The 144179-nt window shown below is 40.2% G+C and overlaps 1 protein-coding gene, 1 non-coding gene and 1 pseudogene across 2 annotated transcripts; 1 reads left to right on the top strand and 2 right to left on the bottom strand.

The window, feature by feature from the left end:
• The first annotated feature begins 30846 nt into the window (after positions 1 to 30846).
• On the top strand, positions 30847 to 124492 carry PASD1 (PAS domain containing repressor 1). Its single transcript, XM_045068079.1, has 18 exons — positions 30847 to 31078; positions 66372 to 66427; positions 67679 to 67830; positions 72037 to 72122; positions 74215 to 74304; positions 83136 to 83235; positions 83667 to 83780; positions 86161 to 86291; positions 88669 to 88752; positions 91085 to 91146; positions 108675 to 108753; positions 113668 to 113794; positions 116324 to 116586; positions 119356 to 119538; positions 119882 to 120079; positions 120429 to 120724; positions 121940 to 122201; positions 123834 to 124492. The coding sequence occupies exons 2-18, from the start codon at positions 66396 to 66398 to the stop codon at positions 123972 to 123974; spliced, it is 2400 nt and encodes a 799-aa protein (XP_044924014.1). The 5' UTR covers positions 30847 to 31078; positions 66372 to 66395; the 3' UTR covers positions 123975 to 124492.
• On the bottom strand, positions 45095 to 45195 carry LOC123388509 (annotated as a pseudogene).
• On the bottom strand, positions 46463 to 46569 carry LOC123388508. The gene has a single exon (XR_006603004.1). It is a non-coding gene; the product is annotated as a U6 spliceosomal RNA (small nuclear RNA).
• Positions 124493 to 144179: the final 19687 nt, after the last annotated feature.

The following is a 144179-nucleotide window of genomic DNA, read 5'->3' as shown; positions in this document are numbered from 1 at the left end:
CTGCTGAGGGGAGAGCCCAACGCAGGGCTCTATCCCAGAACCCCGAGATCATGACCTGAGCCAAAGGCAGAGGCTTAACCCACTGAGCCCCCCAGGTGCCCCTAAAGCTTCATCAACTTTATAAGCCACTATCATCTCCTGCTTGATCCACTACAGTAGCTTTCAGCTTGCTCTTGCTTCTACTCTTGCCCCATTCTCCCGCCCCACTCCAGTTTATTGTTCAAACAGTGATCATGGATCTTAGAACATAAATTAATTATATGCAACTCTCCTGCTCTCATCTGTCCAGAGGGGTTTCTCATCTCACATGGTTGGTAATCTAAAGTCCTTAGCAGCCCTGCAATGCCCCCACATGATCTGGCCCCCTCCTGCCTCCCCATTCAAATGTCCCACCATCTCTACTCTCCAACCATGTGGGCCTCCTTGCTCCCACCTCACAGTTATTTCATTTGACTTTTCTTCTGCCAGGACACCCTTCCCTCAAGTATTTGTCTCCTTATGAAGATATACCAGATCACTCTGTCAAAAAGAACACTCTCTATCCTGTTCCTTTTATTTAAATTACTTGTCTTATTGACTATACAATATGTGTCTATTTGTTTACACTTTTTGCATTTTTAAAAATGTTTATTAACATATAATGTATTATTAGCCCCAGGGGTACAGGTCTGTGAATCGCCAGGTTTACACACTTCGCAGCACTCAGCATAGCACATACCTTCCCTAATGTCCATCTGCTTCAGATTCTTTCTCCCTCTCCCCACTCTGGCCCTCCCCACTTGTGCTTGCTCTCTCACTCTCTCTAAAATGAATAAATAAATTGGGTACAATTTTCCCAATTTCCCACAATGGTAACATCTACCTTTTAAAGCTATAATACAATACCACAACCAGGATATTGACATTGGGACAGTCAAGATGCACAACAATTCCATAACCAATTGAACCTCATTTCACCCTTTTATAACCATATCCACTTCTTTCTTGTTATAGACTAAATGTATCCCCTTAAAATTCATATATTGAGGCCTTAATCCCCAGTGTGACAGTATTTGGAGTTTGGAGGCTTTGGCAGGTGATTAGGTTTGGATGAGATCATGAGGTGGAGCCCCCATGATGGGACTGGTTCCTTTATAAGGGGGTGAAGGAACCTGAGCTTGCTTTCTCTGCTATCTAAGAATATAGCAAGAAGGCATCTGTCTATAAACCAGAAGAGGGCCCTCACTATGAACCAAGACTGGTACCTTAATCTTGTGCTTCCTAGCCTCCAGAACTATGAGAAAAAAATTTCTGTTAAGTCATCCAGTCTATAGTACTCTGTTATATATAACACATTGAGCTGATTAACACATCTCCCATACCCACATCCTTCCCTGGCAACTACTAATCTGTTCCCATTTTTATAATTTAATCTTTCCAAGAATGTTATATAAACTGAATAACAAATTACATAAGATTTGGGGACTTTTTTCACTTAGCGTAATTATCTGAACATTCATTCAGTTTGTTGTATGTATCAACAGTTCATTTTTTTAATCATTGAGTAGTGTTCCATGGTATGATGGCCAGTGCCAGGATAAGAAAACCTGGACTGTAATTCATGAATTGCTGAAAGTTTGGTGTGGACAACCCTGAATTAAAAACTCCAGAGAGAGTGGGGTGTCTGGGTAGCTCAGTCACTTAAGCATCTGACTTTGGTTCAGGTCATGATCTCAGGGTCCTGGGATGAAGCCCCACGTCAGGCTCCCTGCTCAGAGAGGATGTGGAGAAAGGGGAACCCTCCTACACTGTTGGGAATGCAAGTTGATGCAGCCACTTTGGAGAACAGTGTGGAGATTCCTCAAGAAGTTAAAAATAGAGCTTCCCTATGACCCTGCCATTGCACTACTGGGTATTGACCCCAAAGATACAGATGTAGTGAAAAGAAGGGCCATATGTACCCCAATGTTTATAGCATCAACGGCCACAGTCGCCAAACCGTGGAAAGAACCAAGATGTCCTTCAATGGACTAATGGATAAGGAAGATGTGGTCCATATACACTATGGAGTATTATGCCTCCATCAGAAAGGACGAATACCCAACTTTTGTAGCAACATGGACAGGACTGGAAGAGATTATGCTGAGTGAAATAAGTCAAGCAGAGAGAGTCCATTATCATATTGTTTCACTTATTTGTGGAGCATAAGGAATAACACAGAGGACATGGGGAGATGGAGAGAAGAAGGGAGTTGGGGGAAATTAGAAGGGGAGGTGAACCATGAGAGACTATGGACTCTGAAAAACAATCTGAGGGTTTTGAAGGGGAGGGGGGTGGGAGATTGGGGGAACCAGGTGGTGGGTATTAGAGAGGGCATGGATTGCATGGAGCACTGGGTGTGGTGCAAAAACAATGAATACTGTTAAACTGAAAAGAAATTAAAAAATAAAAAATTATATTAAAAAAAAGAAATTAAAAAAATAAAAACAAGTAGAATGTAAAATAAACAAACAAAACAACAACAACAACAAAAAACACCCATTGGAAAGGAAGAAATAGAACTATTTCTATTAGCAGACAGCACCACAGTCTAAGTAGAAAAATCTAATGAAATCTCAAATAGTTCCTAAAACTAGTGAGTTTAGCAAAGTCACACTGTAGAAGTCAATATGCAAAAATTAATTGTATTTCTATATACTAGGAATGAATATTTGGAAATTGAAATTTTTAACAGCTTTCTTGAGGTATAATGGATGTACAAAAATCCTGCACACGTTTAATGCATACAATTAATTTAATAATTATTGTATATAATTATAATTATATAATTATATAATATTATATAAATTATATATTATAATTAAATTATATAATCATATAACATATAATTATATATAATTAATAATATAATGCATGGGGAATGTGCATTCACTCATGATACCATCGCTACTATCAAAGTAATAGATATTTCTAACACCTCCCAAAGTTTCCTTGTGTTCCTTTGCTTTGGTTTCTGTTTTGTTTTAATTTGTGACAGGAGCATTTAACATGGCATCTACCCTCTTAACAAATTTTTAAGTGTCCAATATTGTTAACTATAGGCATTATATTGAACAAGAAATCTCTGGAACTTATTCATCTTACATAATTGAAACTTTGTACCCATTAAACAATTTCCAGGTTCCCCTTTTCCCAGCTCCTGGCAACCACCATTCTACTCTTTGCTTCTGTGAATTTGACTATTTTAGACACTTCATAGAGTGAAACATGCAGTATTTGTCTTGCTACGAGTGTCTTATTCTACCTAGCATAATATAGAAAAGAAGTATTTACAGTAGTCCCCCAAAGGAAATATTTATATGTAAATCTAACAAATTGTGTGCAGGATCTGTATACTGAAAACTACAAAATACGGGTGAAAAAATTAAATAAGATCTAAATAAATGGAAAGATATACTGTATTCATGAATTAGAAGTCCCAGCATCATTAAGATGTCAACTTCTTTCAAAATAAGTCTCCAAAGGCAAAGGAAACAAAAGCAAAAATAAACTTTTGGGACTTCATCAAAATCAAAAGGTACTGCACAGCAAAGGAAACAGTCAACAAAACAAAGAGACAACCCACGGAATGGGAGAAGATATTTGCAAATGACAGTACAGACAAAAGGTTGATATCCAGGATCTATAAAGAACTCTTCAAACTCAACACACACAGAACAATCATATCAAAAAATGGGCAGAAGATATGAACAGACACTTCTCCAATGAAGACATACAAATGGCTATCAGACACATGAAAAAATGTTCATCATCACTAGCCATCAGGGAGATTCAAATTAAAACTACCTTGAGATATCACCTTACACCAGTTAGAATGGCCAAAATTAACAAGACAGGAAACAACATGTGTTGGAGGGGATGTGGAGAAAGGGGAACCCTCTTACTATGTTGGTGGGAATGCAAGTTGGTGCAACCTCTTTGGAGAACAGTGTGGAGATTCCTCAAGAAATTAAAAATAGAGCTTCCCTATGACCCTGCCATTGCACTACTGGGTACTGAACCCAAATATACAGATGTCGTGAAAAGAAGGGCCATCTGTACCCCAATGGTGATAACAGCAATGGCCACGGTCGCCAAACTGTGGAAAGAATCAAGATGCCCTTCAATGGACGAATGGATAAGGAAGATGTGGTCCATATACACTATGGAGTATGATGCCTCCATCAGAAAGGATGAATACCCAACTTTTGTAACAACATGGATGGGACTGGAAGAGATTATGCTGAGTGAAATAAGTCAAGCAGAGAGAGTCAATTATCATATGGTTTCACTTATTTGTGGAGCATAACAAATAGCATGGAGGACATGGGGAGTTAGAGAGGAGAAGGGAGTTGGGGGAAATTGGAAGGGGAGGTGAACCATGAGAGACTATGGACTCTGAAAAACAATCTGAGGGTTTTGAAGGGGTGGGGGGTGGGAGGTTGGGGTACCAGGTGGTGGGTATTATAGAGGGCACGGATTTCATAGAGCACTGAGTGTGGCGCAAAAATAATGAATACTCTTATGCTGAAAATAAATAAATAAATAAATAAATAAATAGATGTCAATTTTTTACTAATAGTTTCATGGACATAGCCCCCACCAAAATCACAACAGGTTTTTTGTAGATATCAGTAAACTTATTCTAAAATTTATTTGGCACGGATTGCATGGAGCACTGAGTGTGGTGCATAAACAACGCATCTTGGAACATTGAAAAAATAAATTAAAAAATAAAATTTATATGGAAAACTATATTAAATAGAATAGGAAAAATTTGGAATTTCTTGGAAAAACGTTGGAAGACTCACTCTACCTGATTTTAAGACTTAAAGCTAAGGTAAACAAATCAGTGTGATATTGATGGAGGGGTAGACACATGGATCAATGGGAAAGAAGTGAGAACCTAGAAATACACCCACACAAATATAGCCAGTTGAATTTTGACAAAATTGCAATGACAATTCAATGAAGAAAGAAGAGCCCTTTGAACTAATGCTGCATGAACAATTTCACATCCATATGCAAAGAAAAATTGAACCTTGACTTTACGTATACCTCAAATCTTATACATTAATTAGCTCAGAATGGATTATAGACACTAATTATAGATACTAAATGAAAATTTTTAAAATATAAAACTTTTAGATGAAAACAGGAAAAATCTGTGTGACCTTAGAGAAGTAGGTTTTAGATACAATACCAAAAACATGATCTATAAAAAGAAAAAATAATAAATAGAGCTTCATATAAATTAAAAACGTTTCCTCTGTAAAAGACATAATTAAAAGAATAAAAAGACAAGCCATAGACTGGGAGAAAATATTTGCTAATCACATGTCTGACAAAAGAACTTGTGTTTAGAATATACCAAGAAATCTCAAAACCCAAAAATGAGATCAAACAATCCAATTAGAAGAAATCAGAGAGGGAGATAAACCATGAAAGAATCTTGACTCCAGAAAACAAATGGAGGGTTCTGAAAGGGAGGGGTGTGGGGGATGGAGTAACTGGGTGATGGGTATTAAGGAGTACACATGATCTAATGAGCACTGGGTGTCATACACAATTAATGAATCATTGAACACTACATCAAAAGCTAATGATGTACTATATGTTGGATAATTGAATTTAAATTAAAAAAAAAGAAAAATGGGAAGAATATTTGAACAGATAATTCACCAAAGAAGATGAGAGTGTATCAAAGAAGATACACTGAAGCTAAATATGTATGTGAAAATATGCCCAGCCTCATTAGGTGGTTTGGAAATGCAATTTAAAACCACAGTGAGAACCACTACATGTCTATTAGAATGACTAATATTCAAGATTACATAAAAAAGAGAAAACTGACAAACCATGTGCTGGTGAGATTGTAAAGCTTCTAGAAGCCTCATACAATGCTGGTGGGATTGCAAAATGGTACTGTTACTTTGGAAGCAAGTTTAGAAGTGGTTTTTTTTTTTTAAGTTAACCATATACTTCTCATATGGCCTCGCAATATTTTTTTTTTAAGATTTTATTTATTTATTTGACAGAGAGAGATCACAAGTAGGCAGAGAGGCAGGCAGAGAGAGAAGGAAGCAGGCTCCCCGCTGAGCAGAGAGCCCAATTCGGGACTTGATCCCAGGACCCTGAGATCATGACCTGAGCCAAAGGCAGTGGCTTAACCCACTGAGCCACCCAGGTGCCCTGACCTCGCAATCTTACTCCTAGGTATTTACCCAAGTGAAATGAAAGCCCATGTTCACACAAAAACTTGTATGTGTATGTTTATGACAGCTTTATTCATAATTCCAAACAAAAAGTGGAAACAACCCAAACATCCCTCAATTAGGGAATAGATAAATAAAGTGTGACACATCCATCCAATGGAATACTACTCAGTAATAAAAAGAACAAACGACACACACACAGGATGGATGAACCTCAAATGCATTATGCTAAGTGAAAGAAGCCTATCTGAAAAGGTTACATACTGTATGATTTCATCCCTATGATATCCTGGAAATGATTTATGTGTGGGGCAGATGTTTAACTATAAAGGAGTAGCATGTGAGCACTTTAGGGAGGTTAATTATGGAATTGTTCTGTGTCTTGATTATGGTAGTGTTTGTATAATTCAGTGGTAGTCATCAAAATTCATCAAACTGTATACCAAACGTGATTTTTTTCTGAATATGAATAAAAATAAACTTATATTTTAAAAAACTATATACATTGTGTGTGTGGGGGGGCCCTCTGGCTGGCTTCTGAATGAAAGTTTGTGAGAGAGCAAGAGCAGATGTGAATAGACCAGTTAAGTGTTTACCTCAGTTTTGCACATTAGAAACAATGGTGGACTGGGCTAGGGCAGGAAGATGATTTGGATCAGAGTGAACAGATGTGAGAATTATGAGGGGATAGACTGAACAGTGAATGATGTGGGAGAGGGAGTGGGATGAGTCTAGAATTACTCCTAGGTTTCTGGTTTGTTCATGAGATTCAGTAATGCCATTTATAAAATAAAGAATAGAAGAAGAGGGCCAAGAGTTGGAAGAAAGATAGTATGTTTATTTGGAGACACGGGACATTGTGGAACAAGCTCTGCCTGTGTATGGGATGTCAACATAGAAATGGTCATCAATGACTTGAATATTCAGGTCTGGAGCTCAGAGGGAAATTTCTGGGCTAGAGATCAAGATTGCAAACACATGAACTTGGAATTGTTTCTTCAACATATGAAACATGTTCCTGATCTTATTTGGCCCCTCTGTTGCATTCAGCAGTTGTCCTCTCCCTCCTTTTAAAGCTCTTTGGTGCCTTACCTTCCATGACAATGCACCATCATGATTCTCCTTGCATTTCTGTCTTTTTTTTTTTTTTTTCAGTCTTCTTTGTGGACTCCTCTTCTTCCATCTGATGAATATTTTTTGAAAACCCTACTATGTGCAGGTTGTCATACCAGGTGTTGATCTCTCTGCCCTGAAGGGGTGTATAGTCTACTAAACTATTCATTGGCCTGCCCTTTAAATAATAGCATCTCCAGGCTTCTACCTACTGCTCTTCCTGGGCCCTGTATTTTGGCCTCTAGGTGGCCCCAGAGCATCTAAGATGAACAGGAAGGGGTCTGAATAATGAATCTAGAAGCATTCACAGGGTCTTCAGTAGTCTAGGCCTTAGTCAAGTACATCCAAAGCAGGCTCAAAAGGAAGTTGTTATTGGACTTTATGATCTGGTCTGTGTTCACTCTGCAGGCTCATCTTTCTCTTATTTCCCCCTTCATTCATTGCCTTCTGGCCACACGAATCTTTTCTCTCTTCCTGTAATGCACCAATCTCAGTCCTGTCTCAGAGCCTTCACTCTTGCTGTTTAATTTGTTTATTACCCCCTTGCTTGTGCTACCCAACCATCCTCAGCCAACTCTTTGGGTGACTCCTATTCCATCCTTTAGGTTTCAGTTTTCTAAATATACTTTCATCAGAGAGAGAGATGCTCTTTCATCATCTGACCTTCCCAAACTGAATGAGGTCCCCTTTTTATTTTGTTTCATAGAATCCTATATTCTTCTTTCCTAGCACCTTATATGATCTGTAATTTTCCTTTCAATAGATCTCTGCTCCACTAGACTGTAAACCCTAAAAAGTCAGCAACTATATTTATTCTCTGCTGTAGTCCCTGTACCTGGAACACAGTAGAGGCTCATTATGTGTTTATTAAATGAATGAATAAGTAAATGGCTACCTGGAAGTTCAGGAGAAAAATGTCATTCCTGGAGGTAGACAAGCCAAGGGCAACCATTTGGATTTACTCCAACATTACTCATACACCATAGGTACTCAGGGCTCTTGCAGTTCCATTTCATCCAAAAGACAGATCATGGAGGTCAGAAATCCTAGATTCTTCTTGCAGCTTTTCTACTTACTAGTTTTGTCATCCTAAACCAGCTTTTTGCCCACTGCCCCCCCTGCATACTTCAGTTTCCTCATCTGATAAATGGGAGTAGTAATTCTTATCCTGCCTACCTCACAGTACTCATGGTGATAATCAAGTGAGATAAGATATCCTATGGCACTTTATAAGCAATGATGCACTATGCATACATAAAGGATGGCTGTCACAATGCCCCATCTCAATTGGACTGTTATTGCCACCAAAGATTTCCTCAGGACTCCCCAACATCAATTCTCTGGGACTCTGGAGTAAATTGGTTACTTCCCACACAGCTAAAGGAGGTGCTCATTAGAGAAAACACATGATCCAGCCCAACCAGGTTTTCTGGAGTACATTACACTGTTTTCCTTTCCTAAAAAGGTAGATCATAGCATTTTGACAGAGGATGGGACAACAAGAAGCCATGGCTCATTCTTTCAATAGCAGTAGGTTTAGGATGGACCCAGGGATGGCTAAGATGGACTAACAGCTCACGCTTGCAGAAAGTTTGCAATAGTCAAATTCCAAGGATGGGTCATGTCACAAGGAGAGCAGAAATTCATTTGTTACACAGAACACAGACTCCAGGGACCATCTGCTCCAGGAAGGGATACATTCAACCATACCACACAGGAAAGACAGATTGGCAACTCATGTTTAAGGAGACAAAGGTAAGAGAACAGCTGGCACTTTTAAAGGAAATTAAAGCTACCTCACACAGACACAGTCAGTCCCCTGGGCCTGAGGAATTTTTAGATGGAATAACAAGCACACTATTTGTAAAGCAGCACCTGTTTGGCTTGTGGTGGTCATTTAAATATTTGTTGAACAAGAAACAAATTTATTTGCAGAATTATGAAGAATGAGACTTGAAAGAGGCAAAAGTTACTCTGATTTTTCCATAAACAGAAAGAGGCAATTCCAGAAAGTAAAGACCAGGTGATTTTAAAGGCTGGTTGGGTATCTGTTCCCAAAGTGAACTGATTTAAAAAATTTCTGTCAGACTAGAGAAACGTTTTTAATGATATGTGCCATAGGAATATATCTGACATTGTTCTAGTCACTGTTTCTATCAATACCATAGGGTATTGAAATACAGACATTTGAGCCAGTTAGTCACATGTGAAGGTTTTCTCCTTGCCCTGGTCTGCTCCGAGGACATGTCTACTTCGACAATAGGATCTGGGTAGTCTGAAGTGTTGCCTTAAATAAGGGAGAAGGAGCATTCAAATAAGAATAAATGTGGGCAAGAGCACTTGCCACTGTGAGCAGGTGAGGTAATGCAGGACACTTAAGGATAAGAAAGCAGACCAGCTGGGATGGAATGGAGAATCCATGTTGGGAAGAATAATTGAAGGTGATAAGATTGGTAGTACAGTGTTGCAGGGACCAGATCAGGAAATCCCTGAAAACCTGACTAAGAAGTTTGAATTTTATAATTTCTGCCAATGTCCAACAATTCATTCACTTATTCATTCACTCATTCAGCATATATTTATAGTCTACTTTCTGCTCGAACCTGTACTTACTTCTCACTAGGCATACAGAGATGAGGAAGACAGGATCCTGCTTTCAAGACACTCACTGTCTTACAAGGCAGTCTGACTCATCAATAAACATTCTATTACAAGAAAGCACCAGAGAGCAGGGAGGAGGGGATAAGAGAGTCACGGTGCAGTCGCTGGGATAGAGGTAAGAGTGGTGTTGAGAGTGCAGTCGAGGTCTTCCTTAGGTTCCAAATTGCCCTCCCATGGACCAGTACTTGCTGTGTGAATGTGTATCACTGGACAATGCGAAGAGTTTTTCATAAGTAAAATGTATCGAAAATGTTTTACTGTAAGATCTTAATCTTTCCTATTTTCTTGATAAGAAATATCCATCATTCTTGATGAAGTCCCAAAAGTTCATTTTCGCTTTTGTTTCCTTTGCCTTTGGAGATATATCTTGAAAGAAGATGCTGTGGCTGATATTGAAGAGGTTACTGCCTATGTTCTCCTCTAGGATTCTGATGGATTCCTGTCTCATGTTGAGGTCTTTTATCCATTTTGAGTTTATCTTTGTGTATGGTGTAAGAGAATGGTCGAGTTTCATTCTTCTACATATAGCTGTCCAGTTTTCCCAGCACCATTTATTGAAGAGACTGTCTTTTTTCCACTGTATATTTTTTCCTGTTTTGTTGAAGATTATTTGACCATAGAGTTGAGGGTCCATATCTGGGCTCTCTACTCTGCTCCACTGGTCTATGTGTCTGTTTTTATGCCAGTACCATTCTGTCTTGGTGATCACAGCTTTGTAGTAAAGCTTGAAATCAGATAACATGATGCTGCCAGTTTTGTTTTTCTTTTTCAACATTTCCTTAGGGATTTGGGGTCTCTTCTGATTCCATACAAATTTTAGGATTATTTGCTCCAGCTCTTTGAAAAATACCGGTGGAATTTTGATTGGAATGGCATTAAAAGTATAGATTGCTCTAGGCAGTATAGACGTTTTAACAATGTTTATTCTTCTGATCCAAGAGCATGGAATGGTCTTCCATCTTTTTGTGTCTTCTTCAGTTTCTTTCATGAGTGTTCTGTAGTTCCTCAAATAGAGATCCTTTACCTCTTTGGTTAGGTTTATTCTGAGGTATCTTATGGTTCTTGGTGCTATAGTAAATGGAATCGATTCTCTTATTTCCCTTTCTGTATTTTCATTGTTAGTGTATAAGAAAGCCACTGATTTCTGCACATTGACTTTGTATCCTGCCACGTTACTGAATTGCTGTATGAATTCTAATAGTTTGGGGGTGGAGTCTTTTGGGTTTTCCATATAAAGAATCATGTCATCTGCAAAGAGAGAGAGTTTGACTTCTTCCTTGACAATTTGGATACCTTTTATTTCTCTTTGTTGTCTGATTGCTGTTGCTAGGACTTCTAATACTATGTTGAACAAGAGTGGTGAGAGTGGGCATCCTTGTCGTGTTCCTGATCTCAAAGGGAAGGCTGCAAGCTTCATCAAGATCAAAAGCTTCTGCACAGCAAAGGAAACAGTCAACAAAACAAAGAGGCAACCCACGGAATGGGAGAAGATATTTGCAAATGACAGTATAGACAAAAGGCTGATATCCAGGATCTATGAAGAACTCCTCAAACTCAACACACACAAAACAGACAATCATATCAAAAAATGGGCAGAAGATGTGAACAGACACTTCTCCAATGAAGACACATAAATGGCTATCAGACACATGAAAAAATGTTCATCATCACTAGCCATCAGGGAGATTCAAATTAAAACCACATTGAGATACCACCTTACACCAGTTAGAATGGCCAAAATTAGCAAGACAGGAAACAACATGTGTTGGAGAGGATGTGGAGAAAGGGGAACCCTCTTCCACTGTTGGTGGGAATGCAAGTTGGTGCAATCTCTTTGGAGAACAGCGTGGAGATTCCTCAAGAAATTAAAAATAGAGCTACTCTATGACCCAGCAATTGCACTACTGGGTATTGACTCCAAAGATACAGATGTCGTGAAAAGAAGGACCATCTGTACCCCAGTGTTTATAGCAGCAATGGCCACGGTCGCCAAACTGTGGAAAGAGCCAAGATGCCCTTCAATGGACGAATGGATAGGGAAGATGTGGTCCATATACACTATGGAATATTATGCCTCCATCAGAAAGGATGAATACCCAACTTTTGTAGCAACATGGACGGGACTGGAAGAGATTATGCTGAGTGAAATAAGTCAAGCAGAGAAAGTCAATTATCATATGGTTTCACTTATTTGTGGAGCATAACATATAATGTGGAGGACAAGGGGAGATGGAGAGAAGAAGGGAGTTGAGGGAAATTGGAAGGGGAGGTGAACCATGAGATACTATGGAATCTGAAAAACAACCTAAGGGTTTTGAAGGGGCGGTGCATGGGGGAGGTTGGGGGAACCAGGTGGTGGGTATTAGAGAGGGCATGGATTGCATGGAGCACTGGGCGTGGTGCAAAAACAATGAATACTGTTATGCTGAAAAGAAATAGAAAATTTTAAAAAAGAAATATCCATCATTTTGTGAATGTGTGGTGATTAAGTAGATGATAACTGGACTTCCTTATTTGGTATAAAGTTGCACTCACATCACTTCCTTCCCTGCTGGCTTATTATGGTCAGTTGGCACCTTTGGAGTATAGCAGATGCCCCTTAGAAAGTACATTGGCAACAGCAGCAAGAAGAATGGAAGAGAAGAGCGGACAGTTTAGATAAAGATGGAAGGTAGAGAAACCAAATTAGAACAACAATCGGGTTGACAGGAAAAAGCTTGGTGTTTTCCTGGCACTTGCCTCCATAATGCATACAGATAAAGAGGGTACACAGAGCTAGAAAAGCCAGAGATGACCCAGCACAATAAAGGGGCTCATTTAAAATGGAAGGAATTCATTTGGGTATCAAAATGAATGTCAGGCTGGAGAAGCAATTTGCAGAATGGTGACATGAATACCTCTGTGTTCCCACTTCCCAATGAAACACCCATAGTGGTGAATGTTACTGAAGAACACAACTATTTAAAGTCTCTAGAAATTCAGAAAGTATTCAGCAAATGGGGAAACATTTATTTTAAAAAATCTACTATGGGGCACCTGGGTGGCTCAGTGGGTTAAGCCTTCAGCTCAGGTCATGATCTCTGGGTCTTGGGATCGAGCCCCGCATCAGGTCTCTGCTTAGTGGGGATCCTGCTTACCCCTCTCTCTCTGTCAGCCTCTCGCCTACTTGTGATCTCTCTTTCTGTCAAATAAATAAATAAAATCTTTTTTTTTAAAAAGGAAGTTTTTTTAAAAATCTACTAAATTGCAGTAGGAACAATGACTCACTCCCTTACCCACCCCTAAGCTCAGTATGTTGGAAGTTCAACTCCATCCAGCAGCAGCTCAGGATCACGTAGGACTAAGGGATCCCTATAATCCCAGATACAGGCTAGGGTTGATTTCTCCCCAGCAGAAACAAGTTGCCAGTATTACAGCTCCATGTTGCAGAGATTTGGAGCTCAGAGAAGAGAGGGGAGGGGAGGAGAAAACTGTTCAAACAAGCTGGCTTTTTAAAAAGATCAATGAAATTCACAAATTTTTGGATAGGTAGACCAAGAAAAATGTGAGGAGACTCAAATTACTAAAATCAGGAATGAAAGATGGAACATCACTACTGCTCTGACAGTAATGTAAAGGATTATAAAGGAATAGTATGAACAACAGTATACCAACAAATTAGATAACCAAGAAGAAATGGAACAATTTCTGCAAGGACACGAAATTCTGACACTGATTTAAGAAGAAATCTAAAGAGACCTTTAAAAAGTTCAAATAACCTGCCAATGAATAAACCAGACCCACATGGCTTCATGGCTGAATTCTACAAAATAGTTAAAGAATTAACACCAATCTTTCTCAAACTTTCAAAAATAAAAGAGGAAGGAACATTTCCCAATGCATTCTATGAAGCCAGTGTTATATCAAAACTAGACAAATACCTTATAAGAAAACTACAGACCAATATTCTTTATGAATATTGATGCATAAAACCTCAACAAAATGATTACAAAATGAATCCAACAATATATAAAAAAGATTATGTACCATAGCCAAATGGGATTTCACCCAGGAATGCAATGTTGATGTATGTATGTGAGTGTGTGTGTGGGGGGGTATTTTCTATATTATCCTAATTTTCTCTGTAGAGTACTTCCCCTCCTATTATATTTAATTAAATATCATGAAACATTGTGATTAAAAGCACAGCAAAATCACAACACACATGAGACCAAATTCTGCCTCTAGTTGCCTATTTTTATAAATAAAGTTTTAGAGACAAATGGAACATAATGTAGGGGAGGAAACCTTTCCCCATCTTCCTTTCCAGGTTCTTTGGATGATCTAATAATTAAATTGACATAAGAAAGATTAACAGGAGAAAAACAGATTTATTTTTCCATACAGGATCTCATAAAAATATGGGATTCAAAGAAGTGACCAAAGCAGGCAGCTTTTATACCTTTTACACAGAGAAACAATGCATTTGCGATGCATTGACTAGACAAAGAAATTTGTTCATATAGGTTTCTCAGCCTTAAATTCCCTATCTCTGATGATAAGGATGCCTCTCTTCCTCCTGGTACAGGGAGTATACCTCTCACATGGGAGATTTATTTCCTGTTTTCAGGGAGACAAAGGAGGATCAGAGTGTCCTATTTGTACTCGCTGTTTCTTAAGTAACCTTAATTCAAAAGAATTAATATGCTGAAGTCGTGTATTTTGAAGTAGCATATTCTGCCCCCACCCAGCGGGGGCTACACTCATTATTTACATGTGGTTGAGAGAGAGAGACTATTAGTGGCCCACAAAAGCCTGAAATATTTACTGTCTGGCCCTCTACAAAGAGTATTATCTGGATATGTTCTAGATCTGAAAATTAAATTTCTGAGTTTAATAACCTGCCCAACATCATACCACTATGAATGTGATAGAGTTGAAATTTGGGTGCAAGTCACCATGGGCCCCAGAATCTTACTTTTTCAATTTTCAGGTAGATGCAATTATTTTTTAATTAAAATGTAAAACATGTCATATTTTATTTTTCAGTGAGTATATACACAGTTTTCCATGTATACAGAGGAGAGAATACTTTTTGTACCATACCTGATTTGTTGAGTTAAAGATTTCTTGCTTCTATATAATGTATGATTTTTTAAAACTTTTTAATAGTTCTTAAAATTTGAGTATAGTTGACACAGAATGTGATACTAGTTTCAGGTGTAAAGCATAGTGACTCAACTTCTATATACAATATAATACACAGTTTTTAAATGTGCTCAAGTAAAACATGCTCAGAGAAAAGTGCACAAACTATAAGGTACACCTCAAAAAGGATCAGAAAGTAAACAATCATGTATATCCATTCCAGATAACTTGCTATATGAAATCTCTGGCTAATAGTAATAAAATCACTTGAATTTCTATATTAAAACACAGTGGCACTAAAGGGCCAAATTTGTAAAGATTTTTTTAAAATGTGGGGATTTTTAATATTTGAAAAAAGAACCTGCAATGAGAAGAATGCTAGGCTGTGACTTGGGAGACTTAAAGCTTAGTCTCAGCTGTGCTGGTTCCCTGTTCCCTGTCTCTTTGCTCCTGAAGTCCCCTGCTATACAAGGAATTAAAACAAGATGCTCACCAAGACACCTCCAAACTCTGACTGTTTGGAATTCTAGAAGTACGTTCATATATATTGAGTTAACTGATATCAGAAAGTCCAGAACTAACAAATTAAAAAAAAAAAAAAAAAAACCAAAAACCTCAATTGTAAGTCAAATGGCACCTTTCAAAGTTATTAAAATTCTATTCAAATGAACTGGCCAGAGAAAAATTTAACTGGACAATGTAGTCATTTTGAAAAACAAGTTTTTGGCCATCTTTAGTTAAACAATTTGGCAATGTGTATCAAGGACCATAAGACTTTTCTTGATCTTAAGAATTAATCCAATTTCTTTGACTGTACTCTAAGGAAATATCTTTATGCACCCCATTTCTTTGACATTATTCTAAAGTGATCATCTTATGCACAAAGACAATTATCACATGTAATAGGGAAAAGTAGAGATGACCTAAATGTCCAACGGTATCTAAAACAATAAGGTTATTTTCTTACTGAAATATAGTTGACACAGTGTTACATTAGTCTCAGGTGCACAACATATGATTGCAGAAGTCTGTACAATATGAGGGGTATGTTTAAATAAATTATGATATCTCTATAGACTATGTTATCATGCAGAAATTAAAATCAGGTTGTATAATTTTATTTCATAACATGAAAAAACCTATTATAATGTTAATTTCTAAAACTAGAGTGTAAAATTAAGTACACAATATGGTCTCAATTATGTAAAAGAAAATATAAATGAAAGGAAGTGTACAGAGTCAGTATCATGATTGCTTCTGCTTGATGAGATTATGTGTTTTTAAGCTTGTTCTTCAAGCTTTTTATTTTTTTACAAAGACTCACATTGCTTTTATAATCATAAAAGGAGACAAAGATGATGTATGTTCAATTGTTCCAAAATGATTAAAGTAAAGTACTTGACAAATAATGAAAAGGGCTATTTTTTCTTCCTGATGCATTATTTATAGGGAAAACAATTCCTATTAGTCCCTGTTTTCAAAAAGCACAATGTATACTCTTCACAGTTGCCAATACAATGCCAGGGTAATGTTGGTAAAAAGCACAGATGATAACCCCAGAGATCTGTCTGTTGATTAAGCGACCCTTCGAAATTAGTACACGAAAAGGTCACTTACTCTCCAACAAAAATAACGTTTTTGTCCATGTCCTCTAATTTCACACAATGAGGGTGTAATTTAAATATATATATATTTGAAGTTTCAATTTAGTTTGAAGAGGTATTATGTAAATATTTTGAATATTCAATTTAAAGTTCAACATAATAGACTGGCACCTATTGAACAACCATGCTGTTCCACAAGGGGACAAAGGCAACTTTCACAAGTTTTAATTGGCAGGGACCTTTTTGCACAGAAAGGTTAGCCTCATTTGAATACTGTTTGTATTTATGTGGTCCTAGCTGCCTTAATAACTCACGAATCAGCTGATGGATCATCTGTCCCTATTTGATAGATACATCTCTCAGATGCAGATCAATCTATTTTGAAATGAACAAAGGGGCAAAGGTCTTTTTGGAGATGTTCCACAGGAGATGAGCATGGAAATGAATGCTCAGAGGGTCTTTCACACACCAAGGCGCTGCTGACTCATTGAGCTGCGTGGATGGATGGGGATACATTCAGCCTTGCCTGTTCTCCTCTCAACTTGTTTTTGTGATCAAGGAGATACACTTCCAAAATGGTAAGTCGACAGTGTCTGGATAGGAATAATTAGCAGGGAAATAGTACACACATTCTCTATCCTGTACCTCATTCTTTGAAGGTATCAACTAAGCATCAAATTTGATCTGGCCCTGTTCTCAGCCCATCCATACACTTAGATGTTGTTTTAGTATCTCTCTGCTCTTAACTCCCTGCATCATCACCTCCCTCTGTGTTCTATTTCAAACTTATCACCCACTGTGTGCCATCTTTCTTTCTTGATTCCCAGAACTGGACAGACCCTGGCCTGTCTCTGGTTTGATTCTGCTTTCACTCTTTGGAAGCCGATGCTGATTTACCTATGACCCTGACCACCACGCCCTTCCCCCTCATCCTACACAGGGGTCCTATGTAGGTGCTCCCTGCAGAGCTGGCTTCAAACATCTGCTGAAATTAGCCTTTCACATTTCACCACTGACCATAGCTAAGACTAGTTCAAATAAACAAATAATTAGAGTTGAAAAGAGATATGTGATGTCCAACAACAAACCAACATGCAACATTATCCAGAAGGGCCATCTAAATTGGAGCTTATTTGATCACATCAGTAAGGAAGTACAATCTGAAAACATTCAAAGGGAATCATTTTCCACTCTTTGGCCTGACACCAAACACTATCCAGTCCCCCAGTCCAACGTTGCACATTAGCCCATTTTCAAGCATTAGGTGTGAGTAAGTAGTGAATTCATGTAGGAGCAAGCAAAACTCAGGGTTCTATAAGGTGGAGCTGATTGCACTCTGTGGAATGTAAAGCCATGAGGTTTTAGGAAATCAGCCCCAAAAGAAGACCTGAACACTTTCGTTAAAGCACTGTTTTTAAGGGTCCTGTTGTTTGTGTGCACTGGACAGCTTACGGGTTTTGAGAGGCTTGTTAATACTGAATGTTCTCTTCCTGTTTCTCTCTCTCTCTCTCTCTCTCTCTCATAGACTATTAGTGATTTTTTTAGCGGTGGGATCCCGAAGTGCTGAAACAACCTACCCAAGAGCTTCCAGCCTTCATCAGGTAACTGTGGGGCTGGGGAATCAGCTTTAGCAAGTTCATTAACTATTTTCAACTAGCCGCACAAATCCTAGAAGCTAATTGCTCATTTGCCAAGCAGGGTGGGCCTTGTTCTCCAATTCTTGGTGTCAAGAAAACTGAAACTTGTTTGCATTTTCCAGCCAGAAGCGATTTCACTTAATGCTTTCAATATGGAAGCACTCTGGTTAAAGGCACTGAGCAGAATTTAAAGGAATTGTTGCATCTTCAGAATTAAACTATAAACAGAGGGCAATTTTAAGAATTTGTAAATCCTTCTTCCTGATCCTGAAGTCTTTCCCTGGGGCTGATGTTAGGCAGGGCTTGGTCATTTTCCTTCAAGGGAGGGAGAAATACTAAATTAAGTGCCCCAGGAGATTTCTTTGCCGTGATCAGCCAAGAGTTTTCCCCATAGTCAAACATTACAAGTTACAAAATTACATTACAAAATTTTAATTCACCATAAATCAAAACAAGAAAAACTGAAATTTCATAATTGGTAGATTTCAAGATGATGCTTACTAAATGTGGGCGTGCATGCGTTTGAGGGGGTGAGTAGGAAAGAGACAACTACGGAGGGCTCAGTCTTAAAAGTAAATTTGAAACCATTCATTTCCAAGTGAGTGGCATCCTTGTTTGTACGTCACCCCTATCTCTATCTTGGTACAGGGTCCTGGTAACTGTTTTTGCACCTTCATGTGTGTTGCTGGTGAATGTAGAAATAAGGAAAGTGATTGTATTCTAAAATATTCCTTAGGCTCAACTTTTAAATGTTTCAGGGCAACTTTCCCAGTATCTGCTAGGATTTTTGAGACTTGAAGGCGTTTTTAAATGACTGATGACAGCTTTTCCAAAATTTTAAGGGGTTAATATGTGCATGAGTTTATCTGCAGATTATACTGCAGGGTTATCAAGCAATCAATCCACATTTAGTTTCTGTGTTTTTACAGCATGTGGTGTTCTCAACAGTAAAAAAGCATTGAAAGTATAGGCCTGGTCCTCATTTCTTGCAAAATTACCCTCTGGCTAGAGAAGTAAGTCTTAGAGAATGTTTATAATCATAAACAGAAAATCCAACACAAAAACATATATATGACAGAAGAAGATTGATATTAAAAGTAGTTAGAGAAGAGCAAAAATCAATGCCAAACAAAATGGATGGGATTGGTTAATTAAGGAGGCAAAACAATTTAAGAATACAAAAAGAACATAGTTATATTAAGCATCTGGAAAAATGATGCTCCCTTCAATTTCAAAATAGTTTCTTTTGACTAGAAGCTGGAAAACAAGAGGAGGCAGTTGTGGTGAAGACTGATGGATTTCATTTGATTAAAATGTAAATACCAACATCTCCAATCTAAATGCCATTGTATCTAAAGTAGCAATTCTAATGTTAACAAGCTATGTATTTCTCTGAGGAAATAGCTCTGAAATGTTCTTGCTAAAATATTTCTGATGAAATGTTCCTGAAAAAAATAATGTTGGTTTGTATATAGTAGTCAATATGTTCTTACAGAATCAAACTGAGTTGAGAATTAAAGCTAGTAGCTGAATTTGTATGATTACGAATAAAGCAGTGGAGAAGAAAGGGACTCAGCTTCATAAATACTCAGTAAATAATATGAGTGTGAATTCATGAAAAGGGTATAGTTTTTCTTTTGAGTTGATAATAGATACAGATAATGTATACGTATATATTGTCTTTAAATTTGGACTCTTACCTGGCAGGTAAACTGTGCCCCGAATATATGGTTTGTCTAAAACAGCAGGATTTAAAAGAATCATCTGTATGCTAGTCTTTTTTTTTTTAGATTTTTATTTATTTATTTGACAGACAGATCACAAGTAGGCAGAGAGGAAGGCAGAAAGAGAGAGGATTGGAAGCAGGCTCCCCACTAAGCAGAGAGCCCGATGCAGGGCTCCATCCCAGGACCCTGAGACAATGACAGGCGCCGAAGGCAGAAACTTTAACCCACTGAGCCACCCAGGTGCTAGTCTTAAAAGTCAAACATTGACAGATATATTTGGTTCAGTTTCTTTTTTTTTAAACTTTATTTTTCTTTTTTAAAAAGATTTTATTTATTTATTTGACAGAGAGAGATCACAATTAGGCAGAGGCAGTCAGGGGGAGAAGGGGAAACAGGCTTCCCGCTGAGCGGGGAGCCTGCCTTGGGGCTCGATCCCAGGACCCTGAGATCATGACCCGGGCCAAACGCAGACACTTAACCATCTGAGCCGCCCAGGAGCCGCTTGGTTCAGTTTCTTTCAAAATATTTGAAACTGCATAGTTGAATTAATGCTGATTACAGAGTTTATTGACCAGAAACAGTAGTCACCGTAACAAATAAAATTGCCAAATATATGTCTTGCCTCAAACCAAGATTTTAACTCTTGTTCCTCTTATGTCAAAGTAGAAAATCCATTATGAGAAATGAAACAAACTTTTAAATCAGTTTTACAGGCTTTCTGAAAACACCCTGAGCATAATATTGAATGAGGCAGTCTTTTTACTTTGCCTATTTATTAAAATCTTTTAACTTTACTTATTTATTTTGCAATATTCACTTTACTGTGCTTCATTCATTCCTGGAATCTTTCATCTAGTGTGTAAACTTATAATGAGTAGCTTTATGCCTAGATTTGTTTTCCTTTTGGGGATTATAATTAGGATGGAGTTGACTGTATCTAAGTCTGTGCTCGCACATGCCACCATTTTGTTGTCCAAGGATTCCGTGCCTTGCTAGCAGAATGAGTCATCTGGTGGTTAGCTACAACACACAGAAATGAGATATCTCATTTCCCCCAACACTTCTTACTTGGGGCTTCAAAATCCTTACTGGAGTTATAGGGGTTTTTTTTGTTTTTGCTTTTGTTTTTGTTTTTCTAACTCTGTTTCCTAACTTAATTTTTGTTTTGATCTCTTCATTTGTGCCCTCAAGATATATAGAACCATTGGGTATGCATTCATTGACTTCACAGTGGGTTTTTTTTTTTCTGTTTTTAACTTTTTGTGAATGTTTTCACATCTTCTCCCATTGGATTTTGTCAATCTTACAAAATCTGTTAACTGTGTCAATAAACACAGTCCTAAACTCCATCTCATCTACTCTCGATGGAACATTAATTTGTGTTCTAATTAGATTTTATTCCACATAGTATTCTTCTGCATGTTTTACGAAATCACATTATAACCTTTCACTTAGATGTACTCTTCTTTTAAATTTAGAAAATTTTTTTAAATTAATGAAGATGGAAACTATTTTGAATATAAAACAAGTCCAAAAGTTGCTAAACCTACAATTAGGTAATTGTGAGGACAATTAGCTACCAGCTGTTCGTTCTAAAGTAGCAAGAGTTTGCCTGTGTCACTAATTATTTATACATAAAATTTTGCACTTTTGCATTTTGGCCATTAATTAAATCATGAAGTTAAATTATGCATGATAATTGGGCATGAAAGAACAAAATGCAAATTGAGAAAACTTAGTAAAAGTAGACCCCATGATGAATATATTTTCTAGCCACATAGGAAAATGAATTTATGAGTAGTCATCTGAAGGGCCTTCTAATGGAACTAACTTTGCAGTTTAGATGAGAGATTTGCTGAGAACTCTTTCACCCTACAGTATATACCCTGGCTTCCCCAGGAATTTCTGGAGGTCCCAGGACAGATTTGGGGTTCTCTGGATACTCATCTGTTTCTTTCTGGCTGCTGAAAACTCTCCCTTTATGCTTTGAATTAGAGCCATCTCTGGGAAATGACCTGTCACCCTCTTTCCTGATCTAGTTATAGGTGCCAAGCACTGTTCCAGGCACTAGAGCTACAGCAGTGCACAAAACAATGTCCCTGTCTTCATGGAACTGACCTTCTAGAGGGAGGAGGCAGAAAAAGTACATGAATAAATGCATGCGGTTTTAGATGATGATTGAGTACAGAGAATGGAATAGACTGAGAAATGAGGCCTACTTTAGTGTTTGTTGGGAAAGACCTCTTTGAGGAAGTGATATTTGATCAGAGAACCAAAGGAAGGGAGGTAGTGGGTCTTACAGATTTGAGGGAGGAGTTTTCTAAATGTAAAAAGCAAAGGGTAAAGCTCTCAGAATGAAAACACATTTGATTCAGTGACCAACAAGGATATCTTGTGGTCAGAGCAGAGAGGGTAGAGGGGAGTGGGATGAGTCCAGAGGGCAGTATGGAGCAGATCATGAAGGGTCTTGTAGGTTACAATAGGAACTTACTTCGGATTTTACTTTGAAATTACTGGAAGGTCAAGGGAGAGTTTTGAACTAAACAAGCGAATCACCAAATTGAGAAGTTTTTATGGGACCAGACACTTGACGCCACCTAGCTACAAGGGAGGTTTGGTTCCAAAGTTCTGGTGACAGGGAAGGAACATGTTTAACATGTCTTATCCTCTGGATTAGTTATCAATTGCTTACTGTGACATTACAAATTACTCTAAAACTTAATGGCTTAACACATATTTATTACCTCATAATTTCCATGGATCAGGTGTTTAGGCATGGCTTAAATGCATTCTCTTCTATAGACTCCCTAACAAGGCTATTTCAGTCAAGGTATTGGCTGGGGCTATAGTCTCATTGGAAGGCTCAGCTGAGGAAGGATACTCTGTCAAGATCACTCACATGGTAGGTAGCAAAATTCCATGCCTTGCAGAATGTTGGAGTGAAGCCCGAGTTCTGAATGACCTATTGACTGGAGGCATCTCTTGGTTCCTTGTCCTGTGTACTCTCCATAGGGCATATCACAACATGGCAGCAAATGAGAGGCAAGAATTCGTATCTAATGAGAAAGAAAAAAATAAAGACAGAAAATAGAGAGACAAAGAGAGAGAGAGAGATTGAGAGAAATAGTTAGCAAGATGAAATTCACAAGTCAGTCTTCTCCAGTATAATCATGGAACTGTCATTCCTACAACTTTTGCCATATTTTGTTGGATAGAAGGAAGTTTCTAGGCCCAGCCTGTGCTCAAAAGGGAGAAGATTACACAAAATCATGAATACCAGGAGACGGGGATCACTGAAATTCTTGTCAGAAGTTGTCTACCATTTCTTCTATCTGCAGAAGGCTCTGACTTGTCTATAGCATCTGCAGTTGTGGTTCAGACCAAGGGCAAACCCAGGCCCAGCTTGTGCTTGGGAGCTAAGGACCCGAGATAAGCATGGTCTGGAGCAAGTCAAAGGAGAAGATAATGTGTTCAAAAGATCTACAATGTCCAGGAAGTTAGTAGTCAGAGAAAAGGAGGCATATACCACTGGAGCAAATGACTGAATTAATTACTTTCTTCTCCGCACATTCTCATCATAAGTCCATGCAAAGCCCTGCTTACATTTTAATTTATCTATTTCATGTATTCATGCATCCATTCATTCTTTCCTTTATAAATAACAGATTTATCATAATATTTGCCCACCCATTTAAAGCACATAATTCAATGGTTTTAATATATCCACAGAGGTGCTTAACAGTCACTAAAATCTAAGTTTAGAACATTTTCATTACCCAAAAAAGAAATCCCTGACCTATTATCAGTCAAGTATTTTCTCCCCCTACCCCTAGTACCTATCAGTCATTAATTTACTTTCTCTGTGGCTTGTCTATTCTAGATATTCATATAAATGAAATCATACAATATTTGTCCTTTTGTGTCTGGCTTATTTCACTTAGCATAATGCTTTCAAAATTCATATAGATATACCATATTTTATTTATCTATTCATGAGTTGATGGGCATTTAGATTGTTTCCACCTTTATATCATGAAATTCTAGAACCTAGGTGAGGTTTGGTGGGCTGAGGTCCCGAGCCGATGACCAAGAAAGAATTCTTGAGACATCTTTGGTGCAAAATGGTGGTTTATTAAAGCACAGGGACAGGGCCGATGGGCAGGAAGAGCTGCTGCCTCGGGTTGTGAGGGATGGCAGGTTATGTACCCTGGGGCTGGAGGAAGATGAGGGGAAGGGAGGTTTCAGTGGAGTTTTCATATGCTAAAGAGGGCCTACAAGGTGCCAGGATGTCCCAGGCCTACCTGAGGCCTTGCCCTTACAGCGGGATCAATGTTGTCTTTAGACCAGCCATTAACATTAAGATAGTTGGGAGACTTTTTGGTGGGTTGTCACAATCCTGCTATCAATCGTCTTTGTTAGTGAGATTTAGGACATTTGTAAGCCAAGGAAGACTCCTGTCTAGCAGGATTGTGAGCTCTGCAAGTTAACTATTTGCTTATTGTTCATGGCAGTCAGGGCTGCTACACATAGGACTGAGGGGGAGCGGATTGCGGGGGGGGGGGGGGGGGGGCGTATAAGGCGCCAGCTTTTGCTTTGTCTTCAGCCAGCCTCGTGCTCCCTCGTCATATCTATTATGAATAATGGTGATATGAACATGTGTACAAGTTAAAAGTTCACATATTTATTTACATACATAGATATATACATACAAACATATATATACAAAACCAAAATTGCTGGGCCATTGTGCATACTTTATTTAACTGAGTATTGCTGGACTGTTCTCCAAATGGCTGTCCTTTACTATGTTCCCAAAGCAAGGCATGAAGATTCTTATAATACCTCAGTTCTGTCAACTCTTAGTAATCTATAGCTTTCCAATATTTTCCAGGCCAACAGATGTAGGGTGATATCACATAGATGTTTTAATTTGCATTAATTAATGAGCTGGAACATTTTATGCACTTGTTTTTTGGGTTTCCTCTTTTATAAATATTTTGTTCCTTTAACCTTTTCCCATTTTCTATTAAGCTTCCTATCTTTTTGGTGATGCATTTAAAACATTAGTTTTTGTTGGCATTAGATATTACAATTTTTTTCTCCCCTCCTACCATCTGTCTTTAATTTTATCCATGGTGTCCTTCATTAAACAGAAATCTTTAATTGGAATTTAATCAAATTTATTAATTTTCACCTCACATCTTTGGGTTCAGAAAAAAAACAAAAATTTTCTTATTTAAGGAATTTTTCCCTACTCCAATATGAAAAAATAGTTTTGCAATTTCCTTTACAATGTTATTTTCTTCCTTTCATAATTATTCTTGAAATCATTGGGAGTATACCTTCATACAGGTTTTTAGATGGGAAACTAGTTTGATTTTTTTCTCCCATAATGAAACCATTCTCCCAGCACTATCCACCAAATAACCTATCCTTTCCTGTAATCTGTGGCACCACTTTTATCATAGCTTATGATCTCATATATACCTGGGTCTCCTTCTGAACTCTCATTCAATATGTATACATATTTTGCTCAATATTTTGTTCCATAGTCTGCTTAAATTTAATAGTATTTCTAACATGACTTGAGCTTGGCTGTGTGCATTCACCTTGGTCATTTTCCTCAGTGCTAGGAAAGTAGTAACCCTCCTTAAAACCAAACCAAACTAAACCAGATCAAAACAAAACAAAACAAAACCAAGCTTGAAAAACAAATCTGAGCAGGGGCTCACCTACTGGATTTTGTACAGGGAGCACTTTTGTTGATAATTAGCTACGTTGTGAAGGACATTGACTTCAGTGTTACCTAAGTGCCAAGGGCTACTTCCAAGTTGAAGGCTCAGTTCAGTTTCCAACAGCCTTCTCACTTTTCTTCATTCTAGAGGGTTTGTGGCAATTCCTTGCCCCATGGGACAAGAAACTTGTGCCATAAACTGTTATAAATCAAGAGCTTTGATGCACTTGTAACAAATCCAGTAGGAAACAGATTTTCTCAGATAGCTTAATTAAATGATGCTTCTTGTTAATTTACCCTAGTATACTGTTAGCTGTCCACGGAGATTTCTATTATCCACCATCAGTAGTGAGAATAAGATAGGACTTACTCAAAAGACATGTGATGGGAATATATAATTACCTTCAGGTTGTATGCAAATACAGTATCAGCATTTTTTCATATTATAATTATTTCTTTGTATCCTTTAGTTAGCTTCTGACTAGTTAGTTAGTTATTATGACTAGTTATCCATTGACTTTTACAATAATTTCATGTCACATTTAAAATAATCATAAAGCTATAAACATATTTTGCTCAAATATTTGATTTCCAGCCATGAAGCCCACACTTGCTTTGAGCTAACTGTGGCACATGACTGTCTGCAACCACGGTACAACAAGCTGTTTGGGGCCAAGCAGGTCAGTTCATTACCTTTGCATGGTTTCTCATAATTATCAGTTTCCTCTCCTTTCTTTCCTTCCTCTCACTTTTATTTCTGCCATACATACCAGTTCTCACTCCTAGACTCTCATTTTCTCACTTCTGATTTTTTAAAAAGATTTATTTATTTGACAGACGGAGATCACAAGTAGGCAGAGAGGCAGGCAGAGAGAGAGAGGGAAGCAGGCTCCCTGCTGAGCAGAGAGCCCGATGTGGGGCTCAATCCCGGGAACCTGAGATCATGACCTGAGCTGAAGGCTTAACCCACTGAGCCACCCAGGTGCCCCTCTCACTTCTGATTTTTAATTGATATATGTTATGGTCTAAAATTTACTCTTTAAGTAGAATACAATTCAGTGGTTTTTCAGTGTATTCACAAGATTGTGTGAACATCACCTTTATGTAATTCCAGAACATTTCATCACCCCCGAAAAGAAACTCTGTCCCCATTGGTAGGCACTGCCCCCATTCTCCCTCCCCTCAGTTCCTGGAACCACTAATCTGCTTTCTGTCTTTATGGATTTGCTTATTCTGGACATTTCACTATAAATGGAATCTTTTTTATTATGATTAAACACATGTAACATATAACTTTATATCTTAAGCATTTTTTTTTATTTTTTTAAGATTTTATTTATTTATTTGAGCGAGAACATGCACACATTCACCCGCTTGGGGTAGGGAAAGAGAGAAAAGGAGCAGGGGGAAGGGCAGGAGCAGACTCCCTGTTGAGCAGGGAGACTGTAATGGGACTCAATCCTAGGACTCCAGGATCATGATCTGAGCTGAAGGCAGACCCTTAAATGACTAAGCCACCCAGGTGCCCTATCTTAACCATTTTAAAGTATACAGTTGAATAGTATTAAGTATATTCACACTGTTGTGTAACCAATCTCTAGAACTCTTTTCATCTTGCAAAACTGAAACTCTGTCGCCATAAATGACAACTTTCCATTTCCTCAGTCTTAGAACTCCTTGGCAACAGGTCCACTATTCTAGTCTACATTTTGTCTCTGTGAATCTGACAACTCTAGGTATTCATTTAGGTGAAATCTTGTGACCAGCTTATTTCTCTTAGAATAATGTTTACAAGCTTCACCCATGCTGTATCATCAGTCTGTATACCACTCTTTTTTATTCTTTTGAGATACTATTTTTATTTTATTTTACTTTATTTTATTTTTATTGTATTGTGTTAGTCGCCATACAGTACATCGTTAGTCTTTGATGTAGTGTTCCAGGATACATTGTTTGCATATAACACCCAGTGCTCCATGCAGCACATGCCCTTCTTAGTACCCACCACCAGGCTCAGCCATCCCTCTACCCTCCTCCCATCTGAAACCCTCAGTTTGTTTTCTGGAGTCCACAGTCTCTCATGGTTTGTCTCCCTCTCTGACTTCACTCCCTTCACTTTACCTTTCCTTCTCCTAATGTCCTCCATGCTATTCCTTAAGTTCCACGTATGAGTGAAACCATATGATGATTGACTCCCTCTTCTTGACTTAGTTCACTCAGCATCATCTCCTCCAGTCCCATCCATGTTGATGCAAAAGTTGGGTATGCATCCTTTCTGATGGCGGAGTAGTATCCCATTGTGTATATGGACCACATCTTATTTATCCATTTGTCTGTTGAAGAACATCTTGGCTCCTTCCACATTTTGGCAATTGATTCCACTCATTTTTACAGCTGAATAACACTCCACTGTACGGATAGACCCTATTTTGTTTATCTATTAATCAGCTGCTTGATATTTGGGGTATTCCACTTTTTGGCTATTATGAATAATATTGTATGAGCATGCCTGTACAAATTTTGGTGTGAACATATATTTTCAATTTTTCTGTCATGCACCTAGTAGTGAAATTCCTGGGTCCTATGGTAACTCTATGTTTACCCTTTGATGAGATGCCAGACTGGTTTCTAATGTACTACTTTGCATTCTCACCAGCAGTATATGAGGGTTCCAATTTCTTCACACCCTCAACACTCCTTCTCATTATCTGTCATTCTGATAGCCATCCTAGTGGGTTATAGCAAGAATTCCCAATCCACTGCCCACCATTATGTCTGATCTGAGCCAGGGTAGCAGGAGAAGTCCAGTGATTGGTTGAGTGGATTGATCATTTTTTTAAACAAGAACTATTCATTTTCCATTTTTTTAACAAAAATTCATTCTGAACCCTTGCTTTTGAACTGATTAAAAAAATAGATGACTAGACTGTTTGAATAAACAATGTATGGTGGGATAGGCAGAGCCAGCCCACTCTGAGTTTGAATCCCAGTTCTGTCTCCCTGGACAAGTTATTTCATTTTCCTGGGTCTGTTTCTCTCTTCTGTAAAATGAGGTACAATAACAAATGGATGAAGTGTATGTAAGAGAATCTACATACTTCCAGTACAGAAGAGGTATACAGTAAATCTTCCGTTTATTTGTTCTTTGATTCTTACCAACCTTTTTATTAAAATCAATTTTTACTAAAATTTCCTTTGATCTCAGCCCTCAGGTATTCCTTGAGGTATGCTGGTTTTTCAAGACATATAACACAGAGGAAGTGGAAAATACTCGGGTGGCTTTTCTGGGGAGAAGAGCATTTGGTTGTTTTTTTTAAAAGGAGGGATATTAAAGCCCTACACACTTCAGTATGTTTGAAGCTTCAGTCTGAATCAAGCTGTGTGTACCTTAAGCTGTTATGGTTGTCATGGTAAGTGGTGTTTGCTTTCCATAGCAACTGAAGCTACAAATAATTATACAAATGCTGAAAAGAATGGCCAGAAAACAACAAAAAAAATGTCTTGATCACAGTCTTTAGGTGAAGATGTTTTCTCCTATAAAAGGATTTTAAGGTTCTGTGCAGTGGGGGCCAAGGGTGGGCGGCCCAAAATGTACCATAGTGGTGTATTGATTATTTTGAATTGAAGCTACTTGGGAAGCAACCAGTGCACAGACACTCAAGACCTCCTCTGTCCTCCTGAAGGCAGGAAACAAATCTCCTATATGAAAAATACCCTCCCTATACTAAGAAGTAAAAAGACATCCTTCTGTCTAGACATAGGGACTTTTTGTGGAGGCAAAATACATGAGGGCATGATATAATGGGAGTAGCCATGCCTTCTCATCTGGGCACGACTGATCTCTAGCTCTGAATCTGAACCTGAACTCTGGACAATCCTTCCCAAAGGATTCAGTAGGCTTCAGTGCCCTCAATTAGAAAATGATGGCTTTGGGCCAAATCATCAATAAGAACCCACTTGACTATGGCAGCATCACTAAGGCAGAGCCCCTAGGAAGTTCTATACTTCCACCCCACTCCCATCCTTGTAAGATACACTCAGGGATTCACTCACAGTCTGTAGGTTGGAAGGCATATGTAATTTAAATGTTCCAAACTTACTCTTGTTAAGAGTACAGGAAGAATCCATGGGCATTTAGGTCCCCTGGGAACATATGTTAACCATTTGTCTTTCTTTTTAGTTAGTGATCTCCCAGAAAAAAAAAATTATTTTTTTTTCTGGGTTTCAATGCCAGAACATGTCTCTTCCATAGTTTGTCACAGAAAAAAAAATATATATATTTTTTTCTGGGTTTTAATTCCAGAACATGTCTCTTCCATAGTTTGTCACATTAAAATATTTACTAAAAGCTATAGCAAAGTTCTAACTGTTGTGTGGCAAGAAGAGACAAGCAGCTATTATGATTGAGAGGCTGTTAGAGGCGATGAGAATGGGACAGGGTTTTCCTCAACAGCTGGAAGTGCTTGTGGCACAAAGCAGATAGTACTCCCACCAGGGGAATGATGTGACATGAACTTTTTCAAACGCCATGCTGGCTGCTGGGTAGAGACCAATTTGGAGGGGACAGAGTGATAGTAGGAAGGACTCCAGTCAAGGGTGCAAGCCAGAGCTGATGGGTATATGGACTAAAAGTGTGGAACCTTGCAGAATCCACTGATTGCTTTTTTAAAAAATTCAAGATGGAATGAAATAGCACTCCTTAAATTCCTTTCATGTATTTATCATTGGATTTTCCTATAAGTAAAACAAATCATACTTCACTGTATTAGTATTAGAGCAGGAAAAATGAGGGACTTTTAATGGAAACTCAACTCACACACTGATCCCTGTATTCCAGATGTACTAGAAATACTACCACATTCTAACAAAATGGCATCTCAATGACCTGGAGATGAACAAGGGTTTGAGTGCTCTGCTCTTATAAGCCAGGAGTGAAGCAAACAACTGGCAGTTTGTTACAGCACTTGTTTTTTTGTTTGTTTGTTTTATTTTGTTTTTGTCTTCCAGGGAATTCTTTTGGAGATTTCCACGGAATTTGGGGGCTTGCCGTGGAGGTTCCTCATGGCTGGCTTTTCTTTGCAGAGGAATGCCTAGTCTTTGATGTTGGCATGTCCCTTGTGAGAAAGACCAGAGGTAAAGTGGTACATCCAAGCAAGACCAGAAGAATGTCAGGTGGAAGTCCCCCAAATCTTGAATGTTGTGTTCAGAGGAGATGGACATCTGGAAACCTTGCCTGCCTTTAGTGAGTATTTTATTGTGCTTTCTGATCGTAATTACAGCTCCAGTGACCAGGGCCTTGTTCTTGCTGGGCTCTATCCCAGGCACTTTGCATGCATCATCCCATCGAATCCTCCCTACCTTACTATTTATTATTGGGTCCATTGGTGAGAGGACACTGTGGCTTCAGAGAAGTTAATGACATTCTCTAAGACTGACCAGGATGTATACTTAAGCCCAAACTCTTCCGGTTATTCTGCTGCTGCTAATATCTCTGCTTCTGGGGGCGGGTCATGGTTTGTTTCTGAGGAAGCTTGGTTGGTCATTACCAGGATTAACGCTTCTAATAATCCCTCTCTTTTGAATATTGTCTTTGACAACTCAGGAGTAATTGTATAATTAAAGTTAATTAATGCAGATGATATGCTCTACAAATGACAAACATTACATACCTACATGCTATCCATCCCTCTTTGCATGTCAACTGGCACTAAAAAAATTGATTTGTTTTAGGATAAGAAGAACATGAGCGTTGTGGATAATGGCACCTGGCTTTCCTCCCCTCACGCAACACTGTGCTTCAGGATTTAGGGAAGGGTTATGTAAATGCGTGCCTCACTAAAGAACTTTTTGCTCTATCATTTCCTGGTTATTTCGGATGTCATGCCATGCTAAAGCTTTTAAACTTATTAATTAGAGTTTGTGGTGCCTGAAGACTGTGCCACAGCTACAAATCTGAATGGTCTATTTAAAATGCACTTGGGGGGCGCCTGGGTGGCTCAGTGGATTAAGCCGCTGCCTTCGGCTCAGGTCATGATCTCAGGGTCCTGGGATCGAGCCCCGCATCAGGCTCTCTGCTTGGCGAGGAGCCTGCTTCCCTTCCTCTCTCTCTTTGCCTGCCTCTGTGCCTCCTTGTGATCTCTCTCTGTCAAATAAATAAATAAAAATCTTTAAAAAAATTAAAAAAAATAAAATAAAATAAAATGCACTTTGGGAAGAGTCATGCTGTTTTAAAATGAGTCCTTCCTGAAACTGAGTTTAGGAGCTTCTTTCTAAACGCCGTAAGAGTTTAGGATTTCAACTTGTTTTTAATGGAAGCATAGTTGACATGCAATGTGATATTAGTTTTGGGAGGACTAGAATTTTAAGTTTAATTTTAGAATGAGGAAAAGAATATATCCACAGACATTCCTTCCTTGCCTCATGGTGATGCACACCCGAGCTTTATTGTGATATGATTGACAAATTTAAAAAAATACATATTTGAGGAATACAACATGCTGTTTTGATGTATTTTTACATCATAAGTATGTATATATATATATATATATATATATATATATATTGTGCAATGATTGAGTGATCCAGTTTTGATACCAGAAAGACTGTGCTGTAGATAGAAAGTTCTGGAGCCTTTTCTGTGGCACATGTGTGTTTGAGGGACAAGGGTTGTCACTATTATGAATAAAGTTTAATATCAATGATGTTGTTAAATTAATATTTACTTTGTTCACCCCGTACTGTATGCTGGGTGAGAATTAAAGGTGTTTTTCCATCTTTCAACTCATTGGAGGTCTTTTCAACTTGTCTTTTTAACAAAACTGGCCAGCTTGAGAAAATAACATGTTTTGTTAAATCTAGACCTCAGTGAGGATTACTCAAGTCTGGAGTGAGAGGCTGAGCGAAGTGGTGGAATTGTCTTGTCTCAGTCTTTAGAAACAGCCCTGAGAAGTCCAATCATGTAGTGCGGGGCAACCCCACAACGCTCTAGTGGATGTCTCCGCAGGAAAGGGTTGGCAAGAAGGGCAGATTGGGAAGGGGAAAGAAAGCTGTTTTGAGTTTGGGATTATCATGCTTAATAAGATGACAAGTCAAGGGGAACAGCTACAGTTGTCCTCCCCGACTTTGTCCTCTGGGGCTCCAGCACCACTGAGGCTGCCGTCCAAGAGCAGCACTGGCCTGGCAGGACTCGATCCTCAACTTGCTGCTCAACCGCGGATAAATTTTGGTTGCCCTCAGGCTGCAAGGACACTTTTAATTAGGAGGAGATCTGAGCCTCTTTAGCTCCACTGTGGAGCCCCACTTGGACCCAAAAGACCCCCCATTTCTCTGCTCCACCGCCCTCAGCAGGTGTAGCTCCGCAGTGCGGTGTGCCGGAGCGGAACTTGGGGCTCGGAAGCCAGGAGCTCACCGGAAGGGGCGTCCCGCACCCTAGTTCCGGAGGCGGTCTCTGTGACCCCAAATAGCTTGGGTGAAGGCGGAAATGGCCCTTGCCTCATGTTCTGTACTGTGGGAGCGCCGCTGGTTTGGGGGTTCCATTGTCTGAGGAATCGGAGACAGCGCTCCATTGGCCAAACAGGAGCTTCCAAGCCCTCAGACTGCCCCGATTTGCCCCTCCGCTCCCCAGGACCCGGGGCACCCGGCTCGCAGAGGAAACCTCCTAGAGGCCATCCAACCAGCGCAGGCAGGTGAGAACTCCTGGGAAGTGACAAGTCTTGGTGGGCACGCTGCCTTTTGTCATGGCCAGGGGCTCAGAGACACGTCTTCTGGAGCACCCCAGCAGGGGTGGCTTGGTTGGGAGGACTGTGGGGGTGTGCCTGTGGAAGACTAGCATTTTGAGGCCTCCATAGGGATGGCATCGTAGGTCATACTGCAGGAAGAACCCTTTCCCTCTTCTTTGGAAATTTCTAGAAAGTTCCCAGAGAAAACAGTTTTGCGAGGAAACTGAGCGAGTAGCAAAGCCAGAGGCTCTCCCAGGCACATTAGCACGGTTGAGGCAGGATGGAAAGCAGGAGATTTACCTGTTGTTTACTAGGTTCAACAGCTGGTGCACTGTGAAACCGCAGACTTTCTAAGTTTGAAGGCCATGTTGCAAGCCTAAATTTTCAAAGGATCCACTTGAGGTTTCGTTTGGTTGTTTTTAAAAGATAAGGCATTTGCGTTAGAACCGGTATCTAAACCTCATCCAGACTTAGAGCAGAGAACTTTCCGCTATTCCAGAAAATCCTTTGCTAATATAAAAGGTGAAGCCCATGCATAAATCTGTAAACCTGTGGTATACATAAGTACAGCCTAGATAAATATAAACAGATGCTCCTGCAGCATGAAGTAAATAGGAACCCCCCAAAGTAAACGAAGTAAACAAAAACAAATTAAGTGAACAACTCAGTTTGTGGACAAGTTTTTATGGTTAATAGGACGACTTATGTTAAAATAGTCTAATTGTGTTTAAATTGATTTTCTGAAACTGTTCATTCTTTGAAAAATACAACCAAATTGAGCGTGAGAGAAAAGGAACTCTGGCAATTTAAAATAATTTTTCTATCAATAAAAGAAAGAATAGCATGTTCTGCACAGGATTGGGCGTGAGGGCAGCTGCAGTTTTTAACTCTCTCATGAGTTCAAGAAATAGAGGTTTTATTTAATAATCAACCAGATGAACTTGATAGAGAAATTAAATGAATTATTTTAGCAGGGGTCCCGAATTTTACTTTCTTACTGACAAGCACATACTACTTTCATTTTATAAAGTGAAACTTCACATGTCGGTACTGGCATAGTTTATGCCTCTGAAACTAGCAGCAAGATCAATGCCTCGCAAACTAGGGAAGTGCAGTTAAAGTGCACCAAACGACTCGGAGATTCTGAGCAAAGCAGGAACTAGTATTTCTAAGATGTCAAGGAATTTTGCTCTTTCCCAGATGGAAGCAAAACCTGAAAGATGAGAGAATAGATAGCAGTAAATCTGGCCAGGCCAGGAGAAAAAAAAGAAATGAAAAGGACAGCACAAGGTCTGTATAGTTTCCCTGCTGCTCTTCTGGGGTGTGTTCATCAGCAGGTTACTAGTTTCTTTGACCTCACCTATGAAGAAGAAATTTGAAAGCAAGTGTCATTTTCGTTATACTGATTAAAGGAATTTTGCATTATTTTTTTTAGCCTATTCCTTAAAAAAAAAAAAAAAAGAGGATCAACTGTTCTATAGTGACTAGCCCCTCAAAGAAGTGTGTTTTTTACTTTTCTAATTTAAAATGGCAGATGAGGAGCCCCAAAGTTTAATTGCTTGATACTGGGTAAACAGAGTGAGCGAACGGACCAGTGAATCATCCAGAAGCTCGGGCTTGGTCAGCTGAGCTTATTACATATGTAACTGGATTAAAATGAAGATAGCCCTTTATCTATGGAGCTCAGCAGCCAGAGGTGTGCTCCCCTATGACAGGGGACCTTGGATGGTGGGTGAGGCCACTGGGGGTCATTGTATGATGACCCAGGGAAGAAAACTCGAATTTTCTCATGTTGAAGGGTTATTTCACTACAGAATGATTCTTTTTTCAGTCCTTGCCTTGTAAATGTAGTTATTTGTCTCAAGAAAATACATTTTAAACAATTCTGAGAAAGGTTTTCATGTATGGTATATTCCCATAGATAAATAAAGTAGTACGGTATTAAATTTCTTCTTGTTCTTCTTAATGAAATGAACTCCCACTTGAATCATTACAATTTGAGATTAGTGTTTGAGATTATTTTATTATTTTTTTGAGATTAGTCACTTGACTGAATATTAGGGCAGGAGACTCTCAGGCTGAAATTCCATCCCAGGCAATGACAAGACCTCTTAGCATGGTCCTTATCTTACCCAAAGCTGCAGCTGTACAAGGGAGAAAATGTCGCTTCTGGAGGAATCATAAATTCCTCTTGTTTTATAAAATCAAGCAATTCTTCAGTCAAATAAATAGCCAGTTTAGTTTAATCACTCCTGGAGACATTCGCCGTGATGACATTCAGAAACAAATATGGCCAGCTGAAGTGCTTGCTCTAAGAAATAGTACAGTCCAGTTGTGTTGGAAGTACATAGCATTGTTCTGTTTATTTCTCTGTGTGTTCTAAGAAAAGGGAGCATACAGGTGTGACTACACCAAGGCATTGAAAGAGGATTTTTTCCATTAAACTCTGCGGAATCGCTGGAAAGCATTAACTTATGATTTTGAATCTTTATTTATTATTATTATTTTTTTTAAAAGATTTTATTTATTATTTGACCGGCAGAGATCACAAGTAGGCAGAGAGAGAGAGAGAAAGAGGTGGAAGCAGACTCCCTGCTAGACAGACAGCCCGGTGCGGGGCTGGATCCTAGGACCCTGGGATCATGACCTGAGCCAAAGGCAGAGGCTTTAACCCATTGAGCCACCCAGGTGCCCCAACTTATGATTTTGAATGTACATGGACCAAAATGGCCAGGTTGGAAAGATGTTTAGGCTTAGTGATGAGAAGGCCTGGGTACCTCCCTCCCCCCAAATCAGTAAGTCACTGCACAAAGAATCTCTGCCTCTGAACATGTCTGAGCATGGCATGGCATTTGTAGGGAGAGGAGGGGGCACAAGGGGCAGGTGTAGGGTCTGTGTCCACCTCCCCTCCTATCCAGGACCATTGTGTGCAATTTTGTTTGCAGATCAATTCACAGGTACCCAGATTCTTTAGTGATTAGAACGAATTGAAAAAAATAAATCCTCCTACTCCTCTTAAATTAACGGAAATCTGTTTAGGTTAATGTAGTAATTACGGTTGTTGGGAAAGCAGTTGGTTTGTGGTGGTAAAACAAAAAATTGTAATGAAAGTAGAGTGTAATTCTTCTTGTTTTAGCCCCAATTCAAAAGTCATTCAACACATTTACATTATGACAGGCATCCTTGGAGCTGGAGATGGGTGGAAGGCCAGTGGAGTAAGACACAGGTACTGCTTTCAGCAAGCCCCACAGGCTAGGGGGTAATTTTGTCACTAAGTGCTTGCACTAAGCTTGAATATGTGACAGCATCATTGGGATAGCAGAGAAAGGAGTGACTGACTTCCTCTGAGGAGGTAGACATTTGGGTCTTGGCACATCTCCCTCAAAGAGGAAGATTTAGATTGGGCTTTGAAGGATGAGATCCAGATTCTTAGAAGGAGAAGCAGAGGGAAGGGCATAGATGAACAAAACGAAAGAGGATGGAAGAAGCATGGTATTTTCCAAAGCGAGAGGTGACCAAGTGAGGGTACCTAGTCCTGAGGCCATCAGAGGAGGGTTGGGGAGCCACAGTCAGGTGGGTGGGTTGGTTGGTTTGAGGAATTGTCTTTCATTTCTTGGACAATAGGGAGCCATGGCAGGGTTTTAACAAAGAGCATGATTCCAGATACTGTGGGGATGACCTGATTGGGCGGAGGACAGAGGCATGGACAGTAAAATAATTTAAATGAAGCAGAACAAAAGAGATAGAATTTTATTGAGTATATTGCAAGGGAGCAGTGGACAGGATAGCAAAGGAGAGACTCTTTGCCGGGAAGCAGTGGTGGGAGCTGTAGTAAACAGGGAAAGTGAGGAGGTAAGAGAATGTATGGTATTTTCCTTTTTTGGTACCTGTGCTCAGTGATTGATAACTCACTGGTCATCTAGGGCCTATGGCTGTTTTGAGGTGGTCACCAAGTGGGCCGATTGGCATTTAGCATGGTGCTCACTGTGGGCCTTTCGATCTTACTCACGTTTTCATTGCTTAAGCCTGCTGCCTAAAAGTGGCCTTTACAGGTATCACATCTGATTCAGACATAAACCACTGGGACTTGCTATGATGTGTTGGATTTGGGTGACAGGTTAGGCAGAGGGAGCTGCTAAGAATGGCTCTACAGTTTCCTGCCCTTTTTTAAAAAAGATTTTATTTATTCTTAATCTCACAAAACAAACTGAGGGTGGCTGGGGGGAGGGGGTTTGAGAGAAGGGGGTGGGATTATGGACATTGGGGAGGGTATGTGCTTCGGTGAGTGCTGTGAAGTGTGTAAGCCTGGTGATTCACAGACCTGTACCCCTGGGGATAAAAATATATGTTTATAAAAAATAAAAAATTAAAAAAATATATTTTATTTATTTATTTGAGAAAGAGAGAGAGGGAGAGGAGGGAGAAAGAGAGAGATAGAGAGAGCACACAAGCAGGTGGAAGGGGAGAGGGAGAAGCAGGTTCCCCACTGAGCAGGAAATCCAATGTGGGACTCAATCCCAGGACCCCAGGATCATTACTGAGCCAAAGGCAGATGTTTACAGACTGATCTACACAGGTACCCATACAGTTTTCTGTCTTATCTAACTAGTTCCATTTGCTGAGGTGGGGAGCACCGAAGCATGAAGAGTTTGGGCAAGTTTAGAACCTGAGTGTGAAGTACTGGTGGGACATCTAGGAAGTATCCAGAGCCAGAGCTCAATGGAACAGTCTGGGCTGGAAATAGAGACCTAGAGTCATGGAGGTCTCCCTTCGGCAGAGGCTTCTATAGACTATTGGTACCTCTTTATGGCTCTGGCATAGGGAAACTGAGTCATGGCTACCCACCCCGGCCATAAAAATCTGTTCTGTTCCCTGTCACACCCATGTAACTCATGTTGCATCTGAATACTGATAGCTGAACTCAAGCTCTGAACTCAAGAGAGCTGAGCAGACAGCCCAATGAAGGGCTCAATCTCAGGACCCTGGAACCATGACCTGAGCCAAAGGCAGAGGCCCAACCCACTGAGCCACCCAGGCGCTCTCTCAGGTTTCTTAATAGAGCACATAAACTGCCTTTGAGGTAGGCCTCCCAATTCATAGTCTGCAAAGAAATTTTACCTTTTCCCTTTGTCCTTTATCAAGAGTGTAAGACCTCTGTAAGGCTTTTCCCAAACACTACATAAACATTCAATGGACTTACAAATGGTGTTGATGAGAAATAGAATATTGTTCTTGTTATTTGATATGTATTTATGGAGTATGTGTCCTGACTTGAGTTTAGCTAATGGCCCACTAGGGAAGGGTGCTTTGGAGGTTGATGAGTTTTTCTTCTGATTCTGTTTCTAACAATTAAGCACACTGTTTAAGTAACAGGTTGTTCTTTGATTATAGAGTGTTCATGACCACTAATAAATGTACCCCATATTTAAATATACAAGTTGCACCTCTGGGAGGGCAGGGAGCTAAGGGCAGTCAGCCTTTCATATGCTAATACCTGAGATCAAGACACACTAAATATTATTCAATCAAGCTAATATTTAGCTTTGGAAATTAAGGCATAAATTCATGAATTTGATTAGTGTTCTTCTCTCTGCATTGATAGTTAACCGTAATATATGTATGCACACAATGTTCCAAGATTTTTCCTTTTATTTTTTGACGATGTATGTTGTACTTGTTGCAGTATTTGTTGAATTCATTAAAGCTGTTGTTTTTCAGACTAAAGCCATCCTAGAGTTGTACTCCCAGTGTGTCTTCATGCTGTTTGCCTCCTTGTTTAAGTGAACTTTGACATTCAAGGTTAAAGTGAACTTTTATCATTTGGGGCACCCACCAAATACATGGGTGTGCAGTGCATCTTAGACTTTTCATGGAACTTGCCCTCCTTTATGGTATCTGATTTTCCTGAGAGGACCTTATGGAGTGGCGAGGTCCAGGCTTAGCACCATTTTACAGATGCTCAGAGAGGCCAGATGACCTGCCTAAGGTCACCTGGCAAGTGCAGAACTGGGACTAGGTCCCAAGCATTCTGGCTTCAAGGATATTGTTGATTTCCACTAGTTTCGCAACTTCCCTAGTTAAGGCATTGGATTAATAATTTCTGAAGTGTAAACGTGTAAGTCAGCTCTTTCCTCATAGGAAGCAGTAAGTATCTCCCTTAGCATAGGTGAAGAGTTTTGGAAGCTTCACTCCTCGGGGTTTATCAGACCCATTTGAAACATTCATGAGTGCTCTGCAAATGTACTTCAGCATTAGCTCCATTTGCTGATCTTCTTAAGAAACCTAGGTGTGAGATGTGCTTTATGGTGTGGACCACATGGTGCTTGCAGACGAAAAAGCTTTAAAGTAACAGGCAGGACTTTGGGCAATTGAAAGGTCTGCACTAACGGATTGTACTTGGAGGTGAAGTTCACAAAGTAAATCAACATGAAAAGTCTGGAAGCTCTCAGTGAAAACTGTTTCATCTTTCTTCACATTCCACGAGAAACAAGTTAGAACCTTTGGTGTGACATTCCAACTTCTGTAATCACAGAAAGCATTTGAATGTCTTGAGCAGAGATGCCGTCGTGGCTGGCAGGGAGGGCATTTGCAGAGCCTCACTTTAATGTGGTTGTGTCAACCACCAGCATTAAGAAAAGGAATTGGGGGACGCCTGGGTGGCTCAGTTGGTTAAGCGGCTGGGCTGCCTTCGGCTCAGGTCATGATCCCAGCATCCTGGGATCGAGTCCCACATTGGGCTCCTTGCTTGGCGGGGACCCTGCTTCTCCCTCTGCCTCTGCCTGCCACTCTGTCTGCCTGTGCTTGCTCTCGCTTCTCTCTCTATGACAAATAAATAAATAAAATCTTTAAAAAAAAAAAAAAAGAAAAGAAAAAGAATTGGGTGGGAATGGGAGCTGGGAGTGGAGTGGGCAGGAGGGCATGTGGCTTGGGCAAAGCCAGGAGTCAGCAACAATTAGAGTGGTCTTTTAAGTGAGGAGGTCCACAGTCTTTCAATCAGGAAATGGAAGGTTTCTTTGGCCCCTCTTCTAAATGAGGACTGTGTGGCTAATAAATTCAGTCACTTTTTTTTTTTAACCAAGGTGGTAGATATATTTTTGATCATTCATGTGATATTGACACAGAATTCATATATTGATCTTAAGTTATTTTTTAAAAAAATTTTCAGCAGATTCAGGGAGACAGCTTCCTTGGTTTTTTGGATAAAGCAGCCTAGGATGTATGGGAGGGTAGAATAAGTTGAGGAGAATTGGAGATTGGGGTGGGAAATTATCCTAAATTCAGGAGGTTAAAATAAATGAGGAGAAGCCACCTAACTTCTGAATGGCTTGTTCCTTACTTGATAAATAGGGATCAGTTGACTTGCCTTGGGAACAAACTGTATTCACAGAGTTCTCACAGCTACATAAAAAAAGATTGGAAAGAAATCATCTGAAATGGCAATATTTGCCCCTGGGTGGTAGAATTGTTTGCACTGTTTCTCTGATCTATTTTGTAAATTTAACGTTCTTAAAAATAAGAAAACTAAAATAAATTTCTTTTTAAAACGAAAATGTCAAAAGAAACAAGGCTGGCTCTTTCTCAGCATTCTAGTGGGAAATGATTATAGTGCTCTACAAAGCTATTGAAGGGGCTACATAGTGATGGAAGGTTTTTGTATTTCTTTTGGAAGGATCTTAAGGGAAGGGCTTTGCTGATGCTTCCAGATTCCAATGCTCCTTTCTGATGTGAAGGTGGCCCCGGGACCTTTGTCTTGAGTGGTGAACACCCAGCATGCAGCCAGGAGCACTAGCAGTGGGTGCTCCCTTACAGAGCACCTTTTGGGTCTGGGGCTAACAATTGTCCTGCTTCTTATTCGGTAAACTGTCAGGCTTGTGGGCTGCCAGCTGCCTTAGCTTTACCAAAAGGAGGCGGTTCTCGTTCATTCTTTTACTGTGTATTGTCAGCTGAATAAATCAGCCTACCACAGGCTTTTGGACAAAAGCTCTCCATGAGGATTACACTGCCAGGTTGGAGAAAGGCCCTTTCAATGCTATACAGCCTCACGTAGGGGCTGTGTTCAGCTGACCACCTTTATGCAAATCCCTTTTCTTTGTTGAAAGGCTCCCCCTGAGACAGAGGCCAGTTAAGCCTTTCTGGGCAGATAGGCTTTGTGCAGGGCTGGGGGAGAGATCGCCCAGGTTAGGTGCTCCTGGGAAGAAAAGCTGATTGAAATGTTTTTGTAAATGCCATTGCTAAAAAATTGAACGCTGGCAAAAACTTCTTACAATTAAGAGATTATCAACAAAGAACTAATCATTCCTCAAATGGAACAGATTAAAATGGCATAGAGTTTGGGAGTGCTGTCATTATCGATCTTTGACATAATGCAAAATATATTACATCTGTATCTCTTGTTTCCAGTTCTCTTCATATCCTTCCTGATCCTGGCCTTCCTTGCTTTTGTCTGGAGTAGAGAAGCGCTGCTTACTCCCTCCATCCTAATTGAATATTTTCAAGGTTTTATCTTCTCTTTAAATAACTCCCTAGGGCACTCCGACGATTACATTTCAAATATTCTCTGTGTACGTGTCTTGTAGAATTGTGGACTCTCCCAAGATGGAGGAGATCTACAAGTCACCCGTCCAAATATCTCTTACGTCTGTGTGGACAAAGTGATCATTCATGTCAAGTAAAGATGGGTTTTCTGGCATTTTCTTTGACGTCTAAGCAAGCAAGAGAACATAAAATGGGTGAATTGTCTCTCCAAACTCTTCCATAATCCAGTTCCTTTAGTAAAAAACATCTCTGGCCTTATGACTTTCAACCACTCCAGCGCACATTGCCCACAGGCCCATTATGATTAATACTACCACATCTGCCTCTTACCTTACCCTTTATCCTTTCTTCTATCAGTCTGCCTCCTTTAGAGCATGTCTGAAATCCACCCTCTCTTGCAACTTTCCTCTCTTCTTTTTGTAACAACTACCTTCTAAACTCAAGCCTTTCCTCAGCCCATCTGCTTGAGTTCCCTGCATCATCTCTCTTAGAGCTGGTTTGATCTTAGTAGTCACTTTCTCAGAAATTTGTAGTAGTGTCCAGCTATCTTACAAATCAAATAAAAATGTTAATGTCTTCAGGTAGAAAACCCAGCCTGTCTGACCATGTTGATTTTCCTGTTTGATACTTGGGTTCTTCAACATTCTCACTACTTAATTTCTAGAGAATTCCTTTGACAATTATGTAGCTCTTCTTTGAAATAATAATTATTTCTTTGTAGTTCTTTTAGTTTTAATGGCTGATGGGAACAATAGCAGCAGAAGCAGTAAAACTAGCTGGCATAGTGCCTTCCCCATAGTAGATAACTATCTGGGACCCGAACAACTGAGCAAATAAATGGAAGCACTGGAAATCACTGTAGACACCCTGATCTGCCCAGAAACCAGAAATGTAGGACTCAGATTCCTGAAAACAGAATCCTTGCTTCCTTGGTAGCTTCCTATAGCAGTCAAGAAGTATGAGCCTTACTAAATATGGACGAGAGTGGCCTAAAATATTCCAATATAATCTTTAATACTTTCAGGTTCTTGACTCATCTTCAGTATTTCTGTGACTTTATGTATGTTAATCTTCCTGTTTACGAAGTTCTGCTATGAACAGTTACAGTATCATTTTCTTTGGTTTGTTTCACCAATTGGCTTCTTAAAATTTAAACTGAACTGAAGAGTGAGAAACCGTACCCATCAGATTCTTAATTAAATGATTCACTAAGACGTCATTCAATGGTTCCCTTAAAATATACCTTTTTGTAAGGAAAGGGTTCCACATATGAAGTCATCTTCCCTACATATTTTTCTATATATCCTCAGTCATTCTTTCCTGAACTAGTGTCTCTGGTGAGAAGAGCAAGCCCTTGTCACAGTCCTCACCCAACTAAATATTTTTTATTCCTCACAGTTTTATGGGTTAGGTTCAGACAATCATGAGTTGTTGAGAGAAACTAACACTGTTTCCCCACAGAGGGGAGAGACTGGCCACACATGACTTTGATACAGTACTAACAAGGGCAAGTGCCATCAGAGAGAGGATCAGAAAAGCACTTCTGGAGAAAGGGCTCTGGGGAATGTGTCTTCGAAGGATAGATGTGTTTTCAATCAGTGAAGACATGGGAAGGGCATTCCAGGCCAGGAGACTGTCATTGAGTAAAGGGCAATGGGAGGTAATGAAGAGTGTATGTTTGGGTAATGGCAAGTACTTCCTGGCATTCAGAAGATGTGAGCAGTGGTGTGGCTTATGATCCATTCAGTGCATGCTTCTTGTGCTTCCATTCTTTGCCAGGTGCTACAGACAGGGAGGAATGAGATCGGATTCTGGCCTTATGCTCATAGTCCAGTGGACACAGGGGACCAGCAAGGGCTGGAATAGTGATCAGGCACTCTAGAAAGTGGCAAGTGCCCTGAGACAGTGGTAGATAGACAGTGAACTCCTTGGAACTCATGGAGGAAGAATATGAGGAGAGCATTCTATACAATTCTGAAAAAAACTTGAGAGAAATGATATCTTTTTGGATCCAAACTCATATATCCAATTTCTTCAAGCCTCATAAAAGCTGTAGGGGTATGTTTGCCAAACATCGGAAACAGATTTCTATTTTGGGACCATGCTCTTTGGTTGTGCAGAATTGGTACTACTCAGATGGTATAAGGATCATGTGTCCCTTAGAGAAGGAGGGCATACTCCCTGTCTAACATGAAGCAAGCCCATAGCACCTGTTAGGAGAAATTCATGGACATCAGCACTTCTCTATCTAGGATTACACATAAACATTTTTCTTAATTGTACATAAAGGAGAGTTTGTATAGAGGCATATATTAATGTCATTTTTAGGGGTCGTATCACAGTTACTGGATAAGAGAGCATCAGAAAGCTCAGTCCCTTTGGTGAAACAGGATTGAAGGGGGCTGGAGTTAGGAGGAGACTAAGGAAATTTGTCTTCATGAAGAAGTTAAAAGGAGTTTAAGAACCTTCTTGAGTGAGGGGCAATCCTACTTTCTTCACCCCAAAGCATTACTGTGAGAATCACAGCACTGTATGGAAAAGTCCGTTTTAACCGAAAGTCTTGGTAGTTGAAAAGGATTCTCATCTTTATTTTAAGTGTGCATTTACATGATGATCGACTTCCTTTGTGTTGCTAGAGGGCTATTTTTTATCTAGAAACATTTCTTTCTTTGAAGGTCATCTGGATAGACTATGTACTGCCCAGAGACAACATTCATTAATTTCTTCATCTCTTATTCTTGGGTAACAAGACAGTTTTTATCTTTTAGACTTTTCTTTTATATTTTCCTAAACACGTATAATCTGATGCAAGTGAGAGTCTTATGTGCTTCGAAACTGATCAGCGAGTCATAAGTGTGGGGAAAAATCTAAGTAATGGGTTGCATTTTAAATAATAGTAAACACCAGAATTAATCAAAAATTAATACAATCAAGGCATACTCAGTCAGGCTTGAAGCACAGGTCAAGATGCAGCATCAAGTAATCACAGTCAGTTCTTTTTTTGTTTTTGTATGGAACACTTCACAGATCTGCATGTCATCCTTGTGCAGAGGCCATGCTAATCTCTGTAATTGTTCAAGGTTTAGCATATGTGGTGTGGAAGCAAGCCCTATAATCAATTCTTAACACCAGTGAATTGAATGCATGTGAAATTGTATAGCACAAATAAAAATATCTGTTTATAGATGTTCTTGATTTTCACCAGCTACAGATTTGAATTCAAATATTTTATTTTAAGAGATTATGGGGGGGGCACCTGGGTGGCTCAGTGGGTTAAGCCTCTGTCTTCGGCTCAGGCTGTGATCTCAGCGTCCTGGGATCAAGCCCCACATTGGTCTCCTTGCTCAATAGGGAGCCTGCATGTCCCTCTCCCACTCCCCCTGCTTCTGCTCTCTCAAGCTCTCTTCGTGTCAAACATGAAGTTAGATCTTTAAAAAAAAGAAAAATATATATATTCTACTTGGTCATTCTAAATGTAGCATTCTACCCATATCCTGAGAGAATTGTAAAGTGAATTGAAGAAAAGAAAAGATGTTTTTGTTTTAATAAATTGTGGATTTTGGATTGAGGGGTATGTGTGTGTATGTGTGCCTGCATGCAAGGATGCTTATACACATGCACACAGGCCAACTCGGAGAATAAATGCAAACAGAACTGAACTTGAATGTTGATTATTTGCATTTAATTTTATATTTATATAGGTGTGTATATAATCATATTCTCTTATGAATGAAAACTCAACCTACATATTTCCCTTGAACTGTAATGTATAAAATAGAATGTAACATACATTTATTGCAATAAATGTTATTTGGTATTTAAGTTCTCTGGGAACTTTGATACTTCTGTACTAAAAAAGTGAACAGATATAAAAAATCTGTTTATAAATCTTAAGATGGAACCCTCATATTCATTCTCAACCATTACTTTCAGAAGGGACATTTTCCTAGGAATGCAGCTGGTCAGCTCCACAAATATATTTTCAAAGATTGCATGGAACTTATATGTCTCTCAGGCTAAATTGTTCATTTTCTAAAAATATCTCAATAGAAACACAAATTTGTCCCTGTGTAACCTTGACATTCCATACCAGGAGTATTTCTTTAATGTAGAAATTCCACTGTGATGGTTATACCTGGTGAATGGATTTTACCACGTTTCTGGCTTCAGAGTTATTTAGATGTTAAGTGTTAAGGGTATATTAATTTGGCTCATACTATGCAGGAAGGAGAACATTTTCTTACATAGATAATTCTGAGTGAGACATATTTGTGTCTCATGTGATCATTGTAATTGTTTTTCATTTAGAAGAAAGTCTTTTCTGTTTTCCTTTTTTAAAAATTCCAAGTTTATTGAAATATATTTAACGTATAAAAATTATGAAATGCTTCATGAAGTTGGTTGTCACCCATGCACAGGGATCATGCCAGTCCTTACTGTATCTTTCCAAGTTTACTGTATGTGCTACCCAAGCGAGCACTGCTTTCAGTTATTCTTTAAAAGAAAGGTTAGGTGTGAGCCCTTTATCCCTAGAGTTGTGTCCCATGTATCTGGGCAGGCTTTGTTGGGGACTTTTTGTGGAGCATCCTGGACTGAAACTAATGAACCAGTTAAAAATGACCTCTGTACTTACCACATTCGTTTTCCCTTGGACCCTTCCTAATCTTTCAGGGAATCCTAGACTGGGGTTTGCATCCCAAAGTTCATGAAATATTTATTGTTAGGTTTACAAAGCTTCCTTTCTGTCATTCATAAGCTAAAATACTTCTTGTCATTGAATGTGCCTGTGGATGGAAGGTAAAACAAACCAAGGACTCAGTGAAGTCATCTTGAAGAGTCCCAGTGCTCCTAAACTTGTGAAAAGCCCTGAGATGTCTGTCCTGTAGTAAAAAAAAAATCTACTTCACTATATTTAACTGAGCATTTTCCAAGTGTACCCAACCAAGGAACACTTCATTTTAATATTTGCTTCACATCTACTAATATCCCTTGGTGTTGTATTCTGTGGAAGCAATAACATTTGGGAAGGTCTGGGTTACTTGTATGAGGCCATTTTATGCATGTAAGCAATGACATATGAGCCTGGCATTCTCAGACTCCCCAGGAATAAGATTTACCAGCCATCTCTGAGCAAGAAGATTAGCAGTGGTTAATCACAACTTCAAACTTCCTAGGATAACTGGCCATGAATGTTTGCATTGATTTAGGTTCCAGCAGGTTTGAAGGTAGCAAAAACTCCTGTGGTATCTCCAGTAGGTTCAGAAACTGGCTTTCTAGGCTTAGCACTTTCTCTGCTGCAGAGACGATGGAAAACAATGGTCAGCCCCCAAAATGAAGAATGAGACTCATTGGCATAGTCCCCTCTGCTCTTAGATGCTATTGTACTGGGATGACATTCCACAGAGATCTCTCCTCCTCTCCTTATGTATTGAGTGGCTTTGAGAGGATGGACCTTGGTGACCATGTCCATGTCCTTGAAGGGGAAGTGTGGGGACCAGCATCACACCTGTGATGACAAAGGGTCTCTTCCCCTTGAAAGAAAGCTCAGAGAATGAGTTGCTTCAGAGACAAGTTAAATAAAAGAGCTTCAGAATACATTATTCGATTTTTTTTTTCTTTCTGAAAAATCATCTGTTGAGCCATTAAGGTCACAGACCAAATTCAATTCCATGTTTCTGAGAACCCATCTTTTCCACTGTAGAAAACTGAGTTTGCATTTGGTTTAACAAATTAACTTCTCTTTAAAGAAAGAGTAAAAAGTAATCTACCCATTCTGCAAAAAAAAAAAAAAAAAAAATTGAAATCCTTGGTATCAAGTTTCAGTGGGTTTTCTTTTCAATGAATATGATTGGAATTCTATTTAATATGTGACTTTAGAAAGTCAGTTTATATAGCATATAAGGTAGAATCTAATGTGGAAAGATTAATAGCAAGTGTTTATTTTATGAGCCAGTAAAGACTCAATTAAAAATCTTGAAAGTTCAACATAAGTCTCTTACTTAGGTGTGGTGTATTTTGTCATTTTTATAAAATTTTTGAATTACTGGAGTAACTAGAGTAATTTTTAGTTTCTCTAAATTCCAATATAATGTGCAATGAAGGTTTTCCTCTGCATAAGTAACTCGAAGAGGTTATGCTGAGTGAAATAAGTCAAGTAGAGAGAGTCAATTATCATATGGTTTCACTTATTTGTGGAGCATAACAAATAGCATGCAGGACATGGGGAGTTAGATAGGAGAAGAAAAGTAGAAGAGTAAAGTGTTTCACAGATCTATAGAACCCAAGTCAAAGGTTGAGTTATTACTCAACTTTTGTGAGGAGCAAAGGAGTAACTCTGTAGGAAGCCTACAAACCTTAGATATTTTAGTGAAGGAGTTGTAGTGAAATAATTGAGAGGGACATGGGGATAATCTTGATTCAACTCTAATTTTTACATAATAATTTGTGAGTTCCAGTGTTTTAACCAATACCAAAGCATGGTTACTTCATTTACTAATTTATTTACTCATTCAGTAACAATTTTGGGGCAAAATGAGGATTGAAGTTCCAGGGGAGATGTTCAGGCAAGGAAGAACTTCTCAGCAGCTCAGTCTAAGAGCAAGAATGACTCTGGCAGTCTGACATGTCCACCCAGAAGTGCCTGCTTGTAGCCTTGCCTGACTATATACTCCCGGGACCCAGAGACAGGCCCAGGGAGCCTGGGTACCGAGTCTTGCAGCAAACACTGTCTCTTCCCATGTATCAGATTTCAGGCATCCAGGACCTCTAGACATGTGTGGCCATTTTCCTGGGGTCAGTGATTTCGTGCACAGGAAAAGAAGGAAAGGAAGGAAGGAAAGGAAGAGAAAGAGGAGCGAGCCTATCTTTTAGAATCTTGGAGGCTATACTTTGGTGCTTTGCATGATTTTTATTATTAGACAAAGTTAAACACATTGATTTCCCAGAATGGGTTGAAATTGAAGTTCTCTTGGAATATAATGGATCAAAATAATTTTTCATTGATAATGGTTTGTTCTTTCCTTCATAGCAATTTCAGGTTTACTTTCTCTGTACCTCTAAGGATGACAGCCCAAGATTTCTACTAGCTAGGGAGCTCTGGGCTTCACTGTGGCAGAGTTTAGAGAGTTACATTTAAGAAAAAGTATGATTATTTTAACCCAGAAGCTCCCCTGCAACCTTAACATCAGGTCCCAGCTTCTATAGCTCTGTTTCTATGTTCCCTCCATGCCTGCCATCTTGGTTCCTTCTTCTCAGCTTCCAAACACTTTATGTGAATTTAAATTTTGCCAGTTTCAACCTTATATTCTAGTTAGTTATCTGTTTGCAAGTCTGATCTCCCAAAGGGTAATCCATGTCAACTTTTGTCTCTTTATCCCCCCGGAGTCTGCCAGAGAGTCATAACTCAGAAAATGTCTAATAAATAAATGGGATTTAAATCACATATAACCCTTCAGGAAAGGTGTATTGTCTGATGAAGGGAAGAATTTCTTTACTTCAACAGTGGAATGTCTACTTTTCACTTAGAGCTATCTGGGAAAAAGAACCAGAGTATTGGGATATAGGAGCTTCTCCTTATTGCTCTTTCCCTTTCGCATCTTCTCTGTACTCTTCCCTTAGAGATGAACTATCAGCTACACCTTTTGAGTTTCTCATTCTTCACATTTGGTAAATTCTTGAGTTGGTTCTTTTACAGATTAGACAGTATTAGAATATGGGGACTAACTGATGAAAAAGAGGAGAAGAGAAGAGTAGGATATGGGAAGAACGTGTCCTTTGACTAAACCTGGAAAGAGAGGCATTGCATAGCCAGCCCTACCCACTCAGTTTTGCGCAGTATCAGTGAGTAGCTGAAATAGGTAGGTCAGAGTTATGATGTGTGAAGGATAGAAGAGGAAAATTTTCTGTGTAAATAGCTGAGTAAGAAACTCCAGGGACAATAATCTTGACAACACATTCTTGGGTCTTGAGTGAGTCTAAGAGTGTTAGCCTTGGTTTGATTCCTCTATCTTCTTAAATAATCATAGCAGCAAACACACAAGGGGGCTTTGGTAAAGCTCTTAGGTGGGAGAGAGGTGTGACTGGGTTTTGGAACTCATAATCTCCAACCACTGGAGGGAGCCAAGGTGGGAAGGAGTAGATGGAATGCAGTTCAAGAATCTTACCCTTTACAAAGCCCAAGTGTTCTGGCACTTCAGCCTTCATTCTGTCTAGAGTCTTGAAGCACACCAGACTGTCACTCTTTGCTATAGACCAGAGATCTCAAATACTCAAATCTTGTGTCTCACAAATCACTGTCAAGGGACTGGGCTCTTACCAGGATAGAAACCAAACTTGCCTATGTTTTTTAGCAAAGGACATTGATGTGTTTAGACAGCTTATCAGCATATTTATGATTTTTGGTGAGTTTCAAGGACATGATCAATTGCAGAAAGGTTATTGGACATAAGTGTGATTGCTACAGAACTTCAAAGTAATTGTCCATAGGCTGGGGAAACAAAATTGAGAGAAACATGAGAGGTTTGTGCTTACTTCTAGTCTGCTGGAAGGTCATGGGTGGAGAATGGAGGCGGGGGAGGGTGGGAGGAGGGTAGGTGGGAGATGACACGTGGCGTTTGCAGATGGGCAAGGTCTTGAAAGAGGGCCAATGTCAAGTCATGGAGAAGTGGTACACTAGGGAGTGAATGCATTGCCACTGACTCTGAAGGCAGCCTTGGGAAAGTTAGCTAACCTCCCCGGACTCCATTTTCCTCATCTGTACAATGGGGATGGTAATAATAGAACCTTGGATTTAGTAAGTGTTTAATAAAGGTCTCTTAATGTTATTACTTTGTTAAACTTTTTTTTTTAGACTTTATTTATTTATTTGATAGAGATCACAAGTAGGCAGAGAGGCAGGCAGAGAGAGAAGCAGGCTCTCACTGAGCAGAAAGCCAGACATGGGGGTCAATCCCAGGACCCTGAGATCATGACCTGAGCTGAAGGCAGAGACTAAACCCACTGAGCCACCTAGGCGGCCCTACTGTGCCAAACTTTTTTGAAAAATCTTCTATCTTCCTACTGCTATAAAGCTTAACCTGGTAAATGTGGTTGAATCTGGGCCTTGTCCCAAGGAAGTTTTATGGCTTAAATGTAAAAATAACATTATAATGAGGTTGTTCTCATATTCACAGAACTCTTAGAGCAAGGGGCCTTAACACAGATTCTGAGCAAACTGCACCCCAGTTTCCTTGAATTTTAAAGAAGAGATAGAAACATAGCCTTGGTGATTAAATTGAAAAGTTTGCAATATTTTCCAGTTCTGCGTGGGTTTTTCTGGAATTCGCAGACTGTTTTAACTTAGTGAAATCATATTTATTTATTTATTTATAATATTTTATTCATTTATGAGAGAGAGAGAACATGTGTGCCCTAGCATGGGGAGGGGCAGAGGGAGAAGGAGAAGCAGGCTCCCTGCTGAGCAAGGACACTGATGCTGGGCTCAATCCCAGGACCCTGGAATCATGATCTGAACCAAAGGTACACACTTAACCAACTGAGCCACCCAGGCACCCCAACGAAATCCTTTTTAATTGAGGGATTGTAACTATCGGTTTAAATGTCTCTTCCTGTATGGACTGGCATCTTCATGAGGGCACAGACTATGTGCTTTCATCTGTCCTAGTTCTAAAAGAATTCAGAGTAAGTCCAGGGAAAATCAAAAGAAGATCTAAAAAAGGTATGATAAAAACCTACTGGTGCTTCCCTATTAGTTCTCACTAGATTTTCTTAAATGTCAGTTAGGAGAATATTATACATTTCATAGATTAATAGAAAATCGAGGTTGTTTTAGAGTGACTTAGCAAGAAATATAGGGATTTTGAGCAATAGTTTTAAAACTTTCAGTTATAAGATGACTAAGTTTGGAGAGCTAACATGCAGTAATGTGACTGAAGTTAAGGATACTGCACTTTCTACTTGAAATTTGTTGAGAGTAGATGTTAAGTGTTCTCACCACAAAAAAAGATAATTATGTGAGGTGACGGGTGTGTTAATTATCTTGATCATGGTAATCATTTCACAGTGTAGATGTACATAAAATCATCACATTGTACACTTTAAATATATACAGTGTTATGTGTCAATTATACCTCAATAAAGTCAGAAAAAATAGAATTGCCCTGCAAACCCCACAGTCACTGTCTTTGCTAAGGAAAGACTAGCCCTCAAAATAGAGATTGAAGGAATCATTCAGGGAAAAATAGCACCAGACAGGACATCCTTAAGAAAACTGGTTTTGCTCTCATGAATCTTGCATCATTAAAGCTCCTTTTCTGCATCTCAGGGGTGGAGGCTTCTATAGGGATTGATTTCTGTGTTTAGTACTAGGACATGCTTTGGGATTAAGTGAAACCATGAAGTTCTACAGTTCTGACTGAAATCCTACAAATCTTTTCACCTGGATATTTATAGGGTTCATTTGTGAGATTTTATAGTCTAGCTGCCATGATTAGCAGACTTTGGATCAATTCTGCTTTTTTAGGATGTGAAGTTCTGCAGAGGGAACTTGTTCTTTCAGGGAAAATCAAACTAATGTTGAACTTCCCTTTGCCTGTTGTGAGTGGAGATAGCCCTGGACAGTTCAAGAGAGTACAAAACAGTACTTTAGCCATTAGGTATGAGAAACTTGGAAACCATTTATCTTGCTAAATGCTTCCATAGGCCATTACCATCCTCCAACTCTGAAATAGCTTAAGCCATGATAAGGTTGGTGAACAAAATTCACTTTGGACATTGAATAGGCTGGATTTCTCTGGAAGCATTTCTTCTCTAAAACCCCAAGACTCTTAAGGCCCACATCCCTTTGATCCTTGGTATTCTGAGTTCCCATTTCCTTTCTTCTATCATCTGGGTGTATAGGACTATATTCTGTCACTGTGAACTTGGCAAAGAGAAAGGAGAACTATGAAGGTGAAGTAGATGGCACCAGCTCTCTCACTAGAGGTAGCATGAATTCTCTATATCCTCTTTCATGCTTATGCACATTTTTGGATTAAACAGATACCAAGTAATTTGTACATAGGGAGAACAGTTTTAAATATGTTAGGGTATAGAAAGCAGAGTAAGACTCCTCTGCCGTGAGGATACTTACACTCTAATGTACACAGAGCACAGTTTATATAGGGGTCCTCAAAGAGAAGACTTGGGGGGAAATCTGGGAAGAATTCCTGGAAACAGTGATGGAAGACAGTGTAGTATAGTTTTTAACTCCCAATACCAGACTCCTAGGATTCAAATATCAGATGGAAAATGTACAAGCTGGGTGATCTTGGGCCATCCTTCTGTGCTCCAGTTTCCTGAGAAACTGAGATGAAAACATCAGAGCCTACCTCACACAGGTGATGTGAGAATTGAGTAAGTTACTTGTTGGAGAGATCAGGGCCTCTTTGTAAGTCTGGGATAGTGGGAGACCCAGGGGAAGACTTTGGGAGAAGATACAATATTAGGTTAGTGTACTGAATATATGAGGATAGACTGAAGTAGGGTAAGAGTGGAGATCAATGAGGACAGGATGGTTCTAGGAATTGAGGTGAAGGGCCTGAGCCTGAGTTCTGGCATGGAGGACAGAGAGAGAAGCAGGCAAGCAAGAGCCACAGTGTAGAGGTGGGCTCCATGGATGCTGATCAGATGGGCTCAAACAAGGAGAGAGAAGGAAGAGAAGTATGGAAGGTAATTTTGCAACTTTGATTTGTAGGGATAGAGATTTGATGCTCACACTTGAGGAGTTTTGACATATAATTGGGTAAAGATGAAGAATTTGGACTTTCTAGTCCTTTTAGAGGATTGTTATACAATAAGGGGAAAATTTAATTCTGGAGAACTTTCTGTTGTTGCTGCCAAGGGAAGTAAATGTTGAGTTCTCTTGATAAATAAGGAAGGGAAAGGAACAAACATTAAATGCCACCCTGTCACTGATCAGCTGAATTCCTGCATAGCCTTGGGATTCTGGATGGGACAGGCTTGTGGAGGGGACACTCAGTTTGACCACAGATGAGGAAGCACATTACTCAGGGACTTCACGTACAACCCAGGCAAAGGTGGGAGAAAGGATGTAGGAGATTGCATCCAAGTGGGTAGTTAGAAAGCTCAAAAGTTATCCATTTATTCATATGCCATCATCCATATCAGGTGAGCTTCCAAAATGTCAGAGTAATAATCTCACTGTTTAATAACAGAGATAGTGGGTAGTGGAGCAAGACAGGGCAAGCTTATTTCCCCTGAGGTTTGAAAAGCAGCACAGAAGAGGTGATAAAGCCAATGTCTACAGACTGATTGGAATCCCAGTTCTGTCAGGTACTATCTATGAAAGCTCAGAAAATTACTTCAACTCTAACTGAAATTTTTTTTTTCCAGTTTTGTTGGCTCATGTGGAATTTAAGAAACAAAACAAAGAAAAATAACAAAAGCCAAACTCTTAAATACAGAGAACAAACTCGTGATTGCCAGAAGGGATTGGGGGATGGGTGAAATAGATAAAGGGAATCAAGAGCACAGTTGTCTTGATGAGCACTGAGATATGTATAAATTTGTTGAATCTTTATCTTGAACACCTGATGCTAATATAATACCGTATATTAATCACACCTCAATAAAAAATGATGGAGAGAAGTTGGTCATTAGTTAAAATAAGTTTTATTGAGATGTAATTGACACATAACATTGTATAAGTTTAAGGTGTACAGCATCTTGATTTATGTATATATTGCAAAGTGATTATCACAATAAGTTAACATCCATCACATTACATGGTCACAAATCTTTTTCTTTGTAATGACAACTTTTAATATCTACTGTCATGGCAAGTTTTAAATATAAGGTACATTATTGTTAACTATAATCACCACACTGTACATTATACCTCCAGAACTTATTTATTTTGTAACTGGAAGTTTGCAACTTTTGATCACCTTCACCCATATCCTTCACCCCCATCCCCCACCCAGAGCAACCATCAACCTGCTGTTTCAATGAAATTTTTTTTAACATTTACATATAAGTGAGATTATACAGTGTTTGTCTTTCACTTCTTATTATTTCTTTTAGCATAATGCCCTCAAGTTCCATCTATATTGTTACAAATGGCAGGATTTCCCTCCTTTTTATGACTGGGTAATAGTATTCCATGTGAGAAGTGGGAGTAATAGCACCTGCCACACAGTTGAGAGGTTAAAATGGTGGGTTTTGAAATACACAGAACCTAGCATGTATGTAGTAAGTTCCATAATTGTTAGTGATGATGGCCCTGTCTGTGCTGCCACTGTCCCATTGTAAGCCTTTCTGGGCTGAATTCCTTGGGTGTTCTAACCCTGTGCTTCCCAAAGCTTCAGGTAAGACCAACTCTGCTGAGAGGGGGGCCACACTAAATTTTTTTAATATATATTTTTAAAGATTTTATTCACTTATTTGACTCAGAGACAGAGAGAAGGAGGAAAGGAGAGAGTATAAGCAGGGGGAGTAGCAGAGGGGGCAAGGAGAAGCAGACTCCCCACTGAGCGGGGAGCCCTATGAGATGTGGGGGCCAATCCCAGGATCCTGGGTTCATGATCTGAGCAGAAGGCAGACACGCTTCACTGACTGAGTCCCCCAGGGAGCCCTGGGGGACTCATTTTAAATAGTAGCCTTCTTTCAGCCTCAACTTCCTTGTAATCATCTAACCCACCCCCAGGGTGATCTTGATTAAATACCAATATCCATTTTATCCTTACAGAATATCACTTCGAGTCATAGCACCTCCACCGTGTTCTCATGTGACACTAGGGGGGGGGGGTAGATCAAATTTGATCTAACCCTCCTCCACCTGATATTCTTGATTTCAACCACATTGTGTTGCATGCAGAGCAGGCCTGGACCTTTATTTTTGGTTTTCTTTGGTTTCTTTTGGTTTCTTTTGTTTTGCCTTTTTATTGTGGTAGTAAAATACACATAACATAAAATTTACCAATTTAACCATGCTTTAAGCATATGACTGAGGGGCACTAAGTGCATTCACACTGCTGTGCGGCCATTGCCGCTCTCTGTCTCCACAACTTGTTCATCATCCTAAACTGAAACTCTGTACATGTAAACAGTATTTCTCTATTTTTCCTTTCCCCAGCCCCTGGGAATCACCGTCTTACTTTGTTTCTTCATACAGTTTGCTATCCGTCATTTCAGTGAATCTTCACAACATCCAATGAAGTGGTGCTATTATCATTCCCGTTTTTTAGGTGAGGAAACTAGGGCCCAGAAAGGTCACGTGACTTGCCCAGGTTCACATGCTAGGCAGTAGTAAAGACAATCTGATGTCGCCATACCATGCTGTTCCACGACAGTGCCTCTACTCAGGCTTTGTTTTCTGCCTGTGGTGTCCTCTCCTCCTCCATCTACTGGCTGAGGTCTTTTGGATCCATTGCATAATTACCTCAGACACCTTCTGTGAAGTTTCTAGTCCAGCAGTGATAATTCCGTTGACTTGAATCAGTGGACTTATGTAGATGTCAGTCTTTCCCATAAGCCTGTGTGCTGCCAGGGTGTAGTGGGCACAGGGATCAAATGAATGGCTGAAATTTCAGAATTGGCAGGACCATACAAAGGGTTTATAGATGATCCAGATTTTTAATTGGACTATGACTAAGATTAGGAATTTAAAGAATTGCTGCTTTCTTTCAGGGGCATGTTCAGTTTTTACTGCATCATATAGAAACTGGAAATGTCCTACCAGAATATTGAAGGATGTAAGAAACATTTTGCTTCTTAGTATATTGCCTCAGACTAAGAGAACATACCATACAGAAGTCCCAAAACTGCAAAACCAGTAAGAGATGTATGTGTAGATGCGACTTTGTTTCTCTATCCTCTGGGTTTGCCTGCCTGTCTTCTTCCTGCCTTCTTTCCTTTTTTCCTTTCTTCCTTTTTCTTTCTCTCTCCCCTTTCCTTTCCTTTCCTTTCCTTTCCTTTCCTTTCCTTTCTTTTCACCTGTTTTTCTTTTAGGAACAGAACATAATTAGTAGGATAAGAGATGTTCAGCAACCTTTGGCTATTCATCAGCATTTTGCCAGGTAGGACACAGTGTTTTTTCTTTGACAGGTTCATCCACCAAACATTTATTCAGCATAGGTTTTCTACCAAGAACAATTTGGGATGCTGGGAATATAGCAGTGGACACAAATCACCTGACCCTGTCCTTAGAAGGAACTGTAGAAGGTGCAAAAAATGAACATCAGCATTGGTCTAGGAAAGAGTGGATATTTTACTTGTGGAGGTGTGTGTGCTCTTACATAGATAGGTTCATTTTCTTCAGTGCCTGGCTTCCCTATCACCTCACCTAGACCAAGGCCCATACCTGTGCAGTGAGAGCTAGCTACAAAAATCTCAGGTTCAAGAAAAGAAAAGCCATCCTTGGGATGCCTCGGTGGCTCAATTGATTGAGCAGCTGCCTTCGGCTCAGGTCATGATCCCAGCGTCCTGGGATCGAGTCCCACATCGGGCTCCTTGCTCAGCAAGGAAGCCTGCTTCTCGCTTTGCCTCTGCCTGCCATTCTGTCTGCCTGTGCTCGCTCTCTCCCCCCCTCTCTCTCTGATAAATAAACAAAACCTTAAAAAAAAAAAGCCATCCTTTGGGGATAATGTAAAGGTATCAGAAAGTCTGATCCTGTTTCTGGATCTCTTTTGGGTTATGACTTTGCCACTTGCCCTTTCCTGGTTTATGCTTCATGGTACTTGGCACACATGTTACCTAATTCAGTCTAGGTTAATTTTCATTCTTAATTTTAACCATTAGAAAAAGATGTTCCCTTAAGATGGGTGAGTAAATAGAGTCTTACGAGGTACAATTTTTGAAGAAAATTTTGATTGAAAATAAATTGGAAAATTCCCTGACTTGGTTGATATATTTATGCCATAAACATTTAACATCATTACTGTCTACATGAGAATTGTTAATATTTCATTTTCACTGTTTGAATATCTTTAATAAACCTTACAAGAGTAAGAGATGTTGATTTCATTCAAATTGATGAAGCATGCCATCATGCATTTCCCCTTATAAGCTTAAAAAAATCCCCAGAGTCATATTGAGATTGAAAGACCACTTTCCTTTATGTGAGCAATTGTTTATTTAAAAAAAAGTGTGTGCATGTACGTCTCTCTCTCCCTTTTTCTCTCTCTCTCTGTATAAAGGAAGACTTGGTCCTTGATAATGCACAGCCAATTTTCTAACTACTAATGTATGGTATGATTATCTTCCACAATGGCATTTTAAATACTTTGAGGTTTTTATTTTAAAATAAACAAATATTGTAACCAGAGTAATAGCCAAAGATGGATTCACTGTTACATTCTGCTTTTCTTCAGATCCTATCTGGTTTTCTTTAGAATTCCATATAAACATTTTAAATGATGTTTATATGAGCCAAACACTTTCTGGCCATTATTGGTCTGTGAAGGCTGCAAGGGTTTCCTTCTCTCTGTCAGTTGGGCCAGGCTGACTGACAGATTGGTTGGGGGTGGGGCAGTGGGAAAACTGATCTGGAGGAGCCCAGTAAGGGCTGCTGCTGAGCAAGGATTAAATCTGCTGACCAGCTCCTTGGGCCCCCCAGTCACTGTCTGGGATTAGGCAGCTCTACAGAGAGGGCAGTTGTTCCTTGGTTACTGAGCACTAACTAGTTAACTTTAGCCTCTTCGGATGTGGCAGGGTGAAATGTGCTATCTTTCTTGCTGTATTTTTCTTTTTATGAAACAGATATTTTTTATGATTGCATTTGGTTATCGCCAGAAACTACTGGTGATATTTTCAACTGAATCCTCCCCAGTTATGCTATAACCTCTGATTCATTTATTGCTCTATCCATGTCATTTTTAGCAGCCCTGTTCTTTGCTCTCTTCAGATTGACTTCACCCCCCTGACTGCTGTAATTTTTCTTGGTGAACCTCCCCGTCCTTGTTTCCAACTTCTTAGTCAATCTTTACATTAAGGTCCAACTTTCAAGTACTTTTTCTGGCCAATATCCTTGGTGGCCTCTTGTCTTCCTCGATGCTCAGGAAAACACCAAGCAAAGATCAATCTGAATATCTCCCTCATCCATTCCTACATGCGGGCTGTTTGTTGCTCTGGAGAAGATCTTGCTTCTGTGCTGCTGAGGACCACTCCAGAGTTACAATCTTCCACCACATGTTCATGATGAAGACATACATTAGGTGGCATAATAGCCCCACTCTGTCTTTTGCCATGTTAGATTGATCCAGCTGGTCCACTTCATGGTGATGGATCTCAGGGTTCTCTCATTCTTGTCACAAGTGGCATTAAAGGACCTCTTTATTGCCAGTTGTTTGTCCTCGATTCCTTTCCTGAGGAGTGCATTTTATGGTCCTTTAGACTGTATACTACTGCTAATGTGACTATCTCTAATTAAAGCTATAATGTATTGGGTGGCTACTATGTGCTAGACACAATGCTAACCACTTTTTATGTCCTTTAGCTTAATTCTCACAGAAACTTTGCATGTAGGTGTTATATAACTCAGACTTTACAGTTCAGATAATCAGGACTCAAAGACTAAGGAACTCACAAAGACTACACAACTCTGAAGGGATACAGTTGGGACTTGAATCCAGGTCCAATTGATTTGAAGCCCGACCTCTTCACTGTTCAGCACTGGCTTCTGTGTTTGAGAGGTGTTTCTTAATTTTGAATGTTACACATATAACGAACTTAAGAAATGCAAAAAAAAACACTCCTAGAAAACAATAAAATAAAATAACATATAAAAATAAAAATATGTTTAATCACATATTAAACATAATCACATATTAAACACATGCTTAATCACATATTAAATACATAGCCAGAGACACCTCTGGATGTTTTCTTTCCCTAGTCCTGTTTTCTACACAGGATTTTATTTGTTTGTGTATCATGTTGAACATGATTGGACTAATATAACATACACAATTTATGACCTTCTTTTTCACCTATATTATAGCAAGTATTTTCTTTCCTAATGTAGATTCTTCACAAACATGCTTTTCAGTGGCCTCCACACTGATTTAAAAACATATGAAAAATCCACTGGGTAATGTCGCAAATGCAGAGACTTTCCATGAAATAAGAAATGTAATTTCGGGAGGAAGGATAAAGGGAGTTCGATTCCTAGTGGCGGGACAGTAATACTTTAGTTCAAATTGAAGAATGCAACAAGTGTAGACATTTCACATGGAGCTTCATTAAAATTCAACTTTAAAAATCCTCAAACAGAATAAGCAAAGGTAGATGAGTCTGAAATTGTGGAGAATTTGTTGGAAAGGTCATCATCAGCCCTGAGTCATGTAAGTAAATTCCTTGAATTGCAATGCTGTATGTCGTCTTTATCCTGACATTTCTATTCCTCTAGGTTTGCATCCAAAGAAAGTCATGGTCTTGCTATTCTTTTGCCCCTCAGCCTTAATTCTCTCTATGGCTGCAGGGTGCATGATGTGTTCACTTTGATTCTAATTCAGGATTAAGCCTTTAGTGTCATTTAATCCTCATCCATTTCTACTGGGAGATGATGGCACATGTTTTCTGTGTGTCACACAGGCCCCAGATGTGGCCCCTGAAAATGTTTCAGGATTAAGAATTTAATGAATTGGGGCGCCTGGGTGGCTCAGTGGGTTAAAGCCTCTGCCTTCAGCTCAGGTCATGATCCCAGTGTCCTGGGATCGAGCCCCACATCGGGCTCTCTGCTCAGCGGGGAGCCTGCTTCCTCCTCTCTCTCTGCTTACTTGTAATCTCTGTCTGTCAAATAAATAAATAAAATCTTTAAAAAAAAAGAATTTAATGAATTGACATGACTACAGCTTTATAATAAGCTTCAGTGACTAGTAGGACACATCCTTTTACACTGTTGTTGTTCTTCAAGATTATCCTGGATATTTCTGATTCTTTGTTCTCCATAGGAATTGTGTAATTAACTTCTGAAGTCATATAGAAAAGTAAATCGCATAGAAAAGTAAGTCTTAAGTCATATAGAAAAGTAAATTTCTGGGTTTTGACCAGAATTAAGTTAATTACTAGATTAATTGGGGAGATCTGATAGATTTATGATATATGGGGACTTTCTGTCCAGGGAAATGGCATATCTTTCCATTAATTTAGATCTTCTTTTGTCTGATTTAATAAAGACATTATTTTCTGTGTAAATAGCACATTTTTGTTGGATTAACTACTGATCACTGTAGTTTCTTTTTTCTTTTTCTTTCTTTTTTTTTGGCAGCAAAGCAAAGTTTATTAAATGATGAAGTGCAAAGCTTCTGAACAGGGAAGCAACCCAGAAGAGTTGCCACTTAGTTTTTTTTTGTTTGTTTGTTTGTTTTAAGTAGGCTAGTAGTTTTAAAAAATATTTTCATTATTGAAATAGAGTTGATATACAATGTTATATTCATTTCAAGTGTACAACATAGTGATTTGACATTTATGTACATTATGAGCTGTTCACCACAATAAGTGTGGTTCGCATCTGTCACCAGACAAGGCTATTATAGTATTGTTGACTACATTCTTTATGCTGTACTTTTCTTCTTTGTGACTTCTTCATTTTGTAGCTGGAAGTTTGTACCTCTTCATCATCTTCATCTACTTTACCCATCCCCCCACTATCTCCCCTCTGGCTACCATTAGTTTCTTTTCTATATAAAGAAACCTATAAATTTATTTAAAAACATGAAAAAGTGATTTGTGTAATTATAGATATATAACTTTTTTGGAAATACATGAGACCAAAAGTATGTATAGTGTAGTTCTAATAAATTATAATCTGATAATTGAAGTTTGTAAAATTAAAACATAATTTTCATAATCATTCAGCTATAGTTGTCTAATTTCCCTTGTTTAAACCTTTTTCAAAGGTTTCTTCTTTGATTCACAAATTATTTAGAAGTATTTTTTAAAATTTAATTTCTAAGTATTCAGGGGTTTTCCAGATATTTGGTTATTTATTTATTATTGATTTCTAATTTAATTCTCTTTGAGAAGAGAACATAATCTATATGATTTTAATGCTTTAAATTTACTGAAACTGGTTTTATTGTCCAGCATATTTGGAATCTTTATAACAGTTACACATAGAATGGAAAATATCTGTTCTATAGTTGTTAAGCATCATGTTCTGTAAACACATGGGGCTAAGTTTGTTGGCAGTGTAAGTCTTCAATACCCTTACTTATTTTCTATTTACTTACACTATTGATTACTGGTAGAAATGTGTTGAACTCACCAGGTGAAATTATGGGTTTCTTTCTTTCAGTTCTTACTCATTTTGAAGTTTTGTAATTAGGAGCATATCTATTTAGGATTGTTATGTTTTCTTGATTGACTTATCATTGTGAAACATCCCTCTTTTTCCTTAGTACTATACTATGCCTTACCTGAAGTATTCTTTGTCTGATATTAATTAGCCATTCAAGCTTTTTGTCATTAGGATATTATATATATATATGCTTCTATTCTTTTACTTGTAACCTAGCTGTGTCTTTATAATTGAGGTATTTTGTAGACACTTGAATAGTTGACCCTTGAATGACACAGGTTTGAACTGCAAAGGTCCACTTATATGTAGATTATTTTTTATGTAAATACCGGACAGTACTGTAAATGAGTGTTCTCTTCCTTATGATTTTCTTAGTAACATTTTCTTTTATCTAACTTACTTTATTGTGAGAATGCCGTAGATAATATACATAAAATCCAAAATCTGTGTTTATTGACTGTTTCCAGTAAGGCTTCCTCTCAAAGGTAGGTTATTAGTAGTTAAGTTTTAGGGAAGTCAAAAGTTAAATGTGCATTTTCAACTATGTGGGGAAGGTTCACTGCCCTAACCCCTCATATCATTCAAGGGTAGTTTGGTCTTACTTTTCTTTTCCTTTTTAAAAGATTTTACTTATTTATTTGAGAGAGAGAGAACGATAGAGAGCATGAACAAGGAGGAGAAGGAGAAGCAGACTTCTCGTGAACAGGGATCCCAAGGTGGGCCTTGATCCTAGAATCCTGGAATCACGACCTGAGCTGAAAGCAGATGCTTAACCTACTGAGCCACCCAGGCATCCCTATTTCTTTTTAAAGATTTTATTTATTTGTTTGAGAGAGAGAGCATGAGCCCAGGAGATATGGGGCAGAGGGAGACGGAGAAGCAGGCTTCCTGCTGAGCAGGGATCCCGACTTGGCGCTCTATTCCAGAACCCTGGGATCATAACCTGAGCCCAAGGCAGACCTTAACCAACTGAGCCACCCAGGCACCCCTTGGCCTTACTTTTCTATCCAGTTTTAGCAGTTCCAGACGGAACGTTTGTGTCCATTGACAGTTAATATAATTATCAGTATGCTTAAACTTAAGTCTACCATCTTGCTACATGTTTTCTGTTTGTCCCATTTGATCTTTGTTTGTCTTTTTCTTCATTTGGATTAAATGAGTAATTAGTATGCCATTTTATCTTTTTTTTATTTATAGTTCATATCACATGTGTGTTTTATTTGTTGCTCTAGAAAGTTTATAGTACACATCTTTAACTTATTACTGTGTGCTGTGAACTCCTATTGTCCCACTTTATGTATAATGTAAGAACCTGACAACAGTACATTGTTTTCTCCACCCTTCCCTCATTTGCATGGTTATTGTCATAGGTTTGACTTCCACACATATTACAAGCCCTACAGTCCTTTGTTTTTATTTCAATTCTCTTGGGCATAAAGATAAAAATAATTATATTTATCTACATATTTATTATTGCCAGTGCTTTTCATGACTTTATGTAAATCTGAGTTTCCATCTGGTATTCTTTTCCTTTTACCTGAAATAGTTCCTTTAACATTTCTGGTAGTGCTAGGTACTGGCCTTACCTTCTTTCAGATTTTGTTCACCTGAAGGTGTCTTTACTCTCAACTTCTTTGAAGGGTATATTTTAGTTGGATATAGAATTCTAGTTTGATTCTAACCACTCCCATCCAACACTTTAAAGATGTTTCATTTTCTTTTGGCTTGTGTTGTTTGATAAGAAGTCAGACAGAGGTCATTCTTTTTTCTCTTGTATTAAAAGTGTTTTTTATTTCTATTTGCTTTTAAGATTTTCTTTTTATAATTGGTTTTCAGCAGTATGTTTATTATATGCCTTAGTGAGTTTATTTTCTTGGATTCATTGAGCTGCTTGAATATATGAGTTTATATTTTTCATTCAGTATAGAAAATTTGACCAGTTTTCAAGTTATTTTGCCTCCTCTTTCTGAGAATCCAGTTACATATATTTTAATATAATTTTTTATTTTTTATAAACATATATTTTTATCCCCAGGGGTACAGGTCTGTGAATCACCAGGTTTACATATATTTAAGATTGCCTGATTTTATCCCACGGGCTCTGTGCATTTTCTCAGTCTTTTTTCCTCACTTAGCTGGATGAAGCTCAGATCTCTCATCCAACCACACATAAGTTGTGATCGTTTAGTTTTGAATTTACTGGATTTGTTCTTTCCCTGATAGGTGTTCCTTGCTTGGTTTTGTAGATTGTCATCGTGCATAGGCACAGGTTAAGTATTCACCCAAAAGTTCGAGGGACTCTATTCAGATTTCTGGGATTTGTTTGTTTTGCCATAGCTTTTTTCTTTCTGGTATTCTGCTCCACAAGTTCCAGCCACTTTGGCTTTCTTGAATTCTTATTTCTGTCTCCTAATCTCAGTGAGATCCCTGTGCTCTTCTTGGGAGTCTGCTTCTTGAACCATGGTTTGAAAGTACCTTTAGGTAGAAAGTGGGATTATTCTAAGGTTCGTCTCATTTTTGCTCTTATCTCAGGGATCACAGGCATGTGCTGCCTGCTGTCCAATGCTTCCAAATAGGTATTTCCTCTGATTTGTTTAGTCTCATAGTTGTTCATAGCAAGAGGGCTATTCCATGGCCATAAACAGTAGTCCCTATAAATTTCTCTTTCCATTGTATCTTCAAAAAAAATATTTTCTAATTTCTGGTATAAAGGTACAAGATTAACTTTTATATAGTAATCTGGTATATAGCCATCTTGCTGAAGTATTTTATTATTTTAGGAAATTGAAGATCTCTTGGATTTTCTGTGTAGATAATCATAGTGTTCATGAATGAGGATTTTTACTTTTCCTTTCCAAGAGTTATTGATTTTATTTCTTTTTCTTATCTAAATGTATTGGTTAGTACCTTTAGCACTATATATTAAATGTCTAAGTATGATCTTTGTATGCTTTTGGTTGTTTTCCTCTATCAGGTTAAGGAAGCTGCTTTATCTACCTAGTCTGTTAAAGTATTTTTTTAAAAAATTATACATGCGTTTTGAATGATATCAAATGCATTTTCAGCATTTACTGAGATGATCACATTCTTTTTTCTTTTTGTCTGATATATTGAATTATATTTTTCTAATGTGAAATTATCTTAGTAGTTATAGAATTAGCCCCATTTTAAAAATAATGTCTTGTTTTGGGTTTGATAATTTTACTTTGGATTTTGCATCTGGATCATAAGCAAAATTGGCTTATAAAATTTTCCCTTTTGATGCTTCCTTTATCTGGTTTGGTATAAAGAATATACTAGGATTATAAAATGAGTTGGGTGAATGACCTCTATGTTTTCTGGAATAATTTGCATGAAATATCATATACATATTATTTAAACATTTAAAAGTGTCAGTCTATGAATGCCTTAGGACTCTTTTATTTAGATTAGGTTAGGCTTTGACCCTGAGGTGATGTGTGAGTTTCATTATACAATTCAAAACAGAGGACTTTGGTGATTTTAGGGCCATTTTTTATATGCCCAGGATTTCTGTGATAGCAGCAATAAATGCATATTTTTTTCTATTGTGGTGTGGTATTGTGTATAGATATGAAGCTTTTAACCCATGTCTGTCTTTGTTTCATTAAGTGTTCTTCAAGTTAGTGGAAGTTAAAGGAATTTTAAGGGCATGGAGTTAAACCTACAGATACTTTGGAATTAAGTTGTGTAACTTCATAGTGTTTTTGTAACTTTTTAAAATGTATTCATTTGTAATGCTACTGTGACTAACATTCATTGGGGATCAGACAACAAAACAAGTCTTCAACATCTACATAACTTATGAGAGGGTTATTGGTACTTAATGAAATTCTATCTTTAAAAGAAGTAGGCATTCCTTAAGGGAAAGGTGCTATGCAATTGAGAATTTTGATTAGTTTTATTGCTTTATTGTGATTCATCATAGACTGATTTCTTTGTAAAATATTGTTCTACTTTGATTTCAGAATTCTTTGTTACATCACTGAATAATGGATGAAGCTGAGAGAGAAAAAGAGAAGAGGTATGAATTCATAACCGACTGATATTTCTGTCAAAGCCCTCTCCCCTGTCTTTTGTTTCTGTTTCACATCTTGTAAAATCCTGCTTCCTTTGGGAAGCCTGACTCAGGGAAATTTGGTCTCTCCAGTGGGTTTTCGATAACTCCTAGTTCCAACTCAGTTATAAAACTTAGTGTGTTGACTATGTACATGACAGCCTCCCTCATCAAACTGTGTCTTCCATGACTTACACAGTGGCTGCTCGGAGCTGACACTAAATAAGTGCTTTACAGTCCCTGATAGGGTTAGAAGTCTGTTTTGGGGCCGTGGTTTGCCTAGAGCTTAAATTCATGTATGTTTGAAAAGATAAATAACCTTATTTTTCCAGTTCTAGCATCTAAAGTAAATTCCTGAATGGGAAGCAATCAGAGAGGGAGAGAAACTATGAGAAGCCCTTAACTCTGGGAAATAAACTGAGGGTTGTTGAAGGGGAGGTGGGTGGGGGGGACGGGGTAACTGGCTGATGGGCCTTAAGGAGCACGTATGATATGATATGCACCAGGTGTTATACGCAACTGATGGATTATTGAACTCTACATCTGAAACTAGTGATGTACTATATGTTGCTTATTAAATCTAAATTTTAGAAAGATGTTAGTTATAAAAATAAATTCTAGTGCACTGATGGAAAAGTTTTTGTCCAGATTTTTTAGTATGATCTGTTTTTCAAAGGTAAAAAAAGCAAAAAGCTCTCAATTAGCATTTTATTCCCCAGCCTTCTCTTTCAGATGAAGCAATGGCTTTGCAAGAGCCTCTTGAGTAATTATATATAATTTAGAAAGAATTTTCTTTAATCAGAAGTACTCTTGTAAAAGCAGGTAAGAATATATGGTGGAACAAATATCCACCATTTAATTCAAATTCTTCTGGATTTAATTTATTTTATATAATTCTTAGGTTACTGTGCTAGACACTGTGCTGGGTTTTGCTATGGAAGACACTGAAACAGATGTGGTCCCTACCCTCGAGGACCTCACAGTCTAAGGGAGATGAGATTGGCTTTCATTTCCTCATTCTTTTTTCATTGCCTCATTTTAATATTGACAGCTATTTCTGTCCTGTGATAGATCAAGGATCTGGGGGTTTTTTTGCTCAAAGTTTGACATTACCAACTCCCTTTCTCTGTTCTTATTTCTTCTCCATGCATTGTTTCATCATCTGAATCCATCACCTACCCTGACTGTTAACAACGCTGATTGTTTTTTGTCACTTAGGGATGTACCTGATATAACTGAAAATAAGAAGGACCGGTTCCATGCCTTCTTCACGGAACTACGCGCCATGATTCAAGCTCATGGTTACCCTGTAAAAGGAGACAGATCTAAAACATCACAGAGGACGACTGCTGCTTCACAGGAGAAGGAAGGTTTGATCTGGGCACCCCAACCCATCCTTTCAGGTTTTTGATTAGCCATATGGAAAATTGGTTGTGGGTGAGAATCACTTAGTTTCTCTCTCTCCAAAGTTTGTTTATAGTCCATGTTGAAAATATTGTTAAGGTTCATGCAAAAGTGGAACAAGGAAATGAGAATTAATAGAAGAATACTGGTTAGGGAGCCTGGGTGGCTCAGTTGGTTAAGCAACGGCCTTTGACTCAGGTCCTGATCCTGGAATCCTGGGATCAAGTCCCGTACTGGGCTCCCTGCTCAGCAGGAAGTCTGCTTCTCCTTCTGACCCTCCCCGCTCTCTGGCTCTCTCTCTCTCTCATTCTCTTTCAAATAAATAAATAAAATCTTTAAAAAAGAAGAATACTAGGCAATAATAATGCAGATTTCTTTATCCTAGGCGCTTGAGGCATGTGGTAAATGTTGCAAAGAGAAACATGGCCCTGAGGGTGTAAAATAGTACCTATAATACTTAAGTAGGCTTAATTCAAAACATCTGAACAGGTTATACCCATTTGCATGTAATCATGCTGTAAAAATCTGTTCCTTAAAAAAATATTTTCTTGACCCCATGATACTTCTATTACTCTGTTTCTGTGGCCTCTTCACAGCACAATTTCTTGAAAGGCCTGTAAAGGCTCTGTCCCCACATCCTCATCCCTCATTCTTTCCTCATTCCACTTCACTGAGGTCACACTGCTTGTTGCTCCAGTATGTCAAGAAGTCGGCACTTTTCTAAGGGGAACATGAGAAAGTTTAAAGCAGGAGAGGGTATGTGTTCTGTAAAGAATACCAGTGACCTTCACATCCCTGAATTATTTGGTCCTTAACTCTCCACATCTTTCTTGGCCTTTTAAAAACATCAGACGGGTGACCACTCCTTTCTTCTTGAAGTATTTTTCTCTTGGATTCCAGAATAACACACTCACCTGGTTTCTCTCTTAGCTCATTGGCTGTTCCTTTGCTTTTTCCCCTTAATTTCTACCTTTCCACTTTCCCTTTCAACCTCTGGACACTGGTGTGCCCCAGAGCTCAGTTGTTGGACCTTTTTTCTCCTCTAGATACACTCATTTCCTGGGTGATCTCATCCAGTCACTTAACTTGATGTGCTACCTGGATGTCAGTGACCCCTGCTTATTAAGTCCATCTTTACCCCTGACCTACATGAGCTGCATACTTGAGAACTGTACTCATTATTAAATCAGCAAGAGTTTCCTATGTGACTTCTTCTCTTGGATATCTAATAGAAAAATTAACATGGCAATAAAGGAACTCTTGGTCCCTCTCCACTCCATTGCCTGTCACCTCCACCCCCCACCTAGTTTTCCTTATTCCAGTAACTGATACCACCAGTCATTCTTCCAGCTTCCCAGGCTAAAAATATATAAATTATCCTTGTGTTCTCCATTTCTTTCACCTCCTCATCCAGTTCATGGCAAGCCCTTTTGGTTTTGCCTCTAAAATAGATCTCAAATCCATTCACTTCTCCCCATTTCTATAACTTTGGTATACCAACTGAAACCAGGCCACCAGCATCTGTTACTTTTGTAGACGCCTCCTAGGTATATTCTGCTTTCATTCTTTCTCCCCAATTTGATCTATTTTGCATAAGCAGCCATAGTGGTCTTTTATTTTTTATTTTATTCTTTCTTTATTTTTTAAAAGATTTTGTTTATTTATTTGAGAGAGAGAGAAAAAGAGAATGAGAGAGAGAGTATGAGAGAGGGTAGGGTCAAAGGGAGAAGCAGACTCCCTGCTGAGCAGGGAGTCCAGTATGGGACCTAAGTTAGGATCATGACCTAAGTTGAAGGCAGTTGCTTAACCAACTGAGCCACCCAGGTGCCCCTATTTAATTTTTTAAAAAGATTTTATTTATTTATTTGACAGAGTAAGAGGGAGGGGTAGCACAAGCAGGGGGAGTGGCAGGCAGAGGTAGAGGGAGAAACAGGCTCTCTGCTAAGTGGGGAGCCTGATGAGGGACTGGATCCCAGGACCCTGGGATCATGATCTGAGCCCAAGGCAGATGCTTAACTGACGGAACCACCCATAGTGTGCCCCCATAGTGATCTTTTAAAAAAACATGTCATTCTAAAGGCACCTGGGTGGCTCAGTTGGTTAAGTGTCTGACTCTTGATTTTGGCTCAGATCATGATCTCAGGGTTGTGAGATCCAGCTCTGCACTGGGTATGGAGTCTGCTTAATGTTCTCTCTCTCTCTCTCTCTTTCCCTATGCACCTCCCCCCAAAACACATATCACTCTTCTGCTTAAAAGTATCTCATATTCCACTTAGAATAATGCTAACTCATTAACATATAACCTACATGATCTGGCCCTGCCTGTCTTTCAGATTTCATTTCCTACTACTCTATCCCTTGTTCACCCTATTGTAGCCACTCTGGCCTCTTGTTTGTAGTTTAAGCAGGCCAAATTATTTTCTGCTGTGCTTGACACTTACTGCTTTCTCTGCTCAAGATGCTTTGCTACCAGGTTTTCCTGTGACTGTCTTCCTGTCATTCTTGTCCATGTGTTCATTACCTACCTACGTCCTCCATTCTGTAAGATACAAAAGGATAGTCACGTTTCTTGTCTGGTTCATACTATAAACTGAGTCTCTAGAACAGAATAGCATATACGTAGTTGGAGCTCAGTAAATATTAGTTAAATAATGGGGCACCTGTGTTGTGCAGCTGGTTAAGGATCCATCTTTTGGTTTTGGCTTAGATTGTAGATCTCAGGGTCATGAGATCAAGCCCTGTTTCAGGCTCTGTGCTCTGTGCAGTGTTTGCTCCTCCATTTGTGTTCTCTCTCTCTCTCTCTCTCTGTGTGTCAAATAAATCTTTGAAAAAATTAGTTACATAAATGAATGAATGAGATTTAGTTTAATAAGAATTACCAAGTCCCTATTATGAGTTAAGTATTATGCTAGATACTGGGGTTTTCATGAAGAATTGGATATGGTCCCTATCCTATAAGCCAAACAAGAATAAATTTGTGAATAATAGTAATATAAAAAACTCTTTATGGTTGATTGATAAAATACATTGGTCTTATTTTCTTGGAAATATGTAGACTCTCTTTAGTCTTATCTATTTCTTTGGAGGGAGTGTAAGGGATGAAAATCACTAGGTAAAGTTGAAAGTCAGTGGGGAAATGACTTCAGCAGTCAGGTGGGGGGGGGGGCATGTCATGGATTGTTTCCTGAACTTGAGTAGCTGTACCAGAATTGAGTTTCCAGGCTGGAACAGTGGTCAGAAACACTGGCCTTGAAGCATTTGTGCAGTTGGTGTGGTTTATTTTTGTATTCTGTCATTTCCCAGGCAGTTACACACCTGCTTTTCATTCCCTCTTTAGTGAGGGTTCTGAAACTTTTCTGCTCATGCTTGGTCTCCTTCTTATCCAAATCTACTGATAGGAAAGGATCTGAGATTTATACCCACTGAAAAAACAAGCTCTGCTCTAGGAATTATCCTTGTCAGGGGACAGAACATTTTTTAAAGGGATCAAAGTTGTATGCCATGGGTCTCTGTTTTGTGAGGAGCAGAAACTAAGTTATTGACATGTATTAAAATAACTGGAGGTCTGTGTCAGGAAAATCCCTGTGTTAGTGCAGTTAGTGGAGTGGGTGGGATTAGAGAAGGTAATGTGGGGAGATGTTGATAGCAAAGGTTCTGAGTGAGCACAGTAGCAGAAACTGTTCATTGGGAAAACCAGAGGAACTTGAAGAATGAAGAAAGATGGACGAGAGATAGAACTTTGTTAACAGCTTTGAAGAGATATGAGATAGGGCTTAAAGATATTCTAGTTAGGTATCTTGAGCTGCTTAGAGCCCTTGACACAGTGTGTACTTTCTCTGACATATTATGATTACTAGCTTTGGTTGAATGCGGAAGACGTAAAGAAGTCGAGAAAAGAAAAGAACTACAGGTTGAAAATCAGTTTTTGGAGAGGTGTGTACAGTGGAAATTGAGTTGGATGATCTTCAAGGTCTTTTTCAATTTGGAACACTTCTCTGTTTATGATCATTTATAAGCAATTAGTTAGTCCACATCAGCTCCTTCATTAGCAGTCAGCATTTTCTCATGAGAGTCTTTTCTATAAAATTAATTAGAACTTTGAAAAATCTAATACCCATAGCTAATCATTTTAATGTGACAGTTTTCTATCTTTTCTTTGTTTTTCTAAAAAGGCAAAGTCAATCCAGAAACCTCCAGAGAGCAATCCAATTGGATTCCATTTCATAGCTATGAAGACTTCAAGTGTAAGACACTACAAGTAAGAGGGGATTTGTTCTTGGATTACCTCATATGCTAGAATATGTTCAATAGAAGATAAAGAACAGTGTTTTTCACAGTGTGGCTAAGAGACCATGCATATCAGGATTACCCAGAGAGCTTGGTAAAATTCCAGATTCCTGGGACCCACCTTAAATTGTCTGAGTCAGAATCTCAATTCTGGTAGGGCTAGGAGCCTGCATTTCTAGCAGGCTCTCCAGATGCTGCATATGCCAACTGATTTTTGAAAAACTCATCTTGAGTGACAACAAATACGAATAAGTCTTTGTTAGGGGCAAATTAAGTAATATCTAGTAGGTCCCTCAACGTAGATTGTTAGCCTCTAAAAAACACCTTCAAGTCTTACCTTTTCCCCTCCAGGACCTGATGTGTTTATGGTTTCTATCTCCAAGGAAACTGGTTAGCTTCACTGAGTTCAAAACCCACAAACTAAAGCCTGAATGACCATGGTCTTTTGAGACAGACAGATACAGTTATGAATCATGTCTTTGTCATTTACTTGCTCTGTATCCTTGAGAGAGTTACTGCCTCGGAGCCTTGATCTTTTTCTCTGTAAAATGGGTAATAAAAATTTTCTTTCTCTGGGTTGTGAGAATAAAGTGGATAGGTGTAAAATGTCTAGGGTCTTCCTCACTCCCTTCTCCATGTCGTTCAGTTTCCTGTGTTTTCCATCCCTGTTTCTCTCTCTATTGTGGTCTGAGTCATTTCTTCAGCTGTTTTCTCTCCAGCTATGTTCTAGCATAGTGAATTTTTATTTTTGATGATAATATTGTTTCTAGACATTTTATTTATTTTTCACATCTGCCTGGTCAGTTTTGAGTCTTTTGTTCCTTCATCATATTTTCAAATTTGTTATTTATTTAAGCCATTTAAGCAAATTTATTTTATATTCTATCTTCAATAATTCCATTATCTACTGTTCCTGAATCTGATTCTGCATTTTATTATTTGTACTGCCCCTTGTTTGTGATGTTTCATTTCTTCCTCTGTTTGTTATTGATATCTTATTATAAACTCATGATATTTGGAACTTTATCCACAAGAATTATTTGAGCCCTGGTTTTAGGATGATTCTCTAGAGATTTTTTCAGTTTCTTTTTACTAGATGTCTGGGGTCAGGAACACCTTAAACTGAATAATGGGCTTGGGCTGTGCAAGTCTACATAGGCAGTTCATGAATTCCAGCTCCAAATCTCTGTGAGTGTGGGTTTCTGTTTAACAATTCTCAGAAGAGACTAGTTTTAGTTTTCCCTCTCTAACCAGAGCCGAAACTGAGGCATACATGTGCATTCACAGTCTTTCTTGGATGGATAAGGTCTCAGCCTGCTGAGAGTGTTACCCTTTAGGAAGCCAGGTTTTATGCAGAAGTCTCTGATTTCACTTCCCACCTTGTGTAGCCTGGGTTTGCTTTCTCTCCCCCAAACTCTATGCCATCAGTGTTGTGCAGATATTTCCAAGGCAAATACAGGCTCTAGTATCCCCCTGCCTTTTAAATCCCATGTTGTAGTCATTTCTGATACCAGATTGTTTGTTTTACTTTACAATAAGCTTGGTCTCTTTTTGAAATATAACTTTTTATATACTTTATTCATCATTTATGTGTTCTCTACCAGGAGGCATTTGTTTGGATATCAAATCCATTATATAGCAGGAAAATAATGGCAACATCCATATTTATAAGTAGATGACTAAACTATTCACAAATAAAAATGCCCTGCAAAATATTCTTAGCATTTTTGAAATTAATTTTGAATTAAATGTGAAACAACCTACATACGGAAATGAGTCTTCATAGCTTGTGTTGGAGAGTTTTCTGTTAATTGGGTATACATTAAAATTTGTTTGTCTAAGTGACACATCATTTGATAAACATATCATGCTTAAGGTTAAGTAGATTCTGTGTAGGAGGCAGAATAATGGAATTTTAATTAAGTCTGTGCCTGCTTTATTGATATTTAAGGACCACAATACATTTTCAGTGTGCTATTGTAATTATTTATGCATTTTGAAATAAAACTATCATTTTATTATTGTTCCACTATTTAATTACATTATTATTCTCTCTTCATTAGTCATTAGATGGCTTTATGATAATACTGAGCACAGATGGAGTGATAATTTTTGTCGCTGAAAACATCACTTGTCTCCTTGGCCATTTACCAGTAAGTTTTTCCAGTTTGGGGGAAAGGATCATTCTGGTTTATTATTTAGAGGTTCATCATTTGTTTTCAGGAGCATACAAGTCATCAGAGATGTTATCTCAATGTTGTCAAAACATGCACTTCTTTTATTGTCATCTTCATTGGTTTCAGTTTTAAATCCATAATAAAAAATTCTAATATGTGGTAATTCAATACTCTGTGTGTGTGTGTGTGTGTGTGTGGTTTCTAAAGATTTTATTTATTTATTTGAGAGAGAGACAGTGAGAGAGAGCATGAGTGAAGAGAAGGTCAGACGGAGAAGCAGACTCCCTGTGGAGCTGGGAGCCCTATGTAGGACTTGATCCCGGAACTCCAGGATCATGACCTGAGCCCAAGGCAGTCGTCCAACCAACTGAGCCACCCAGGCGTCCCTGTGTGTGGTTTCTAAACTGCCCTGAAGGTAATCTCCAAAGAATGATGTGCTTTTTGAAATGGCAGTCTCCTCAGAATCAGTGGATAGCTGCCAAGGTGACTGATTTGCAAGGCAGCCCTCACTGTGATGGATGTGTTTGATTCTGTACATTTCTTTAAAGTCCACTATATACAGATTAAACAATGAATGTCATGATTTGTTCATGCTGGCTCATGGCATCTATTCCCAGATATGATTTGCTTTTTTTCTTTATATTGGAGAACAAATTACAATCTCATTTAAAAAATATAGAAGTGATGACATAGTTTAGCTGGAGACATCTACCTATGAGTTGTAGTTATGGTCTATGGTGTCCAAAAAGGTCACTCGGTCATTATACCCCTCTTCAGGAAAGCTTTCTCTCTCTTCATAGGACTGTTGACTTAGAATATGTGATTTCCAAAAAATTTTCTGGACCTTCAGGTTGCACATCTAACAAATATGCCACTTAAATATGAAACTACTACATTCCTTCTCATTCCATTAATGTATATGTGTGAAGGGAGGATATCTAGAATTCATCCTCCTCCACTCCTGAAATCTCTGTCATCTGGCTAGTTCTGTCAGTCATATTTGGATTGTTGCTTTCATTGTATATTTCTCATTCCACAGAGTTGTCTAAAGAACTTGACAAACCTTGACCCAGAGATCTATATAGTACTTGAGTTTGAAACATGTAAATTAATAGTTTTGTTACATTATTCTTTAGTTAAGTTAGAAGTGGAAGATGAGAAGTTTATTCAACCAGTTATGCTATTCCAGCCAGCATGTTCCATGACGTGGCTAGAATCATAGACGTTTGTTTTGTTTCTACTCTTTTCTCTTTATTTACAGATAGTATGATACATAACTTTAGTTCTCATTCTTTTTCCTTTTTTTAGAAAACATTTTACATGTTCAAATTCAGCTTCTATTTGTAGGATGCCAAAAGAGCTGAATAAAATGCTAGAGATTGTGGACTTGTTGATTTTAGCCATTCTGACTGGTGTGAGGTGATATCTCATTGTGGTTTTGATTTGTATTTCCCTGATGCCGAGTGATATGGAGCACTTTTTCATGTGTCTGTTCGCCATCTGGATGTCTTCTTTGCAGAAATGTCTGTTCATGTCTTCTGCCCATTTCTTGATTGGATTATTTGTTCTTTGGGTGTTGAGTTTGCTAAGTTCTTTATAGATTCTGGACACTAGTCCTTTATCTGATATGTCGTTTGCAAATATCTTCTCCCATTCTGTCAGTTGTCTTTTGACTTTGTTAACTGTTTCCTTTGCTGTGCAAAAGCTTTTGATCTTGATGAAATCCCAGTAGTTCATTTTTTCCCTTGCTTCCCTTGCCTTTTGCGTTGTTCCTAGGAAGATGTTGCTGCGGCAGAGGTCGAAGAGGTTGCTTCCCGTGTTCTCCTCAAGGATTTTGATGGATTCCTTTTGTACATTGAGGTCCTTCATCCATTTTGAGTCTATTTTTGTGTGTGGTGTAAGGAAATGGTCCAATTTCATTATTCTGCATGTGGCTGTCCAATTTTCCCAGCACCATTTATTGAAAAGGCTGTCTTTTTTCCATTGGACATTCTTTCCTGCTTTGTCGAAGATTAGTTGACCATAGATTTGAGGGTCTATTTCTGGGCTCTCTATTCTGTTCCATTGATCTATGTGTCTGTTTTTGTGCCAGTACCATGCTGTCTTGATGATGACAGCTTTGTAATAGAGCTTGAAGTCCGGAATTGTGATGCCACCAACGTTGGCTTTCTTTTTCAATATCCCTTTGGCTATTCGAGGTCTTTTCTGGTTCCATATAAATTTTAGAATTATTTGTTCCATTTCTTTGAAAAAGATGGATGGTACTTTGATAGGAATTGCATTAAATGTGTAGATTGCTTTAGGTAGCATAGAAGATGTGGTATATATACACAATGGAATACTATGCAGCCATCAAAAGAAATGAAATCTTGCCATTTGCAACAACATGGATGGAACTAGAGCGTATCATGCTTAGCGAAATAAGTCAAGCAGAGAAAGACAACTATCATATGATCTCCCTGATATGAGGAAGTGGTGATGCAACATGGGGCTTAAGTGGGTACGAGAAGAATTAATGAAAGAAAATGGGATTGGGAGGGAGACAAACCATAAGTGACTCTTAATCTCACAAAACAAACTGAGGGTTGCTGGGGGGAGGGGGTTTGGGAGAAGGGGGTGGGATTATGGACATTGGGGAGGGTATGTGCTTGGGTGAGTGCTGTGAAGTGTGTAAACCTGGTGATTCACAGACCTGTACCCCTGGGGATAAAAATATATGTTTATAAAAAATAAAAAATTAAAAAAAAAATGCTAGAGATTTTCATTGAATTGGACTTATAGAAGAAGAATGGTCTTATTAAATCTATATTAAAAGAAAGAATGTATGAGTATGATATATGACAGGTTAAGTTTTGTTATAGTGAAGACCAGAAAGCTTCCCAAATTCTCGTATTAGATATTACTTAAACCAACTTGGTCATTGAGTGAGACTGGTAAATTTTTCCTATTAAATGAGGGTTTTGCACAGTGATGGTCTTAGTTGTATTATCCTTGTTTCTTCATGTAATTTGGCTCAGAGTTTCCATGCAAGGGAATCTTTTACCTTTCAGCATTTTAGGTAATACACACACAGGGCCTCACCCTAAGGTAGAGGGGTCTGGGATATGGGGTGGAATGACTAATCTTAAACCATGGAGTTGATTACCTGAAATGGGTATACTTAACAATAAAGCTATGGCTACTAGGTCTGTACATAAACATTAAATGAGAATGAAGTTATATAGCCTTGCTGAAAAAGACTAGCTGAGGCATAATTTCACACCTTCCCTCATTAAATCCTAAATCTTCTTAATTTGTAACAATACACAATCTTTTTCCAGGCTTTGATTAAAAATTTCATTTTTTATGTCACTTATCTTATATTAATATAGAGACAAAACAATTTCTAGAGTATTTTCCTGGCCCTGGGAATCTACAGTTTCATTAAATATCAAGATACCTCTGTCTCTTGAGCAACTCTAAACTGATAGCATGGTGGATGGAAAGAACTTTGTCTTTGAAGTCAGATAATCTGGAGATTAAAATTTGGCTCAGTCACTCACTAGCTACATGGATTTTAGTTTCTCATCTGTAAATGTGGAAAGAAATACTACCTAGAGAGTGACTGGAGGTGGGCTATTACAAATGTGGGGTTAGTAAAGACCTGCCTTATCAGGTGATGTTTCAACAGAAGCCTGAATGCAGTATGTGAGTCATGCAGATAACCAGAGCAAGTGTGTTCCAGGCAGAAGCAAAAGCAAGTCAGGAAGCACTAAAGCACAAATGTGCTTGATGTGGAAAAGTACAGTAGAGGAGCCACTGTGACTGGAGCACCGTGAGCAAAAGGAAAAATACTAGGAGGTGATGAGAACAGAGCAGCAACAAAGGTCCCTTGTTTAGGGTTATTGTAATGACTGTGAGTTTTCCTCTGAGATGGGAGAAAGCCATTGTGGGGATTGGAGCAGATGAGGGAAATTATCCGAAATTTTTGGGGCATCACTCTGGCTCTTATGTTAAGAATAGGTAATGGGTTGTTTGTATTGTTTCTTAAATCCCACATATGAGCAAAGGAAAAAAAAAAGAGAGAGAGAGACAAAGCAAGAAACAGACACTTAACTAAAGAGAACAAACTGATGGTAACCAGAGGGGGGGGTGGGGGGGTGAAATGGGTGATGGGAATTAAAGAGTTCTCTTGTTGTGAGGAGCACAGGTGTTGTATGGAAGTGGTGAATCACTATATCGTACACCTGAAACTAGTATGGCCCTGTATGTTAACTTTACTGGAACTAAAAAAAAAAAAAAAAAAAAAGAGTAGGCTATGGGAGCAGGCATGAAAGGTAGAGAGTCCATTTGGAAAGCTATCACAACAGTCCAGGCAATTAGATGGTTGGATGTTGAAGTCATCAGTGTTTTGTAGGTAAAATAAGTTTTGCTGATGGATTAGATGGGGGTGCGACAAAAAGATGTGAGGAGTCCAAGGTATGGTGTTGTAACACACACAATTATGACCAAAATGATGGCTTATTATCATCATCATGGTATTAAATTTATATCTTAAATATGCCATCATATTTTTCCAATCATTAATTTTCCTTGACAGTGTTTTCCTTTGGAAAGACTTGCAGTCACTTATAGTACTAGTACTTCCAAGCAGCCTGCCCTTCTACTCACCTTACTTCATCACTCCCCCGCCAAGAAAAAATTAAAACTGGGAATTTACATGTAGTTGTTCTTTTACAATTTTTAAACAAATGAAACTTTTCAACACACATTTCCTCATGGAAAGAGTTTCTCAGCATTGAGTTTTTAAGAAACTTTATCAGGTTTTGAATATAGGTATATGGTTAGTTCATGATAATTTTGATGAGTTTTGCTCTGTTCTCCCGGCAGAGCTTATAGTATAGTAGAGAATTATCAGTGATGAGTCTTGTTTGATTCAAAATGCAATCTGAATTTCATGCAGAGGCTCTTCTCCTTCCCTGTGCCCTATACAGTTGAACAGTTTTCTAATGCTTGTTTAATGTGAATGTCTGTGCCAACAAAAAGATATTTCTTGCCTGGATTTTCAGTAAATGTCATGAAGCGGAGTAAATTCTTTTACTTTTTTTTGACATGATTGAGGCCCACCATACTAATATTCATGGGACAACTAATGGGTATTTGCACACTTGACTTTTGAGAAACCTCCTTAACTTTTCACGGGTATTTATCCTTGCTTCATTAAGCTTTGAGTGCCTTGATCTTTCTACCTTGTGTAGTAAGAAGAGCAAATCCCAAAGATTTACAAAAATAACATGGTGTTGATAATGTTTTCAGATTTCTGCCCTTTAACTATGGAGCAGGACCACTGGAATGATTGTTACATTCACTTTTTTAGTTGGTGGTCAGTTATAAGGCATTAATTGTCACTATCACGTTCCTCAAAGAATGTGGTTAATTAATAAGAAACTAATTGCCAGTATTTCCATCCAAGGGAATGTACACTATCACAAGACTGCTCACTTTGAATTCTTTTATTCAGTGCTGTCCTTTATTCTACTAATGAAAGAACTGGTGAGCCATGGCACTTTGTACCTCTTGTTATAGTTTTGTTGTATAGTTAGCATCATCGTTTTGTGTCTGTCTCATCTGCCTTACTGAACTGTGTATTCATTAAAATTAGAATTCATGTCAGGATCATCCATTTTAACCCATGTAAGTACTCAGTAAAAAAAAAGAAATTGATAAATTACTTCCTGGAGAATGTTCACAGGGTAGAAACTGGCCCAGTAGCAAGTCAGCTACTCCTGATATCAATTGGACTTGAGGAAGCTATGGTGTAGTGGAGGAACAATGGATATAGAATTAGCTGGGTGGACTTGGGTATGAATATTATCTCTGAACTTCTGATGTCTCATTAATTGGACAAGCCTTAGTTTCCTCTTAAACAAAATAGGGGACAATTCTTCCTCTCACAGGGCATTATGTGAGCTAGTTTGTGTGAATATACCTAGCACAGTGTCAGGCATAGAGCTGTTGTTAATTATGTGTTAGACAAACGAATGAATGAGTGGTCTCCACTGACCAGAGGTAACTTGATTTGGTTCCTGAAGTTTATTTTATAACTAAACCAATGAAGGAATTTTTACTGAAAAAGTTAGGTTTAATGAAAAATATCTCTATTCTGGGAAGTAAATTTCTTATTGGGTGACTTCCATTGTCAAAATTTATTGCCTGCTAATTCATAATGTTTTGTTTGCTAAATTAAGGTAATATTTCTGTCCTGAATTGAGCCATGCTTTTTCTTGATTGAGATAGGATCCATCTGCTAATTTGAGCATTGGTTAACTCATAGGCTGGCTTCTACAAATGGGCCATAAAAACATATTTCTGAATTTTGACTGTATATTATTAATATTAATCAGTTCAAAATTACTTGAATTTGTGGTTCATCACCCAAAATCATTATTCAGCTACAAAGAATACTTTGTTTTTTATTTTGTTCCTATCACATTAAAAACTCATTACTTAACTTAATGCCTAATATTCAATTTATCCATGTGTCACCATGTTTCAGCTACATGGTACAGCATTATTCATTCATTTAACCAACATTTATTGAGTGCTCATGTGTGTCAAGCTGTGCTCTAGGTGTTGAGGATGTAACAGTGAGTAAGATAGCCAAGGTCTCTGTTCTAATGCAATTTACATTTTACTGAGGGAGGCATAATAAACACAAAAACATACACTATAATGTCAGGTAGTGATGATTATGCTATGAAAAAAAAAAACAGGAAGAAAATATCAGGAAATTGGTGCCATTTAAAATAATTTTGAGTAGAGAGTTGAAGTAAGGGAAAGCATCATTATAAATATTTGGGAAAAAATGTTTCACATTGACCTAAGAGCAAGTTTAAGGGCTCCTATTTGGAGTATTTCGAAAAGAACAAGTACTTTGGCTTTTACTTTGAATAACTTGGGTAGCTGGGGAAAATGTTAAGTAGAAGAATAACTTGACCTGACTTATGTTTTAAATGAAACACTGTAGCTGCTCTGTGAAGAACAGAGTGGGAGCTGAGGTGTGGCAAAAATAGATGTAGGGAGACCAGTTAAGTCTGTTTGTGGTAATCCAATCTAGAGATAATGGCTTAGCTCATGTGATGAAAAGTGGACGGATTCTGCCTGTATTTTGCCTGTGTTACCAACAGAGTTTGCTGATAGACTGGGTTTGGGGTTTAAGAGGAAATAGGCAAGTCAAAGACAAACATGTGGGTAAATGGTGGTGCCTTTTACTGAAATGCAGATGAATGAGGGAGGATCATGTTTTGTGAGGGAAAAGATCCAGATATGGTGTTTTGGATATCTTAAAATTGAAATCCTATTAGACATCTAAGATATCTAGAAGAGTTTAGAGAGAAGTCTGGGCCAGAGGTGGGAAGATAGGTGGTATTTAATGAGCTAGAACTGGAAGAGCCCACCCAGGGAGGCAGTACAATGAAAGAGGTCCAGTGACATGGCTCTAGGCACTCTGATGCCAAGTAGTCAGAGAAATCTCCAGCAAAGAAAACTGTGAAGGTGTAACCTTTGAAGCAGAAGGATATCCATATTTATATGGCATCCTGGAAACCAAGTAAATGAAGACTTTCCAGAAGAAGAAGGGATTTGTTGAATCAGATGCTGCGATGTCAGGCAAGATGAGAGTTGAGAATTGATCATTGGATTCGGCAGTGTGGAGCTCACTGGTGACCTTGACAAAGTTAAAGTGGTTAGGTAAAAATAGTGATTAATATGGTTTCAAGGGAGAGTGAGAGCTGAAGAAATGAGAGGCAGCAAGTATAGTTTTTTTTCAAAGATTTTTTTTTTCTAAAGTAGACCAGAGAAGTGCTGGGGGAGAGAGTGTAAGGCCAAAGAAGGTTTTGGATTTTAGAAATTTTGTGTTGTTTTTGTTTTTAAGATGACTGATATTATAACATCTCTGATAAAGCATTTGCATGCTATGGGAAAGTCCTGGTAGAGAGGGAAAGCTTGACATTGTGGGGAACAAGGGGAAATTTCTGGAATGATGTCCTTGACTAGTTGAGAAAGGATGAGGGGCAGTGCACTAGTCTTCATTGGATGCTTAGTCATTGGAATAGGAGAAAAAGTAGGTTTCTAGCCACAGGAACAGAAAGGTTGGTAAATCTGATAGCAGGAAGATACTGATGTTTATTTTACCCTTTGCTTTTAATTACAATAAGAAATGAGATCCCCAGCTGAATATGAGGAAGATGGGGGAGGGTTGGAGGTTTGAAGAAGGAGGAAAAGGCAAGTCATGGTCACAATGAATAGTAGACAATTTCCAGGCAGATCTGAGTGACCATTTAAAATAACATACAATATGGTTATGGACTTTTCTCCATAGATAATGCAGTTGCTTGGGTGAAGTTATAAGGTAGATGAAAAGTTGAAATGAACTAGAGTTGGGGTTTTCCCAGGCAGATATATCAGAAAGAGAGAGAACATGGAAGTCATTATAGTGATCCACCAAGGAATCTGAGCTGGGTAAGGAGGGATGTGACAATTTGCAAGAGATAATGTCCAATGAAAATGTGATGGGAATTGCCTGGACTGGAGGTCTCAGTGTGTGGAATACTTGTTGAAGTTGTGGGGTATTTACATGAGTACACTGGAAAGGTAGGGGGTAATGGTCATGGAATGGGATAATGTGAACTGAGACAAGTATAAGTATAATAGGTACGACCACAAGATGGCTGAGAGGGAGCAGATGATAAGCTTACTGGAGGTAAGGAGGTAGAGGAAGTGACCAGTAGTAGCACATATAACAAAATGTATTTTCTTTCTTTCTCAAGAATGAGATTATAGGTAAAAAGTTATTAAGTCTCCTGCCTGATCATGAGAAAAATGAAGTCTACCGAAAGATTGCTCTCAAACTTCCTTTGTCAAACTCAGGTACAGATTGTTATTTCTCAGTTGTAAGTTCTTAGATTTTAAGAGACCAGTAACAGTCACTCAGAGGAGTAATAAAAATGAAAACATTAGGGCCAATATAGTTGCTGATTATATATTAACTTAATATGATTTCACAAATTATATTTTCAGTATTAAAAAATTTCTCCTCCATTAAATCTTGCTCTTTATCATGAACCCTGATTATTTCAGCTTTTGTATAAGTGCATTAGTGTTATATAAATAATGTTCTAGCTGGTATTCCACTCTACGGATACAGCGTAGACAGTTATGCAAATGCTACTGCTCCTAGAAAGAAATTAATATTTTTGTAAAATCTGTTCTACGTAAGACAATAGTCCTATGAAATAATCCTGCCAAATATGGTAATGTACAATTGTAAACTTGTTTTATATTTGTTTTTTTTTCCTTAGTGGGAAAACATATTGATTTTTGCTGTCATTTAAAGAGAGGAAATGTTGAACATGATAGTGCACCTACTTATGAATATGTGAAACTCATCCTAACTGTACAAGATATTTTAAATGGTAAGCAGTTAAGTTTTTATCTGATCTAAATGAAATTAATGGGTTACCTAGCCCATCATTGCTAACATAAACACACTTCTACTGTTGATTCTTTCACATTCTCTGATATTCCTATGAGCACAGGTTTTAGTTATAGACAATCAGATTTTTAAAAAAAGAAGCCCATGATTAAAAAAAAAAAAAGGCAGAGTAGACAATAACGGTGCAGACATTAATAGATTACTAAGAAAAGGACCAAAGGAAAGCTCTGATTAAAAAGAAAGAGTAAGGTGATTATTCCAAAGGATCTCATTGTTTTAAAAATGGACCTGATAATATGAGCACCTTGCTTTTAACTGTCTCTGATCTTTATCTCTGAGACCAGAATTTGGGATAGATAGCTTAGATACTTACCTGACACTAATCAGAAAATACACGATATTATATTTAAAATATGTTTAGTTATATTTAATGATTTCCTTAGTTCCTTGTTCATTAAAATAACTTTCATTTTTGCTATTGCAGTTATGAATAGATAGAAAATTTGTGCCAGAAGACACTGCTACTAAATCAGTACCCCAAAATCCTTGGGCTTTTAGTGTTAATTGTTCAGGCTCTTTGAATCTGAGCAGAGTGCAGTGTTACTGTGAAACAGTGCAGTGAACTGTGCAGTGAAAGGAAAGGGGGTTTTAGGAGATGATGAGGACTTGAAACAGAAATATATAATACTGTCCAGTACAATGGAGCAGCTTACTTATGAGAGTTGTAATTACTGTTTTATTTCTCTGAGGAAAGTAGAAAAGAGAGGGAAATAGGGGAAATTCTTGAAAATGGAAAACTTTTTTAACAGAAATATCTAATGTATATTATAAAATTCTAATCCTTGTTGAATTCCTTATATTCTTAAAAAGTATATTACGTATTCAATTAAAAAGTATATTACTTTTTTTTAATGTTTTAATTAATTTTTTATCTTTTGTAAACATATATTTTTATCCCCAGGGGTACAGGTCTGTGAATCACCAGGTTTACATATTCAATTCAATTAATAGTGAAATTTACAAGGTAGGACCACATGGTAACATTGTGGACTGAGCTAACAAGAATGACTCTTTCCTTCTATAAAAACAAGGAAACCGTTTTTAAAACATAACCAAAGAAGTTTGATGCATAGCTAAGCTTAAAGAAAGGGAGGTTCATGGGTGCTAGAAATTATAGGATAAAGTACAAGACTCTCATGGTAACAGGAGGCCTAGGTGATGGCCTAGGTGGGCTGTAAATCATATGTGGGCTCCATTGGCTGGGGTCTACAGTTCTAATAGTCATTCAAGGACCAACACATAAAACCTCGAGACTTTGAATGGTCAGAAAATTGTGTCCACTGGTCAAAAGGAAGAAAATGTTTGCCATCTCCCTCAGAATTTGAATGAAAAAAAATGTGTCATTTATAAGAAATCAAAACCCAAATCTGTGTTGCATGGATATGGGATGTAAATTTACAAATTTTAAGGTTTTGGGAACTGTAGGTGAAGAAATGAATATAAATACTGATTTTGGGCCACTAAAAACATCTAGGTCTTGAACCAGAGGTAAATGGCCCAACAAATATGTAAAAAGGTGCTTAAATTCATTAGTAAGTAAAGAATGAAAAATTTAAAAACCAGTGAGATAGCACTGTACACCCATCAGAATGACCACAATCAGGAAGTGTGAATAATAAGCAAATATTGCTGAGGAGGTAAGAATTAAAACACTAATACAGCATTGAGAAAAATGTAAACTCATGGTACATTCCTGAAACACAGGGTGAACTTAAATTGTTAATTATCCAATGACTCGGCAATCCCCATCACTGGACGGAAATATACCAGAGGCGAACTTGCAGAGATCTGTGTCGAAGGGGACATATACAATGAATGTCATATAGTTGTTTGTGGTAAGGAGGGAGTTGGAGATAGCATAATTAGGGAAATAGACAAGTAAAATATGGGAGATATAAAATATGGAAAATTTTGAAAGCAATGACCTGTAGATATACATACTACAACATGGTTGAATCTTAAAACCATATTTTTTTGAAACCATATTGAAAAATGTAAGAAACTGAATGAGCTAAATTTCTTTTGGAGACTACAACATCCAACCACAGAATAAGAACACAAGGCTGAATATCACCCTGAAGTCAACAGCAGTCATTTCTCAGTAGTGACTTCATGTTTTGGTGGAGACCTGGGTGAGGAGGGTAGCTGGTACAGAAGGACGGTGGGAAAAATCTGAGACTCAGAATTCTTAAAATTGTCAATGGGCTGGCACATAGCCCACTGATGTGGCAGTTGTTCATCTTGTGTAGCCAGTCGGCCTTTCCATTTGATTGTCACATGTGTGTCTCTGTCTCCCTTAGAACCTTTGATGCTCTTCAGCAGCTTCTTCCCCAGCCATGCCTATGCTGAGTCATCTCCTACATATCTTCCTCTGGAGGATCGGTTTTATCTGGTGGGGTCTATCTTTCTCTTCAGGGCTCAGACCCTACGGGTGAGTATGTTATGTGTGTGCCTTCCCTACTGTGGCCTTGTGAGCTTCTTTTGAAAGGCCATATCCCCTTTGGTCCCTCAGCTACTGGACTGTGTTGCTGAGGAAACCCATGTGTGCAGGGGGTTGTGCTAAGTAAGATATGTGATTGAGGAAATATCAGCTTCAGAGTTTCAGAAGGTGAATGTGTCAGTGGAGATCTCAACACACCCAAAAGAGATGCATATTCAGTCATTTACAAGTGGTTTTGCTGTGATATGAAAGCGTTATATGGGGACTGAGGGTGGGTCATATGAAAAGAAACTATTTTAGGAGGTGGACAAAGGAAGTTTTCTGTCACAAAGTGAATTTTGAGGCAGCTGTCCCCACTGCTGACCGCCATTACTCACTTAGTGTTGTGCTAATATAGCACTCCCAGATTCTGTCTCTAAAAACAAAAATCAGTATTTGGAATTCATTGGATAGATTGAAGTTCATTGAACTTATTCACTAAGTAACATATTAAGTAAGAACCTATGATGTGTCATTTGCTATGCTAGGTCGGGGAGTAATATTAGGGGAAATAGACAATAGGCAAGTAATATTGAAAAGTCCCACAGGGATGATAAAACAGTCATATGCTAAGGACTGGGAATAGGGAGTTTGGACACAGTGGACATTCAAGGTCTTTGTCTGACGACCTGTCTTTTGAACTGAGACCCACAATGATGATGTTGACCCAGCAAAGAAAGGAAGGCAATCGAAGTATAGGGTTCAGCAGTTGTAAAAGTACTGAGGTAGTAACTAGCTTGGAGGGTTCCAAGGAAAAAATACCATTATGTGACTAGAAGCAGGTGAAAGTGGGAAGGAGTAGTAGAAGTAGTAGGAGGTAGACAGAGGCCAGGTTATGGAGAACTTTGAGAACCATGATCATGAGTTTAAGTTTTACTCAAGTGCAGTGGAAAGCAGGATGACATGATCTGATTTCATTGTTTTTGTTTTTAAAAGATTAGGCTGGCTGCTGGGTGGGAAATGGAATCTGGGGGAACAAGAGCTTAGGCAAGAGGGGTGCGATAAGGGGAGATGGGGCTTGGGCTAGGATTGGAGTGATGAGGGTTAGGGTTAGAAGTTATACAGATTAGAAGTAGACAGATTTGGGTCATCACTGGCAGACAGGGCATGAAGTCCTTGCTGATGTGATGAAAGTGGGTGGGAGAAGAGAGAAAAATGACTCCTAGCTTTATTGTCTGAGCAGCTCAGTGAATGGAAGTGCCATTAACTGACTTGAGCAATTCGGGGACACTATGAATTGGATAGGGCGATATGGGAGTGGAGGGTGCAAATCAAGAGCCACGTGAACTGTGACGTACAGCACATCCAACTGCCTTGCGAGGGAGGCCTCTGGATCCAGGCCAGCTTCAGAACCTCATCCAAGCCACTTACGTCTTGCAGCTTCAGTTTCTTTTTCTATAAATGGTGAGACTAGAACCTTCATTGAGGATTGTCTTGAAGAGTGAATAAGATGGCACCTTATGCATGGTAAGCACTTGGGAAAGAGGTTGCAGAGAGGAAAAGTAAATAATCATCTGTATCATTATTATTGTGATCATCAGTATTGAGAGAGGGCAAAAGACCTGCTTTACTTTTCCTCTCTAGTTTAGAATGCCAACTTTAGCTGACCACATTTCGGAAACCCGTTAAGGACCCCTTTACATTCAGTTGTATAGCAGTGATGTGTATCATCATTTTTCCAGATTTAAGACCATGAGAAAAGTGGCAGAGAGAAAAAGCAATTGAAGGAAATTGCTTGGTCTGATTGCCCCAGTCATTATGTATCTCTGGCAGCTTTCTGGGATTTTAGTTCTCATATCTGCCACAGAGAAGCAGGCATCCCATTTCGGGGGTCATCTCCAAATCTACTTCCTCCTCTGAGAAAAAAATCTCATTTGGCACACTTCCCTCACCCTCATCCCCCCCCATGAAACAAGGATCCCTATTTGGGATCTATTATATTTTCCTCTGGGTTTCTAGGATATTTGTTCCATATTGGTGGTCACTTTGGAGAACAAATCTTGTGAGAACAGAGGACTTTTTGAAGGAAGACTTTTCACAGTGTGATTTTGCAGTGCAGTGGGTAGAGCAGTGAACTGAGGACAAGTGTGAGATGGATCTACTTTGATCTTGAATCTACTAGCTGTGCATTTCAGGCTAGATCATTACATCTCTATAATCCTCAGTGTTCACATCTGTAAAATCAAGTGACTTTTTCACATTGCTATGCAGATTAGCTGTGATACTGGTTATGAGATTGCTTTCAAATTTACTACATGCTATATAAACGTGTTGGTATTTTTACTATATAAGTACATTTTAAGTATCTAAAATGCTAGTTTTTCTGCAGGAACTTTTCACTGTAAAGAAAGCTGAGGAAGAGGTTCTGCTGATACAAGACTCCGATGAGGAAGCTGTATCTCCAGAGCACAGGTGAGAGGCTAATGTTAAAGTAAGTGAGGGAGACCTCGGGTACACTTTCATTAAACAAAACTGAAATGAGAGAAATAGTATCTACAAATATTTTTCCCATTAAAATGAAAAAAACAAGCAATTGAATCCAGAAGAGCTATCTACTAGGCTGAATTCCTTTGTGCAGCTAATATAAATATTACTTCTCCAGGAGAAACTACATTTAAAATGTAAACTACATTTAAAAGTAGTACTTGATTACTTCTTTTCCTTGAAATACTTTTAAATGGTGGAACAGCAGGTTCACATTGTGGCAACTGCTATTAGGTGTCCCTTTTTTGGTGAATATAATGTTTCTTTTTTTTTTAAGATTTTATTTATTTGTTTGACAAAGATCACAAGTAGGCAAAGAGGCAGGTAGATAGACAGGAGGGGGAAGCAAGCTCCCCGCCAAACAGAGAGCCCGATGCGGGACTCCATCCCAGGACCCTGTGACCATGACCCAAGCTGAAAGCAGAGGCTTAACCCACTGAGCCACCCAGGTGCCCCTATAATCTGTTTATTAACATTTGTTAACCGAGTTTCAGAGAATGGAGGCAGTATTCCATGATTTTGAATGAGAAAAATAAAAACGCATTCCTAACCCACAGGAAAATACCAGTTGAGCAGGTACCACTAAACCCCCTTCTTACACCTATTTAACTATCCACCAAGGATGGCTTAAGTGGGTAGGAGAAGAATAAATGAAACAAGATGGGATTGGGAGGGAGACAAACCATAAGTGACTCTTAATCTCACAAAACAAACTGAGGGTTGCTGGGGGGAGGGGGTTTGGGAGAAGGGGGTGGGATTATGGACATTGGGGAGGGTATGTGCTTTGGTGAGTGCTGTGAAGTGTGTAAACCTGGTGATTCACAGAACTGTACCCCTGGGGATAAAAATATATGTTTATAAAAAATAGCAGCCACTCTGGAAAACAGCATGGAGGTTCCTCAAAATGTTGAAAGTAGAACTGCCCTATGACCCAGCAATTGCACTATTGGGTATTTACCCTAAAGATACAAACGTAGTGATCCAAAGGGCCACGTGCACCCGAATGTTTATAGCAGCAATGTCTACAATAGCCAAACTATGGAAAGAACCTAGATGTCCATCCACAGATGAATGGATCAAGAAGATGTGGTATAGATACACAATGGAATACTATGCAGCCATCAAAAGAAATGAAATCTTGCCATTTGCGACAACATGGATGGAACTAGAGCGTATCATGCTTAGCGAAATAAGTCAAGCAGAGAAAGACAACTATCATATGATCTCCCTGATATGAGGAAGTGGTGATGCAACATGGGGGCTTAAGTGGGTACGAGAAGAATCAATGAAACAAGATGGGATTGGGAGGGAGACAAACCATAAGTGACTCTTAATCTCACAAAACAAACTGAGGGTTGCTGGGGGGAGGGGGTTTGGGAGAAGGGGGGTGGGATTATGGACATTGGGGAGGGTATGTGCTTTGGTGAGTGCTGTGAAGTGTGTAAACCTGGTGATTCACAGACCTGTACCCCTGGGGATAAAAATATATGTTTATAAAAAATAAAAAATTATAAAATATATATATATATATGTTTATAAAAAATAAAAAAAATAGAAATTGTTTGTGATACTATCTAGTTATTTAATACTTGATAAATTCATTAGTGGGTATGTCTGTATGCAGAAAACCGTAATACTAGACACTGTCCTGTGTTGGGAGTGGATTACATTTTCCTTCTGCATCACAGTGTATATGTATATGTAAATAAATGGGAAAATAATATATTAAAGATGTGTACGACATGTCAATAATACTTAGCAAAATAAAATAAACAAGATAAATTTTCAAGAGGTTTCTTATGATTAAAGACATGCTTGTGTGAGATCTGGTGGTAAGAGGAGGGAGCTGGAGGCAGTGGTCACTGGTGCTATTTGGTGGTGGGGGATGGTAAGGAAGAAAGAGCTGGTGAAGAAATGAGTTAAACAGGAAATGTCTGATGTTCATCTGTGTCTGGATCTAAGCAATGAGGGGAGAATCTTCCCTTCCTGGCAGGAGAGTTCAGAGGTGTTTGGCTGTGAACCACCGTCTGAAGCTACACACAAAGCCGTGGGATGGAAAGCAGAGGTCCCCATGGCAGTCTGTTTGCATTCTATGGGCTTGGTGTCCTGCAGCTCTCACTAACATGGGACTCCATTTGTAACTGGGCGAATGTGACGAGTCTGCTCATGCCAGGATCACACTCACTTGCACCAGCAAAACTTTTTTTTTTCAGAATCTCCAATTTCTTGTGAATATTCAGCAGTGTATTTGTGGTTTGTAGGTGTTGGGGACAGACACGTGCGAGGCCAAGCCTAAGACTAATAGTCATTCCACTTTCTCAATGTGCGTTATCACTCCCGGTTTTTCTCAGAGTGCACACATTTCCTTCATTAGTGTTTTTACTTTATTACAAGACCTTTTACTGAATAATCTGGGGAAGAGGCTATTTGTAAAACATAACACGTTTAAACAGCATGAACTCAAGACACTCTCCTGTTAGGAGAATATCTGAGATGCAATTGCAACAAACTACATGGGTAATGAATTTTGTATCAATCAGCAGATCATTGTAGCAAAGATTCAGATAGAGTTCAGAGAGTGAGGAAACCTGTGTTTTACTTTTAAGTAGAGTTTAATTGGGTGAAAAATATTCTGATGCAGAAGTGAACCAGCTACCACATCTATGCCACTGATCTACATAGAATATAAAATGTTTTCTTGAGGCTTCTAATAATGTAAGAAATTATCACTCCAGTGTGGATGAATGTACTCTAGTTTCTTTTTTTTTTTTAAGATTTTATTTATTTATTTGACAGACAGAGATCACAAGTAGGCAGAGAGAGAGGAGGAAGCAGGCTCCCTGCTGAGCAGAGAGCCCGATGCGGGACTCGATCCCAGGACCCTGAGATCATGATATGAACCCAAGGCAGCGGCTTTAACCCACTGAGCCACCCAGGCGCCCCTGTACTCTAGTTTTATATGTTCTATACTTCTATAAAATATTACTAAATTTCCTTCAAAAATTTTGCAATGGATTATATACCATGTAGACAGTAAGAAGGAAAAATAACACTTAGGACAGAGCTGATGGGTCTGATGAAGACATTCTGTTTAATTCCAGCCTCCCTGTCCCTTTCTACATGTTCTTTGAAAGGTAAGAAGCATCTTGCTAAGAGGCTTGAAAACTTTGTACTTATGAAAGAAACACAATGAGGGAAATGTGAGATCTTCAGAAGAGTCTGTTTCCATGGAAGATATCTTGTCTTGCATATTTCAGATTTGAGGCTAAGGAATATTTCATTTCAGGGGAGGGACTCAAGGGTTGGGTTATTTTCCATTAAAACTACATATGCACTGGAGTGGAAGGTCTTGTTTGCTTGGACCACTGAAGATAGAAAGAAGTCATGAGTACTCGAAAGTCAGTGAGGGGCAGACCAAAACTGGAATACTGTGTAGCCCTCTCCTATCTGTCTCCTGCTAGAGTCAGAAGGATGTACCTAACTACTCGTTCAGTTTGTCCAGTGGTACGTAGAGGTAAGGCCCAAATTCCCATCGTAGCATCGTCTCAGTACAATGGCCTTCACAATAGGATTAGACCTGTTGGAACATAGTCATAGAGCATATGCAATTTGCCCAAACTCACACAGTTGGTTCCACAGTAGAGCTGGAATTGGGACCCAGATTTTCTTGGGCTCATTCCTGTCAGGACATGAGTTTCAGGAGCTGTGGCTAGTATGGGATTCCAGGGAAAAAACTCAAGGAGTCTTTAAGAAGTCCTTGATTGGGATGTTATTGGGAGAAAATCTTTTTTTTTTTTTTCCTTTAATTTCACCTTAAATGTAGAGGAGAGAGCAATTAATAGATAGGACACTACAATGATTAACCCTAACACTGTTGATGAAGATAGCATCTTCTCACCCTTCGATAGAGTAAAGAACACAAGAAAATCAAATGTCAAGCATTTCTAAGGGTTCTAGTAGCTCTTATATTTGCTTGCAGTCTTCAAAAACTGCTACAGTGCTGGAATTGGTCCCTGGGGAGACTCCACCTGTCAGCAGCTGCACCAAAAAGAATGTTCCTGCTTAATTCCCCCTTTTAGCTTGTGTCAGTGAGAAGTTAGTTGTACAAAGGTGGGAAGAGAATTTTATAAAGTTGTATGATGATTCTAATAAGCATACTTTTGCTGTATGGAGCCTTGGTACTATTCTATACTGACTTGATTCCTCGTGTCCACCCCATCTTGAGCAGGAAAAGATCCTGCGTATCTTTGTATCACAGGCTGTTAAATTTGGTTTCTCTACCACTAAGGAGCTAGCTTGCCAATCTCATCATTCCAGTCCCAGTGAACCTCATTCATATTTAGCACCTGCTCTGTATGAGAAGTTCTGTTCTAGGCTCTGAGGACACAGCAGTGAACAAAAATCCTTAACTGCCTGGAGTTTACATTCTAGTGGAAGAGAAAGACAAAACATAAATCAATAGAATGGAGTAGAAAAGATGGTGAGGAGGGCCAAGGGCAAACGTTAAGCAACGAAGAGGGATAGGGAAGGTTGTTGGGGGAGGTTACATTTGATTTAGATTTTGCCATATGCAGTTGACATTTTTATCAATTAAATGACAGTGCAATGTTGGCAGTTCCCGATGGTGTCATGTAATAGGGTGGCCAGCTCAGCTCTCCACAGAGACCTTTTCACAGCCTCTTAAACCTTCAGTCAAGTCTTCCTGCTCTCCCTGTGCAAGTTACTTGGCTAATTCTACTCCACGCTGCCTGCCGTCATCTTTGGTAGTATTTGGGTTTTATTTCTCAGCTTGACCATTTACAAGTTGTGTGATCTTGGAGAAGCCTCCTTGACTCTCAGGTTCTTTATCTATAAACAGTAAAGATAATTACTGCAGAAAGTGCATCTTAATCCAATAAGATAAGGAAATGAGAGCTATCTGCTTCGATAACTAAATGAGATCTATCTGCTTTGTAAAATACTATACAAAGCCAAGTTATTATCAATTAAGAAGTATTTTTAAAAATAGAGTAATTATAATTTAAATCTATACTAAATCTTTAACTGTGCTATGATGACATTATTAATTACAAAGGGTTACATGTCAACTTGGCTTATGGTCATGATCTGAAGTCTGTCTCTGGTAATATCTTAAATACTCTTATTTTTCTATTAATTTAAGGTTGTTGGCTTTTCCTGTTTAAATCCAGCACATTTTAAATTCTTATGAGATGGTTCTATATCCATTAACACCCAAATTGTTCTCTGTAACGTGTCCACCTCACCTGGCTGTGTGTGTCTGTCTAAACATGACAGAATTCCCAGCTTGGAGGTCATATCCACTCTAATAACTGCATGCTTTCACACTTGCCTGAGGGACTCTCACATGATGATTCCTGGTGCTAATAGATAAGGAAAGGAGTTGGGGTCCATTCCCATGCAGCTGCAGCTGTTAGATCTGGAGCCAGCCACTTGGTTTATTGTGTTAGTATGTACAGGACCTGGTTCTTGAGCAGGGAAGCCATTAAAAAATGAAGAAGGAGAAGGAAGAAGAAAGAAGAAGGGGGAGCAGGCTCAGGAGTCTGGGTTTTATGTTTCATTGTGTTTATATGAATCATAGCCCACCTGTATTCCAAATTTAGCTATATGACATATTATTTTGATCATCTCAGAGCATACAGTCATTAGACTGCCTTATTAGATTTACAATTGATAAGAGTAATTTCATTGTTAATATTTTTTGAAAAGCTCAAAGTAAGACTCAAAACTCATTGAAGCAGCTCCGAAATCACTGAGGGCTTAGACAGTAATGAAAAGGAGTCTAATAAATATCATCAAAGTTTGGAAAAACTGGGAACAAATTATCGAGTATTAGCCTATTTTATGAAAAGTAGTTTTGGGCAAATACACTGACAGCTGCTAATTCTGCTCAGACAGTTAACAATGTAATATCTTCTCTCTTCCTGGTGTTCATTCGTCTTTTGTAATGAAGATGTCATGCTGGGTATTAGGATCTGAGGAAGTGGGACATGCTCTGGCTCTCTTTCAACCTAATATTTTTTGCCCTATCTTTTTGTATTCCAGAATATTCTTCTGCTTTAGTTCTGTTAAACTTTTTTGTTAATTTTTGAACTTTTATTTGAGTATTGGCAGGAACTATATGTATGTGTCCGCCTCTACTTGTACTCACAATGATTGGAATTTTGCTGCATTTGTTTTATCATTATGTATAATTATTCTCTCTCTGTCTCTTCTGCTGCACTATTTATTTATCCATTTGTTTATTCACTGGATTATAATATTATTTTTCCATTATTATTTATTTCAATGCTCAGATTGTCCCAGAGTCGAACCATGGTCGCTCCTTTAATCTGGTTCTTGTGTCTTTTGAGTGCTTCTCACCATTCTTGGAACATTCCTTACTTTCTGGCACTAATGATATTACAGGTTTGTTTTGTTCTTTCTCTGCCTCAGCCATGAAATCAACTGGTTGTCTAAACCTTAGCCAAAGGAATCTTGGCTTCTTAAGTGCAGGTATTTAGAAGACAAGATCTGGATGCTAGTTGTGCTCCTTGTTACTGACTTGTGACTACTTCTAGTGCTTTCAGAACTAGCACACAAATCCACACACACACATAGGCATAAAGACCTATATCTATATTTGTTTCCTTGTCTGTCTCTTTGTATGTGTACCATGGTATATATGTGTATATAAAATAATACAAACCGTGAATTCATATGGATGACTCCAATTCTAAACCAGCACCACAAGGTTCATTCTGGGCCTTTCATTTCCATTTTTGCAACACTCTAATCCAATAGTCAGATTAGCTTGGCCCCATTATCCTCAATATATTTACTTATTAGCTCAAGTCTAGAATACACAGAAAGGAGTTTTCTGGTTGCCAACTCATGTCATTGAGAAAAGCAGACTTCTTCATTTGAGTTCATATTTTTGTTTTTAAGATAAAATTTATATGTAATAAAATGCACAGATCTTAATTGTTATTGCATGATATTGGACAAATGCATAAACACATGTGACCCATATTCCCATCAAGACATACAGTATTTTCAACACACTAGAAAGCTTTGTTGTGCCTTTTCTGTTATTCCACTACCTAGTGGCAACCACTATTCTGATGTTTTTCAGTATAGATCTTTTCCCTTTGCAAGAACTTCGTAGAAATGACCCATATAATATATACTCTGCTTAGTCTACTCTCTTAAAACTCAGTATAATGCTTTTGAGATTCATCCTGTCATACGTATCAGTCTTTCTTTTAGGTTAAGTCTTTGGATGTGACACAATTTGTCAGACATTTTCCTTTGATGGACATTTCTTTCTTTTTCTTTTTAAGATTTTATTATTTATTTGACACAGAGAGAGAAATCACAAGTAGGCAGAGAGGCAGGCAGAGAGAGAGACGGAAGGAAGCAGGCTCCCTGCAGAGCAGAGAGCCCGACATGGGGCTCAATCCCAGGATCCTGGGATCATGACCTGAGCCAAAGGCAGAGGCTTTAACCCACTGAGCCACCCAGGCGCCCCTGGACATTTATTTCTAATTTTTGGTTACTACAAATAGAGTTTCAGGAAACATCCTCTTATAGGTCTTTTTGTGGACATACATTTACATTTTTAAATTGTTAAACAATTTATTAAATTTTACAGCAAAATTGATTTGTTTTTTTTTCTTGGTGTACAGTTCATGGTTTTAACACAGGCATTGATTTGTGTAACCATGACCATAGTCAAGATAAAGAACAGTTCCATCACCCCCAAAAAACCTCCTTGTGCTGTCCATTTATAGTAATCCCTACTTCACCTCACCCTCAACCACTGTCAGCTGCTCATTTATTCTGTATCCCAGTAGTTTTGTCTTTTTGAGAATGTTCTATAAATATAGTCCTACAGTATGCAGTCTTTATCACTGAGCTGCATTTCAGTATATGGGTGTACAACAGCTTATTCATTCACCTGTTGAAGGACACCTGGGTTGTTGCCATTTTGGGGGCAATTATTAATAAAGGTGCTATGAACATTTGTATACAAGTTTTTGGTGGACATAAATTTTCATTTCATTTCTCTAGGGTATTAAATTATGGTATTAATTCACATTCCCCTAATGACTAAAGATGTTGAGCATCTTTTTATCATTTGAATATTCAGACGCTTTGTCTATTTTTAAAGCAATGTTGCTTACTTTCTTACTATTGAGTTTTGAAAATATTTGTATAGTCTACATACAAGTCCTTTGTCAGATATTTGATGTGTAAGTACTTTCTCAAGTTTGTAGCTTCTTTTTTCACTCTCTTAACAGCGTCTTTTGCAAAACAAAAAATTTTTAATTTTAAAGAAAGATAGTTTTACCATTTCTTCTTCTTTTTTTTCTTTTGGGGCCATGTCTAAGAATTTATTGCCAAACCACAGATCACAGATTTTCTGTGTTTTTCTCCCTGGAAGATTAATAGTTCTGTGTTTAAGGTTTGTAGCTATGATCCATTTTGAGTTAATATTTTTATAAGGTGTGAGGTTTAGGTTTAGGTTGAAGTTCATATTTTTTGCCATATGGATGTCCGATTGTTCCAGAACCATTTATTAATATATAATCTTGTCCCTCTCCTGCTAAAAAGCTCTCAGTGGTTTCCCCTTGTTCTTACAATGAAATCAGAAAGCACTTTGTCTGATTTGTAAGTCATAATGCTGTCATGCTTACCTATTCCTCAAACCTCATTTTGTGGCACTCTTCCTCCTGTCATACTCCATCTGCACCGTGAATTCTCACAGCTCTTTTCCAACACAGAACCTTTGCACATGCTTATGTCTTCAACCTGGAATATTCTTCCACTGTGTTGTCCCATGGTTCTCTAGATCCACTTTTGGTTCTCTCCCATGGTATCCTGCTCTTTTTTGTTTGTCACACTTTTTTACAGTTCATAAGTGTATAGTTATCTTCTATTTGTTCATTGAATTCCATATGAAATTGTAAACCTGTGAGTTCTGTGTTCTCAGTGCCCAACACTGTGCCTGCCCTCATGAAACTTATTGCCTAGTGTACACATGGACAAGTAAACAAGTAACTATAATAAAGTCACCATTCCATGTCAATGTGTCTAAGCTCTTTCACTGTACTTTTGGTCCTGTTTTCTGCACCGATGAAAATGTCTTTCTCCTCCATAGTTTTTATGTCCAGATCCTTTTCACCCCTCCAGAATTTCCTGTCAGAAGTTCCTGCTGCCTGGGCTGGAAGAGCTCTCCCTTCCCTGCTTTCCAGTTGGCACACTCCACTTTGCCTTGAGATTACACAGATGGTCTTAGCTCTTCTGTTAGAGAATCAAAAGCTCCGAGAAGGAAGTATTCAAACTGCATTCAACTTGTGCCTCCCTCCATACAGAGAATAGTTTGTCTTATTAAATTAACTCACTTTCTGGTTTCTAGGATACAAACATGTGAGTAGCCGTGTGCCACCTTGCCAGTAAAAATTGATGGGGCTGATGTGGAGAACGGAAAAAGACAAAATTTTTTTTAAAGATTTTATTTATGTATTTGACAGACAGAGATCACAAGTAGGCAGAGAGGCAGGCAGAGAGAGAGAGGATAAAGCAGGCTCCCTGCCGAGCAGAAAGCCTGATGCAGGGCTCGATCCCAGGACCCTGGGATCATGACCTGAGCTGAAGGCAGAGGCTTTAACCCACTGAGCCACCCAGGTAGCCCGGAAAAAAAACAAATTTAAAGTTATATCTCATGTTTACACAGCCAACTCTTGGGTTATCAGTGCTTTAATATGCAGTGAAGACATATAAAAAGGTTTTCTTTTAAAATATGCTGGAATTTGACCTCTGTAGGGTTTTTTTTTCCCCAAATGGCTCAATAATAGTCCTATGAAGGTGACAGAAGAAACAAATAGAATGCCACCTTTGAGAAATTTTTAAGACAGTTGATTATAAAGTAGGAAGATTGAGATGCCAAATAAAACATGCGCTGTTTGATAAAACCTTACCATGAACATAAGTATCCAGGCCAGGCCCTCTGAAGCCACTGACTGTATTAAAAAGAAATCGGTCCAGCTGTGTTTTTTTCCGTGTAAAAATACTACGTGTGTTTTCTTTTTCTTTTTTTTTTTTTCCTGAAGTGCTTTGTCAAGGGAATAACTTAGACTAAACAATGATGAACTTAAATTCATAAAACAGTTTTCAAACCATTTCAAACTGGAAGCAATATTTGATAATATACCTAAACATGAAAATAATGAAGTATGCAAGTATATACAGTAGCAGATGAATTATAAAAATGCATCTCAACTATCAGTTCCAGTCCTTCAAAGACTGTTCTCTTGGAGTAAGAGATACATCCTTATAGAACCCTGTGCCGTGCTGCAAAGCTTGGTGTTAATAGGCTTATTCGCTGGAGCGAACAGAGCCAACTCTCTTTATATCTTCCCACACAGTGCTGGTCTTAGTATAGTCTCCTGTCTGATTTATGAATTTCTCCTGGAATGAATTTTCCACAAACATATGATGGAGAACTGTGTAGCTTTGACATTCAGTCTCCCTGTGAATGTTAGCAGTGTTAGCAGCTGGCACCAAGGCTGAGGTCTAGGCACGTTCCAGGGGCTCATTAACCAACACTATATGTCACCTTTTCAATGTTTGAAAACGGCTCTTTTTGGGGGGGGGGGCAGACCACAGAACACTAATCAGATTCTAAAGGTTCCTTCTTGTTTGCTTAATATTTTCATGCTGGTCAGAAAAGCAGTGTTCTTTTCAAGATGATAAAACGTTGAAATTTTTTTCTTTTGGTTATTGATGATTGACCACATTTCATAGCAATAGGGTTTTTGTTTATATGGGGTTTGCTTTCTTTTCATTCTTTGACAGTAGGGCATTGCTTATTATAGGTTTCTTGCCCTTTGAGGTACAGGGGACATCAGGCCATGGCTTTTACTATGTTGATGATTTGTATGTACTTTCTAAGTGGTATGAATATTGTGCATTTCTTGTTTTTCTCTTCTGGTGAGGAAATACCACTGAATGGTGTTAGATATTTTTCCTCTTTTGATGTGTTTGTGGAAAACTGGTGTAACCAAAAAGCACATTACAGAAGTTCAGACTGGCCCTTTAGAGCGTGCTGTTTTCTATGAAATGGATAGAGTAAGCCTTTGATGGAAATTTTCCCATTTGGACTCCATCCTTTGTAAAACACTGAAATATATGAGGGTCAGAGCATTTGAGTTTTGTTCCTTTTTAGTTATGTATCAGCAGTGGTTGGAAACAAGTCTGTTTACATATCACTAAAACAAGGACTGAGTTTCCTTAGCTATGTGATAAAAGTAATTACCTCCCAGATAATTTTTTTAGAGACTTTATTTATTTATTTGACAGAGAGATGGAGAGAGAGCACAAGTAGGCAGAATGGCACACAGAGGGGGAGAGAGAAGCAGGCTCTTGGCTGAGGAGGAAGCCCCCAACGTGGGGCTTGATCTCAGGATCCTGGGATCATGACCTGAGCTGAAGGCAGATGCTTCACTGACTGAGCCATCCAGGAGCCCCTCTTCCCAGATAATTTCAAAAGGGACCCCATACTTTAAACATATGAAACTTGACATTTTGTTTTAAATCTTCATATTCTCATACATTTGAACTTCCTGTATGAGATAGGTTTGGTAACATAGCAGCTTAGGGTTAGGGTTAGGGAAGATGCCATTGATACATTTGGCTTAGAGACCCTAAGTCATCTCTTAGGAGCACCAGTTCTCTTGGCACTTTGGCCAAGGAACAACGAGGGGTGAAGGGCTTAGAGTAGGAATCTGAGAGAAGAACCAAGTATTTCCCAAGCCATCTTATTTCATTTTCTGCCTACCTCCCAACCCTCACACACACTCACATACAAACACACACCCCCCCCAAAACATTTCCTGTTCTATCCTTTTTGGCCCCAGAGTACTGGGTCAGAAAATATATGGGTTTTGTTTTGGTTTTGGTTTTTGGATTTTTTTTTTTTTTGCCAGAAAGTGCATTTAAAAACTGCCAGGGAGGTGAACCATGAGAGACTATGGACTCTGAAAAACAATCTGAGGATTTTGAAGTAGTTGGGGGTGGGAGGTTGGGGGAACCAGATGGTGGGTATTGGAGAGGGCACGGATTGCATGGAGCACTGGGTGTGGTGCAAAAACAATGAATACTGTTACGCTGAAAATAAATTTTAAAAAATTATTAAAAAAACCTGCCAGGTTCCTCAATATATCATAGTCAATAATATAAATTACTCTATAAGAGAAGACTGGATATTCAAATAGTACACTAATTTCATTCAGAGTATCTGAAATATCATACTTTGCCCCTCCCATTAAAAAAGAAAGAAAAAAAATTTGAGACTAAAAATAATTTAACCCAAAAAACATTTTTGGAAGCACTGTATTACTCAGCCATCTGAAAAGACGAATACCCACCATTTGCATTCGACAAGGTTGGAACTGGAGGGGAATATGTTAAGTGAAATAAATCAAGCAGAAAAAGACAATTATCATAGGGCTTCACTCATATGTTGAACATAAGGAATAGAGCAGAGGACTGCAGGGGAAGGGAGGGAAATCTGAATGGGATGAAATCAGAGAGGGAGATAAACCATGAGACCCTCTACTCCAGGAAACAAACTGAGGGTTACAGAAAGGAGTGTGGTGGGGTTGGGGTGACAGGGTGATGGGTATTTAAGGAGGGCACATGTAGGAATGAGCATTGGGTGTTATATGCAACTAATGAATTGTTGAACACTACAACAAAACTTATGACATACTATATGTTGGCTAACTGAACGCAATAAAAAAAGTTACCATATTCAAATGCTAAAATGTTTTTTAAAAGTGGGAGGTGGGATTTGCTGTCCCTTTGCTAGCAAGAGACTATGATCTTGAACAACTTCCAGTCCATCAAGATCTTTCCCAAGCAGTACTGAGCCCAGGCTGCTTTGGGAGAGAGTGGAGAAGCTGTTGCCCAGGGCTGGTAGTGGCAATTCCTTGGGGGTCCAGCAACTCAGGATCCCAGTCTGTGCCCCACCCCGAGTCTCAGAATGGCTCGGGAGAGTGTTTCCGAGTGAGGTAGTCATCCAAATCTGAAGACTCTTCACCTCAGTGCCTCTTCTTCATGAAAAAAACATGAAGATAAAGAAGTTTTTAGACCTCTCAAGCCTGTTGATTTGACCACATTGGCAGTAGAGCTTCCAGCAGTGGAAGATGTGTGACACCCACACAAAGAGGCAGATGGCTACTCATCCAGTGAGTAGTCAGGGACAACAGATGAGGAAGATGATGATGTAGAACAAGAAGGGACTGAGGAACCCACCTCTGGACTTGTGAACACCAGAGCAGCAGCATCTCTGAATTTGAGCAATGGTGAAACAGATTCTGTGAAAATTATGATTGTCCATGATGATGTAGCAAGTGAACCAGCCATGACCTCTTCTAAGGAGGGCACTTTTATTGTCCACCAGCCTCAGTCTGCTAGTAACACTCTCCAGAAACACAAATCTTCCTCCTCCTTTACACCTTTTATAGACAGCAGATTACCACAGATTTCTCCATCTAGCGGGACAACAGTGACTTTTGTGGTAGGATTTTCCTGTGATGGAAAAAGACCAGAAGCCATAGGGCAAGACCTACGAAGAAGGATTCAGCAGTCAATGTGAATCTCATGAACACTAGACCACAGAGTGACACCAAAGAGATTCATAAATGTAAAATGAGATTTAATCCTGAGATTCTGTGTGCCGCCTTAAGGGGAATGAATTTGTTAAAGGGTACGGAGTGGGGCCTGATGTTGCTTGACAGAAGTGGTCAAGGGAATATAGATCCTCTAATTAACTGAAGATGATTTCAGCAGATGGATGTCCTTGAAGGCTTGAATGTCTTGCTGACAATGTCTGGCAAAAAGGATAAGTCAGTTGTCTATTACTGATCTTGGTTAAGAAATAAAATACTTCACAATGTTCCAGAAGTTGAGATGAAGCAAGGATGGACAACCATGGGGGACTTGGAAGTATGTGTACACTATAAAGTTGTAAAATATGAAAGAATCAAATTTCTGGTAATTGCAGAATTCTGTGAGGGTCTATGCATGGGCACCCAGGCTATGTCAAAAATTTATGGGCTTTAAGTCATTTGGAGAATTGGTGCATAAGCCATTACTGGTGGATCTCACTGTTGAGGAAGGTCAGAGGTTGAAAGTGATCTATGGATCCTGTGCTGGATTCCATGCTGTTGATGTGGATTCAGGATTGGTCTATGACATTTATCTACCAACACACATAAGAAGGAACCCGTACTCTATGATCCAGTGTAGTATCAAACCCCATGCAATCATCGTCCTCCTGAACACAGATGGCATGGAACTTCTTGTGTGCTATGAAGAAGAAAGGGTTTAGGGGTGCCTGGGTGGCTCAGTTGTTAAGTGTCTGCCTTTTGCTTAGGTCATGGTCCCAGGGTCCTGAGAGTGAGCCCCGTATCAGGCTCTCTGTTCAGTATAGTACCTGCTTCCCCCTCTCTCTCTGCCTACTTGTGATCTCTCTCTGTGTCAAATAAATAAATAAAATTTTTTAAAAAAGAAGAAGAAAGGGTTTACATGAATGCTTAATGGAAGAGTCTCCAAGTATGTGGTTCTGAAGTGGGGAGAGTTGCTGATGTCTGTGGTATGTATTCAATCCAGTCAGATGTTGGGTTGGGGAGAAAAGGCCACAGAGCTCCGTTCTGTGGCAACTGGTCAGTTGGATGGTGTGTTTATGCACAAAAGGGCTCAAAGACTAAAATTCTTATGTGAGTGCAAGGAAAAGGTCTTCTTTGCCTCTGTTGCATCTGGTAGAAGCAGTCAGGTTTATTTCATGATGTTAGGCAGGGCTTCTCTTCTGAGCTGGTAGAAGCAGTGTAATAAGGATTGTTGGTCTCCAGATTTTTCTAAATCCTGAGAACTTGGAATTCCTTGCATATTGGAGCTTAGAGCTCCACTCTGTAATCCATGACAGCTCTGTGTGTGTGTGTAGGCTCTACATGTGGGGGTATTTTGTTTTCATTTCCTTTATGCACCTCTTACCAGTTTATCCCTCTTCTTTTCCCTACTCAAAATTAAATCAAGGCTGCAATACAGCTGGTGCTGTTCACATTCTTAAAAAAAGAAAAAAAAGAATAATGAGCTCAAGATAATCCTTGTGACAATGAGGCATATTTCAGGATGGCAAATTGCTCCTTTCCACTCTAATGGTGATGATGTAACTATTGCCCTCACTGGTATAAGCAGTTGGCAGACGGGGTTTCTATTCAGACTTTGTCATTTATTATGACCTTATAATATTATTCACCTTGTGGAGTCTTATCTTCATCATCTATAAAGTGGGGATGATAATAGAACATATGCCATTGAGTTATTTTAGGATCCAAAGTGGCACTATGTATAAGATACTACATGGTAGAAACTCAGTAAATAATAGTGTCTCCCCTGCCAGTCAGAGGTGAGATTGGTGATGGGTATGCAGTAAGGTTAGTTAGCAGTTGTCATAGAACTGAGGGTGGTGATGGGGTACTCACTCCAAATAACTGATTTCTTGAACTGATCAAAATTATCCCCTTTGCCTATCTGCCTTTCAGTGAGTTTCCCCAAAATAAACTAATTCCATCTTCAAATAATGTAAGTCTATTAAGATGACATTCTACAGCAATTTATTTACTAAAGGTGTTATAGTGAAAGAGAAGGAACATTTAAAAAGCAGGGTAGTTATTTTGTATTAGTAGGGATCAATTTGTACATTGATCCAGGGGCTCTTACAAGTGTGTGTTGTACACACAGCCATGTAGCTACACAATACCCCTCTTCCTCCTCCAACCCTTGTCCAAAGGAGTAACCGTCTAGGTGATCTACAGTAATAGCACTTCTTGATCCCCAGTCTGCTTATCTTAACACTGGAGAGTCTGCTTGTTGGTTCTAAAGGAATAGAATGGTAGCATGCTAATGGTAGCATGTGCATAAAATGTATAGAATACATTTTCTAGGAGAGAGGATTAAAATCACAAAGAACCATTTTAGAGCAAATCACTGTCTTATACATCCCAAATCATATATTTAAGTGGAGAAGAACTTAGAGGAATGGAGCAATCAAAGAGAGAATGACTAATGAGGGCATTTGAGGTGATCACATTGGACTACACAGATTACAAAGCACTTTGTCCAAACATTATTTCATCTTTACAAGAATGTTGCAAGGTACATATTATGAACTTCACTTTAAACATTCATAAGCTGGAGCTCAGGGAAGCTAAAGGACTTGCTCTAAGGCTCACAGCTAGGTAGTATCAGGGCTGATGTTTGAGCCCACGTCTGTGTGACCTCAAATTCTGTCCACTTTCCTTTGGCAGCTCTGGAATGCTGGACACAATGGTGAAATTGGGGAAAAGGGAAAAATAGGAGGCTGTTTCAGGCATTATCACTAGGGGACCACTTAAGAGAGTAGTTACTTGGGGAGAGGTAGACTCTGGAGATGATGCTAGTACTAATCCACTTGTCAAAGATGGCTGAGATGCAGTTGGGCCTGGAGGAAAAGTGGATGCTTGCACATTGACCTAAGACTTCCCATTTCAGACAGGGAGTTTATAGTGGGTTTCTCTTGTGAGCCTATGACCTAACTTTGGTTAGAGTAATCTTGAAAATAAGTTTCTTAAACTTTGGTCACAACCTGTGACCAAGAAGGGAAACCTGGCTTTCCTTTCTGCCATCACTTCAGAGGAGAACATCTCAGCTGTTAAGATAAACATGGAGAAACATTTAAGATTATATTTACTGCCACAACTGTTAAAACAACACCTTTGTTTATACTGTATCAATGTATGAAAAGACAGTATTCATTGAACGTCTTTTTCATATTTACAGTTTCATCTACAGAGCAAGTAGAAGTATATGGTGTTTTTTGAGCCAAGAATAACCTTCCATTAAAGTAATTCAGCAGTTTTGAGTGCTTTACCAGTGAATATCAAACCTTGGGAAAAATGTAAAATAGAGAGAGTAGGAAACATTAAGGGCTCAATTTAAGAGTAACATTTTGAGGTTTTACATAATGAGACAGGTACTTTTCTTTGTAAAATTAGAAGTTGTTATTTCCATGTAAATATAGCTAGCAAAATGTTCTTTGGTGGGACGCCTGGGTGGCTCAGTTGGTTAAGCAGCTGCCTTCGGCTCGGGTCATGATCCCAGCATCCTGGGATTGAGTCCCACATCAGGCTCCTTGCTCAGCGGGGAGCCTGCTTCTCCCTCTGCCTCTGCCTGCCACTCTGTCTGCCTGTAGTCTCTCTCCCCCCCCCCTCTGATAAATAAATAAAATCTTTAAAAAAAAATGTTCTTTGGTCATTTCCTTTCTTTTTGAAAATTAGCTGATGAGATTTAGTAAAGGAAAGTTCTGTTTCTGTCTGCTCCTAACCAAAGGGCAGCAGTGTTTTATGGCTGCAAACCCTCCACTACATCTCCTGTCCTGAGCCTGACCTCATCATTTACATGTACCGACTAGTTAGGTATGACATTCTCTTTAATGCATTTTTTTTGCAATGTATGTGCTTGTTTGTTAATTTTACATTCTGATTACAAGTCACAAATATGCCATCTATATTGATGTATAAAGAAGCATGAAATATAAATTCATGGAAGACTCTGGAAAACAATTACATTCTTGATATCTAAGCAGTGGATTTAAAGCAAATGATCATTACCTCATGGTGTTTTGTTGTCAAAGTCAGTGTCTTGTCCAGTAAAACTCACTGCATCCTTTGATACAGCACTGTCCAGTAGAACCTTTTGTGGTGACAATGATGCTCTTTATTTTTTTTAAGATACATTATTTATTTGAGAGAGAGAAAGTGTGTGAGACAGCATGAGCAAGTGAAAGGAGCAGAAGGAGAGGGAGAAGAGCTCTTGGCTGAGTCAGGAGTCCAATGCGGGGCATGATGTGGGGCTCGATCCCAAGACCCTGGGATCATGACCTGAGATGAAGGCAAGTGATTAACCAACTGAGCCAACCAGGTGTCCCAACAGTAATGCTCTTTAATATGCTCTAATACCATAGCTGCGAAACACATGTAGCTACTGCACACTTGAAATGTGGGTGCCATGACAGAAGAAATAAATTTTAAATTTTCTTTAATTTTGGTTTTAATTTAGCCACATGTGGTGAATGGCTGCCATATTGGACAGTGCAGTAATACATTCGTTCACATACTGTTATCTCAGGTATAGAGTTATTTGCTGTTTAAAAGCCAATATAATGACATTTAAATGCTTTTAAGGAACAGATAGAAGCCTCAGTTTGTTCTTGAAAATAACTGTTCTTGAAAATAACAGTTTGTTCTTGAAAATAAGCCAAGCTGACCTGGGGTGAGGGAAGAATGTGCAAATATTTCCATTGAGCTAGCTGGTCAGATTGTTTATTCCTTTATTCACTCAGCAAATATTCATGGAATACCTAGTATGTGCTCCATTGTGGTAGGTGCTGGGGATACAAGCACATGTGCACTGCCTTCAAGAAATTCACCAAGTAGAAAAGTTGGACAGAAAGTTAGTAACAAACTCATACAGAAGCGAGTAGAGAAAGAGTGAAGAGTCAAAGATGACTCTGCAGTTTTAGTCTTGAGTGACTGCGTGAGTGACTCTTGGAAACAAAATACATTTCCATAACAGATCTTTGGGAAATTTTTAAGTCTTAATAATTAGTTTCAGTATTAAAACCAAGATTCTCATTCATTCATATTCTCTCACCCTCCCCAACTCTCCCCCAGTTCTCTCTCACCTTCCACTCATTTGGTGAAAAATAAGCTAGTACTTAGACTCCAGTGCCAGGAAGCTGCATTTTCACCTTGGGCATCGAAATTCTAATTTTGATAGAAATGAATTGTTAATGAGCCAAAGAATAGAGAGTTTCTCTAATTACAGGAAACAAAATTAAATTTGGCCTGAAGGCATTTTTTGGTAATTGCAGTTGGTTTAAAGATTAAGAAGATTCACTCATATGCCTTGCCTTTTTTTTTTAAAGCTTGCTTTGCTCAGCACTGTTAACCAAAGGCATTGAGACCCGTAGCAAACTTCATTCTAATGAGGGTCCAGATGATTTATTTTATAGATACATTGCAGAACAACTTTCCCTGTAGGGATAGTAGCACCTCAAAGATTGATATGATGTATTAAGAAAAATAAATATTTGACTTATTTCGGTAAGCATGATACGCTCTAGTTCCATCCATGTTGTCACAAATGGCAAGATTTCATTTCTTTTGATGGCTGCATAGTATTCCATTGTGTATATATACCACATCTTCTTGATCCATTCATCTGTTGATGGACATTTAGGTTCTTTCCATAGTTTGGCTATTGTGGACATTGCTGCTATAAACATTCGGGTTGCTGGGGGGAGGGGCTTTGGGAGAAGGGGGCGGGATTATGGACATTGGGGATGGTATGTGCTTTGGTGAGTGCTGTGAAGTGTGTAAACCTGGTGATTCACAGACCTGTACCCCTGGGGATAAGAATATATGTTTATAAAAAATAAAAAAATTTAAAAAAAAGAAAAATAAATATTTGTTCTTTTTTTAAAAAAGATTTTATTTTTTGGGGAGAGAGAGAGATGGCAACAGAGAGCGTAATCGGGGAGTAGAGGGAGAAGCAGAGCGCGACGATGTGGCGCTCAATCCCAGGACCCTGGATCATGATTTGAGCAGACTCTTAACCAACTGGGCTACCCAGGCATCCCTCCTATATTTGTTCTTATTTGAACCTTATTTTTACCGTACAGTAGAAAATTTAGATTTAAATGGCAAGTGAGATGTGCTTACCATTTCTCTGTTCATCTCTTTACAGAAGCCAGGGCCAAAAGAGAAGTTCTAGAATGGAATTGCTTTGTGCTGAATCTGCTGCTGCTGTTGCTGCTGCCTCAGAGGTATGTACATAAGAGCATAAGAGAGTTATAGGGTAAATGGATGGATCCTTCTCCTTGTAGTATTGACTCCTTAGTTACTGTGTGTTCCCAATAGAAAAAAGTTTTCATTTTGAGAAGTATCCCATGTGGGCATAGCACTTGATTGGGATTCCACAGCTGCCATTTTGTAGCCATTTCTTTTCTTTTCTTTTAAAGATTTTATTCATTGATTTGACAGACAGGGAGGGGAGGGAACACAAGCAAGGGAAGTGGGAAAGGGAGAAGCAGGTTTCCCACCCACCAAGCAGGGAGCATGACATGGGCCTCATTTCCAGGATCCTGGGATCATGACCTGAGCTGAAGACAGACGCTTAACCCACCAAGCCAACCAGGTGCCCCCCTGTAGCCATTTCTTATTGGGAACCGTCAACTACCATGCTCACACTGGGGAGCAAGAATATCCTGTCCCCTTCAAGCCCCTCTAACCAGACTAAGGATCACATCGACATGAGACAATCCTGTAACACCATTGGTGGGAATGCGAGTTGGTGCAGTCACTTTGGAAAACAGTGTGGAGGTTCCTCAAAAAGTTGAAAATAGAGCTACGTTAATGGGAGAAAATAAAATTTAATAGTGTACATGGAGGGAACCTACACAGGCATGGAGATTTCAAAGAAGTCATGCAGCATGAGGTATATATGTCATTCTGAACTAAGGAAAAGGGGGTAGGGGGTCTGGGATTTCAAAGAGAAGGAATGCAGTCCTCAGGAAGAATGAGAAAGACTAAATGTCTGGTAAACAATTGCTTGATGGGCCCCTCAGTAACAGTGGGACACAGAGAGGACTTTGATCAGTCAGGCACTGCTAGGTTTCTCCCTGTCCACCATTCCTAGTTCATGGTATAATGGTACATGGTGATAACTCTCTTCATGCAGCAGGGCCTCTACCTAAATTATTGTAGGCAGTTGTCTGGCAGGTAGAGTTTTTCCTGAATCTGCTGAGTTTTGATTGCTTTTTTAACTCAAAATAAACTTCATACCAAAGTGGCCCTCCTTAGAGACGCCTGTTCTTGGCCCCCAACACTTGGTATGGTCCCTGTAGTATTTTTTTTTTTAATTAAGCTAAGCTTTATGCCATTGTTCAAGGCCTTTTTTGACCTGTGAATACATTTCAAAAAGGAAGAAGTTTACTGATGTGCCTGCTGCAGTAGCCTCATGTGGGGTAGCCTCATGAGCTGGCATCATCCCTTCATGGGTAGAACCCAAGCCCCAAATCGTCTAGATTGCCCCCATCATTTTCCTAAGCCACTGAACGTTTCATCCATTTATCTATTTACTGGATGTCACTAGAGAAAATCTTAGAGGGATGCACATTAATAGAAATATGAAACCTGGATCTGCGTTCAGTGATCTGAAACTCTAGTCTGGGAGAAAGGATCAAACTGCAAGAAAAAAAGGCACAGAAGAGAAAAAGCCTCCCAGAAAACTGTCCCCGGGGATGGTGCTCCACCTTACCTGCCAAGCCCTGGGTGCCTGTTACACAGCTGTGGTGGTGGTGCTTCAGAGAGAAAGATGGCCTGAGACTTCAAAATATAAAGGTCAATTCCTAATTTGGCCATTTATCGGTGTTGTGACCTGGGGAAAGTCATTTGCCAGTGGAGAGCCTCTGTTTCCTGTCAGGAAAAGGGGAGTGGTCATGTGCCAGGCTCTCTCATCTGGATGTAACCTCATTTATCAGTGTATATTCTGTATTCCTGCAATAGAACAGAGCTTCTGTGAGAACAGGGGCTGTCCTGTTCATCAGCGTATCCCGAAATATCTTGAACAAGGTTTGCCACACATAGTAGGCGCTCATACCTATTAGATGCACCGATGAGTATTGTATGTCACAGCACTGTGTCATTTTTATAGCACGCTCCAAATGTAACGTAAAGGGATTCCAAGAGCAGTATAGATAGGCTGGGTGGGTGGATTTTCACTTCAGTTTTCGGGCCTGCATGTGGTTTTGTCTGAAAAGCTTTGTGTGTTTCTGGGACTGTGCAGACAGTAGGTATTTGTACTGTTTAAGCTCTTCTCTAACGTAGGAAACACACCTATGTTTTTAAATACAAAGGGCTGATTTTATATTTTTATATTGCATTTTCCAACTATTGCTCATTGTAGGAGACCAGAATTTGCCACTCCAAAATTTGTCTCTGGGATAAAGATTATTATTTTTTTTAACTTTTTTAAAAAGATTTTATTTATTTATCAGAGGGGTGGGGGGAGAGAGCGAGCACAGGCAGACAGAATGGCAGGCAGAGGCAGAGGGAGAAGCAGACTCCCTGCGGAGAAAGGAGCCTGATGTGGGACTCGATCCCAGGACGCTGGGATCATGACCTGAGCGGAAGGCAGCTGCTTAACCAACTGAGCCACCCAGGCGTCCCTGGGATGAAGATTATTTTAAGCTGCATATTTTTAAGGAAGTGCAAACATAGGAGAAGCTCCAAAGACTGAGTAGAAGTTAACCTTTTGTAAGAGACATTTACATTTATAAGGAAAATCTCCCTTTGTTGGAGGTGGCTCTTGCTCTAGGTATCTGGGAACTCATCAGTGGAGAAGATAATGATTTAGATCCGCATAACAATCTCACCCTTATTATTCTGCTTCTCCTGGTCACCTCCCATAAATGACTTCTCCAGTCTCAACATCTTCTTTTGTCTTTAGCTGGAGATGGTATTTAAGGTGATGGCTTTGGCCACTTTGGGGAGTCAGTCAGTTTTCCTGGATCTCTCCCATGATACAGGAGGTATCCATGTTTGATTTTTTTCTATTAATCTGTCTAATGTTAATTTAATTCTTAGACCAGTCAGAAGAAACGTAAAGGGTAATAAGCTACTTATATGTAGATGAAACTTTCTGAGGACAGCACATCTGCTAACATTCTGTTCAAGAAAGAATGAAATGGTTGAAATTAGGTAGAAAAAAGCTAATTTAACCAGAGCAGTGCTCTGTTTACGCACAAACTAATTGCTGTTATTCTAGGAAAAGAGGCCAAGACATCCATAGAACTCTGGCCATCATTCCAGTGTCTATGCTGCTGACAGCCTGACTTCATCAGTCCATAAATACTCACCTAGGATCTGCAGTGTGTAATGTGTAAACACCCAGAATCTTTCAATTTAGTGTGTCTTGGGGAAAGTTGGCCTTAAAAATTCTCACTTCATAAACTTATAAAACCTAAGTAATTATAACATGTAATGGAATTTCTTTTAAAGAAACCCATAACCCCACCACTATGGCACAATTGCTATTTATTTTTGCTTATTCCCATTCAGTCTCAGTCTGCCAATTTTAATCATTTCAGTAACTGTATGATATTTCACGGAATTGAGAAACTTCTGCTTCTAATCAAGATGGCATGACTAAGGACCGGATTTAACTTTCCTGCCCCCATGACAAAAATGTATGAAATAATAGTTTTCAAGAAAATGGTCAGTCATTAGGCAACAAAGGACAGGGACTCCTAAGAGATGGGAAACAATTAGATAAGCCCTGCAGTTGCCACAGCAAGTTTCCAGGTGGCAAATCTGCTCCCCTTCACTGGTATCTTTTTTTTTTTTTTTTCTGAAATAGTTTATTTGCTTTGTTCCCCCCCAACCCCGCCCCAGGCCAATTAACCACTGGTACACATGATTTTGTCATTTTAAGTTTATTTAAGCTTAGTGAATTTATGTGGATAGGCTAAATAAAACATATGAACACACAAAAAATGGACATCTTAATCAATACCCGAGGATACACATTTCTACTGAAATATCCAAGAAGCAAGGAACTAAAGACTAAATTGATATATGACTATGATAAAAAGCAGAAGGAAAAAGACTGGGGAAAAAGGTCATATCCCATCTTATTGAATCTTATTGAATACCATCTCACCAGAATTTCTGTCTCAATAATGAAAAGATTGTTACATCCCCAGCAACATATCGCTTCTTTTAAGGAGTACAAAACATAGTGCGCTTGAATGGGGAGGTTGCGCAGTATCCTGAAGTTCAAATGCTGGGATTTGATCCAGGCCAGTATGTTCCAACAAACAGGTTCCTTTGTAGAAAAATTGGCATGGGTCTATGTCTTAGTCCAGGCTGAAAAAAAGAAACAAAAACAAAATAAAACACAGCCGAGGCACTAAAATTTTCAGCAGAAATGTAAAAGATTCCTGTGCTAAATCAGGTACTTGTATTTCATATGAGCAGTGAGCTGCAAACTGTTCAAAAAGGATCTAGTCATAAAGGATCACTAAACTCAGAATATGACGTGTACAATTTAAAGCAGCAAATGGCTTCAATTGAGGCACCAGGGTTAGGGAAGAGAGCACTGGGTTTGAAGTCCTTGGACTCTCTCTGTCTCTCTGCTGCTGCCCTGCTGTGTGACCTTGTCTTCTTTGACACTATCAAAGCGGGGAGGTTGCACTAGAAGCTCTCCAGAGCCATTTCCATCTCTGTGCAACTATAGTAAAGATGTTTTTTGGTAATAATACTTCTGACTTCAACCTACATTGAAGACGTGAAGCAGCTGTTCAGTAGCCTCCATCTGGCAGGCCCTCTGGTGGCAGTGCCCTTCTCCCATGGCCGGGTTAGCATCCTACCAACACCTGGGAAAGGTGGTTCTTTTTTTTTTCTTTTCTCCTTTTTTTTTTTTTCCTTTTCTTCTGCCACAGCCTTTGAGTGACACACAGTTTTCTTAGGCTTGTGCTTTTAGTGCATCTGTACTGTGTTTATTTTCTCAGTTTTGTCAGAGTATAGCATGTGGCACCTATAATCACTGCTTATTCCCTTCCAGCAATATTTTTCAAGGACATGTTTCATGATGGTTTGTGTTCTGCCTGTGTTTCCTGTTGTTTATGTATCTGTATCCAAATTGAAATGTCATATTCTCCTCATTTGGAAATTCCCAGGATCAAGTTGATATTGGAACAGTTGAGCAGTATGGCCCCCAAGAGTCTGATCATGTAATTAGGATAGAATCTGATACATCTTATGATTCCAGCACATCGTCCCTGGAAAGCATACTGGCATCACCAGGTAAGTACATTTGGATGTGTGGATAGGGATTATCAGAAGAAAAACTGTGGCCCACAGGGTAGTTCTTGTTTTTTCAGAGGATGAGAATGTTCTGTTCATAATGATGCAAAAATCACAAGACTGAACTTATTTCATCTTCTGTAAGTTTTTTTGAGATGATGATTTGAGAGTGATGAAAGTGAATATCTCATCAATGGTTCAAGTGCTTGGGAATGGTATTATTCTGTCCCATTAACATTTCATCTTCTAAAGATTGGTGCTAGAGCTCAGCCCTTGGAGGAGTAGCATCTCATCTCTTTGTCCTTTCTCAATCTTCACTGCTATGCCGCAGTGGTTGCAGTCCAAAGAAACCCCCCCCCTTTTTAAAAAAATTTTTATATATTTTTTAAAAATTTTTATTTATTTATTTAACCGAGAGAGATCACAAGTAGGCAGGGAGGCAGGTGGGGTTGGGGGGGAAGCAGGCTCCCTGCTGAGCAGAGAGTCTGATGCGGGGCTCAATCCCAGGACCCTGACATCAAGACCTGAGCCGAAGGAAGAGACTTAACCCACTGAGCCACCCAGGTGCCCCAGAACTTGATTTTTTAGAGAAAAAGAAGGAATAGTTATTTGTCTCGTTGATATTTAGGAAGGTAGAGTCAATCATTTTCCAAATGTCATATGCCTTCTTAGTACTTTTGGTCTCCTTGATATCACTGTAAGAATGTAAAATGGGCAAGACCAAAATGACTCCCCCACTGGGGGAGAGGGAAACCCCTTGTTTTTTTTTTTTTTTAAAAAAGTACTATTAGAATTTTTAGTATAGGACAAAAAGGATAGTCTCTTAGAAACAGAGATACTTATTATGTAAGTTTCAATATTAAAGACATTTCATAAATATAATTGTATAAAAATACAAAACTTGAGGCGGTCCCAGATGCTTAATGCAGATCCTGTCCTCTAATTTGCTGACCCTAGCATGGAGTCTTTGCATTGTGGAATCTTTATATATAGAATTAATTTTTAAATAGCTAGCTAACCTAATAGCTAACTAATAACTAACCTAATATCTAACTAAACTGATAGCTAACTAACTAATACTTCTATTTTTTAATAGCTAGCTAACAACTCTTGCATTATGGCTGCCAATCTCAAATTTTGTTAAAAAAAATCTTTCCAAAACAATTGATTGGGGCGGGGGGGAAGTCGGTGAACCCATGATTGTGATTTCTGAAATGTGTAAGGAAAAATTTAGTTTTGAATTTGCACACAGTAAAGTTCACTCCTTGGGATGTATGCTCCTGTGGGCTTGACAAAGGCAAGGAGTCCTGTATCTGCCACCACAGTACCAGACAGAACAGTTCTGCCATCCCCAGATTCCTTTGTGTTGTCTTTGAACTCCAGCTCCGTCCCTCATTCTCTGGCAACCATTGGTCTGTATTTGGTCTCTGGTTTCCTTTTTCCAGAATGTCACGTAAATAACAGAATCATGCAGTCTCTCACCTTTTTGGTCTGGCTTTGTTAGTGAAATGCGTCCTAGAGTCATCCATGTTGCATGAATCAGTGGTTCATTCCTCTTTCCTTGCTTAGTAGTACTGCACCTTGTGCATGTACCACAGTTATTTGTTTACAAATCCACTCATCTGCAGAAGGACTTCTGAGTTGTTTCCATGTTTTTCAGTGACTATATATAAAGCTACTATAACCATTTGCATAGAGGTTTTTTGGTGTGGATACAAACATTTAATTGACTTGGTTAAATTCCTGGGAGCTGGACAACTGGGTCCTATGGGAAGCATGTGTGAAAGAAACTGCCAAACTATTTTCCAAAATGACTCTGCCCTTTTGTAGTCTTTTTTTTAAAAAGATTATTTATTTATTTGACAGATAGAGATCACAAATAGGCAGAGAGACAGGCAGAGAGAGAGAGAGGGAAGCAGGCTCCCTGCTGAGCAGAGAGCCCGATGCGGGGCTTGATCCCAGGACCCTGAGACCATGACCCAAGCTGAAGGCAGAGGCTTAACCCACTGAGCCACCCAGGCGCCCTGCCCTTTTGTATTCTTCAAATAATGTCCAGCTTGCTTTTTTGAAGGAGAGTCATTTCTCAACACCTCCATCAGTACTTCCAGAGCACTCCAGAGATCTCCACATTCGGGGAAACGTACATTTTGGGAAGAGATTTATGATTATGTTTGATTTGGTATTATCAGTTGGAAGGTACCAAATTTCCAGAAGCATGGCCAGAAGAATTTCATGATGAAAAGACACTCAACACGAATGGTTTGGGTACCTAGCCATTTACACTTGGGTGGGTGGAGGTAAAGTGAGACACTCCTTCCTTTTTCTTTATTTTCAAATATGAACACATTTTTAAGGAATGTTCTGAATTACTCTTGGTACCTGGCACATCTAATCCTGAACATGGAACAACGCTGGACTCTCCTGTTTTTATGACTTATAAAGGCAACAAAGAGAAATCTGTAAATCTTGCTGATAATGTTGGTACTTCTGCTTTCTTGGTCACGCGTTCCACTGGGCTTTCTTCTTCAGTTGCATCATCTTTGCAGAGCTTTGAATTCCAGCCGGCGGTGGAACAGGTGTCTGATGTGGATGAGGTACAACTGGAGGACGAGCTGGAAGAGGTGGACCGGATGGAGCAGATGGATGAGGTGGATGAGGTGGGACAAGTAGATGAAGAGGAAGAGGTGGAGCAGGTGGAGCAGATAGAGGAGCTGGAGCAGGAGGACCAGGCGGACCAGGCTGAGCAGGAGGCTAGCTCACCCTCCAGTGCAGCTGCTGGCATCAGTGATGAGGTACCTCTCAGAGTCTTGCTCCACATATTTGTCTGGACCACTAACCCTGCAAAGCCCTGAATCTGCACTCTTGTGTTCAAGTTTGCTTTGTAGAAAAAATCCCTTTATTATCACTCTTTCTGTCATACTGCATTTTCAGATGCAGCTGGGAGTCCAGTGGACCCTAGCAAACAGGGAGGTGGGAGGTTAAGAAAGACAAAATCTCTGTTATCCTCTTAATGTGAAATGTGTGAAGACACTATGGGTTTGAGAGAAAGTTTGGGCCAAATAGGCAGCTTATCTACTAAGAAAAGGCAGTATTTTCAAGAGCTGTATTCCTTATCACCTGGAAGGGGATGCTAAACATCTAGGGAAGATGACTTTCCTGGCTACCATGCCAACACCTCCCCACCACGAGCTAGGTTTCTCCAACGGAGGTTTTTTGTTCTTGTTGTTGTCGTTTTTTGTTTGTTTGTTTGTTTGTTTGTTTAGTTTAGAAACATGCCTTCCAGAATGCTTGTTGTATCCAACCTTCAAATGTCAGCACCAGAGTAAGGTTCGAGGTCAAATCAGTGCAGTTGGATTTACTACTCTGTTGCTCTTCTATCTACAAATTTGTGTACATAATCACAGATTTGGAAAATCATCTTTTATAATAGCAGGATTATTAAAATCAGGATTAGAAGGCAAGATAATGAATTTATGGTCTGTTATGTGCAATTGTGTACATTAATTACAAAGCCTAAGATGAGTCCCTCCCTCTTTTTTTTTTTTTTTTTGAGTCCCTCCCTCTTTTATAATCAAAAGAACTGAGGGCTAGAAGACAGTTGTTTGAATCTGGCCCCAGCCTTGACCTTGCTACATCCCTGAGCCTCAGTTTCTTGACCTCGAAATGGTCTGCTTGCCTTGCAGGGATTTCTAGACTGCTGTGAAAATTTTTGAACAATTTTAAAAAACATTTCCATAGCAATCCATATTGTCTTTATTTATGTCTTTATTTGCCAAAAAGCTGTGGTTCCCCTTTCCCATTGACAAGTTTCTCTTCTGCTTTGAATAAAGTCATAACTAAACTTTAAATGTGACTTTTGTTTACAATAGTCAGAATAAGCAGCAATGAGTGTGGGTAGTACAGCCCTGCATGTGGTAGCGTATTGGACTTATGTGGGGTACCATGGATTGACAGACTGGAGTATATCCAGAAGCTAGAGCCCAGGATGGAGAGAGGCTGTAAAATGTCATGTTGTCAGTAGTGGAAGTTAGTCACCGTGGAAGGCACTGGAGAAGGGAGATGGGCAAGGGACAGGAAAGCCTGCTCCAAGTAGCTGCACAGCTGTCGTGCTCCTGAAGCAGAAGCGAGTCTCCAGTGCATTAAACTAGGATGGAGATCTAGCAGCTCAGGGCAGGCAGCTTTCCACTCCCCTCAAGAAAGCCATTCTCAGATGCGTCAGGTCCCTTCCCTTCAGTGGAGAGGTGTGAGACAAGCTTGGTAGCTCATCTGCCAGGGACAGCAGAGAGAAGTTCCTGCTTGGAGAATGGGGATTTGAATGTGATAACCTGTAGGGTCTGTGGCTGCTAATCCCTAGTTTAGAGTATTTTATTTATTCATTTATTTATTTGCTTAATGAATACCTCCTTTTTTATATGAATATCTACATAGTTTACAACAAAAGAAGGACAATTGGGCAATTTTCACTGGCTTAAAAATTCACAGAATTTTTTATTACAAGCGAGAAAAGCAGCTTGCGTGTTTTTTGCTCTGTTTTTAATAACTCAGCTATGCTCTTCCATTAGCCACAGTATACGATAGAATAGACTCTTGTTTTTGTTCTCTAGCGGTTGCATGTATGTGTGCCTCCTCATCATTAATATTGGGACTGTGGCTCTCTCATCTTGTTTATGCACACAGTACCAACCCAGATCAAGGCAAATAATAGCTTCCACAGATAGTTCTTTCCCAAGAACCCTGCCTCTTCCTTCCACCCTCAGCCAGTCACTTAAGAAGCTGTGTCCACTTAATTTCTTTCACATGTGTCCCTTCCTCTCTATGTCTCCTGCCTCTGGTCTGTTTCAGGCCCCTGTTATCTCTACTGTAACTGTGTGTGGAAGATATGTACTTTCTAGGACGTTGTGAAGGTCAGATCCATGAATTTCTTTGCAAGTGCTTAGAGGAGTGCCTGGAACAAAGGAAGCGCCATTTGAACTTCTTCTTCTCACCCATTGCTAATGGGGTATCTGATAGACGTTTCCCACGTGCCTTGTCTGTGATATGATGGCCCACTGAGTCTGACTCTCTCACTAAGGATATTGGCAGGTCTTTGCTTCACACTTTGGGGCCAATTCCATGGTTTTATATTTTGAGGGAAAAAATCAGACTGCATGATTCCCATGATCCATTTCTGATCTTGAATTCTTGGATTCTTTAAAATTTTTTTTTAATTTTATTTATTTTATTTGACAGAGAGAGAGATCACAAGTAGGCAGAGAGGCAAGCAGAGACAGAGGGGGAAGCAGGCTCCCCGCTGAGCAGAGAGCCCGATGCGGGGCTCGATCCCAGGACCCTGAGATCATGACCTGAGCCGAAGGCAGCAGCTTAATCCACTGAGCCACCCAGGCGCCCCTTGAATTCTTGGATTCTTTAGCCATTTCTTCAGACTTTCTAGTCATGAAGGAAATTGGGGGTGCAGGAATCATTCTCATTCTCAGTCTTTGCAGACTTGGCAATAAAAGTCTGGTAGGATTTGGAGACCCCGGTGTCCCTATCTGTGAGCCACAAGCAATTCCTCCCCACAGTTAATACAACTACCGCCATCAATTATGTCATATATCAACAAGCGGGAGCTGGAGCTGATGAAAAAGTTCACGGAGCAGCTGGAAGAGCGGACACGGATGCTGCAGGCTGACATCCGAAGCCAGTGGGATGCACTGGAAATGATGAAGGAACAGCTTCAGAGAATACAGGATTCTACCTTTCAGGTCAGAGGCCAGTTCCAAGTAAGTAAGTGGCAGAAGGGAGAGGTAAAAAGAGACCTTGACAGTTGTCAAGCAGTCAGTCACCGGGGTCTGCTAGGAGGGAGAGCAGCTGCTCCAGGGTGGCAGTGGGGCATTTGGAGTGGTCCTCAGCAGGGACTTTTGCCTGTGCTATCTTTTGGCTGTACTGGCTGAGATCAGCCCAGTCAGGCTCTGGCGGTGGCAGACACAGATCCTATATAGCCAAGGTTTCCCGGGGGCCCTGTCCCACTCTGTCCCAGGCATGTCCTGTTCCCTGAGGAAAGGTGTGGCCTCTGAATACGACCTCCATGATACTGTGTCCTTCCAGATGCAGCCAACCATCTCACACCACCTTGACCATCCTGAGTTCCAGTCGTTGGAGCCAGTGCTCAAGAAACAACGCACTGAGCAAATGAAGGAGTCCCTCCCAGACCTCGAGGAGATCAGCCTTTCCTGTGGTTCATGTTCACCCTGCTCTTTCAAATTCTCGGAGGAGCTGGAGGAGACTTGTGATGACTCCAACCAGGTACGGAAAGCCTGTTTCAACTGGGGAGATGAAAGGAGATTTTATTGTCATAAACACCGGGGCTCACCTGATTCTCCTGAGGGGTTGATGCCTAATCAGTTGGCTGTGGTTCACTTGCCTGAGATAAAAATTCTTGGCGAGGTAGACCCAGACACTCGTTCCCAGGCACACATATGTGCATCCCGGATGGCAGCGCCTTGTGCCCGGATAAACACATAGACATCACCCTGACCACACCCGCAGGCACCGGGCTGCTGTCATCTGCTCTAGGAGAATGGAGGAGGGCTGTTCAGTTGGCTTCTGGGGGACTCTTGGGGGCACTGAGGTTCTTTCGTCTTTCCTTCTGAAGCCACTGCTGGAGGGGCAGGACCCATTCCTGCAGCAGCCGTTGCAACAGGCACAGGACCAGCTTCTGTCAGAGCAGCAGATGCAGGAGCAGCCCCAGCCGCCGAGCACCGTGGTGGGAAGGCAGAATCTGCAGATATACCTGCCAGGCCGGGCCAGCGTAGCTGTGCCCCTCTGTGAGGACCACATGACGTTCATGCACACCCAGCCCATCGTTCCTGTCCAGTTAGCAGCTGGACAACAGCCCTCTGGCTGCTATCAAGGCGATACTCTGCGGGATGAGGAAGATGACAGCCCTAGGTAAGAAGTGCATGGAACAGTGGTAAGTGCAGAAGTCCCTGCTTTCCCCTTATGGCCAGACACTGTGCCTGAGCCCATGAGTGACTTACCCACAGGGCACCCAACCCCCCTCATCAAAAGCAGTGTGCTCCCACTCACCTTGCTCTGTGGCTTCCAGACCCCTGCCTCTACATGCGCAGTGTGTGGCCAAGCATGTGCTGGTAGAACGGAGGAGACTGTGAAAATAGGAGGCCTAGATAAGCTAGGGAACTGGCAGATCTTGAAATCGCTTGGCTCCACCCCCCCAAGCGCAGTCTTACCGCACGGGATGTCTAGAGCAAAGTCTTATGTGCCCATAGCTGAGTGACTCCAGAGCTCCCAGCTTTCTTCTCCCACTCCACTGTAATCTGGTGATCATAGCAGACCAGAAGAAGGGGTCTCCAGAGAAGTGATAATCTATGTGAGGGAAGTGGGTGTGAAACAGTTGCTACATGTCCATTGGATACCAAGGGGCTAAGCTCCCCGAAGAACTAAGTTCTCGGAGGCTGTATGAGGACATGAACACATTTTCTGCTCAGTAATAAGTCTGTGGTCCCAAATGCCAGAAAGAGAAGGCTCTGCTCAGCAGTGAAGGGGTTGTAGAGCACATGCTTGGTGCCTAGTAAATAATTTTGAGCGAATGCCAGCTCTCTGAGCAGGCTTCCCAGAGCTCTCCAGATTTCCTTCTGGGCCTCCCCTGTAGAGTCAGTGACCCTGATATGTCTGGTGGGTGGGTTAGTGCCACGTTCCCCACAGGCCTGATCATCAGAATCCACTTGAGGAGGCTGTAGGAAGTACAGATTCAGAAGTCCCTATTTACCCAAGATAAAGGGGGCTCTTGTAGAGACAGCACTGGATTTGCAGGGAGGAACTAGCCCGGCAGCCCCAAACAGAAACAAAGGGCATGTCCCTGACTTTGGATGGGTAAAGTGACAGAGGCCCAAGGCCACAGAGATCACCATTGTGGGATATTCAGGACTGTCCAAGTAATACAAATAAAACCACTGGAGCCAAAAGACTAATTCACCTCAGTCTTTACATTCACCTGACTTTGGCAAATGGAATCTTCTTTGGGCAAGGTGAGGATACAAACCCATGAATCCTGATTTAGCCACCAAAACCAGTTGTGCCATAAGCACCTACCAAAGAACAAGGCAATGGCTCCTGGGTCATGGGTCCCAGACCCATGTCACTATAACATGTTTTTTTCAGTTTTGTTCCTGAGGAGCAGCAGAAGGTGTCCATGGTATATAGCCCGGGCTCTGACACAGTTGCTTCTACCAGCTTTCCTCAGTCTCCCATACATTCTGACTCCAGCTTAGTCACTCTGGAGACCCCGCAGGATTATATCCAGCTTTGGCGACAGCCACCAGATTCACAGCATCACCTTTACCTCCAAGTGAATACTTGGACTTCCAGTGAGCAGAACAGCCTGCAGGACCAAGCTACCTGGCCCCAGGTATAAACCTTTCCTTTCCCCTATGCTTCCCAGCCTAGGTCAGGGCATTTGGCATGGAGGCCAGGCCCCTTCCTCAGAAAGCACACACCACAGCAGTATGCTCTGGGTGTGAAATCCAGACTTCAGGGCTCAGTAAATTCGAGAGCAATTACTCGCATGGCGGCGGCACACACTGCTGAGTCAATTGATTCCCTTCAAGTTTCCATGAAAAAGTGAGCTGTCCTCATGGATCTTAAATGCGATCAGAGGTAAAAACTTCCCTAACTAACCCTAACCCAGACCCCTTTCTGAACTTGTGGATCATTCATTCTGCTGCAAAATCCTGGGCCTCGTGTGGGTGTGGTTCATTGTACTAAAAAATGAACCAAGGGTCCTACTGTGCAATGTGCTTGGTGTTTATCCACAGGGAGCTCCATACTTGCCAGGAAAGACCCCCACCTCAGGGACCATCTGCTACGGTCATATTTCCAGGGCAGTGTTGGCAGCTGATCCAGATGGAAATCATTTACTGGGTTTGGTCCCAGAAAGACTCTCAGCAGGCCCCTTGGGACCAAACACGCTCAATGTGACTAACAGTACTTATAAAGGGTGTTTTGATTCTGGCTTCAGAAATCTTTTTTTTTTTTTTTTTAAAGATTTTATTTATTTATTTGACAGAGAGATATCACAAGCAGATGGAGAGACAGGCAGAGAGAGAGAGAGAGAGAGAAGCAGGCTCCCTGCTGAGCAGAGAGCCCGATACGGGACTCGATCCCAGGACCCTGAGATCATGACCTGAGCCGAAGGCAGTGGCTTAACCCACTGAGCCACCCAGGCGCCCTGGCTTCAGAAATCTTAATGGAGCCTAACCTCTGATTTTTTAAAACTAATGACAACAACAAGGCAAACAGAACCCAGTAAGTTAAGGCAGAATGAGTGAGTTTGGAATTTTAAATGGCTAAATGTGTGGTTATTTTGACATATACACCTTGACCAGCTGGACTGCCAATCCTCCAGAAAGTTGACCCACAGGAGGCACTGCTCACATGAAAAGAGCACATAGATGCTCAGTGGACCCTGTGGTTCAGTTCCCAAGGCAAACTCTGGTGAAACCCTTCATCATGTCTGCTCTCAGAGCACTACCATCTGGATGGGCCCTTAGGAGCAGAGCAGCCATCCCAAGGAAGTGGAAAAGGGAAGATGCCTGGAAGGTTGTTGGGAGAACGCCATGTGATGGGAAAGGTAACAGCACCCCACACAGGTATTAACCCAACAGCCTTAGCTGGCAATCAGGCTCAGCATGGAAGTTACTTAGGTTGAGCAGAATAATAGCAGGGTCCAAGGGTAGGGCCAGGGAGAGAGCTTCCAAGCCTTTGGCTAGCCATGGCTGGCAGAGAAGCCTGGCTAGGGAGGGCCAGACACAGAACCTCATAGTCTTAGGCATGAAGAAAACTTTGGGGGAGACCAGGGCAACTCTTGCTGGTCTTTAAGACAAGATGTTGTTGGAAGACAAAAGTGGAGAGGAACCCCATTGTCCCCATCTGCACCTTCTGGCAGCGCCTTGTACGTCTGTGTCCCAAAGACATACTTCCCAGCAGCTTGCTGACTTGGACTAGAGGGAAAGTTTCACCTCGTCCACCTTTTTCTTGGCAGGTGTCAGCTCCTCAGGCAAACCCCGAGGCTTTCCAGAACCCTGAAGAATACTCACCAGACCATATCAGCTATTTTATGTCTGCCGCGCAGTCTAGCTCAGACGAGAACCAGCACCAGCAATACTTTCATACTGAACCTTGAGAGAAGAGGGACAGACAGGCCAATGAGGCCTGCATGGCCAGGGGACCTCCAAGGCTCACAGAGTCCCCTGGAGTAGGGGTTGGGGAGGGGGAGGTGGATATTTTCTTTTCTTTCCTGATAAGTTCTGTTTGGGATTGTCGAGCACAACCCATTTCTTGGAAGAGGCAGCCCGTGATCTCCAGTGTGCTGATGTGTGACAGCAGCCAGGCCCCAGCAGGAGACTGCTGTCCCTTACCTTCTTGCCTGGCCTTGCACACACCTGTTCTACCAGGGGTGAGCAGGCTGCAGAGTCTACTCAAGTTCAAATACCGTTTTTTGTGTTTGTTTTTGTTTTCTGCTGAGAAACATTTTCCAGCATGGTTTATAATCGGGTAGGAAGCTGTTTTGTCTTAAGCCACAGTCATGCTGGGGAAATCACAGGGAACAGAATTCCAATGGTGGAAAGCTGAAATCAGAGGAACACAGGTGCTTTGTACTAAATCACAGCTCCAGTGCTTAATAAATATCTTTCATTGCAACTCTCTGTGAACTTACATGATTGGTCTTTTGGAACCCAGAAATGGTACTGACCTAGTTGACTGGTACTGGGGTCCTCTCATTTCCTGGACTTGAGCCCCTCAGGGGCACCTCTTCTCCCTGCCACATTTGCAGAGACCGATGGCTTCTGCCACCCCGACTAGCCGTGTGCCCAGGCCCTCTGTGTGGCTGAAGCCTGCCGGCTCTTTCATTGATGCTGAGGGCAGCCACAGGCTTACTGGGCCCAAACCAGAGGGCCTAGACTAGGCTACCCACTCTGTGGAGACCATGCTCTGCCTCACATATCACCTCTGAGGTGAGCCTGGGTGCATTGCATGCATGTTCCTTCTCTCCTGCCTATAGCTTTTCCTCTAGCGGGGGTGCTCCCTGGAGGCAAAGTGATTTGTTCTCTGGCTAGATACCAAGTAGAGCATCTTTCCAACTGTCTACACAGGGGCCAAGAGGAGGGCAGCAGGAAGCACTTGAACAACCTATCAGAAGTCATCCCGAGCCTTTAATGTCTGTCTTAAGATAATGAGTCATTATCTTATTACTTACTTATTACTTATTTCCTTATTACTTACTTATTTTGAATAAGTGAGAGGAAGCCCCCAGTCTCTAGGGACAAGTTAAAGGGGGCACATGAGGCCTCACACCCACAGGAAGATTTCGGCATTCTTCAGGAAATCTGATCTCTCCCAGGGTGGTCTGGACTGAATGTGTCCCTCTCCAATTCATGTATGGAAACCCTACCCAACAATGTGATCATATTTGAAGGTAGGGCCCTTGGCAAGTGCTCAGCTTCAGATGAAGTCATAAGGGTGGGCCTCCCACAGTGGAATTAATGCCCCTATAAGAGGAGACACAAAGAGCCTGCTCCCTCTCACCTTGTGTGCACAAAGAAGAGGTCATGTCAGCCCAGAACAAGACGGTGGCTACTTACAAGCTGAGAGAAGAGGTATCTCTGGAACCTTCAGACTGTTACGGCAGTCTGGGCTGACCAAAACACAGGGGATATTTCCTTCTTGGCATGTCCCTTTGTAGCCATTGGGAAGGAGCAGTTGAAGGCTCACCTGCCGCAGTCACTCCTTGGCCCATTGTGTTTGGCAGAGGTAGAAAATTTCCAAGAACCAGTTCTCCTTGGCTGCCGTGTAGAGATGGCAATGGAGAAGTCAGGGACACCCTTGATACCCACCATGACTGTGGATGAGCAGAGTTTGAAGTGATGGGCATTCTGGGGGTGTTGACAGGGACTCTGTGGCCTCCTGCACTGGTAGCTGCCTCTCTTGGTCAGGGGATCACCTTCCCCTCCTGCCGGACTGTACAGGGAGGACTGCATGTGTGTACAAATCATGCTGCACTTGTCAGAGTGAGGAAAGGGTGTGCACAGAAGCCCAGGCTCCGAGGTCCTGAAGCTGCTTTGTGGTCTGTGTGCAGGTAGGGGGTAGTATGTGGCTCAGCAGGCTCCTTCAGTCTACGCAGTCAGCTGGTAGTATTCTGACCATGGGGGAGGCGCAGAGGTTTACTATGGAGTAACAATGGTTCCCATGGCTGGGCCTGCTGTTCCCAATATGAACATGATTTGCTCCCGCCTCCTTTCTCCCTTGATATGGTCAAGCAGGCCCTAAGAATGACACACTCCCATCAGGATACAGCTGAGGCCCTGTTCTGCCTTGGACAAGCCACTTAAGCTCTCTGAGCCTCAGTTTCTCCATCCAAAAAAAGGAGGGAGAATGAGATGATGCCTTTCCTGCCCAGCTTTCAGAGCAGGTAAGGATAAATGGAATGGTAGAGCTGGAAGAGGTTTTGGGAAATGCACCATAAAAGCTGATGAGGCTGGAGGCATTTGGTTGTGATTATTGTTTGAATGCAATGTCTAGAGTGTGCCTTGCTGGGCCAGGACATGTCTGAACGGGCCAATTGATTCAGGCTTCACCACTCCCTGAATTCAGACAAGGACCCTAAACTGGGAAGGTCTCTGGTCACCTTGGGCTGTGCCTCAGTCAACGGCTTAGCTCCTGACAGCCCTGGGATGAGGTTGTCAGAGGGGAAAGAGGCCTTGGTCTGCTCTTTCTCAGAGATCCCCCATAGTAATAGCTGGAAGGACATCCTATTTTAGAGTGACACAAGGGCCCCGGATCCCAGAACCAGTGCCCACATGCAGGATGGGCCAGTTGTGAGTTTGTTCTGTGTATTGCCGAAGGCAAACCATGGTGAGAACCAGGAGGAGATTTCTGGCAGTTCCAGGCCTACTCCCTGCTCCAGAGCATTCCTGCTTTTCCTGGCCCAGACCTTGGACTGGGCTTTAACTGGGGTTGGCTGGCACTTACCTTTTGGTTCATTTTCCCGGCCATGAGAACTGATTCCCCCAGCTCCAGAGGGTCTCTTGATGATTGTAGCCAGGGCGAAAACTGCGTGTTCTCAGGCTTTGTAGGGGGCAGGGCTGACCGGGGCGGAAGGAGGGCAGGGCAGCATGAGGATGAGGGGTGACTGGTGTTCTTTTAGCAACAACGGAATAAGAAACAGGCATGAACTGAGGAGTGGAGCCTAGACCAGCCTTGCCCGGGGCAGGATAGAAGTTTGGGCAAGAGCTGAGTCAAGAAGAGTGGTCAGAGAAGCTTCTGAGGCCACAGCTCAAACTGGAAAGAGTTATGCCTATTCTTGCGGTCTGTGCTAAACTAAACTGCTCCAGGAGGCCCTGGGGACTTCGCAGCCCACAACGCCAAGTTTCATCAGAGAAATCTTCAGATGCCACACCTGGAACTGTTCTAGCACCCTCCCTCCCGGCCCTCAGGCTGTACACACGGTGCGCGACATACCTGGGCCACCTTGTCTTCTCTCTCAGGCTGTTCTTGGGTGTGGGAGAGTTAGCCGGGGAAGAAGAGCTATTTCTCCAGCAACCCAAGGGCAGGCAGATCCCAGTGAATGGGTTGGAAGGGGGACTCCAAAGGCAAAGCAGGTCTTGCTCTTAGGATACCCACCCCAGCACCCCAGGCTCAGCTGCCTGGCTCTCCTGCCTGGGTGGCCTCCAAGAGGCAGCGGCATTCTGTCTTGGCCCACACTCTGCTTACTGGCTGGGATACAAGGGTTGTCCGTTCCCTAAATTTCCCGGCTTTGCCATGCACCTCTGCTGGGACAGCTGTGGCCTCCTCCCTCACCCCAGCTACTTACACAGGAGATCCAGGAGCCCCAGGCCCTGACTGTCCTTCATATAACACAGCCACCAGCAGTCCCAACATTCAAAAAGGGTGGCCCCTAGCAATGCTGTAAAGAAGGTGACCCCTGGCTGAGACCATTGTCACCTTACCATGACCCCACAAGACTTGATGGTAGCTCAGTGTGGATTAGTTACCTCTCCAGCATCCAGCTGCATTGGCTTCCCCTGTCTGGGAAAGCACAGGAGTCGCTTTTCTCTCTGGGTTGGTGGGGGCCGGGGAGGCTGGAAGGGCGTGGCTGAAGTGCCCCAGCTACCATATGCGTCAGAACTTCCCGACACCGCTGCCGTGCCCCGCACATCGACTCCTCCCTGGGTGGACTGCACAGCTTCCTCAGTGAGCAAGACTAGGTCTGGACAGAGTAGAGTACTCCACACACAGCCTTAACAACTCAATATTCATGTAATTTTATGTGGCATCAGAAATTCATAAATGTCCCTGTTCCTGAATGCTGTTGATGAATAAAGAAGACCATGTACACGGACAGCGCATCACTGGCCGATGCCCTCTGCAGCATCTCCAGTGTTCCAAGCATTTTGAAGATAATGAGAGCAAAGGTAGCGAATGAGAGTGAAAGGACGTTCTGTTCGGCCAAAAGCACTGGGAAGGAAAGTGTGAGGGAGAAAGACTGTGCAGAGGACAAGAGAGCAGGCAGGCATGGGAGCTTAGAACAGCAGCTTCTCTCACCAGGGTGAGACCAGAACTTGTCTCCAGCCTCAGGAGAGAGCACACCAAATCCTATCCCCAGCTCTCAAAATGGGCTACCACAATTGTAATGAAAACCCTCTGCTTTATAGCTGGGACCCAATTACCTCTTTCGTAGGGGATATTAAATAATTGAGATGTGCTGTTTTCATGGGTAAGCAAGACAATGTTGAATGGTTCTTCACTGCTTACTAAATAAGATACAAATTCTCAGCCTTGAGAATTCTTTACCAGCTTCCTATCCCTCCTCCCTTCACAGACTCTGCCTCCAGCTTCTCTGAAGCACTGGGTTTGACACAAGCCCTGGTCTTTCTGCCCTCGTAGATTTGTCCCTATTCTGTATACCTGGCATGTCCTTCCCTCCCATCTCTGCATTTCCAACCTTTGTCCGTGATGCAGAGCTCAGACGGGAAGCCCTGGTCTGTTCCATGTCCCCCTCCACCCCTGCTTGTGCCTCACTCAGAATATTTGTGTCTCTGTTTACCTCCTACTATGCATGTGGCCCCTTCTAGACTGAGCTACAGTGGGCAGAGATCAGGGCAGGTCTTGGAGGCCCCCAGGATACCATGCCTTACAGATTGAGCCCTTTGTCTACAAATGTTGCAATGAACATCTTTGTAATGGAGTCCTTAACAGTCACCTGGAAAACTTCATAAAGAAAAACCCAGCTACTTGAGGCAGGATCATCAAGTGGGAAGTCAAGCTAGTGAGGCCCTCTTCTTGGGCAACTTCCCAGCAGCTGGGAGGGGCCATGAAGCCCCTGGGGCCAAAAAGTACCCTCCTGCCCCAGCCCTGGGCCCCAGCAAAGCCTTCCTCCTCTGTTTACCTAATATTTAGCTCAGGTGTATATGCCTATAAGCTTCTCAATGTTAACCAGTAAACCTGAAGCCCTTCATCAGGCTTCTTCCTCACGGAGAGACTCAGAACCCTGCAGGAAGATGGGGGCAGGGAGAGGAGAGCAGGGGGAATTGACAGTGACAACTAAATGCCAAGAGGCCTGAAACTTCCAGAGCCATGCACGTTTCCTGCCCAGATGGAGGCCTTGGCCCTGAGGGTCAAAGGGTAATTAACCACATGGTCACCTTGTTGATGAAACAAAACCCACAACCCTGCAGAATCAAAACATGTCAAAGGCACAGAGGCAAAAGTCAACAGACAGGACAGACAAATTGCAGTATTTAGATTTCATGCATTCAAGTGTTTGTGTAATTTATTTAGAGTTCTAGCCCACCAGCTTGTGGCGAAGACAGGTGGGAAGAGGGGCTGAAAGTTCAGCTGAGGTGGGGTGTGACTTCAGCTGAGAACCTGGCAAAGGGGAGGATTTACACTCACAACCTTGGAGCACCTGATCTGCTAGGAAAGGCAAACTTCACACATGGTGTCTGTGACAGCCAGAAACCCAGGAAGGAGCTGGGGCCACCAGCTTTAGTGCTGCTCCTGTATTCTTCCCCCTCAGTTGCCTGGGGGCAAAGCCCAGCATTTTCCATCTGGAATGTGGTGCCGAGGAAAGCAAGACATTGAAATTTTATGGAAGATTTCTACCTGCTATCTACCCTCTTGCTGTGAAACTTTGGGCAGATCCTTCAACTTCCCTATGACAGCGGTGATTCTCTGGAACATAAGGGCAAAGATAAGAGACCTGCTCTAGAGCCGGGGCTAGAGCCAAGAGATTTCCTGGGTGAAGGAACAAATGAATGAATGAGCAAACAAATGTCAGTCTGGCCCCTGCCTGTCTGACTCCTCCTCAGTGCTAATGAAGACACAGAGGGGTGTCTGGTCCCTGAGAGGATTGACCTACTGCAGATACTTGCTGCCTTCACAACCCCACTCTTTGTCCATTCAGGTCCCCTTTTCTGGTCCTTTCTGCTTAACTTACAAGCATTCTCAGGACAGTGTTGCGTCCAAGCCCCCCTTCAGACCCACTTCCTCCTTTAATGGCTGAACTTTCCCCCACCTGGGAAATGATACATGATTCCCAACCTCAATAGCCCACTCCTGCTCTCCCTGCTGGCCTCCAGTCCTGTAGATCCAACTGCACACCTGGTGATGGGTATTAAGAAGGCACCTGATGTGATGAGCACTGGATGTTATATGCAACTGATGAACTGTTGAACACAACATCAAAAATTAATGATGTACAGTATGCTGGCTAATAGAACATAATAAAAAAAAAAGAAAAAGAAAGATCCCACTGCACACTGGACATCTCCCTGTGGGTGTCCCCCAGGCACCTCAAGTCAACACAGCCAAAAACAAGCTCTTCACCAGCTCCCCTCTCAGGGGCTGGCACCTGCATCCTCTCAGTCACCCAAGCTAGTATTCAGACATTGTCCTTGACTCCTGCCTTTCCCCAAACTATCCTCTTAGGCACAATTGTCTGTTTCCTCCACTGACACACAGTTGGAGCGGGGAAACTGTGAATGAATATGGGAATGAATGAGTAAACAGAGGGTTAGATGATTTATATGGTCTCGTGAGCCCAGCACAGTCTGAGCATGTAGATATCAGGGAAGATCTGTTGGGCAATGGACTCTCTCCTCTCCACCAGAGCCTTTCCAGGCCCTTGCTTGGGCACAAACGCACCTCCAAGCTCTGGACACTTGGCTCTAGAGGTCCTTGATGTCGGGGCCAGCCTGTGAGGCTATATACCATGGTAACAGCCTCAAGAAGTAGGTTTGATGAGCTAGGACATAGGCTGAGCTTCTTGGTGCCAGCTTCCCAGACCTCAGGGTGCTCAAGAGAACACTCAGAATCTCTTCTTATGGTTTCTCAAGGCTGGGGCATTGGACAGAGCCCAGACATAGGCCAGGAGCACAGGGCTGGTACCAGTGAAGATGTTTCCCTTATCTGTGTTTTGGGGCTCATGGTTTCTTCTTTTCCAGCCTTACACACCCCACCACCAGTCATCTGGTGGTACCAACAGTAGGCTCCAGCTGGTAGGCAGCACCACTCACGCCCATGCCTTAAGGAAGCTTAGAGCAGTCAGAAGGGTCATTGGAACTCTGGCCACAGGCCCCAAACTTTAGGCAGGGCTTGGTCAGACTCATCGCTTGTCATCTCTCGCCCCCTGGCGTACGGTTGCAGTATTGCATCCCTCTAGTGGCCTCCCTTGTGACCAAACCAACTAACATTTCCTGAGCACCTACTCCAGCCGAGACCCTATGCTGGCAAAATTCTATTCTCAAGACTTTGGTCCAGCCCTTGGTCAGCTCCCTGGTATCCCCAACTTCTCTATTCTCCAAGTGCTTTCAGAATCACCGTCCATTATGTCGTCATTCCTGTTCCTTCTTTGCTTTGTCAAAATCGTTGGCAAATCCCCAACTTTGCATGAACCCAACTATTTGTCCTCTGTGTGCCTGCACTTAAGTATCTTTGTGCTGCTAGGGAGAACTACTATAGATTTATGATCTCCAGCCTCATCCAGGCACACCTTTGTGCTCAGAAGGCCTTCCATGTTTTGTGTTTGCCGGTCCCATTCTCAGAATGGTGACTTGCTCTTTCAAAGTCTTTCCCTCCTGCTTGCCTCGTCGGTGTTTGATTTAGAAATAGGAGGATGTGGGGGGAGGAGTCAAGATGGCGGAAGAGTAGCTGGCTGAGACTACTTCAGCTAGCAGGAGATCAGCTAGATAGCTTATCTAAAGATTGCAAACACCTGCAAATCCTACGGCAGATCAAAGAGAAGAAGAACAGCAATTCTAGAAACAGAAAAACAACCCCTTTCTGAAAGGTAGGACCGGCGGAGAAGTGAATCCAAAGCGACGGAAAGATAGATCCCGGGGGGAGGGGCCGGCTCCCGGCAAGCGGCGGAGCAACGGAGCACAAAATCAGGACTTTTAAAAGTCTGTTCCGCTGAGGGACATCACTCCAGAGGCTAAACCGGGGCGAAGCCCATGCGGGGTCAGTGTGGCCTCAGGTCCCGCAGGGTCACAGAAGGATCGGGAGTGACTGAGTGTCGCAGAGCTTGTGGGTATTGGAACGGGAAAGCCGGCTGCAGAGACAGAGCCGACAGTGAGCTCACAGCTCGGTGTTACCTTGAGCCGGTCGCAGGCTCGGTGAGCTCGGAGCGCGGCCGGAGGTCAGGCAGACGGGAGTAACTGTGCGCTGTTATCTGAGGGCGCACTGAGGAGTGGGGCCCCGGGCTCTCTGCCCCTCCGGGCCGGAGACCAGGAGGCCGCCATTTGTATTCCCGTCCTCCGGAACTCTACGGAAAGCACTCAGGGAACAAAAGCCCCTGAAAGCAAACCCGAGCGGATTACTCAGCCCCTGGTAAGGGCGGTACAATTCCGCCTGGGGCAAAGACACTTGAGAATCACTACACCAGGCCTCTCCCCCAGAAGATCAACAAGAAATTCATCCAAGACCAAGTTCACCTACCAAGGAGTGCGGTTTCAATACCAAGGAGAGCAGCAGAATTCCAGAGGAGGAGAAAGCAAAGCACGGAACTCATGGCTTTCTCCCTGTGATTTTTTTAGTCTTGCAGTTAATTTAATTTTTTTCTTTTTCATTTTTTTCTCTTCTTCTGCTAAAATTTTTTTAACTTTTACCCTTTTCTTTTTTAACGTTTTTAACTAGTTTATCTAATATGTATATATATTTTCTTTTTTATATTTTTCTTTATTCGTTTTCTTTTTTAAAATTATTTTCTTTTCTTTTTTTTCTTCTTTCTTTCTTTTTGAACCACTTTTTAATCCCCTTTCTCCCCCCTCACGATTTGGGATCTCTTCTGATTTGGTTAAAGCATATATTCCTGGGGTTATTGCCATGCTTTTAGTAGTTTACTTGCTCCTTCATATACTCTTATCTGGACAAAATGACAAGGCGGAAAAATTCACCACAGAAAAAAGAACAAGAGGCAGTACCGAAGGCTAGGGACCTAATCAATACAGACATTGGTAATATATCAGATCTAGAGTTCAGAATGACAATTCTCAAGGTTCTAGCCGGGCTCGAAAAAGGCATGGAAGATATTAGAGAAACCCTCTCGGAAGAGATAAAAGCCCTTTCTGGAGAAATAAAAGAACTAAAATCTAACCAAGTTGAAATATAAAAAGCTATTAATGAGGTGCAATCAAAAATGGAGGCTCTCACTGCTAGGATAAATGAGGCAGAAGAAAGAATTAGCGATATAGAAGACCAAATGACAGAGAATAAAGAAGCTGAGCAGAAGAGGGACAAACAGCTACTGGACCACGAGGAGAGAATTCAAGAGATAAGTGACACCATAAGACGAAACATTAGAATAATTGGGATTCCAGAAGAAGAAGAAAGAGAGAGGGGAGCAGAAGGTATACTGGAGAGAATTATTGGGGATAATTTTCCCAATATGGCAAAGCGAACGAGCATCAAAATTCAGGAGGTTCAGAGAACACCCCTCAAAATCAATAAGAATAGGCCCACACCCCGTCACATAATAGTAAAATTTACAAGTCTTAGTGACAAAGAGAAAATCCTGAAAGCAGCCCGGGAAAAGAAGTCTGTAACATACAATGGTAAAAATATTGGATTGACAGCTGACTTATCCACAGAGACCTGGCAGGCCAGAAAGAGCTGGCATGATATTTTCAGAGCACTAAATGAGAAAAACATGCAGCCCAGAATACTATATCCAGCTAGGCTATCATTGAAAATAGAAGGAGAGATTAAAAGCTTCCAGGACAAACAAAAACTGAAAGAATTTGCAAACACCAAATCAGCTCTACAGGAAATACTGAAAGGGGTCCTCTAAGCAAAGAGAGAGCCTACAAGTGGTAGATCAGAAAGGAACAGAGACAATATACAGTAACAGTCACCTTACAGGCAATACAATGGCACTAAATTCATACCTCTCAATAGTTACCCTGAATGTTAATGGGCTAAACGCCCCAATCAAAAGACACAGGGTATCAGAATGGATAAAAAAACAAAACCCATCTATATGTTGCCTCCAAGAAACTCATTTTAAGCCCGAAGACACCTCCAGATTTAAAGTGAGGGGGTGGAAAAAAAGTTACCATGCTAATGGACATCAGAAGAAAGCAGGAGTGGCAATCCTTATATCAGATCAATTAGATTTTAAGCCAAAGACTATAAAAAGAGATGAGGAAGGACACTATATCATACTCAAAGGGTCTGTCCAACAAGAAGATCTAACAATTTTACATATCTATGCCCCCAACGTGGGAGCAGCCAAATATATAAACCAATTAATAACAAAATCAAAGAAACACATCAACAATAATACAATAATAGTAGGGGACTTTAACACTCCCCTCACTGAAATGGACAGATCATCCAAGCAAAAGATCAACAAGGAAATAGAGGCCTTAAATGACACTCTGGACCAGATGAACATCGCAGATATATTCAGAACATTTCATCCCAAAGCAACAGAATACACATTCTTCTCTAGTGCACATGGAACATTCTCCAGAATACATCACATCCTCGGTCCTAAATCAGGGGTCAACTGGTATCAAAAGATTGGGATAATTCCCTGCATATTTTCAGACCACAGTGCTCAGAGGCTAGAACTCAACCACAAGAGGAAGTTTGGAAAGAACCCAAATACATGGAGACTAAACAGCATCCTTCTAAAGAATGAATGGGTCGGGCGCCTGGGTGGCTCAGTGGGTTAGGCCGCTGCCTTCGGCTCAGGTCATGATCTCAGGGTCCTGGGATCGAGTCCCGCATCGAGCTCTCTGCTCGGCAGGGAGCCTGCTTCCTCCTCTCTCTCTCTCTCTGCCTGCCTCTCTGCCTACTTGTGATCTGTCTCTGTCAAATAAATAAATACAATCTTTAAAAAAAATAAAGAATGAGTGGGTCAACCGGGAAATTAAAGAAGAATTGAAAAAATCATGGAAACAAATGATAATGAAAATACAACGGTTCAAAATCTGTGGGACACAACAAAGGCAGTTCTGAGAGGAAAATATATAGTGGTACAAGCCTTCCTCAAGAAACAAGAAAGGTCTCAGGTACACAACCTGACCCTACATCTCAAGGAGCTGGAGAAAGAACAAGAAAGAAACCCTAAGCCCAGCAGGAGAAGAGAAATCATAAAGATCAGAGCAGAAATCAATGAAATAGAAACCAAAAAAGCAATAGAACAAATCAACGAAACTAGGAGCTGGTTCTTTGAAAGAATTAATAAAATTGATAAACCCCTGGCCAGACTTATCAAAAAGAAAAGAGAAAGGACCCCAATACATAAAATCATGAATGAAAGAGGAGAGATCACAACTAACACCAAAGAAATACAAACTATTATAAGAACATACTATGAGCAACTCTACGCCAACAAATTTGACAATCTGGAAGAAATGGATGCATTCCTAGAAACATATAAACTACCACAACTGAACCAAGAAGAAATAGAAAGCCTGAACAGACCCACAACCAGTAAGGAGATTGAAACAGTCATTAAAAATCTCCAAACAAACAAACAAAAGCCCAGGGCAGGACTGCTTCCTGGGGGAATTCTACCAAACATTTAAAGAAGAACTAATTCCTATTCTCCTGAAACTGTTCCAAAAAATAGAAATGGAAGGAAAACTTCCAAACTCATTTTATGAGGCCAGCATCACCTTGATCCCAAAACCAGACAAGGATCCCATCAAAAAAGAGAGCTATAGACCAATATCCTTGATGAACACAGATGAGAAAATTCTCACCAAAATACTAGCCAATAGGATTCAACAGTACATTAAAAGGATTATTCATCATGACCAAGTGGGATTTATTCCAGGGCTGCAAGTTTGGTTCAACATCCGCAAATCAGTCAATGTGATACAACACATCAATAAAAGAAAGAACAAGAACCATATGATACTCTCAATAGATGCTGAAAACGCATTTGACAAAGTACAGCATCCCTTCCTGATCAAAACTCTTCAAAGTGTAGGGATAGAGGGCACATACCTCAATATCATCAAAGCCATCTATGAAAAACCCACTGCAAATATCATTCTCAATGGAGAAAAACTGAAAGCTCTTCCGCTAAGGCCAGGAACACGGCAGGGGTGTCCATTATCACCACTGCTATTCCACATAGTACTAGAAGTCCTAGCCTCAGCAATCAGACAACAAAAGGAAATTAAAGGCATCCAAATTGGCAAAGAAGAAGTCAAATTATTACTCTTCGCAGATGACATGATACTATATGTGGAAAATCCAAAAGACTCCACTCCAAAACTGCTAGAACTTGTACAGGAATTCAGTAAAGTGTCAGGATATAAAATCAATGCACAGAAATCAGTTGCATTTCTCTACACCAACAACAAGACAGAAGAAAGAGAAATTAAGGAGTCAATCCCATTTACAATTGCACCCAAAACCATAAGATACTTAGGAATAAACCTAACCAAAGAGGCACAGAATCTTTATTCAGAAATCTATAAAGTACTCATTAAAGAAATTGAGGAAGACACAAAGAAATGGAAAAATGTTCCATGCTCCTGGATTGGAAGAATAAATATTGTGAAAATGTCTATGCTACTTAAAGCAATCTACACATTTAATGCAATTCCTATCAAAGTACCATCCATCTTTTTCAAAGAAATGGAACAAATAATTCTGAAATGTATATGGAACCAGAAAAGACCTCGAATAGCCAAAGGGATATTGAAAAAGAAAGCCAACGTTGGTGGCATCACAATTCCGGACTTCAAGCTCTATGACAAAGCTGTCATCATCAATAAAGCATGGTACTGGCACAAAAACAGACACATAGATCAATGGAACAGAATAGAGAGCCCAGAAATAGACCCTCAACTCTACAGTCAACTAATCTTCGACAAAGCAGGAAAGAATGTCCAATGGAAAAAAGACAGCCTCTTCAATAAATAGTGCTGGGAAAATTGGACAGCCACAGGCAGAAAAATGAAATTGGACCATTTCCTTACACCACACACAAAAATAGACTCAAAATGGATGAAGGACCTCAATGTGCGAAAGGAATCCATCAAAATCCTTGAGGAGAACACAGGCAGCAACCTCTTTGACCGTAGCCACAGCAACATCTTCCTAGGAACATCGCCAAAGGCAAGGGAAGCAAGGGAAAAAATGAACTATTGGGATTTCATCAAGATCAAAAGCTTTTGCACAGCAAAGGAAACAGTTAACAAAATCAAAAGACAACTGACAGAATGGGAGAAGATATTTGCAAACGACATATCAGATAAAGGACTAGTGTCCAAAATCTATAAAGAGCTTAGCAAACTCAACACCCAAAGAACAAATAATCCAATCAAGAAATGGGCAGAGGACATGAACAGACATTTCTGCAAAGAAGACATCCAGATGGCCAACAGACACATGGAAAAGTGCTCCATATCACTTGGCATCAGGGAAATACAAATCAAAACCACAATGAGATACCACCTCACACCAGTCAGAATGGCTAAAATCAACAAGTCAGGAAATGACAGATGCTGGCGAAGATGCGGAGAAAGGGGAACCCCCTACCTACACTGTTGGTGGGAATGCAAGCTGGTGCAGCCACTCTGGAAAACAGCATGGAGGTTCCTCAAAATGTTGAAAATAGAACTGCCCTATGGCCCAGCAATTGCACTATTGTGTATTTACCCTAAAGATACAAAAGTAGTGATCCAGAGGGGCACGTGCACCCGAATGTTTATAGTAGCAATGTCCACAATAGCCAAACTATGGAAAGAAACTAGATGTCCATCAACATATATTTAAAAAAAAAATAGGAGGATGTGGAATGGAAATTCCCTTGTCATCCCACCAGCAAGCTTCGCAGCCTATCTTCCTCTGTACTCCTTTCCTGAAGCTAAAATGGCAGAAGTATCCTTTCTTCTTTCTAGGCCAATGCCTTCTCTACATTCTAAATGTCATCCCCTTCCACGGGCCCCCCTCTCTCTCACATCACCTGATTCCCCCTCTCTACTTGACCAGTTTCATCACCATGCAGACATGCTGTAATATTTCCTGTCTTGAACAAAACTCCTTCCTCGACTCCCACATCCCTCCTCAGCAAACACATTTTTCTCTTCCCCTATCTGCAAGTACTGTCTCTACATGTCTCTCCCCAGTGTTGTCATCAACAGCTCAGATCCAGCCTCAGTTCCTACCCCTGAAATAGCTCTTACCAGGGTTGCTGATGAACTCCATGTTGTCAAGTTCACTCTGCACTTCTCTGCTCAAGTGCTGTTATTCTGGCTGTTTGCGGTATTGATCTACTGGACAGTCCCTTCTGTTGCCCCATCTCCTACCTCACTGGATGCTCCTTCTCACTATCCTATGCTGGTTCTTCTTCCTCACTTTTTAAACCCTGGAAAATATGGAACTTGAATCTTGGGCTTTTCTTTACCTCCAGTCCCATAGCTTTAAGTCAGTCACACACACACACACACACACACACACCTTCCTTTACTGAACCAGGCTCATAAACAACTACCCACTTTACTTCAAAACTTAAATAACTTATTGGCATTTAAATTTTAATATGTCCCAAACAAAACCTTTGAGACCCCACAAGTCTGTCTCATAGTTTTTCCTCTTTCAGTAGATCAGACCCTCATTCATCTAACTCCTTAAGCTACATATCAAGGGTATGCTTTGAATTGTATCCCCCAAACCTTCATATGGTGAAACCCTAACTCTCTAATACTTCAGAATGTGACCTTATTTGGAAATAGGGTCATTGCAAATGTTATTAGTCAAGATGAGGTCATACTGGAGTAGGGAAGGCCCCTGACCCAGTAAAATTGGTATCCTTTCAAAAAGGAGCAACTTGAACATGCAAGGTTAGGGGGATGCTTCTATACCTCAGCAAACCACAAGAATCTGGGAGAGAACATTGTCTCTCATAGCCTCAGAAGAAAACAATCTTGCCAACACCTTGATCTTGTAGTTCTAGCTTCCAGAACTGTGAGACAATACATTTCTCTTGTTTAAGCCGCTGTTGTGGACTTAATTATGTCCCCTCAAAATTCATGTGTTGAAAGCCTAAAACCCAATGTGACTATTTCCAGAGAGGGCTTTTAGTGAAGTAATTAAGGTTAAATGGAGTCAGAAGCTGGGACTTAGTCCAATAGGACTGGTGTCTTTATAAGAAGAGGAGCATCAGAGATTCCTCTCTCACTGGACACACACAGAGGAATGGCTATGTGAGGACACAGTGAAAAGGCAGCCATCTGCAAGTCAGGAAGTGGGCCCTTGCCAAGAAGCGCATTTGAAGCACCTTGATCTGGGATTGGTAGCTTCGAGAACTGTGAGAAAATAATGTCTTTAGTTGAAGCCTGCCCCATTCTCTATCCAGTTGATGTCATTCTAGACAACCAATGCACTTGGGGTCACTCTGAACTACTTCTTTCTCCCAAACACTTTGCATCCACCCGACATGCATATCTTGTTGGCTTTCCCTCCAAAATTGATCCAGAATCTCTCTACTGCTCTCTGCTCCCGAAGTTCCCACCATCATTTCCCACACTACATAACACTTTAGCTTTCTAAGCAGGCAGTTATAGAACTTGCAAATGATACATTTCTGCAATGTGTCTTTTCCAATATGTATGCCTCTTGTTTCTTGTCCTAATCTTAGTACATTGTTTTAACTAAAATCGCCTCCCTTGTTAGAAACTCTCATAACAACACAAATCATCTCCACTTCTACTCATATATGATTTTGTTGAATAAGTAAGTAAATAGACTTACCCATATAGAATAAATAACAATGTAGTTTCTGCCCCCACCCCTGAACTATATTGCAAAGTGGGGCAGAGATGGATTCCCCACTCTCTCCAAGTCCACGGCATAGGGTGGCCAATCATTAGGTGTATGTTGAAAAGAAGAAAGAAATAGAGACGTTTAATGAAAGCAAGCAGTGGTTTGTGGCGGAATGTCAGCACAGGCTTCTACTGGTCTTAGCTCCAAATGGATGTCACCCGTTAGAGAAGGTTCAGGGTTGGTGGGGTTAACATTATGCGAAGAGGGAATAGATACAATAAAGGCCTGGGCGCTATGAAAGTGTTATCACCCCACCTCACTCCAAGAGCTTCAACCCCTTCTAAGCTTCTGGATTTATGTTTTGCTTTAATTGCAAAGCCATAAAAAAAGTATGAAATATCTTTCTTATCCATGCATGAATGGGGCTTCTTATGTTTAAAAAAAGGTGGAAAGAATTGCAAAGGAGAAACATAACAATAGATTTATCTTCATTTGAATAATAAATGTTTGTATGCCAAGAAGATAAGCAACAGTAAAAGGCAAGCAAGAGCATAAATACGTGTACCTAATGTGCACAGAGCATATGTGAATCAGTAAGAAAAACACTAAGATTGCAGCAGAGAATAAGAGCATAAACAATTCACAGAAAAGGGATATAGTGAGTATGTGAAAAAATAAACATGATAAAAATACAATCCAAAACAATGAAATATTTGAATAATTTTTACCAAAAAATTGAGTTACAGTTTCTTGCTGGAAAGGGTGAGCTGAAAACACCTTTCTGCACTGGGATTTGTTACAGTCTTGTATAACAACTCAGTTCTTCAGGGTCAAACCCTTTCAAGGTTCATATTCTTTAACAAGGAATTTTATTGCTAAGGAACCACGGTTCTACTTTTAAGAAGTTCTCACTCACATGAGGACATGGTGAATGCAGAGCTGGGTGGACTCTCTGTAATCCATATCACCCTTGATTTGCAAGAATTCAGTGGTGATTTATTGAGTTGGATTAAGCTGAGAAATGAATAGAACTCTGAAAGGACTAGACTACTCTGTATTAGCTACCTCCCACTCACTCTAAACTTCACTCAAACATAGCTGCTGGAGATGCCCCCCAACTAATTCAGGGACAGGTGAACCAGAAATGCCAGCACACTTGAAACCCTAGCCCCGTCCCATATACATAAGTGCTGTTTGGTAATCTTGGTCAGTCGCTTGTCTTCCTGTTTATGTGAAGAAGGAGGAGAAGGAGGAGGAGGAGGAAGAGAGCAATAACAGCATATTTATTAAAAAAATTTTTTTTTCCATACACAGCATCATTTACAATAGTGAGAAACAGAAACCTAAGCCTCCAGTTACCTGAGGAATTGTTAGGAACATTTTAAACCTCCATTCAATGGAACAGTATCTGTTAAAAAAAAATACTGCAAATAAACAAAAGTTATTTAATCACATTCAATTCTATTCCTGATTAAAATAACAAGAAGGGAGCTCGGAATAAAGGAGTTTTTCATCAACATGATACTTTAAAATGTATCTGAACCAACCATAGATGAAATGTTGATATGCATCCTGAGTCTGAGACATTGCCATCAAAGCCAAGGACAGGACGTTGCAGTAGGAACAGAACAAGAAACAAATGTCATGCATATTGGAAAGGAAAAGACACATTTATCATTATTTGCAAATTCTATGATTGTCTACTTATAAAACTAAGAATGTTTTTTACAAGGCAGATGAATACAGGATAACTTTTACAAAACTCAGCACCTTTCTTATAAGCCAACAATATGCGGACAGAAAAAAAGATTCAACTTGCAACTGCAAGAAGTATACGTATGTCATATAATATATATTAATATATAATGTATGCCGGGGTGCCTGGGTTGCTCAGTGGGTTAAAGCCTCTGCCTTCGGCTCAGGTCATGATCCCAGAGTCCTGGGATCGAGTCCCCGCATCAGGCTCTCTGCTCAGCGGGGAGCCTGCTTCCTCCTCTCTCTCTACCTACATGTGATCTCTGTCAAATAAATAAAATATTTTATATATATATATATATATATAATGTATGCCATGTATAATAGAATACTTATAATACATAATGTATAACATATATGCACATTTTAAATGCTTTATGTATGGTTTATATATATAAATTATAAATCATACACATATATAAATGTGTTTATATATATTATATATAGTTTATATATATATTATATATATATATATAAAATGTTGAAAAATATGCAGAACTTATAAGAAGAAATAAGAAAAAGCTAGACAAACTTACTGAGAGACATCACACAAGATTTAGGAAAATAATGAGAAATACCAAAACCTTGTTTTTTTCTGTTTGTTTTTCAGTAATCTATACCCCCAACCTTGGGCTTGAACTCCTGATCCTGAGATCGTGAGTGACATGCTCACTGGCTGAGCCAGCCACGGACCCTGAGAAATACCAAGAGCTTGACTGAAAAAAATTGCATTGTAAAGGTATCAGTTTTCCCTAAATTTAATCCATAAATGTAAAGCAATTATAAGCAAGATAGCAATGGTGTTATTTTTCTTTTGTAACTTGATGAAACTATTCCTGAGTTTAGATGGCAGAGCAAATAAACAATAATGAAATTTGGGGAGAAAGAAATAGAATCAATGTTTATAGCAGCAATGGCCACGGTCGCCAAACTGTGGAAAGAACCAAGATGCCCTTCAACGGACGAATGGATAAGGAAGATGTGGTCCATATACACTATGGAGTATGATGCCTCCATCAGAAAGGACGAATACCCAACTTTTGTAGCAACATGGACGGGACTGGAAGAGATGATGCTGAGTGAATTCAGTCAAGCAGAGAGAGTCAATTATCATATGGTTTTACTTACTTGTGGAGCATAATAAATAGCATGGAGGACATGGGGAGTTAGAGAGAAGGGAGTTGGGGGAAATTGGAAGGGGAGATGAACCATGAGAGACTATGGACTCTGAAAATCAATCTGAGGGGTTTGAAGGGGTGGGGGGTGGGAGGTTGGGGTACCAGGTGGTAGGTATTAGCGAGGCCACGGACTGCATGGAGCACTGGGTGTGGTGCAAAAATAATGAATACTGTTAGGCTGAAAAAAAAATAGAATTGACTGGGGGCAATGGGGGAGAGGGTACTTGACCCACTGCATATTGCCTGTGTGTTAGAACTATCCCAGTCACTTCGGTCTTCACTGTGTGTGATTGGAATAAGAAGATGAATGCACTAGACCAGAAACAGAGCCAAGAAGACAGAAGGACTGGTGCTTCCCTGTGTCATAGGTGAGACTTCAGAGTTGTTTACAGGTGAATCTTTGGCGGGGTTAGGAAGGTCTGTCTGGGGAGGGCTCATGGAGCCTCAGGAAATAGTTCATATGAAAGAAATGCAGGGCAAGGGCCAGTTAGTGGATACGGCAGAGGCCCTAGCCCTGTAAGGCTTGTCTTCTCTCCAGCGCTGCTGGAGAGATGATGGTGTTCCACAAATATTAAACAGAACTATACAGCTAAATCCTAGTTTAAATCTTAAACCAAATTCAATTCTGAACAGATTAAAAATTTACATGTTGGGGCCCCTGGGTGGCTCAGTGGGTTAAGCCTCTGCCTTCAGCGCAGGTCATGATCCCAGGGTCCTGGGATGGAGTCTTGCATGGGGCGGGGGTGGGGGGAGGTGGGGGGGGGAGGTGTCCCAGCTCAGCGGGGAGCCTGCTTCTCCCCCTCCCTCCACCCTTACCCCGCTGTGTCACGTGGCGCGCTCCCTTTCTCAAATAAAGAAATCAAATCTTTAAAAAACTTACGTTAACTAATGAAAACATAAATATGTACAGTGAAAACAATAAATGTTTTAAATGTTGGGGGCGGAGAAGGCCTTTTCAAGCATGAGATAGCAAAGGGAGAAAATAGTCCAATGCCTCAGATGTGTGTACCAGCGACAGCATTGTTTACAGTTGAAACTAGGAATAGGGAGCAGGAGAGAGAAGTCGGTGTTGCTGTGCCAGGGAGAGACGCCATGAGATCGTGAGACTTGCCGGGGGGAAAAAACTCACAATTCCTTTGTGTGTATGTGAGAGAAAATATGTATGTAGA

Source organism: Mustela putorius, unplaced genomic scaffold (genome assembly GCF_011764305.1).
Source record: "Mustela putorius furo isolate JIRA1106 unplaced genomic scaffold, ASM1176430v1.1 tig00003899_pilon_pilon_pilon, whole genome shotgun sequence".
Classification (NCBI taxonomy): domain Eukaryota; kingdom Metazoa; phylum Chordata; class Mammalia; order Carnivora; family Mustelidae; genus Mustela; species Mustela putorius.
Note: the sequence above shows the minus strand (reverse complement) of the source record. Positions and strands in the feature narration are given on the sequence as shown.

What these genes read in the sequence shown, in the direction of transcription:
- PASD1 (XM_045068079.1), top strand. Translation starts at nt 66,396, where the DNA reads ATGGATGAAGCTGAGAGAGAAAAAGAGAAGAG. An exon ending in CTGTATCTCCAGAGCACAGG is followed by an intron (nt 88,753 to 91,084) that starts TGAGAGGCTAAT and finishes TGTGGTTTGTAG; the next exon opens with GTGTTGGGGACAGACACGTG. An exon ending in ACCAAGCTACCTGGCCCCAG is followed by an intron (nt 122,202 to 123,833) that starts GTATAAACCTTT and finishes TTTTCTTGGCAG; the next exon opens with GTGTCAGCTCCTCAGGCAAA.